We start from the raw sequence: 136,254 nt of genomic DNA on the forward strand, positions 1-136,254 counted from the left end.
TCAAAAAGCATTTTCAGATGTAACAAAATATACCAGCATATTTCTCTTTTGCTTAGAAATGTAGTGGGATTTTTTTTATAGTTTAATACTTTGCATCAACTTATCTAGAGTTTCATTTATGTAAATAATTAAACATTTATTTTCCTAAAATATCCTAAAGTGTAAATACTGCTACCCTCCTCATACATTGTATGTTTCTGAGCCAGAAGGATGATAAAAACCAGTTCCATTATCAGACTGCTTTAAATGTAGTTGTCTTCTTCTGTTTTAATGTTACAATTTTTCTTTGTTTTGCAATTTAATGTCTGTGTAGTGGTACATTGCTTCCAATATTATCTTGGAAACTAACTAAAGTACCGTTTCATAAATCATTTTGTATCTTCTGTTTTTGTGAAACTGTTTTATATATGTTAGAAATAATGCAACATTTGCATAGCACTATTTTGTTATTCTCTTGGAATATCCAAGTATGATACCCAGGACGGACTAAAGTAATGTATACCTTAAAGTGGGGCTTGCATCAACTTATTTTTTTTTTTTTAAAAACTGAATAAAAGACTCATTTCTCTTGAGACTGTCCTCTTTGTATTAAACAGTGATACACTACTAGGGAACCAATGCCATGTCACTGCTTACCCCTGGGCAGCTCAGAGAATGACTGGCATCAAAGAACAGTGAAGCCCAGAAGAGACCGTTCAGCCTGTATAAATGTTCCATATACTGCCCAGATGAATGCTGCTTTCTAAAGTGTCTGCATTTCCTCAGCTACCAAATAATGAGAACTTCAACATCTGTTCTTTGTTCTGTGTGTGCTGAATGTGTGCTGAAAATACATTTCCTCCTTATAAAACTAAACTGTTATCAGGGACAAATTGTTTGGCAAAATTAAACACCAGCTAATCAAAAATTGCATATTGTAATACAGCTCTGAAGGCTGTCTCCTTGCCTTGCCTCACACCAGTTGCTCCTATGGCCTTGGATTTCCTTCCACAGTCTAAAGACAAGCATTAACGTTGGCGTACTTCATTTAACTCTTGTTTCCAGAATACGAAAAGGATTCTTGCAATGCTATGTAGCAAAGAGTGATAAAGCCTGAGTTGAATTCACTGGTGCACTCTCCATGGTTAAGTTAGGCACCTGCTCCCTTCAATGCAGTATTTGAATAAGCTTGTCTTAAAGACTGATGAAAGGGTGGATTTATAGACTACCCCTTAAATAAAAAAAGGAAATTGCATTGAGCAGACAGATACAAGAAGTGAATATGGAGAAGGGTCATAGGCCAAGATATTTAGGACAGCACATTCTTCACTTCAAACCTGCATAATGTTTTCCTGTAATATTTTAATTCTAGCAGGCTCCATCTAGTTGCAGATTTGGGCAATGAATGAATGTATTCAAAGTTTTCATAAGCTGTCAGTTTATACAATGATAAATGAAATTGCATTGCGCCAAAGCAACATTTAGTACAATTTGCAGATACTTCCTTCTGCATGTTTCCTGCTGGGTAAACCATCTTATCTCCGGATGCACGTTAAACATATCTTTGACACCCAGCTTACCATCTCCGTTCATGTAAGGCGGTTAAGATGTCCCATCCCCTGTTATCATTAACTAAACAAGTACAACTCAAAAAGAAATGATCAAGATGAGCTTGGTGGCAGAATGAAATTTGATAGTGCTGTTTCATTCTTGAAGCCATTTTATTACTTTGGTGTAAAAAACCATGCATATTGACATTGAGGAAAAAAGAAAACTCTTCCTGTTTCTACACTCAGGGCCTATGATACGAACCCAGTCATTACTCAGTAGTACCACTTTCATTTTAACTCTGTTGTATTTATATTTTAAACATTAGATGATAATTCAGAATGCTGCATACCAATTTGATTTATTTTCCTTACCACTGTTTCTTATATTATTTATCCAAATGACATTCATACTGATCTATTTTTATGGCAATTTTGCAATCACCAAATAATGACATATTGCTGTCTTAATGCAGTACATACAAGTGTGTGACACAGATACAGTATATTCAAGTTTTCATCTAGTGGAACTACTGCGCCTGCTGGCTTTTGCCACAATTTCAGCAATCAGTCAGAAATAATTAATAGAATGTGCTTTAATGAAATTGGATATGCTTTAATTAATAATCACCAGGTAGCCCCTGTAGCCTGGTCTCACTCAACCCGAGACAGCTCTATAGACCTGCCCTGTCACCTCAACATTCATAAGGCGAGGGGTAGCAATCAGGTGCAATGTCACTTGGTGACAGGGAAGAGCAGGGCAGACCTAGGCATACTAGAGTTTGGCAAAGGGAACTGGTGCTTAGGATGATGAATGTTATTCCTCTGATGGGGAGGGAGCAGCAACTTGTGTGGGTAGTTCCAAAAATACTCCCCAGATATAGCTGGAGCTGCATAGGGGTGGCTTAGAAACTGAACTTCTCGATCAAAGGTGATCTGTCCTTACTGTGGAACTGTTTTATGGGAGATCTTCACAAACAATAAGCAGATGCATCTGTTCTGAAAGCGTTTAACCAATATTTCTGGAGGAGCTTCTCCTAAACCTTGGGAAAGGACAGGTATGTACAGCTGGAGTGGACAACATTCAAACCCTTTGTAGTGGAGGCAGCTGAAAATAGTTTATGGCCAAAATGCTGTTGGTGCTTGACATAGAGACAACCCTACTACCTTGGGGACCACACCAACAGAAAGCGAAATTGTCAAGTTTTGCTGCAGCTGTTCTGGAAATGTCTCCAGATGAGAGGTACTGGCAGGTGAACAAGGTGGCAGATGCATCATTGGCCAAAGAGAAGGCCTGTGTATCAGTGGGGTTTAGTGATGCCATGGTAAGTGACTTTCACACAGCCTCGGAGAAGTTTCAGCAAACCATTCATTGGCTAATGTGCTTCTTCATTGTGTGTGAAAGCAGTTAACAGTGTCTTGGGACTGGCAGACTGGGGTGGTAATAAAAAAGGGGAGAAGAAGGTGTGTTACATTTCTGAAGCGATTATACTATCTTCAAAAAATAAGCTCAACATTGCTAATAAACACCATCATAAATAGTTATAAAATTGCTCACAACAAGGTATATCACCCAAACAGATCTTTCAAACCACTCCAAAGCAGTGATTAATGAGGAACGTCTTATAGAGCGTAGGAAATGAGTTTGCTCTTATTGAATGTTATAGGGCCTTGGATTCTGCCAAATAAACAGCTTACACATGATTCACTTAAAATAAAAAATACATACAATACAATTTATTTTTGTATAGCCCAAAATCACACAAGAAGTGCCGCAATGAGCTTTAACAGGCCATGCCTTTTGACAGCCCACCAGCCTTGACTCTCTAAGAAGACAAGGAAAAACTCCCCACCAAAAAAGCCCGGCTCAGAAAGATACTAATATGTCTAAATTGTGGTGCCCCACTGCAGGCTACTTTGGTATATGTTGTTTTACTTGCTCATTATTAGGGTGCTGGAGGTCATCGTGGCATTACAGGAGAAAGGCAGGAAAGAATGCTGGACATGCCATCAGTCCATCACAATTCACATGTGCACACAATTTAAAGTCACCAGCTAATCTGAAACATATTTCTTCTGAATATGGGTAGAAAACCCAAACATACATAAAGAAACTTGTAAACCTTACATTGACAGCCATGAGATGACTGTTACTTAAACCAAATCTCAAAGTTTTGAGGCAGCAGAGTTGAACTTTGCATAATTATGCCACTCGATCAGCATAGAAATTTGAGAAATTTTAATTTCCTAATCCTACTTAGTCTGTTTAGCAAGAAAGAGCACAAACCAAGAACCTGTCATGAATGGAATGTTGTTCCCTTGCTGTGTTGGGTCACAAACCATTTCATTTAGAGGTCCTAGTTGGTCATTTGACCATTGAATCACTTTCAGAGTCACCACTACTTGAACAAGGAATGAACATGAAAACTTCACAAAGAAGGCAGCCCAGTCTGAAATCTAACCCTGTTCTAAGTGCCAGGAGTTGGCAATACTAAGTTACTGTGTCTACAAATTTACAATTAAATAACTCACATTTTCCTTATTTGGAGAAATAGTGTAACAAATCTTTTGAGTTTAACATTCTATGGTGAATGGAAACAACATTAATGACAACATTTTGTAAAACATTTTTAAGAAAACTGTAATTCGTTTTAGAAATATACAATAGTCAATGTGTTAGGAAAACTGATACCTGTAAAGCACAGACTGTAAATGCGTGGGAAATGGAAAGTATTCATTAACCAGAGTTGTGTGTGAAGCATCTCATACTTTGAATTCTGATTAACTTTCAACAAGTTTAGACCAGCCTTCCCATTTCTAAGACAAATAATTTAAATATCAGTCCCATGCTCATTCTTGCATCAAGACAGATTTTAGGGCTGATAATCTGCTAGCAAGAACTCATTTTTAATTTTGCCTTAGAATTTAGGCTGTAAAAGAATACAGTATATCTAATTCATGCAGGCAGCCAGAAGGAGTTGATTTAAAGCAGGCATAACAAAAAAAAAAAAAAAAACTGTTTCAGTGTAGTGCTGAGATGTCACCCACTGCACTAGGGTCCCAATCCAGGTGGTTCATCGTGTGGTGGGTGCAGAGACATGCTATCAGTGCATAACACATACTTTACTTTTATTGCCATTACAGTTCTGAGTGGTGTGGAGTATACAACTTAAAATACATAACTACTATGTAATTATGGCTACTCAGAAACAACTGTGGTCAAGTTATACATTTTCTAACAAGCTCTGCCTTCTGAGTTGATCTTTTAATTCTGAAAAATGTCTTCTTTTCAATAACAACCTACTCCATTATGTTATATATAAACATCTATGCGTGGAAGTGTGTGTGTCTGTCTGTCTGGCTCGGAAGGGCGAAGGTAAAACATGAAGCTCAAAGAAATCAACTCTGTCGCCAAAGTGAAACTGCCAACTAAAGAGAAACGTGCTTAGCCGCTAATACACAAGCAAGGCGAGCACATTGGCAAAACGAAACCTCAGTGGAGAGAGAAACTCACTTAGCTGCTAATACACAATGGAGGTGAGCACATCAGCAAAACGAAACCGGCAAAGAGAGAGAACCTCACTTAGCTGCTAATGCACAATGGATGCGATTGATTGATTGAAGTGCCAGAATCCATGGTTTCCAGGAGCCCAGGCTTTTTATAGCTAGTCATTTTATAAAAGATTTCACATGAGATATAATTGGTATTAATCCTCATCCATATTACTAAACGAGAATGGTAAACCGGATGGACGCAGGGACATCCGGCCATGGGCCGTGGACGCAAAAGACGTACTGCGCAGGCGCCCCACAAATCCCCCCCCCTCCAAGCAACGGAAACCGGATGGAATGCAACGTAAAATAAGAAATGAGGCGCCACGCCCATAGCACACAGAAAAAAGGAGTCAGACGCCGGCACCGCAAACAGCGCCGCACGAAGCCCATTGCACACGAAACAGGACACAAACAAAGAAGAGGATTGAGACCCACGACACACAAAGCCCCCCTCCAGTAACTGAAATAAGAAATGAGGCGACGCGCCCCTAGAACACCAAAAACAAAGGAGTCACACGCAAGCGCCACATAGCACACGAAACAGTTCGCACACAAAAAAGACGATTCAGACCCACGACACACAAACACCCCCTCCACTAACAGAAATAAAAACTCAGGCAACAAGCCCCTAGCACACAAAAAAAAGAAGACGCGAGCGCCACACAAAGCCCATTGGACATGAAACGGGACAGACTACGGACATAGCACACGAAACGTACACAAAAAGGACGATTCAGACCCACGACCACACTAACATAAATAAGAAATGACACACAAAGCCCCATTTCTGAACGAACCATCCGTATTAAACATACGTCATCTCAACTCATTCACACTATGCAGCATAGGTGGATCTCATTACAATGAGGCACTATTAACCGTTCAACCGCAGAAAAGGCTCCATATTAACAATGAGTGCGATCCTCCTTATTACATATCCACATTTCTAACGCTGAAGAACAAACAAGTCATGAATTCACGATCACGGGTACAAAACGATACGGCTCGGATAACGGGACCAAACACACGAACCCGCATGGAAAAAAAACAATACACGTCGGCGCCTACAACGCGCTTCTGAAACTCCGTAAGAAAAAATGTCTCGGCTCCAAATACGCAAAGCTCAACTAACACAGTTACAGAAACGAAACCAGATGGACAGACACAATCAATGTAGACGCATGCACCGCGCGTCTCAAAGTGCTGCATCGAAACAGGCACAGGTTCAAAACGAAACACCTCCCGTCTCAGACATACAGAAACGGCAGCGAAGGGACAAAATAAATAAACGCAGACGTCTACAACGCGCATCTGAATTGCCGGTAAACAAGCAGACAAGGCTCCAAAAACAGAAAGCTCAACTGACCGACATACAAAAACGGGCAAGGCTCAATTCAAACACTGCATGCCGTAAACTACAACGGGCTTCTCACACAGCACAGGCAAATCGATTACAGCTCCAAAACAACACGTCCCAAATACTGGACATACAACGCCGCGCCTCTCAAACGGCACAAGCAAAAGATACACGTCACGGACATCAATGACAGACACCTGCTAAACGCTTGCGCCAGTTAGCTGACAACGCGTTCAATAATGAGTCCACTATTCAGGAAAATTCATTGGGATTAATGAATGTCATTTCCAATCATTGTCATTCACTTAACTTCCCTGAAGAAACAACTGGCAATACAAGTAATGAATTTACACGTTGTTGTCAAAAGGGTCAAATTAGACTGCCTCCTTTACATTCATATCCTGAATATCTACAGAAGCTTCTAACTAACGATGTACCTGAAAGTAAAAACTTTATGAACTGCATTAGATCCTACAAATCGCTATCCACTATGAACATGAACAGTAGCAATACACGTGGCATCCGTCTTGCAAAACTGTTAATTATTGATGAATGTACAATGGCATCCAGTCACTTACTCAACACCATTGATAAACTTCTACAAACGTTGATGAATAATAATATTCCCTTTGGAGGAAAGGTACTTTTATTAGGAGGAGATTTTAGACAGTGCTTAGCTATTGTTCCACATGCCATGCGCTCACCTATTGTTCAATCCACCTTAAAATACGCAGACAATTGGCATCGCTTTCAAAAGATACAGTTAGTACTAAACATGCGATGTCCAGATCCAGATTATAACAATTGTTTATTACAACTGGGTGAGGGTACACTCACCAATACAGATATACTTCACCCAGATATTATTACAATTCCTCAAGCCTTTATCTGAGACAACTTAGTTACAGAGATATTTGGAACAGCAATCTCATTAGACCAAATACCCCTTTTAACACAACACACTATATTATGTCCAACAAATATTAATGTGGATCACATAAATAACCAAGTCATTGCTTTACTTCCTGAAGAGACACAACTCTTTCTAAACTCTGACAAAGTTGACTCTGATGACGACAATGACCATCTTCATTTCCCCTTAGAATATTTAAACACTATTTACCCACCATGAACAAGGTTGGCATCCACCTCTCTGAACCCGTTTTTGGACATGGGCAACTTTATGTGGCCTTCTCACAATTTCGACCTTCATCTGACATTAAAGTTAAGGTTATAAGTGCTCCATGCCAAGGAAAACTCATTCAAGGACAAGACACCATCTTTACTACTAATGTTGTATACAAAGAAATTTTCCAATATACCTTTACACTGTGCCACACACTTTATTGTTTGCTTTCTATATGCATCATCTACACCTTCACACTATGCTATATCTCATTCATACATCACGCTCTTTGTCATTTCCCAACACCAGGGGTTGGCGAGCGAAGCGAGCAGGGGGCGGAGCCCCCTAGTTTTACATATTTCCTTTCAATGTGTCAGTACATGATGCTTTAAAATCAAACTGGATATCACAGTACAGGATAAAACCAAACAAGGCACATAAAAAAGATGAACATAGCCTAATTAAATTTTATAAAGTAAAATTAAACGGTGCAGCTCAAATATAGGAATAACATATTTTTAATGCAATAGAGGAAAAGCTGGACCTTCTGCCTTGGTTTGAACATTCAGGTGAAAACAGCTTCATGAGATGATTCTGAACAGAGACTTCCACAGACTGGCTGCCTCACAGCTGAGTAAGCGTTTTTCTAGAGTTTTGTAGTGAGGCTCCGGTATAGTGAGAAGGTCAGGATGTAGAGTAAGTAAAAACCTGGCAGGATCAATATCTATATTACTAACCGAGAATGCTAAACCGGATGATGGACGCAGGCACATCCGGCCATGGGCCGTAGCTGCAAAAAGACGTACTGCGCAGGCGCAAAAAGAGTCCGCGAGAGTCGGCTGAGGAGCCGAGAAAGGCGGACAAAAGAGGGCGGACAAAAGAGGGCGAGAGAGGCGGATGAGGGTCCGCGAGAGGCGCAGGCACAAAAAGAGTCCGCGAGAGTCGGAGAAAGGCGGACAAAAGAGGGCGACAAAGGCGGATGAAGGGCCGCGAGTGGCGGACAAGACCACAGAAAAAAGGAGTGAGCACATACAAAAAGGAGTCACACGAAACTAAACACACCAAAAAAAAAGAACAGACGAGCGCACAACAGCAAGGCACGACCACATCCCCCCCCCCCCCCCCCCTACAGGCACGGGACGGGACACACACCAAGAGGGGGATTCAACAAGCCCATGGAAGACAAAAAAAAAAGAACACAAAACCACCCCACAGACCCTACAAGCAAGGGACGGGACACACACAAAGAGGGGGATTCAAACAAGACACAGGAACACAAAAAGAAAGAAGACGCTTGCGCAACAACAATCCTCAACCCCCCCCCCCCCCCATCAATAAGAAGTGACACCCAAAACCACATTTCTAAAGGAAACGTCCATATTAAACATACGTCATCTGAACACCTTCACACTAGGCGGCATAGGTGTGAGCATAGGTGGATCTCCTTACAATAAAGCACTATTAACCGTTCAACTGCAGAAAAGGCTACATATTAACAGTGAGTGTGATCCTCCTTATTACTTATCCAATGCACGACGTAGACTGAAACGGACTTTTCGCAAAGCGGTGGCAAATCAATTAAAACTACAAAATAGCGCGTCACAAATAATGTACATGCAACAACGCGGTAGTCAAACGCCACAAGCAAAACATGCCCGTCGCGGACATCAACGCCAGACACCTGCTAAATGCTTACGCCAGTTGGCTGACAACGCCTTCAATAATGAGTCCACTATTGAGGAAAATTCATTGGGATTAATGAATGTTATTTGCAATCATTGTCATTCACTTAACTTCCCAGAGGAAACAACTGGCAATACAAATAATGAATTTACACGTTGTTGTCAAAAGGAGAAAATTAGACTGCCTCCTTTACATATAATCACCACGGACCAAGTGTCATTGAAACAAAACCAGAATAAAGCACAGTCAGAAATTAAAGACAGAGTAGAAAGGAAAGTAAAACGTCATAAACAGGTTGAACAAGGGGGCCACGCACATGGACAGCAGGTTACAGATAATGAAGACCGGAATTCAAAAGCTTGAAAAACATGAGCTCAACTGACCACAGATACAAACTGAAACGAGAAAAACTACGGGGTCCGCAGTAGTCCACAATGCACCACGTAATAGTACGGACGAAGCTCTGTATTACCGGTGGGGGACTTCAGAATGACACGGGCAAACGCTCCGTATTAAACGTGCGTCATCCGGACACGTAGCTGCCCAGCGGGCACGGGTTCAAAACGCCGGGGGTAGGCGAGCGAAGCGAGCAGGGGGCGAAGCCCCCTTGTAATTTTAGAATAGGATAAATAACTATTACCGCATTTAATTCCCTTCTCCATCTCTTATTTACATATATATTTATTTCTCCCTTTATTTGCTTAATGTTGTCTTATTAAAAAGCCCTAAGCGATTCTCCTTTAGCTAAGCTCTCCTTCTCAGGGGTGGGGTTTGATTTGTCTTTAATTTGTTTGGTTATAAATTGATCTATTTGTATGGAATGATTACAATAAAAATTAATAAAATATATTAAAAAAAAAGAATGTAGAGTAAGTAGCAAAGAAAAGAATTCTAGGGTGTCTCCATATAGAGACTGTATTTGAACAGCATAGCCACATTATTCCATATGAGCAATGGGCTACAGACTGAAGTTGCTGAACGGTAAAGCAAAACCTATACTGCAAATCGTGTACATGCGGAATTTGTTATGTGAAAATCACCTCGAGTACCTTCAGATCTCAACTGGACTCTCCAGTGGACATGTTGGGTGATTAAGAATTGTTAAACAGGGATGGGCCAAATGGCTTTTACCATAAAACGTTTTTCTATGAGCAATCCATCCATTATCTGAAACTGCTTAATCCAATATGTTAAGAGATTACAAAACGGTGGCACAAATCACAATGGAATATGTGATGACAATAACATACTGAGTTTAGAGTGCCTTTCAAAGACAAAATGAAGTTGCTACTGTAGCTGACCAGTGGTACTGGATATTCATGGCAATTATCATGCATGTACCCTGTTACGCTTACACGCTTGAGGATCTCCCAAAGGGCTCAGGTAATCCCAACATTCCCACTGCAGGGCAGGAGAGGGTGCTGACACTAACCATATCTCTGGTTTCCTCTACAGCATGGAGCATCACCAGGAGATGACGGCTGACTCCTTCTCCACCAAGCATTGGAGGCTCTGCCCCTGCTGGGAGCAGGCAGATATAAATGAGATATAAATGAGGTGATTACAAATCATGGTTGTCATTTTGGACCCTGGAGACAGAGAGAAAAATGAAGCTCAAGAGAACTGCACTATTTATTTTTTTAATTTGCTCATAATTAAACAGGGAATTGCTAGGTTCGGCCAACCCAACAATTTTTATGTCTTAGCCACCTTTTGGATCACTCAAAACTATGGAATTAATTGTCAGGATCAAGAGAAAAAGTCAAGTTTGTTGAGTTGTATGGGAGATTTCCACAAAATGTGACCGACATAGTAATATTAGATTATTTGTTACAGTGTTTGCATTCAGTTCCTCAAATATTCTTTCAGTACAGTCACTTATATAGCAAATTAGTTGAGCTAGAATGATACAATGGAACAGTAAACAGAAGCAATAAAGCACGAATAGCGTGATCTATTATATTATAAACAGTAACGTTAGTATTTCTAAACTCTAATTTAGAGAGATGTTCTAAGCTTCCACTGCAGTGGCTCTCCTTCCTGTAACACAAGAATATTCTAACTTGGAATTAAACAAAATAGCTTCTTTTTTATATGGTATGGTATATGATTCATGTTATAATGATAAAAAATCTACGATGATAGGGAATAGCTGGTATTGAACAAAATTTAAAAACGGAGCACCACATGTGAATTTGGCACTACTTACAAAAGTCAATGAATTTGGGAGTGGTTCATTAAAATAATACCTCGGACTGAGGAACAGCAAATACTGAAGAGGAGACGACAATTCAGAATGATCTAGGTCAGTGGTTCTCAACACATGCCACTGGTTGTACATGAGGAATTACAGGTGGTACACAAGGGAGTACAAAAAAGAAAAATAAAGCAAACAGTAGCAAGCATAAGGAATTTTGAAAATTAAAGTATTAGGTGTGTGACATTTGAATTAATTTGACTCTTAAATTTGATATTGTTTTTCAGTAAGTGTTACTAAGCAGCTAATGTTTCCTCCATACACTGATGTAGTTTCAGGACAGCAAATGTCATAAACCTGACAAGGTTATTTTCTGAAAAACCTGAAAGCAATTAATGTCTTTTTTAAAAGCATCTTTAAAGTGTTGGTGCAAATTAAAATATTCTGAATTAGTCTGGTATTTACTATTCCTGTGGCAATGACAGAATAGTGTTTAATTTTTTAAGATTGGTTTTAAGCAGTGTTTACTTTTCAATTAGTGGACCGAAACTGTAAATGAATTAATTTGGTTATGTGCACATAAGATAAATCAAGTAGTCCATGATATTATCATTGTTTATAAACTCCAAAGCCCATACAAAAGACCCAATTTCCTGTTACTTTGAGGGGAAATCCCCACTCTGCCACACATGAAATTCAAGCTCTAAACTGTATGTTTTTTGTGAATTAAATGTATGGAAATTTAAGGCGTTCTAATTTGTATTCCATACCAAAGGATACTATTGTTCATAAATTTAAAAATAATTTATCAAAAAGGTAGGTTTTACATAGATAAAACATTACGATTGGCAACTATCACCAATTTTGAAAATGACTTAGTTTGTGTTAGTGCAACTGCCTTTTCCTCCATGTAATGTGGACAGTTAAAATGTAAGAAAAATATTAAGGTACATCATCAAAACTGTTGAACACAAAGTAAGAATCATAACAATCCCAAAACCACATATGGTACATCCTTGGGCTAAAGGACGTGTCCATCTCAGACAGTCTAAGGGAACAAAACTTCTTTGGTTTCTCACAATGAAGGCAGGAAGAGCATCGATCCAAGGTAAAAAATCTAATGGGCATTGGAAAAGAATTTCAACCAGAAAGACTGTTTCTCTTTAGCACAAACTCTTTACTGAAAGTCTTAGTGCAACTTCTCTGATCAGCTTGCAGTAGATATAATGTAATAAATGTTATGAATATGTGCACTACAAAAAAACATGTATATATTTATGCTTTATATAAAAAGGTATAACATCAATACATCAAGGTGCCTATCCTCATCCCTGTTGCTTCACACTCAGTCGCAAACCTTTCCAGTGCATGCTGAAGTTCACAGCCCAATGAAGCCAACAGGAACATGTCACCTGCAAAAAGCAGTGACGCAATTCCAAGGCCAGTGAACTGGACACCCTCCCCTCCCCAGCTGTTCCTTGATAGCTTGTCCATGAAAACCACAAACAGGAAAGGAGACAAAGCACAACCCTGGCGGACTCCTATACCCACTAAAAGTGGTGCTGACACTGCGATTATACAAACAATGGATAGCCCTTATTAGGGGCCCCGGAACCCCATACTCTCCCAGCATTCCCCACAGAATCCCTCGAAAAACACGGTCATATGCTTTCTTGAAGTCCACACATGTAGACCAATTGGATGTACTCCTATGCCCCCTGAAGAATACTCATGAGGGTAAAGAGCTTGTCCGCTGTTCCACAGCTTGAACAGAATCCACATTGCCCCTCATGGAGTTTCCACGACTGGGTTGAGTCTCTTTTCTAGTACCATGGCATACGTTTTTCCAGGGAAACTAAGGAATGTAATTCCCCAATTGTTGGAGTACACCCTCCTGTCCCCCTTTTTAAAAATGTGGACTATCTCCCCGGTCCACCACTCCAGAGGCACAGCTCGTAATGTACACACACCATTGAAAAGACATTTCATTCATGACAGCCCAACAATATCCACAGCCTTTCTGGACAGATCTCATCCACCCCCAAGGCCTTGCCATTGTGGAGTTGCTTAATTACCTCAGCAACCTCCCTCAGGGAAGTGGGTGTGTCCATCAGGTTCAGGAACTCATAATAGTGTTTCTTCCACCGCCAGACAACACCCTCAGTCTGGGTCAGCACTTCACCACCCTTGCTGAGAACAGCCTACGTGAATCCCTGCCTTCCTTTTCTGAGTTGTAGGATGGTTTGCCAGAACCTCTTTGAGCCTGATCAAGAGTCGCTTTCCACGGTCTCTCTGAAATCCTCCCACACCTGGGTTTTTGCTTCCCTGTCTGCCAAATCTACAGCCCTTTTACCATGTTTTCTTTCTGCTGCTTTGGGAGTCTCCCGTGTTAACCACACACGGAATGCCTCCCTTTTTCAGCCTGATGGCATCCCTCACGTCTGGTTTCCACCATTGAGTCCTTCGGATGCCACCTTTAGCGGCACCAATGGCCTTCAGGCCGCAGCTTTTCACAGCAACTTCCTCAATGGAGCCTTTGAACAAGGCCCCATTCGGACTCTATGCCCCCAGCCTCCGTAAGGATGCAGTAAAAGCTCCTTCAGAGGTTGGAGTTGAAAGTCTTCTGGACAGGGGTCTCCCCCAGTCGTTGACCCTCACAACCTGCTTGGGCTTTCCAGGTCTGTTCAGGCACCTCCCTTACCATCTGACACAACTCACTTCCAGGTGGTGTTGACATCTGTTGACAGCTCTGCCCTTCTCTTCACCCGAGTGTGCAGATACGGCTGAAAATTTGATTTGATTATGAAATTGATCACAGATCTTTGGCATAAGGTGCTCTGGTACTAAGTAGACTTATGAGCCACCTTATGTTCAAACATGGTGCTTGTTATGGACAAACCATGCCTAGCACCAAAGTCCAATAACAACACTGCCCTGGTTTAGAGTTGATTAGGGATGCCGTTCCTCCTAATCGCATTATCAGTCAGCATAACCTACGTGCCTCTATGTGAGATGTGAGAGGGAACCTGAGTAACTTGAGAAAACCTATTAGCATTTTATTTGTGTTTTGACCATTCAAGTTCAATTTGCCTACAGCAATGCATATTACCACCATCTGTATTGAAAAGAAGCATCATATGTTCTAATAAAAGACAAATCCAAAACAACACCCTGCCCCGGTTCTATCCATAAGCAATTAAGAAATCCAAGCCTCTATGCGAAAAAAACAAGAAAGTATGTTGCCTGCCTGCAGAGGTGAGGTTTCTAAGTAAGACGTAGGATGAAGCAAAAATATGCAATCTTCAAATTCTCTAGGAATTAGCTTTCTCATCCCCGGAATACTATGTCTTGCATAATATCAAAGTAAACATAACTTTCCAAACATCCTCCAAGAGTCGCATGCACAAAGCAGGAAGCAGCCCCCGGACAGGGCTAAAGTCCAGCAGGCTGGACACTCCTAATACTTGATTACACATGCTATAATTCAAATGAGGGATACTATAAATCACCTTACGTTTTTCAGACATCAGAAAGTTTTTAACTGTACGTTCGATAAATTACTGTATATCGCCAATCCCAACCTCACAACTTCTTGGGCACTTTAAGACAACCATTTAATGGAGTTCGCCGCCCCCCAAATCATTTTCCCTTACCAATATGGCATTAACGAGCGAAGACACGTGGAGTGACGGTGGCCCAGTAGGGTCATATTTCTTCATCCTAGTAGTTTGCAGGTCGAGATTAAAGGATACATAATTCTTGGAAAGATGGCGGAGGGGTTGAAAACGGAGTTAGGTTCATTTGGCTGTAGTTTCCAGGTATGTTAAAAATAACTTCTCATTTTCTTCTTCATGTTAAGCTTGCTCTGCGTTGATTATATTTCAAAGGACTTTTATTTTTCGTAAAAGGTTATACGTGTTGGTTTGAAGAAACTGAACTTGGCAGTAAAGGTAATTTCAAGTGCATGAACGTTAATGTGCGTTGAATCCTAAATATAATCTTTGCCACATGCCACCAGTATTCATAATATTACAAATACTATTAGACATTCTTTCATTAACTACCGGCAAAGCCCATTCTTATGCAGACCCGGCTGCCAATCAGGTATATTTCATTTGAATTTCAGTACGAGATTTCCGGGGTTTTGCCACTTCAAAACCAGCTGTTTCCACGTCTTTTGTGGTTGCATTTATTTCTTTTGAGGGTTAAGCTTTGAGGCAAATCTTGAAGCAGACTTCAAAGGTGTTTAGCATATTGGGTTTGTCTGACTCACGGTTTTGTTTGCACCTGTTCGGTTTACAAACGTGATTATTTATTATGTATGTATGAGGCAGTCAAAAAAAAAAATCTCAACTTTACATAATATATTTTACGGAATATTTTATTGAGTTTTACTGTGGTTTGTCTGTGGTATCTTACAGTCATTCGGGTCTTGTGTAACATACCTGCTAATAATATGTAAAATTCGGTTTTGCTTACAGCACATTTGTATTCTCTACATTAAGGCTTAAAAAATATCCTAAGTCATTTCTTTTCGGCTTAAATTATTTTGTCATCCATTTTAGGATGTATTGATTTTAGTGCCTTTTTGTTTGCATTCCAAAGAGATTTATTTTATGTGTGCATGTTAATGATTCAGACTCAGAAACCAATACCTTTGTATACAAAGTTAGCCCTTAAATAAAAATGAAGAGGTAAAGACACCACTCATGCTTTTATTGTAAAGCTCTTTTTGGTCCAGAAAGTAAGTATTTTCATATTCAAGCCTTTCCCTTATCATGCAAGCGGTGTGTTGTCAGTGTTGCATTTTATGTGACATGTGCAAACTGCATTACAACTATGGTGCTGAGGTGTCACCCATTGCACTGCTGTGCTTGGGTCCTAATCTGGGATCCTGAGGTGGTTCGTCGCGTGGTAGGTGCGGCAACGTGCTATATCCGTGCATGTTTCCAACCTTTATTCAAAGGCCCAGACATTCTTTTTGTGGGTTTCACTGTAGCATTAGGCACAAGACATAAAACTACTCTGGAAGTGCTTACAAAATAAAATGCAAAACATTATTTAATAAAATACAGTGTGATTTTTAGCTTAGAATTGAAAGATCTTTTACAGTGGTTGGGGCATCACCCTCATGGTGTCCTTTTGTTCATAGAGAAATCCAAGTAGGCCTAAATTAAACAAATGCAATTAATTTATAATTGTATTATAACACATTGAGAACACAAAATAAAAATATAAAGAGAACAGGAGCAAAATACTGCTGACCGTCAACGCTTTACTATGCAGGTCTGCCTGTCTGGTAGGTTGGCCAGCTATGGAATTTGTCAAAGTAGATAGGTGTGAGAGTAATGGTTGTCTTGGAAAGGAGCTCCGATTCCGGCTCCGGCTCCATTGGCTAGTAAAAGACATGCAGCCACTTGACACGACCTTCATCTTACCATCTCTAGTTGCCCTTACTCTTTCACTTTCTGTACTGATGCCTTTGTCTGTTGCTCTTTTAGAGAATTCAGCACAGATATAGGACTTAACCGTAACCTGTGTTCTTACTCTGGAATAGGTAGAGTCTCTCCTGCTGCCTGTATGTTTCTATATATTTTCGTTTTTGGGACTTAAGTCTACCCTGTAATAACTTGGTGGTGCCACAACTTCTGCCAACATCTTGTCAACTGGCATTTGCATTTCTTTACATTTATATACAGTTCGTAGAGCTAGACTGACATTAATTTTTCAGCTCAAGTCCGCTTCTTGAAACAACAAATAGTAATACAAGTAAATGCTGCAATGAGATTTCCTTATTTTTTTCTAAAATTAGAATTCTGTCAAGTTAAGTGAATTGTTAAAGATGGCAAATAGAGTTAATAATAGTCATAAGGCAGTTAGAAATCAGACAACAACCAAACTCTGAATCAGTTACATCTATGGAATTGTTTGGTGCATGTTAGAAGTAACAGAAGTTATTTCTGGCCAATTTTGTTGCATAAAGAATACCAATAAAATCTGTTGTGTTTGTTACCTGAGTTTAGGTTTACTACATTCATGAGAACGAGATCTTTGCTTGTTGTTGTGTTGTGATGTGTAATATCGTAGAATTATGGGGGTTCATTTACTTTTTCAAATTATTGTTCATACATTTTAGTCAATTAACATATAGACTGCATTATTTGGTGCCATACAGTCTAGAGTAGGGTTTCAACTTTATAATGTGTTAAGACAATGACAGCACATTTATTTCTGCCTAATTTTCACAACTGAAAGAAATTAGTATATACAAAACTGTAACTGGGGGAAAATTAAAATATATCAGTGAAGACATTTGGCTGAATGTTAACTTTGAGCATATGCGCTAATTTCAACTGTCTTGATCACTTCTTCAATTTTCTATAAACCATCAGAGTCTTAGAATTCAGCTACCAATAAAATTTCTGAATGTTCGTGCTTTTATTGCCACGCTGTTTTTTGTGTTACTGTTAGAAGCATAAAACTTCTAAGGCCATATACGAGTGTGAGGGGAGTTCATCAACCATGTTTCATTAGTAAAAGGGGAACACTCCTGTTTTTCTATCTATTACTAGCAAAAGGTACTGGTTCATTTGGGCATTCTGACAAAATTGTGGTGTGAATTGATGCAGCCTTTTTCATATCAATTGCCAGAGAGGGATTGGACTGGTGATGTTACTGGGCAGGTATTGTGCTGCTGGAAGAACTCCTAGTTACAAAAATCGGGCCAGCACTCATGGCAGGATTTGTACAGAAAGTACCATTTTTTAAATATTTTTGTTGGCCCTTTAGTAAATATTAATTTTTTTTCTATAAAATATTGGGATTTATCATTTCTTTAATTTCTTAAACATGTAAGACTGTAACACCTAGTAAGTATAATCCTTGACTCAATTAGTGCAACTTCTAAAACATTTTTGGTTATAGAAATAGATTTCATGTCTCTTTGGTGAAGCCTTCTCCAGGTCAATGTAGTTGGTAAATTAGCAAGCAATACACGTTTTGGTATTTTGCTCCAAGTCTCCAAATTTATTTATTTATTTTTTTAAAAAGCATTTTTATGATTTTATCTTTTTCTGTAGTTTAGAGGTTGTTACATTTCAGCCTGGATTTATACTTCACACAGGACATGCTTAGATGAATACAGACAGGGGGGATTACCAGTCTATTTATTTATTTTTTTATGCTAATTTGGATTATAGCATTTGGTAAATAAATAATAGTAATGTTGAACTACTCACCGAGCAATGCAATGACATTTAGTGTTTTTTTTGTAAATTTATTAAAAAAAATTTTTTTTTGAATCTTAAACAAATAAAGATTTGTCACCCTATTATACAAGATATATTGGAGAGACTCAGTGATTTTTACATTTTCTAACTTCCCTGGATGTTGCTGGATTCATAATCGCAACCAACAAAAATGGACAAATAATACCTGTGTATAATGTGTTTGATCAATCATTAACAATTTCTCTGTGTTCTTCTGTGCTGAATTCCTATATCTTTACTGTGTGTATAAGGCAGAATGTGATGTGTGTGTTTCTGCTCTTTTTATTATGTCACTCTGTGAGCATAGAAAATCTGAATTTGCTACTGCAGGCAATAAATGTAAACATTTTGAGCATCGTGCTCCGTGTACTCTAGAGCAGGGGTTCTCAAAGTCAGTCCTGGAGGCCCACTGTGGCTTCAGGTTTTTGTTTTAACCAAGTTCATAATCGGTGACAACAACTGATAACACTGATCTCATTTAATTAGCTGGTATATATATACTGTATATTTTTCTTTTCTCCATTTATTTTACATTCAGAAAAGCACAGCAGCATGACTTTTACATTTAGAAATATTTTTATTTTTGCTATAAATTTAAATGTTTAACTGTCATTTGTTAATTTCATTATGTTTTGCTCTTTCTCTGTTCAGTTTGCTTCCTTCATTGTATCTTAATAATAATTAAAAACAAGCAGAGTGGACACCCAGTCAAACTTCAGTCAATCATGAAAGTCCAACTATTTTAGCATCTGACCCACAAATTAGTAAATAACAGATTAATTAAACAATTAGAGCGCCTAGAGAAGCAGAATGAAAATTAAGATGAAAATATTGTTAAAAAGAAAAAAAATACAGTATTCCCATATAACTGCTTATTACATTTTAAAATACTAGGGGGCTTTGCCCCCTGCTCTCTTCACTCCTGAAAGTGACTTTGTTTGAAGTGTTTGAATATCGTTTCTGTCTCTAAAATCTCCTGTGTATCTGTGCAACTGTGTGACCCAAGCGTGACAGCGTATTTGGATTTCACTTTCACCAAACAACAAATCTTTTAATTCTCGCAGATACGCCTCTTCATTGGGAAGAAACACTACTTTTCCCTGATGGCAACACGAATTAGACGATCTACAAGTCTCCGACTTAAAGTTTAAATCCAAACGATATATTCAATCTCTTTTCGCAGTTCCGTTATTTCACCGAGAAATAATTTCCGATTCACTAATGCGATCTTTACTATCATTTTTTGAGACTTTTGAATTTTCCTACTTTCATTTTCTCTAGCCTGCTCTGCATGTGTCACGCCAACGTTTTTGAATTCTTTACGACATTCTACTTTGTCATCTACTTTTTGTCTTTTTGGCACAGTCTCGTCTCGCGGGATGTGGAAGTGTCTTTCTGAGAGAGTCATGTTTTGTCTCTCCGAACAGATCTAGTCTCGTCTCATCCCAAGGTTGTTTTATATAATAGAGATATATTTTTTAACCAAACTTAGTTTTCTAATTTCTATAATGACAGTTCACTTAATTAGCTCAGGAGCCTAATTAGAAACAGAAGTTGGTTGGAAAAAAAACCTGCAGCCACAGTGGGTCCCCAGGGCTGAGTTTGAGAACCCCTGCTCTAGAGTTTGAAGTTTGTAGAGCCATGCAAAGCCTTGCTTGTCTATTTGAAAGAAAAGTGGAGCTAAACCATAATTGGGCCTTACATGACAGATCATTGGTAACAATACAAGTTTTACAACCATAACTATGAAAAGGCTACTCCTGAATCTGATTTGTTAACTTTTGTTTTGAACAGTTTTTAACCTATCGTATAATGTATTCTTACAATTAAAAATGTTATATTGGCATAGAAAATCTGTTAATTAGTCATCCAGAATGGAAGGTGTCAGTATAGGTGTACAACCACCTAGTGTCACAAACATCAATTTTATTTAATTTGTATCTGCACTGTGTGAGAATTTTGGAGTCCCCACTTGTGACTTTTCCACTTTGTTTTTACGTTAATTTCTGGTCATACTTTTGGAATATTGCTGTTAATTTGTTACTTTTTCTGCGCAGCAGGCAATTAAAAGAGAAGCTATTTCCGTGAAAATGAAAACCCATACATTAGGTGTGCCTAGTATGCCTCCAAATATAATTTGATTATACAAACTAATATCTTATTGAACTAGTTGTAATTTTTTTTTCTTGTATATTATTTAAAAGGTGAAGGGTCAACATTACTTCAGACATTGGGTGTTATGTATTTATCTCCTCAGTTACTGTTTCAGAATGACATTGGAGCAAATTGCAGGACAGCTATTTGTGCTTTCTGGTTTATATCAGCATTTCCTGGAGTGACACCCATCTCATCTACAGCTGTGTCTGTGCTAGAACTCACTTGTTTAAGGACATCAGTGTTGCTTTCTTTCCTTTAATTTGATTATTCTCAATCTCTCAGTACTTTCAGTTGCAGTTTTTTTTCCTCTTAATTTATGTTGCACTCTTGTTTTTTCTTTGTACCTATGAAATAAAGGAAGAAATGTCCATCCATCCATCCTCTTCCGCTTATCCGAGGTTGGGTCGTGGGGGCAGCAGCTTGAGCAGAGATGCCCAGACTTCCCTCTCTCCAGCCACTTCTTCTAGCTCTTCTGGGAGAATCCCAAGGCGTTCCCAGGCTAGCCGTGAGACACAGTCCCTCCAGCGTGTCCTGGGTCTTCCCCGGGGCCTCCTCCCGGTTGGATGTGCCCGGAACACCTCACCAGGGAGGCGTCCAGGAGACATCCTGATCAGATGCCCAAGCCACCTCATCTGACTCCTCTCGATGCGGAGGAGCAGCGGCTCTACTCTGAGCCCCTCCCGGATGACTGAGCTTCTCACCCTATCTTTAAGGGAGAGCCCAGACACCCTGCGGAGGAAACTCATTTCAGCCGCTTGTATTCGCGATCTCGTTTTTTCGGTCACTACCCATCGCTCATGACCATAGGTGAGGGTAGGAACATAGATCGACTGGTAAATTGAGAGCTTTGCCTTACGGCTCAGCTCCTTTTTCATCACAACAGACCGATGCAGAGCCCGCATCACTGGAAGAAATGTAAAGTTCTTTATTGTTTTCAAAATTATTTAATATAAAAATTTTGCTGTTTTCTTTTTCATTTGTTACTGCACTAAATCTATATTTGTTTTGTCATGGTAGAAGGAAGCACTTGAGATATCCATCCATCCATCCATCCATCCATTGTCTCCCGCTTATCCGAGGTCGGGTCGCGGGGGCAGCAGCTTGAGCAGAGATGCCCAGACTTCCCTCTCCCCGGCCACTTCTTCTAGCTCTTCCGGGAGAATCCCAAGGCGTTCCCAGGCCAGTCGAGAGACATAGTCCCTCCAGCGTGTCCTGGGTCTTCCCCGGGGCCTCCTCCCGGTTGGACGTGCCCGGAACACCTCACCAGGGAGGCGTCCAGGAGGCATCCTGATCAGATGCCCGAGCCACCTCATCTGACTCCTCTCGATGCGGAGGAGCAGCGGCTCTACTCTGAGCCCCTCCCGGATGACTGAGCTTCTCACCCTATCTTTAAGGGAGAGCCCAGACACCCTGCGGAGGAAACTCATTTCAGCCGCTTGTATTCGCGATCTCGTTTTTTCGGTCACTACCCATCGCTCATGACCATAGGTGAGGGTAGGAACATAGATCGACTGGTAAATTGAGAGCTTTGCCTTACGGCTCAGCTCCTTTTTCATCACAACAGACCGATGCAGAGCCCGCATCACTGGAAGAAATGTAAAGTTCTTTATTGTTTTCAAAATTATTTAATATAAAAATTTTGCTGTTTTCTTTTTCATTTGTTACTGCACTAAATCTATATTTGTTTTGTCATGGTAGAAGGAAGCACTTGAGATATCCATCCATCCATCCATCCATCCATCCATTGTCTCCCGCTTATCCGAGGTCGGGTCGCGGGGGCAGCAGCTTGAGCAGAGATGCCCAGACTTCCCTCTCCCCGGCCACTTCTTCTAGCTCTTCCGGGAGAATCCCAAGGCGTTCCCAGGCCAGTCGAGAGACATAGTCCCTCCAGCGTGTCCTGGGTCTTCCCCGGGGCCTCCTCCCGGTTGGACGTGCCCGGAACACCTCACCAGGGAGGCGTCCAGGAGGCATCCTGATCAGATGCCCGAGCCACCTCATCTGACTCCTCTCGATGCGGAGGAGCAGCGGCTCTACTCTGAGCCCCTCCCGGATGACTGAGCTTCTCACCCTATCTTTAAGGGAAAGCCCAGACACCCTGCGGAGGAAACTCATTTCAGCCGCTTGTATTCGCGATCTCGTTCTTTCGGTCACCACCCATAGTTCATGACCATAGGTGAGGGTAGGAACATAGATCGACTGGTAAATTGAGAGCTTCGCCTTGCGGCTCAGCTCCTTTTTCACCACGACAGACCGATGCAGCGCCCGCATTACTGCGGATGCCGCACCGATCCGCCTGTCGATCTCACGCTCCATTCTTCCCTCACTCGTGAACAAAATCCCGAGATACTTGAACTCCTCCACTTGAAGCAGGATCTCGCTACCAACCCTGAGAGGGCACTCCACCCTTTTCCGGCTGAGGACCATGGTCTCGGATTTGGAGGTGCTGATTCTCATTCCAGCCGCTTCACACTCGGCTGCGAACCGATCCAGAGAGAGCTGAAGATCACGGCCTGATGAAGCAAACAGGACAACATCATCTGCAAAAAGCAGTGACCCAATCCTGAGCCCACCAAACCGGACCCCCTCAACGCCCTGGCTGCGCCTAGAAATTCTGTCCATAAAAGTTATGAACAGAATCGGTGACAAAGGGCAGCCCTGGCGGAGTCCAACTCTCACTGGAAACGGGTTCGACTTACTGCCGGCAATGCGGACCAAGCTCTGGCACCGATCGTACAGGGACCGAACAGCCCTTATCAGGGGGGCCGGTACCCCATACTCTCGGAGTACCCCCCACAGGATTCCCCGAGGGACACGGTCGAATGCCTTTTCCAAGTCCACAAAACACATGTAGACTGGTTGGGCAAACTCCCATGCACCCTCCAGGACCCTGCTAAGGGTATAGAGCTGGTCCACTGTTCCGCGACCAGGACGAAAACCACACTGTTCCTCCTGAATCCGAGGCTCGACTATCCGACGGACCCTCCTCTCCAGGACCCCTGAATAAACTTTTCCAGGGAGGCTGAGGAGTGTGATCCCTCTGTAGTTGGAACACACCCTCCGGTCCCCCTTCTTAAAGAGGGGGACCACCACCCCAGTCTGCCAATCCAGAGGCACTGTCCCTGATGTCCATGCGATGTTGCAGAGGCGTGTCAACCAAGACAGTCCTACAACATCCAGAGCCTTGAGGAACTCCGGGCGTATCTCATCCACCCCCGGGGCCCTGCCACCAAGGAGTTTTTTGACCACCTCGGTGACCTCAGTCCCAGAGATGGGGGAGCCCACCTCTGAGTCCCCAGGCTCTGCTTCCTCATTGGAAGGCATGTTAATGGGATTGAGGAGGTCTTCGAAGTACTCCCCCCACCGACCCACAACGTCCCGAGTCGAGGTCAGCAGCGCACCATCCCCACCATATACAGTGTTGACACTGCACTGCTTCCCCTTCCTGAGACGCCGGATGGTGGACCAGAATCTCCTCGAAGCCGTCCGAAAGTCGTTCTCCATGGCCTCCCCAAACTCCTCCCACGCCCGAGTTTTTGCCTCAGCAACCACCAAAGCCGCATTCCGCTTGGCCTGCCGGTACCTATCAGCTGCCTCCAGGGTCCCACAGGACAAAAGGGTCCTGTAGGACTCCTTCTTCAGCTTGACGGCATCCTTCACCACCGGTGTCCACCAACGGGTTCGGGGATTGCCGCCACGACAGGCACCGACCACCTTACGGCCACAGCTCCGGTCAGCCGCCTCAACAATAGAGGCACGGAACATGGCCCATTCGGACTCGATGTCCCCCACCTCCCTCGGGACATGGTCGAAGTTCTGCCGGAGGTGGGAGTTGAAGCTACTTCTGACAGGGGGCTCTGCCAGACGTTCCCAGCAGACCCTCACAACACGTTTGGGCCTACCACGCCTGACCGGCATCCTCCCCCACCATCGAAGCCAACTCACCACCAGGTGGTGATCAGTTGACAGCTCCGCCCCTCTCTTCACCTGAGTGTCCAAGACATGTGGCCGCAAGTCAGACGACACGACCACAAAGTCGATCATCGAACTCAGGCCTAGGGTGTCCTGGTGCCAAGTGCACATATGAACACCCCTATGCTTGAACATGGTGTTCGTTATGGACAATCCGTGACGAGCACAGAAGTCCAATAACAAAACACCGCTCGGGTTCAGATCGGGGGGGCCATTCCTCCCAATCACGCCCTTCCAGGTCTCACTGTCATTGCCCACGTGAGCATTGAAGTCTCCCAGCAGAATGAGGGAGTCCCCAGAAGGTATGCCCTCTAGCACCCCCTCCAGGGACTCCAAAAAGGGTGGGTACTCCGAACTGCTGTTCGGTGCATATGCACAAACAACAGTTAGGACCCGTCCCCCCACCCGAAGGCGAAGGGAGGCTACCCTCTCGTCCACCGGGGTAAACCCCAATGTACAGGCTCCAAGTCGGGGGGCAATAAGTATACCCACACCCGCTCGGCGCCTCTCACCGGGGGCAACTCCAGAGTGGTACAGAGTCCAGCCCCTCTCAAGGAGATTGGTTCCAGAGTCCAAGCTGTGCGTCGAGGTGAGTCCGACTATATCTAGCCGGAACCTCTCAACTTCGCACACTAGCTCAGGCTCCTTCCCCATCAGAGAGGTGACATTCCACGTCCCAAGAGCCAGCTTCTGTAGCCGAGGATCGGACCGCCAAGGTCCCCGCCTTCGGCCACCACCCAACTCACACTGCACCCGACCTCCTTGGCCCCTCCCATAGGTGGTGAGCCCATGGGAAGGGGGACCCACGTTGCCTCTGCGGGCTGTGCCCGGCCGAGCCCCATGGGTGCAGGCCCGGCCACCAGGCGCTCGCCATCGAGCCCCACCTCCAGGCCTGGCTCCAGAGTGGGGCCCCGGTGACCCGCGTCCGGGCAAGGGAAAACGGCGTCCAAAGTTTTCATTCATCATAGAAGGTTTGAACCGCTCTTTGTCTCATCCCTCACCTAGGACCAGTTTGCCTTGGGTGGCCCTACCAGGGGCATAAAGCCCCGGACAACAGAGCTCCTAGGATCATTGGGACACGCAAACCCCTCCACCACGATAAGGTGGCGGTTAAAGGAGGGGGCACTTGAGATATGCTCATTGAATTGTGTTCAGCACCAGTGTTTTGTCTTATCAGGTGCACCTAACATGAAAGGTACCACCTAACCTTTTTGTTATTGGGGGAATAACAAGAAATGTCAAAATCAGCTATACCTCTTTATTCTGTAACCTCTTAACTTTTCTCACTGTCTGTATTGTATCCAGCTTATTCAACACTAGTGTCTTCTATAAGCAGACTACTTCGCTGACTGGATCTCTTTTTACTTCCAAACCTTTACATGAACCCAGTTTTACTACTAAAGGAGAGCTTCTCAAAGGTGACCCTTCAAGCCCTTAAGGGATCACAGCTAGATAAGGAGTTTACAATCTAGCTCTCGGCCTCACTAGTAGGAATTCAGACAGAGACATTGAGTTTAGCTTTTACTTTAAATTTTATATTTACCTCAAAACCAATAGCAGCAAATATATGGAAATTAATTAATTATACAACCTGGGTGGATTCGTGTAGCCTTCAATTGGTTCCAGATGATAATTTCAAGATGTCCATTTCCTTAGTTACATATTGTAAATCTTCTGGAAAGTTCTAAAAAGCAACATTTGGCTCAGAGGGAGAATCGTTGAGGGGAGATGGGGTTGGATGGGTGCAACAGCACTCCATTCTCACCCCTTCAGGCTCTATAATGATCTTTCCTCTGTTTCAACTGCATAAACCTTATGATTTTTACTTCCATCATTGTCAAGGTTGACTGTCGTCTTGGTGCTCTGCCAGTGACTGCAAGCGATTGCAGCATTGCTGGTCTGAGGACCTCACTAAACCTTCCAATAGCTGTTTGTGGTGGATGGTGTTTACAAAGTGCAGGGACTTATCAGTGTGAGCTCAAAGGCTAAAAAAGAAAAAAATTACAGTTTTTAGATCTTTTGAAAAGTTCCATATTGCTTGCTGAAATGGGCCATAAGCTCGGTAAGAATGAATCGACCATTCCCACCTTAAGGGCAGAAAGAAGCTGAACTTCATGGAAGTGTTAGTGCTGCTCTTGCTTTTTTAAGTAATCTTGAGAGGATTTAAAGTATACAGGAGTTATACTAATTGCATCTGACCTTTATCAAGTCCTTGTATAAGAGATTTGAGCATCCACTGATATTAGTTTCTGCAGGGGGTCCTGGAACCAATCCCCCTGTGGATACCAAGGGATGACTATATCCCTCTCTTAGCTTCATTTTACCATATACTTTTCGTAAGGTACCTCAGATACAAGTGGTTTTAGCTTCAGAATTATTCTTCATTGTGGAACTGTATCAAATGATTCTCTTAAAACACCTAAGTATAATTTTTCTTTTAACACCTACCTTTTTTGACTGTTCAAAAGAGTATCTTGACAAACCAGACTTTTTTGAACACATGATAGCTATTATTTTCATAGCAGTATATTTGTAATTTATTTTTGTATCATTTCTCAACTAATTTGTTTCATTTCCATGATATTGTAATGTATAGCTTTAAAGCTTACTTTTATCAAAAGATTAATTTGAAATAATCTGCCCAGCAGTGCTAACATCAGGTTAGATTATTTATTTATAAAAGCACATTTAAAATGGAGGTTGCACCAAAGTGCTGTACAAAGTAGCATTAAAATAAACACAATGCAAACAATCATACAGAAGCAAATTAATAAAACCAGTTATAACATCCTACGCAATCCCATCATACACAGTGAAAGGTGGAAGAAAACAACTTTTAAAAACTTCGATAGAGCTTGAAGACTTGATTTGGAAAGGCAGGTCATTCCAAAGCCTAGGAGCAATAGCTGAGAAAGCTCTGTCTCCCTTAGACTTCAGCTGAGATTGTAGAACTACAAGATGTAGTTGTCCAGATGACCTAAATGCTCTCGGTGCCATATAGGGGTGAAGGAGGTCACGGATGTATTTTGGAGCGAGACCATGCAAAGCTTTAAAAACAAACAACATGATTTTAAAATCAATGCGGCACCTCACCAGTAGCCAGTGCACAGAGAGGCTAAAATGGGGGAGATTTGATCCTTTTTTTTCTAGATCCAATTAAAAATCAAGCTGCAGCATTTTGAACCAGCTGAAGGCACAACAGACCAGATTTGGGCAGTTCCACATATAAAGAATTGCAATAATCTATCTGAGATGTAATAAAGGCATGAATGAATGTTTCCAAGTCCTTCTGTGAAAGCGATGATTTCAGTTTAGAAATTTGCCTTAGTTGGTAAAAATTGGACTTTACTACCGTTGAGATTTGATTTTCAAAACTTAGCAACGACACGAAGATGATACCTACAGTGGTGTGAAAAACTATTTGCCCCCTTCCTGATTTCTTATTCTTTTGCATGTTTGTCACACAAAATGTTTCTGATCATCAAACACATTTAACCATTAGTCAAATATAACACAAGTAAACACAAAATGCAGTTTGTAAATGGTGGTTTTTATTATTTAGGGAGAAAAAAAATCCACACCTACATGGCCCTGTGTGAAAAAGTAATTGCCCCCTGAACCTAATAACTGGTTGGGCCACCCTTAGCAGCAATAACTGCAATCAAGCGTTTGCGATAACTTGCAATGAGTCTTTTACAGCGCTCTGGAGGAATTTTGGCCCACTCATCTTTGCAAAATTGTTGTAATTCAGCTTTATTTGAGGGTTTTCTAGCATGAACCGCCTTTTTAAGGTCATGCCATAGCATCTCAATTGGATTCAGGTCAGGACTTTGACTAGGCCACTCCAAAGTCTTCATTTTGTTTTTCTTCAGCCATTCAGAGGTGGATTTACTGGTGTGTTTTGGGTCATTGTCCTGTTGCAGCACCCAAGATCGCTTCAGCTTGAGTTGACGAACAGATGGCCGGACATTCTCCTTCAGGATTTTTTGGTAGACAGTAGAATTCATGGTTCCATCTATCACAGCAAGCCTTCCAGGTCCTGAAGCAGCAAAACAACCCCAGACCATCACACTACCACCACCATATTTTACTGTTGGTATGATGTTCTTTTTCTGAAATGCTGTGTTCCTTTTACGCCAGATGTAACGGGACATTTGCCTTCCAAAAAGTTCAACTTTTGTCTCATCAGTCCACAAGGTATTTTCCCAAAAGTCTTGGCAATCATTGAGATGTTTCTTAGCAAAATTGAGACGAGCCCTAATGTTCTTTTTGCTTAACAGTGGTTTGCGTCTTGGACATCTGCCATGCAGGCCGTTTTTGCCCAGTCTCTTTCTTATGGTGGAGTCGTGAACACTGACCTTAATTGAGGCAAGTGAGGCCTGCAGTTCTTTAGACGTTGTCCTGGGGTCTTTTGTGACCTCTCGGATGAGTCGTCTCTGCGCTCTTGGGGTAATTTTGGTCGGCCGGCCACTCCTGGGAAGGTTCACCATTGTTCCATGTTTTTGCCATTTGTGGATAATGGCTCTCACTGTGGTTCGCTGGAGTCCCAAAGCTTTAGAAATGGCTTTATAACCTTTACCAGACTGATAGATCTCAATTACTTCTGTTCTCATTTGTTCCTGAATTTCTTTGGATCTTGGCATGATGTCTAGCTTTTGAGGTGCTTTTGGTCTACTTCTCTGTGTCAGGCAGCTCCTATTTAAGTGATTTCTTGATTGAAACAGGTGTGGCAGTAATCAGGCCTGGGGGTGGCTACGGAAATTGAACTCAGGTGTGATACACCACAGTTAGGTTATTTTTTAACAAGGGGGCAATTACTTTTTCACATAGGGCCATGTAGATTTGGATTTTTTTTCTCCCTAAATAATAAAAACCATCATTTAAAAACTGCATTTTGTGTTTACTTGTGTTATATTTGACTAATGGTTAAATGTGTTTGATGATCAGAAACATTTTGTGTGACAAACATGCAAAAGAATAAGAAATCAGGAAGGGGGCAAATAGTTTTTCACACCACTGTAGGTTTCTGATATCGTTGAGTCATTGCTGCCAAGGAGCTTAACTGAGTGCTGATTTCAACTGCAGTTGTGGTAGGACCAAAAATAATGACCATTTTTATTTTTGTTTTAATTGTAAGAGATTTTGTGCCATCGAATATTTAATATCCACAAAGAATTCAACAGCTTTTTTTTATGGATGAAGTGATTTCAGGACTGACTTTGAGGTATAGCTGCATATCATCAGCGTAACAATGATAAGCAACATCATGTTTGTGAAAGATGGCCCTCAAGGGGAGAAGATAAAGGGAAATGGAAGGGAAGCCAGAAACAAACCTTGTGGGATGCCTTGTCTAAGAGGAGCTGGCTGAGAGAAGTTCCCATCTATGTTAATAAATGTAGATATACTGTACCTTTTAAGGTAGGACTCGAACCATTTCAATGCACAGCGTTGAATGCCTACTTCATCCTCAAGCCGTTTTAACAGAACCCCATTGTCCACAATGTGTCCACTAAGATCCAATAAGACTAAGATTGCAGAAGAGCCCAAGTCCGAAGTTAATGGAATATCATTTGTCACTTTCAGCAAAGCCGATTAGTAATACTCCATAATTTTGGAAAGAAATGGGAGCTTCGAAATAGGCCTATAAGTTTGAAAGAACTGTAGGATCAAATGTGGGCATCTTCAGCAGAGGCTGTCTGGCATTATACCAGATTTTAGACAATTGTTAATAGCCAAAACAATAGCTCTGAAAGTTTATTTAAATAGGCGTGAGGGTAAGATATCTAATATTTATGCCACTGTTTTTTCACTTCTGTAGGACTTGTCACAATAGTAATAAAAACAGCCTCTGTATTAACTAGAAACAATAATAATCTGCTTATGCTGGTGGCAAGTAGCAGTTTAAATCAGTTTTGGGTCACTCTGCTTTTAGTATCTTTTTTTCCAGTACTGGATCATAGAGAGTGTAAGATTATCACTTGTAACAATTTCATCAAATCAGGAGCGAATTTTAAAAGTCCCTTGTAAATTTATATTGACGCCAAGCCAATTTAGAGTTGCCAATTTATCTGACAGCATGTCCTTGGGCTGTGAAGATAAGCTGCATTCCTTGAGAGGGAGAACATGAAAAATCCACATAAAATATTTTCTGGTTAGAATTGTAAGTGGTGTCTAAATCACTTTGAGGAGAGTCTTAAACACTTTGGATCAGTGCTATCGCAGTTGTGATTTCACTTTTATTTGTATACATTTGTATTAACTGTCTTGTCAGAATTCTTTTATTACCTGTCGAGATTAAAGGATGCTACCTGTTATTTGTCAAATGGTTTGTCTTTTTGATTAATTGTATGCCAGTGCCTATTTTACCTATTAACTATCTGAAAATGATTAAGACATTGTTAGAATTATTTACTTTTCATGGTTATCTTTAGGTGAGATTTTTTTTCTTGATTTAGGATTTACTCATATTACTAGTATTCTGATTTGACTACCTGCTGGGTTGTTGATTGTATGTAGTTTCTGTAATGTACTTTTGATTTGCTAAGTTTCCTTTTAGAATCATTGTTTCCTGTCCCTGCCCAAAGCTAAATGGAGAACTGAAGATTAGTTTACACAATATCATGAGAATGTTTTGGAATCGTCTCTATATAAGACTGGCATTTCATACAAGGAATGAAGATATAGCTGCTTTTACTCCTGCTGCTCTGTCTTTATGTAACCTTGCAGTAAAGAAGAAAATACAGAATATAAAAAAGAAAGCATAATTAAATGTGTTCTTGTTCTGAGCTGCACTTGCACTGTATTTTGGTCATAACATTAAGAATCTTTTAAGTTTTTATTAGGTCTTTCTTTATAGAGTGGATGTGAAATCATTGTTTTAACATGCCGAATTTATTTATTTTTTTTATTTACAGCTTGTAGACATGGTGCGGCAGAGTAAAATTGCTGAACTTCATGCCCTTCACTGTTCTTTTAAGGTAGGGGGTTAATGTCTGTGAAATTAGATTATTTTGAATGTTATTGCATGTCCTCTGGTGTGTTTGTACATGATTAGTACTGTGTGTAATTACTTATGAAGGAAAGAACTTTTTACTTTTATTGCAATATATGGTTTTTGATAAGGCTTTTCCAAAATCCTCCACGTGGTGGTGTTGCATTGCATGATAATGGCAGAATTTACTTATTTTAAGCACAAGCAGATGGAAATTTGCATTACAGAATAGAGGCACCTCAGCTGTTTTCATTTTTTTGGGTGGCTTTGTGCAGAAGGGAAATTTTACAAATTTTATATTTGAAAATGCAGGCTTTCACAGTTTGAAACCATTTTATGCATTTTAAACTAGTCTGTAAATGCAACTTTTATTACTAGAAGTTTACCCAAATCAATATGATGTAAAATTCAGCTAAAATCTTCTAGCATTTGTCCTAAAATGGGAAATATTAGTCATTTTATATTATGTTGGCTGATTTTTCTCACTTTGTCTAATACTACTTAAATATATCCAATAATGGTACATATAACCTGCCCCAAACCACCGCTATATTTATGATTAAATCTGATTGCAAGCTCTTATTAGTACATGCCATGTGTCTAGTTAGACTGTTTGTAGTCGTAGATCTAGGACCCTGTTTCCAGCTGCTTGCTCCAATTTTATTCTGTATCCTCCTGATGTGCCCCACAGAGGTATATTCATACAAGTAAACTTTCACTCATGTGTATTGCAGCATGTGAAGAGCACTCAATAAATGAGTTATAGTCATTTTTTCTCAATGTAATAATGTTATGCATTATTTTGGTTATTTTTTCTATCATTTCTATTTCACAAGATTTTAATTAAATAAATAATTGTGCAAAATTATGAATGTAAAATTTTATTTTTCTTTTCTATGAGAATGATCTTTGATACTCCATTGATCCAAGTGGGAAATCACAGAAAAAAGGTTGCTGTAATAGCCTGCCTGTTTAAAAAAAATTACCATGGTTAGTCTAGTCAGAAAAACATCGCATAACACTTTCCTCATTTGTTGTAAATTGCAGACGGCAATATGAAACAAGTTAGAATATGTATGCATGGTTCAACATCGTGCGTTCAGAGTGTTGAAATGTCCCACGTTTCAACAAGCTCAGTCCACTGTGAACCAAGTTGTTTCAGACAGACAGACAGTCAGTCAGTCAGTCAGACTTGGCATTCACAGTAGGTGTTGTTTGCATTACATGTGAACGCACGTAAAAACAACTTCTACCACATCTGTAAGTACTTTTGTATTGAACCTTCATAGGTTTGACCTCAATACGGTTTAAAAATGAAAAAAAAAAAATTTCCTGCTTTGATTTTTTTTTTTTTTTGGTATTAAGTTAATATGGTTTCTCTTAGCAAAGTTTTTGATTGTGGTTAGAATGGTTGATCATATTTATTTTTGACTGTCTGTAATTTTTCTTTGATCCAGCTTCAGGGGGACTGTTTTAACTCAATTTCTCCAGTTGATTCTGGACAGGGACTTAATGTGAAATCAAAAGAATTCTCTACTGATGAAATCACAACAGGTAATTTTCTCACATTTACTGATTAACACTCTAAATTATCTTAACGTTTATTTTGTCGTAGTGAGTGATGATACTGCAGACATTATATAGTTAACAGAAAACATAATCAAATTATTCAGTAAAGTCTTGTATCGAGAGTGTAATGGTAATTTTGCAGATACAGTAACAGCCTGTTCTATTTTTTTTTTCCTTTTAAATACACATCCTAATATTTTTTTTCCATTTGCAATTCCATACTGTAGGGTTCCTCAGGATTGGCTAAGGAACTTAATCTGTAGTATATCAAATGCTAGTCTCTTTATTCACATGAAAAGTGCAGTTAGGATATCTAAAACTGCAAAGCAAAGAAGCTCTTTTCTTCTCAGTGAAGAATTTAGTAAACAAAAATATTTTTATTAGGTAGGACATGTTTCGCAACTTTTCACTCCATTGTCTAAACTTTACCTTTTTGAGTCCTGACCTTACCCTGTAAAGTTTTTGTATGTAGGAGCTGCAATTTGTCTGTTCGTTGAATGAATGCTAGATAACATGGATTAAGCATAAGAACTGTTGAGACTGCAATTTGACGCTTTCTTGTTGTGTCCCATCTTTGCATCGGTGATATCTATGTTCTGTCCATATTATTCCACATGATAAAATAATACTTGGCTTAGATTGTTTTTTGTTGGAGTTTCAAGTTATCTCTGACTTTATGAAAACACACCCACTCATGATGCTTATCAGCATGTTGGTTCATTGCTACATAATCTTAGTATTTTTTCAGTGTCAGAGGAATTAGCTGGAAATCTGAAATAGTACAAATTTTTATCCTAAGTGGGGATAACCACTAGTGTGGAGAACACAGAATGTAATTCTGGAGTAATGTCTTCTACTGTGGACCAGCCCTAAAAAAAAAAAAAAAAATCTAGAGACATTTAAGAGGTCATGCCTTCATTGCTGTACCTTTTTTTTTTTTTTTTTTATTATTACTCTAGTTTCAGTCCATGAATGAATATCATTCCCTGTTCAGATACAGGTTATGGAGAGGAGAGCTGCTTCTAGGAGCTTCACATTTTCAAAGACACTTTCAATGAATTTCTCTCTTCTACTAGTTTGTGACATTAAAGTTAGTTTTAATTTTTTTTTTGTTAAGAAAATGTTGGTGCTTTATTATAGAAAGTGGAGAAAACACTATGGTGACTTCATGTTTATTTATGGTATTACCATAATGGTTTCTGAAGAATTTCCATTTCTTAACAAATACCATTGTTGAAGTAGTTCTACTTATCTAATCAAGAAAGAACTAAGCCATTTCATCAGGCACACTGTTTTACGGAAGCATCCATATTACTAAACGAGAATGGTAAACCGGATGGACGCAGGGACATCCGGACATGGGCCGTGGACGCAAAAGACGTACTGCGCAGGCGCCCCCACAAAACCCCCCTTCCAAGCAACGGAAACCGGATGGAAAGCAATGTAAAATAAGAAATGAGGCGCCCATAGCACACAGAAAAAAGGAGTCAGATGCCGGCGCCACACACAGCGCCGCACAAAGCCCATGGCACACGAAACGGAACACACACAAAGAAGAGAATTGAGACCCACGACACACAAAGCCCCCCTCCAGTAACTGAAATAAGAAATGAGGCGACGCGCCCCTAGAACACCAAAAAGAAAGGAGTCGGACGCAAGCGCCACATAGCACACGAAACGGTACGCACACAAAGAAGAGGATTCAGACCCACGACACATAAACACCCCCTCCACTAACAGAGATGAAAAAAAAGTGAGGCAACGCGCCCCTAGCACACAAAAAAGACGCGAGCGCCACACAAACCCATTGGACACGAAACAGGACAGACTACGGACATAGCACACGAAACATACACAAAAAGGAGGATTTGGACCCACGACCACACTAACATAAATAAGAAATGAGACACAAAGCCCCATTACTGAACGAACCGTCCGTATTAAACATACGTCATCTGAACACATTCAAATTATGCAGCATAGGTCGATCTCATTACACTGATGCACTATTAACCGTTCAACCACAGAAAAGGCTCCATATTAACAGTGAGTGCGATCCTCCTTATTACTTATCCATATTTCTAACGCTGAAGAACAAACAAGTCATGAATTCACAATCTCGGGTACAAAACGATACGGCTCGAGTGACAGGACCAAACACACGAACCCGCATGAAAAAAAACAATACGCGTCGGTGCCTACAACGCGCTTCTGAAACCCCGGAAGAAAAAATGTCTCGGCTCCAAAAATGCAAGGCTCAACTAACACAGTTACAGAAACGAGCGCAGATGGACAGACACAATGAACGTAGACGCATGCAGTGCGCGTCTCAAAGTGCTGCATCGAAACAGGCACAGGTTCAAAACGAAACACCTCGAGTCTCAGAGATACAAAAACAGCAGCGAAGGGACAAAATAAATAAACGCAGACGTCTACAACGCGCATCTGAAATGCCGGAAAACAAGCAGGCAAGGCTCCAAAAAGACAAAGCTCGACTAACCGACATACAAAAACGGGCAAGGCTCAATACAAACAATGAACGCCGTAAACTGCAACGGGCTTCTCACACAGCACAGGCAAATCGATTACAGCTCCAGAATAGCACGTCCCAAATCCTGCACATACAACGACGCGCCTCTCAAACGGCACAGACAAAAGATACACGTCAAGGACATCAATGACAGACATCTGCTAAACGATTGCGCCAGTTAGCTGACAACGCCTTCAATAATGAGTCCACTATTCATGAAAATTCATTGGGATTAATGAATGTCATTTGCAATCATTGTCATTCACTTAACTTCCCTGAAGAAACAACTGGCAATACAAGTAATAAATTTACACGTTGTTGTCAAAAGGGTCAAATTAGACTGCCTCCTTTACATTCATATCCTGCATATCTACAGAAGCTTCTAACTAACGAAGTACTTGAAAGTAAAAACTTTATGAACTGCATTAGATCCTACAATAGTTCATTTGCTTTTGCATCTAATGGCATCCAGTCACTTACTCAACACCATTGATAAACTTCTACAAACGTTGATGAATAATAATATTCCCTTTGGAGGAAAGGTACTTTTATTAGGAGGAGATTTTACACAGTGCTTAGCTATTGTTCCACATGCCATGCGCTCGGCTATTCTTCAGTCCACCTTAAAATACGCAGACAATTGGCATTGCTTTCAAAAGAGTTATGGACATATTTGGAACAGCAATCTCATTACACCAAATACCCCTTTTAATACAACGAACTATATTATGTCCAAAAAATATTAATGTTGATCACATTAATAACCAGGTCATTTCATTACTTCCTGAAGAGTCACAGCTCTTTCTAAGCTCTGACAAAGTTGACTCTGATGACGACAATGACCATCTTAATTTCCCCTTAGAATATTTGAGCACTATTAACCCAGCCGGATTACCACAACACAATCTTAGCCTTAAAAACGGAACAATAATCATGCTATTAAGAAACCTTAACACTAAACAGGGTTTATGCAATGGTACACGTTTAGTCGTCAATACCATGCCACACAATGTTATTGAAGCAAAACTTCTTACAGGATCACATGCTAACAATACTGTTCTAATTCCTACAATTGACCTTACAAGTTCTGACCTGGAATTACCTTTTACACTTAAATGGCGACAGTTCCCCATTAAACCTGCCTTTGCCATGACCATCAACACATCACAAGGACAAACCATGGACAAAGTTGGCATCTACCTCTCTGAGCCCGTTTTTGGACATGGACAACTTTATTTGCTTCCTATATGCGTCATCTACACCTTCACACTATGCTATATCTAATTCATACATCACGCTCTTTGTAATTTCACAACACCAGGGGTTGGCGAGCGAAGCGAGCAGGGGGTGGAGCCCCCTAGTCAATAACTAATTGTCTTTTAATTTGGTCAGAAAACGTAAGTCTGTTGTCCACGATTGTTTGTTCCATCATCCAGACAAATGCAGTCTCCACTTTCTAAAAACTAGCAGCATAAATTTCTGTGGTTCAAAATATTTTTTTCAGAAACAACTGTTGTTTAGTTTCAGCTATTTCCATGTTTGGAAATGTTATATAAATGCTGTCACGTTTAAAGGATGAGTTGAGGCTAATCTTAAAGCCTGCATTTTTTAATTCTAACATGTAGTAAAGAGAGACAAACCTGGCCATAGGAAAAAGTATGGGTGTCCTGTAGGGTTGTGTTATATTACTAATACTTCTTTTGACACTAGGGCTGGGTATCAGCACTGATGTCCAGATTTTATTCTGATTCACAATGACCTGATTTGATGTGAATTTTTATCTTGACTGAATTGCATGCACTGATATATTTGAAGTGGTGGCTTTTTATATATTACTTAACCATGCATAGAAAACATTAATATAATGTGACACATTTCAGTAACACTTTAATTGAAATCTCACAGCACTGCACTCTTTCAGAATTCACCTTAATTCAACATGCGTTTCGCCACATCAGTGTCCACACATACAGCATTATAGGGGGCTCCTTGTTTTCATACAATGCAAAGGCATCTACTTTGTAAAACTTCTATATAATCTTTTGAATAATATTATTGTAAAATAATCAAATATTGCTTCTTAAATAATAAATGACATTCAATCCTATTCATGTGTTATGAATCTCCATGTAGACACACTTCAACTAAACTGTTAGCCAAATGTGTTCCCCTATTGGGCAATTAAAATAATCTTGAATTAGTTGAAATGAAAGATACAGCTAGAACATTGGTGTTATTCTGTAACTCTTCAGTCGCTCACTTGTAGCAGTCACGTTAATCAGTCTTGAAAATGTGTTCTCACAGTCCTCGGACAAAAAGCAAGCATTTTAAAACAAGGAATAGAATTCATGGTTGTTGACAGCGGTATTGAATGAATGGAACATAAAAGAAAAAGAATTGACAATTGTGACTAATAACACTGCTGTTATGGAACTACTTCTGGTTGGCTGCTTTGAATGCATGCTTACTTTTGTGTTGCATCCTGCTCTAAAAATTCCAGTAATTGCCCACTTTGCCAGGTGAGGTGCATTTCAAACTTACTCCAACTTGTGACTGATGCAGTCATGCAATGGAGCAGCGCCCTGGAAAATGGTAGAAAGGATTTTGGAACAACAGTGAGTCATCTTAGCAGCTCCGCATATAGGCAGTGAGGTTGCTTCAGGTGTGACTGGCATGAGGTGTGCACAGGTGCCCTGTCCTTTTTAATGTGGGATTGTCTCATAGGAATCCGCTGCCCTGGATGTTCAGCTGTCCACACATCTAAGTGTTGAAGAGGCTAATTTCAGTTAAAGGGAACACACCACTTTATGTGATTTAGCAAAGTGTTTTTTCCGTAGAAATCCCAAACGGGTGCATTAGTGACATCTACTGGATCGGATGCCAAAAATGAAGATAAGTAAAAATGTACATTTAGTAATTGAGCAGGATAAATCCTGAGACTTTAAGAATCAATATTGAATCCTTTAAATGTCTTTCCTACTTGATAATGTGGATGTTACTGCCGAATATAGAGAAAAAATATCAGTACTGCATTAAACAGTAAACACTTGGATTGTGCATGATACTTTGTTTTTCAAAAAAAGATTTGTAGTAAGACCTTTTCAAATCATTTTCTTCAACAAGCAAGTTTATCAGGTATGTGGTGTTTAAAGTTTGCATTGGATTCATACAGTCATGGCCGAAATTATCGGCACCCCTGGAATTTTCTCCAGAAAATGCACCATTTCTCCCGGAAAATTGCTGCAATTACAAATGTTTTGGTATACACATGTTTATTTCCTTTATGTGCACTGGAGCAACAGAAAAAAGCCAAATCTGACATCATGTCACACAGAACTCCAAAAATGGGCCGGACAAAATTATTGGCACCTTTTCAAATTTGTGGGTAAATTGTTTTATTTCAAGCATATGGTGCTCGTTTGAACTCACCTGTGGCAAGAAACAGGTGCTGGCAATATAGCAATCACACCTGAAGCTAGTTAAAATGGAGAAAAGTTGACTCAACCTTTCTGTTGTGTGTCTGAGTGTGCCACACTAAGCTTGGAGAACAGAAAGAAGAGCAGAGAATTGTCTGAGGACTTGAGAACAAAAATTGTGGAAAAATATCAACAATCTCAAGGCTACAAGTCCATCTCCAGAGATCTTCATGTTCCTTTGTCCACTGGGCACAACATAATCAAGAAGTTCACAACACATGGCACTGTAGCTAATCTCCCTGGACGTGGATGGAAGAGAAAAATTGATAAAAGACTGCAACGAAGGATTGTCCGAATGGTGGGTAAACGGCTCCAATCAACTTCAAAACATATTCAAGCTGTTCTGCAGACTCATGGTGCAACAGTGTCAGCTCGAACTATCCGTTGACATCTGAACGAAATGAAACGCTATGGCAGGAGAGCCATGAGGACCCCACTGCTGGCACAGAAACATAAAAAATGTACTTGAGGAAGCCAAAATCCTTCTGGGTGAACATCTTGTGGACAGATGAGACCAAGGTAGAGCTTTTTGGTAAAGCTCATCATTCTACTGTTTACAGAAAACGGAATGAGGCCTATGAAGAAAAGAACACGGTACCTACAGTCAAATATGGTGGAGGTTCTAAGATGTTTTGGGGATGTTTTGCTGCCTCTGACACTGGATGCCTTGACTGTGTGCAAGGCATCATGAAATCTGAAGACTACCAAAAGATATTGGGGCGCAATTTAGGGCCCAGTGTCAGAAAGCTGGGTCTGCGTCGGAGGTCACGGGTGTTCCAGCAGGACAATGACCCCAAACATACCTCTAAAAGCACCCAGAAATGGTTGAAGACAAAGCGCTGGAAAGTTCTGAAGTGGCCAGCAATGAGTGCGAATCTAAATCCGATTGAACACTTATGGAGAGATCTCAAAATTGCTGTTGGGAGAAGGCGCCCTTCAAATCTGACAGACCTTGAGCAGTTTGCAAAAGAAGAGTAGTTGGAAATTCCAGTTGAGAGGTGTAACAAGTTTGTTGATGGTTATAGGAAGCGCTTGATTTCAGTTATTTTTTCCAAAGGGCGTGCAACCAAATATTAAGTTGAGGGTGCCAATAATTTTGTCCACCCAGTTTTTGAGTCGTGTGACATGATGTCAGATTTGGCTTTTTTTTTTGTTTGTGTTGTTCCAATGCACATAAAGTAAATATGTGTATACCAAAACATTTGTAATTGCAACAATTTTCTGGAAGAAATGGTGCATTTTCTGAGAGAATTCCAGGGGTGCCGATAATTTCGGCCATGACTGTACGTACTGTAGGATTTATAGAATATATGTATCTGCATATTAAAGAAACATTGCCTAGTTGTTAACACTTGTTTAAAAGTTATCTATGGCTTTCAAACTGTTAACTCCAAATTCTTTTATGCACTGATTTAGTTCTGTTCTCACATTGTTTCATGTAAGTGATCATATGCGTGGTAATACATATATCTTTGGACTTATTTGGAATTAGTCATATAACAGTACCTGCTTTAACTCAATTGATGTCCCAAAATATGCTTGCTGCTGCAGAGTGCATCTTGCTTGTTTCCATACTGTTCAAACAAATGATGGTGTGTGCATTTCCTAATTTAATTGCATTTTAGTTTTTGTATCGACAATCACTCTACAACCTACAAGTTTCTCCTTTGGCCAGTTAATTTGGCTTTTTTTTTTGTTTTTTTACTTGCTTTGAATATAAATCAATTGCATACAGAGAATGAGCATGTAGTCTCTACTTTTTTTGGTCTCTCCTGGAATTGCTTTTATATTAGTCTTTGTCAAAGTAGAGCAGCAGTCTGAAAAACTACAGTATATAGCACTATACTGTATAGGAATATGTATGCATGGTGTGTTTTTTTTTTTTTTTTTGTACTTTTTTCTGTTCTTTAGCTATGCACATTACATTAAAGAGCCTCCTTCTTAGATTTGGTACATTTTATGGATGTATGTCAGGGCAAGCTATGACTCCCTGTGATCATGTACATTATAACTATTCCAAATATCACTGAACAAGTTAAAACATTAGAATTGGCATTGCAGGCCATTCATCCCAACAAAGCTCACCAGTCCTATCCATTTAACTCTTCCAAATTAACATCAAGTCTAGGTAGTCCTACTGTCTACCACACTACTTGGTAACTTATTCCATGTGACTGTGGTTCTCTGTGTAAAGAAAAATTTTGTGATGTTTGTGAAAAATATGCCCTTAAGTCCCATATTGTTTCCTTTGTAAACTGCCTTTTCAGCAAATACAGAAAAAAGTGCTCTTTTGCACACTGTGTTTGTGCATGATGTTTTTTTTCTATATTTGTGATTTGTCAAAGATTAATTGAAAAGATGTACTCCAAAGTATGTATTTATGATTATTCAACAATGTTACTCGCAGTGTTTAGGCTCCAGCTTTATTTGCCTAAAAGCATGCCTGTTGATTATATATAAATTAGGTAAAGTTTGCCTATTTCATAAATGAACTGACTGACTGTCTGCACTAACTCGTTGCATTTTATTAAGTAGTGGTTTGTTTATTAGACTATCACTGAAAGCACTAAATCATTCCGTTTTAATGATTATTGTTTGAGACCGTAACTGCCTGTGATGCTTAAGCAGCATTCATGTTCCTTTGCCAGCCGACAACACATACATAATTTAACACTTCACCAAGAGTTTTCACATGAAGTATACATGTATTTGAATCAATGTGATTAGGGCACTGAAATCTATCGCACATAGTAAAAGTAAACTGCATTAAAATGAAGAGAGAAAGTGAAAGTAAAGAGAGATTTGAAACTTTGTCTAACTGAAAATTCTGACTGAAGAAATATTTAAATATATTCAGTATTCATATCTGCATACAACAGACATTGTGGAATTAAACCAAAATCTAGTAAATAAACCCATGATAAATGTGAGAGTCAAACTATCATAGGGAAAGTCAAACTTTCATGCAAGCATTGTATGTGTAATTTTTTTTTTTATTTAAAAATAAACAAAACAAAAAAAACCTTTTAACCTTTCTATCTCCCACTCCAATCATGTATGCCTTCTTGTGCCTTGTCTTCTGTGTAGACTAAGAACAAACAGCCTTTGCAGTGTTTGGGTCTATCCAGTAGTCAACACTTTTTTCTTTCCCCCTTTGTGTTTATTTTTTTTTATACATAGTATTTGATATTAGCTAATATTTAACCCTATTATGTCCTTATTTTATGCACAGCATTTTTTAATTTAAATTTTTAGGGCTGGGTGATATTGCAAAAAAAAAACAAAACAATTTTTTATATTTATAGATGATTTATGATTTATTAAAGTATTTTAACACACAAATTGCTTTCAACTAAAAACAAAAGTGAGAAGTCCTCATGTTGGAAACTGAAAATACAACTTCAATACTGTCGATGTGAAAAGGTACAAAATTAAAAAAAAGTCTCTCTCTGTACTTTTTGTAATTTGTTTTAACATTTGCAGCCCTGCTTTTTCTTCCCTGTGGCCTCCCATTCATTTGAACTTAGAGACCTTTCCTTAAATTTTCTGGAGTCTTTTTTTGCAGTCCTCATTACTCATCCCATACCTAAGACACACCTGTAGCACAGGTGGCTTTTTTCCTATTTAAACGAACAGTTTAGCTTGCACAGTACACCTGAATGCTTCTTACCTTTACTATAACTGGTCTGTGCCATGAGCAGCCTATAAAGGAGTCTCTATCTCTAGGTACACTCCGGTAGCCCTCTGACCGCACATTACTGACAGCCTGCTTGTTCTTTTCCAAATTATACCGTAACCACCATTGCAGGGTAATAAGATGTGATGGACAACTAGTGTGTTTTCTTCCCCTTTCCAACACATGACCACTGTGCACCCAATGTGATTGTGCTGTCTAAAAGAATATAACCGGGGGCATGCCTTGTTGAAGCAGGGCGAAGAATGCTTGAGAGCTTTTGGTTGAAAACAGATATTAACTTCTTCCTGTGCTTTCTTGAAGCAGTTTCAGTCTGAAGTTTCTGTTTTAAGTAATAAAGTGGAAGTGTTGCTACTCTTAACTGCTGGTGGTTTTTTTTTTTTTTTTTTTTTTTTTTTTTTGCAAACTTTGCATTTTGCTTTAGTTTGTTCAGAAATGACAGATCGGATGTTGAACAAATTCCAGACAATCAACTAAACATTACAGCTTTTCTTTGCAACAAGCACATTTGTAAGAAAAGCATTGCTCGTTGTATTCTCCACATTAATATTTTTATGTCCCTTCCTAGAAGTTAAGAACAAAACTGCACTCACAGTTCACTGTGTACGTAGAACTCAGACAGGTTTATTACAAAAACACTCAAAGAAACAATGCAATCATAAACTATTTCCAACGCTACTAATGTTACAGCAATGGGGAGATGCTGTTACTTAGGTCCTTACTCACTTTTTTAAAGCGGTCTTCTTTTCAACTTCCTCTTTCAAAGTCAGTCTGCGGGAGTCGTACGTGTCACTATCCTGAAGGCTCTGCTTAGCTCTGGCACAGCAGACAAATTCACTGTCCTGCAAACAGCCTAGCTTATCGAACTATCCCTATTCAAACTGAAAAATGTGCCAGTTCCCCAAGCTGCTTGTTTTCATCTAGGCTGTAGGTAGGTTGGGCGTGCAGTGAGTGTCTAAAAATGGAGTAAATAAAATACACGAAATGGAACACAAGTAATACTGTTTGCAGAGCTAGATGGCCAATCTGTTATTGCCAGTTCTATTTGCATGCATCTTGTCAGGACTTGGTTCTTCAGGCACCCTGCTTTGTGGAGATTTTTGGCCAGGTTGATAAAATGTTTTTGACTGTGTACACATAATTCGCTAATTAAACTGAAGTGTTTGCTCGACTGTTTAACTGTACCATTTGGTTAAAAAAATGTGATTTTCATGTTTGAATGTCATTTTAGAACAATCATTTGAATTAAGTAATTTAATTGAAACATTGCCCAGTCCTACTTGAAACAGGGATATTAGTGTCACACTTGGCAAGATCTTATAATGAAGCCATTAGCGAGTATAAGTATTTGTAGGGCATTAACAGCCTACAGTCTACATATCCATACAACTTAGTGTTTGTGGTGTTTTCATAACAAGTAAGGAATACCATAACTATTTCAGAGTAGCTTTTGTCTGTTTGCTTCTGATATATTGATGAAAAAAGCATATTTGTAGTTAATGTTAAATTTAAATGGCAGACTTTTTTTATGCAGTTATTTTCAGTTTAGCTGGGTGGTGGTACAAAAAATATAAAAGAAAAATATATATAGCTAATGTGTGTTATACTTCTATTTTTATATATATATATATATATATATATATATATATATATATATATATATAATATATATATATATAATGTTCAGCAAATTCTTTACATCATAGTGTAACTTTATTTTTAAAATTTGTGAGATTCTTTCAATTGGATGTATTTTTGCTTTTTGTATTTGTTGTAGAAATGGTAAACAGCCAACCCATCAACAACACTGAACCAAGAAAAAGGAAGAAAAAGAAGAAAACTGCAGCGGCTGATCGTTTCACCGGCAATTTCAATGGTATGTTACATTTACTAAACATTACGTTTTATTTTACTGGGACCTGTTCTAAACAACAACTGACTAAATTATCACACCGTATCTCAGTTATAGCAAGAAAGTTCTATCTCTTATTAACTTATAGCGGGGAAAAGACTATACCATTGTCTATGACTATGGAAGAAATTTATATTCTATTCCAATTAGACAAACATTAATGAGTTTAACTTAGAACTTTAACTTTCTAAGATTGGCTCTTACAAGTTATTTCACTATACAGTGTATGTGTACAGATGTCAAGAGAGTAGAGGGAAAAAAAAACTCCATTAAGCCAGATCCTGGAGAAAATAAACTGCTGTTTTACTTCTGTCTTTAGGGGTTTAAGAATTAGAGCTGGAAATTGATTAAAAAAATAAGATTATGTAATTAATCCCATAAATGTATGAAATTAATCACAGCTAAACCTAAAACATGTAATTATGAAATAAATGCATAATGTATTATTAAATATGCATTAAATTTACAATTCAGTGTGTAATGAACACAAAGGAATTAAAAAAAATTAATGGCATAGTTTAAACTTAAACAATGACCTTAAACCCAAACTTTTAACAAAATACTACTTCAGCCAGTACTACCTGAATTTGAATGCCTTCCTAAAAGGCAAGTTGAAAAGAAGACAATTAAAAAAAAAAAAAAAAGCCAATGTATCAAATTGGCATAGCATATGAGACAACGACAAAGTCAAAGTAAAAATGAAATGATCCTAACGACTCCTGACTTTGAATGCACTGCAGAAGACTGATTTAATTGTCCTGCTCCCTCAGATAGTTTAGCACATGTATAGATTTAATGCTTTTTTAGTTGGTAGAATCATGGTGTGCCTCAAGATATTTTGGGTTACAAAAAATGTGCCACCACTAAAAAACAGTTGGAAAATGCTGCTGTACCTACAACTTTCCTACTAGCATGCTAAAAAAAATCTCAAACTTTTATTTTGTTAACAAACTGACAGCGTGCATTACTTAGATGGTTATGCTCTTTGCACAAATTAGCGAAGATACTGCAAACTTGAATCATGGGCAGGGATAATCATTATACTTCTATTTCACAGAATTTTGTTGTTGTATTAGGGCAGTCAGCACTGTAAGCTTGTTGTCGGACTGGTGAGTTAAATCCAGAGATTCTAGAGACTTATTTTGGTTTGAGTGCCTCTCAAAGATAACTTATTTAGCACTTGTGTAATATGAAATTGATTAGATTTTCTTACAGAAACATGAAATGGGGAAAAAAAAAAACCCATAATTTTTACCTTTGCAACTTTTCACTAGCATTGCACCAAGAGTGCTATAAACCCACCTCCTTTCCTGACAATCCCCTGCACCTGCCAGTATATATAAATCAGGAAAATGAAAACCAGTGCTACGTATTGACATACGGCGTATCATTGTGGACCGAGTAATACGAAATGATAAACTTTTAAATGAAATTATGTTTAAGATTTTAAATGTAGTATATAAATACGCTACAGGATGTACAGTATATGTAATTCTTTAGGTACACACTTATTTGTACTATTTTTTCGTAATGTTAATAAAAAAAAAAAATAAAAAAAAAATGCATGTAAATGCTGCTCTGACCAAAGCACTGTCAGAGCCGTTTGCTTTGTTGCCAGCCCTGGATGCAACAATATTTTTTAACATGTTGAACAGGACACATTGCGCCAAGTGACTGCCCAGTAGTGATGAGTGAACCCCACGAAGTTTGCTTTGTTGCGAGTTTGACAAAATTCAGGAAAAATTCTGGAAATGCAATCCATTTTGCAGAGTTCAATTGAGTTAGTGGTGAAGGAGGAACTGAGCTAGTGGATTATGATGACGCAGTGGTGTTTTAAGCATCCTTGAAGGCTAGGGATGCATCTGCCAACTGTGTAGGACCAATTATTATCACCAAAAATCTGAGCTGTGAGGCAGCAATGCTAAATACTGCATCCCCCATGAGTCAAAGAACAAAAGACACGGATGGAGCAATAACCACAAAAATATAAAAAAAAATGTCCATAAACTAGCAATTTGTTTAAAATGTATCTATAGGATAGTATATATCTAAATCATAGTGCTCACAATGTTGTGGCACACATCAGTTGTGTGAAGAAGAGATGTGTTTGGACTGCCTTGTTCCATTGTTTGAAGTCACAACTCTGGTTTGTTTCTGATCTTTGTGTTTGTGCTTTGCACATTTTTCCCCTATGAAGAAGATAGAAATATCTTGTAAAGAGTTAATAACAAATTATTATTATTTTTTTATTTCACAGGGTTACATGTAGCCTCCTTAGTTTTGCTTTTTACATGTTTTTTGAGGAAAAATATTTTTTGGTTTGAAAAATGACATTTTTATTAAATGCTATCTTAGTGTTTTGCACATTTTACAGTAGAAAAAGTACAATGTCAGAAGTCTAGAATGTATAATAATGAAAAAATATATAATAATGTGAACATCACACTGCACATGTACAAGTGACACAATGTCAATTTTGGATTCCTAGAATCACTTTGTTTCACTGACCATTTCAGTTTCACTGCCTGAAGATAGATTCACTTTGTCATCTCTGCTGATTAAAGGCATTTTTTATGAGACCGTTATGAGGCTAAGAGAAGATGCATCTGTACCATTGCCCGGGAAAAACTCTGGCCTGACAGTTACGCAAGACATACCTACTAACGCTGTTTTCACTTTTACAGCCTGAGTAAATCTCAGGCCTTACACGAGACACGTCTGTGCAGTTGCCCGAGTTACACTCGAGACTAACAATAAGAAACCTCAGGGGAGATTTGCTGTAGCTGCAGCACATGGCTAATTATGCTTGCAAATTAGCCAATTAGTGCTGGAGGGATCAGTGTTATATATCCCCATGGCAGTACTCCTAATCTTCTCATTATGGTCAACTAATGTACCTGTCAAATGACAATACTGCAAGTGGTGTTTTTTCGTGGAAGTCTGAAGTAATGATTTGGGTCATGACATCTCATATCCCTGAAGTAGATCGGCAACAGTCTTAATAGTATTCATGAATAATCATTCTCCACATCATTGCTACAGATGTTTGATGTCATGTTGACATCTTAAAGCGTCATGGGATGCTAGGAATAAAGTGTCCAAGGTAAATAAGGAAAGTAAATGGCTAACCAGGTCAACGGTGAACACTGCATATTTGCTGCGAAAGATTTGGCAAATTTTAGAGATTAACAGTACTGTACAACCTTTTACTGACTTTATTTTACATTACTTAAATAACTATCTCTGTTTAAGAACTACCCTGTAGTAATTTTTGGTTTTGGATAAGCTTGTGTTATTGCCTAATTGTTGGCTGAACACTGAAATCATAAATCATATTTTCAAAATATTGTAACATAACTGTTTAGATAGATCTGAGTACAGTATAATACTTGGAAATACATAATGTGTGTTTATATATGTATGTGTGTGTGTGTGTGTGTGTATATATATATATGTATATATGTATATGTGTGTATATATATATATATATATATATATATATATAATATCTGTGTGTATGTAATATATATTTCATACCTTCCACTATGAATGACCCAAAAAAAAATCGTCATGATATTGATAGGATTGAACTTTCCACATTTACATACTTTATTGTATGTTGTGGTGAAATCTGTTCCAAGTTTTATTAAAATCACAGTTGTAATCCTTCAAATCTGACTAATTGTAATATACAGAGAAAGTAACAACCTTATTTGTTTACTGCTACAGCTTTCTGAGTCTTCTGTTAAAAGTCTAGTAAATCTCTCCATTTCAAATCTTCTAAAATGAATATGATGCCACGTCCATTTTCCATAATCACTTCATGGGCTCTTGTGGAATTGAAACCTACCCAAGAAGCCCTGGACTTCAAGTTGAAGCCAACACTTAATAAAATGCTCATATATCACAGGTAATGCTTATGTTTTCCTCAATTTAACCTACAGGACTTTGCTAGGTTACTGGAGTAACTAGGGGAAACCAGTATAGACACTTGAAGATGTTCAAACATCACCTAAATGGTATCTGAGATACCCCAGCCTTATTTTCAGATGAATTAGTAAGTCTGTGAGGAATTGCAATCTCAGTTGTGTGTTGCGCACAGCTTTGAAAATAATTTTGTTTCCTGCTAAACATGTCACTAAAACTACAAATGAGCAATTACAAACACCTGGACATTGATAGCACAATCTTGCCGTGGTGATTTTTAGCAAGTGAATTATGTGTGCCTTAAGTAATATTTGCTCACTTACTGATTTGTTCTTTTATTAAAAATTTTGGTAGTTTATCTTGTCAAGTCATTAAACAAAGTCTAATATTAAAGCCTCCCGAATGAACACTTTTTTGTTTTTAACTTTACTTGTCATGTATTGAATGAACAAATTAATCCAACACAACCTGCCACTATGTTAAAAGTAAGCTAGAGTTAAACACTTTAAATATAACAAATATTTTACGTCACTGTTGAAGAATTTTACCATACTGTTTCTTCTAAATCTTCTTTAATTTAGAAACAGGTTTTCAAGCATGTACTACTTGTTCCTGATTGTGCCATAGTATTTCTATTGTTAGGGTCTTTATTTTTCCTAGGCCTGTCCAAATCATTAATTTTGCTTGTTTTCAGACGTTGTAATATACAGTTGCTTTGTATTTTGGATCATTGATTTGCTGTATCACCCATCTATACTTTAGCTTCAATTCACAGATGAATGTAGTTTTCTGCTCGTTATGGCAAGTTGCCCAGGTTCCAAAGCAACAACTTTCCACATACCATCTCAATGGTATTTGATTGTTGGTATGATGTTTGTAGAGCAGTTTTTGCTTTATCCCAGATATGCAATGTTTTCTAAAAAGTTCTTCTTTTATCCCATCTGTTCATAGAGCATTTTCCCAAGTGACTTGGGGATCATCCAACTACTTCTAGCAAATGAGAGATGAGTATTTATACTTTTCCTGCTTAGCAGTGGTTTCTGCCTTGCTACTCTCCAGTGAAGCTCATTTATGGCCATTGTCTTTCGGATTGTGGAGTCTTAAAGTAGTGACTTTTGGTAATGCAATAGAGAAGCCAGCAGTTCTTTAGATGATTGTTTGAATTTCCTTTTTAATTTCATGCTACACTCTTGGAGTAATTTGAGCAGGTCAGCCAATCTTGAGAAATCACTGTTGTTCCAAGTGTAGTAGTCATCAACAACGTTATTCTGATATCTTCAGGAAATTCTTTGATAAAACCATTATGTGCTTGTGAGACATTATGCTGATAATATAACTATGATGATAAGGATCAGAATAAATGAGGTTTATATTGAGCAGGGCTGACTGTAACAATGACTGGTTGTGATCATTCAGCAGGCTCTAATAATCCTTTTAATTTGGTTGATTTAACTATGGTGAGATTACTTTTTCACATGTAGAAGTTGATGTTGGATACATTTTATTCATTCAGTACATATAAAGAATACTATTTTTCCACTCTGGTTCCATTTATTTTAATTTTCAGAAAATGGTGTAAATACTTTTTCATGCCATTCTAAGTATTGGAACATATGAAGCGGTACCTCACTCTTTGAATGCAAGTATAGATATGCACACGTCAGAAAGTAAAGGTGTAATTGAAATGTTCATATTTTTTGAATAAGGGATCATCACCAGCTTTAAAATAACATGCAAGAGACTGCTCACCTGGGAAACAACCTGTTGAGTTGAATGTTGCATGGTTCAACATACTTTGTGATCCTACGTTTTCATGGTTACCCACTTTAACTAGTCTATCTTATTTGTGCACTTTTGTCTGTCCTGTTTTTCAGTGCATTTTAGACATTCAGCACATTCAACCTTTGTGCAAATTAAAGTTAAGGTTGGAATAAAGATGGATCTTTAGAAATCCAGCAATTTATCTCCCATGGACCATGAAGTAATAAGCCAATTGCTTATTTTTTTGTCAATATTTCAAGGCAAAAAGGTTTTCAATCACATAGCTAGCACACTGTGAATTTATTTCAAAAATACTTAATGCAGCCAGTATCTCAGCTGCCAGATTTTTGTATGTACAGTTCATAGAATTGACTGCCATAGTTCGTACCTGGCCTTATTTTTTTTTTTCTTTATGCAATAATCCATAATACCAACAAGGCAGTACCTATCTCATGTTTTTATTATGAAATCTGCAAAAAAGTATTCTTTGTGCATTCAAAATTAATATTGTTCAGATCTCATAATGCCTGATTAATCGGTTTATCTTGTCTGAAGTTTTGCTTTGTCTGCAAAGACAGGATGTGGCTCCAGCACAGTATGGTATTTTTAGCTTGTTTTTCCACCACTGCCATTGGGTTGGTGTGCGTGTGTTTATTCATTTTTCCTTTTTTGTTTCTTTTTTAGATGTCTATAAGCTAACTGATGAACTGCTGGGACAGGGTGCATATGCTAAAGTACAGGGCTGCATTAGCCTGAAAAACGGACAGGAGTATGCAGTTAAGGTATAAAATCAAGAAAATTTAAACTATTGTACATAATTACATTTTAAAGTATACATTTCACTGCCACATAAATGGATTGGTAAACATGAAATATTGTATATAGTATTAAGGTTTTACAAATGAAAAAAATCTTTAGAAAGAAATTAAAGTAATTGTAAGAAATTTCACTATAAGGGCTCATTTGCAGTATACTTCACGCTTAGAACACGTATGCGCACGCATCACGGCTGCCACGTGTTCCCAGCATTCATTTGACGCATCCTCCGAGCTGGTCCTCAGAAATTAACGCAACACGTACGCGAGTTGTGGTCCCAGCAAAAAGTTGGGGTGTGCACTGTGATAAAAGTTGGAATGTAACGTCGGAGTCTCTGTTTACTATCTACATGTAACAGAAAGCCGCTTTGTGGATCCTACTGCATCGATGTGCCTGCTTTGATGTTTGATGAATGGTTCGATGTGGTGAAGCAAAATGGCCACATACAAATGCATTCTTGGTGGTTTTATATTCAAGCGTTGCATATTCCCCATTGTAATGACACAATACATTTTAAAAGTCTCATATACCGTCTTCTGTGCCGTGGTGTTTTTTTTTTTTTTTTGTTTGCACCTTCACAATAGCAACAGAATGTGCGCTGTATTTGAGCCACAGGGGAAAAAATTAAGGACACGATGAAAAGGTGTATTTTGTGATTAAAGTGGAAATTTCGGCTTTAATCTCAATGTCCACTTTAATCTCGTTGTTTACTTTATCATTAAAGTAGACAGTCGTAAACATCATCTTAAAACCGAAACAGTTGTTAATTGTTACATGCTTCTGGGGCTTCCTCCTGACTTGACAGCAACAGCAAACAGCAATAGATCACCACACAGAACACATTAAATTTACGATATTCCAACTCTCTGCACATTTAGAATCATTTATAGTTATCACTTTCATGATGAAATGCATTAAAGTATGGATGTTACATTTTATAGATAAATCGTTAATTTCGTTTAATGAATAATTACACACATGACACGGTGGCAGAGGGGTAGCGCTGCTGTCTTGCAGGGAGTCACGTTCCTGGTGTTCCCTGCCTGGAGATTGTGAAAACCCAGCAGGAAAACATGCAATGTGCTCCGGTTTCCTTCCAAAGATATGCAGATTTTGGGATTTGGCAACACACTAGCATCATTTTAGCATGCGAATGCTTGTATTCACCTTGCGATGAGCTGATGCCCTGTCCAGGGACTATTCCTGCCTCGTGCCCAGTGCTAGCTGGAATGTGCGCATCCCTGGATTGATGGATTTAATCACTAAACATCCATTTCAGAGATATTGCGGCAAGGTGTCCTTGGAATTTAATGGATGTTTCGGGCAATTCACAACACAGCGAAGCCAAACGTTTTCTTACCATAATGATACCTCGCACTGCCACCTGGTGGAATCTTCCAGATTTATGTATAGTATGCGTGCAAGTATGAATAGTAAAACGCTTGCGTAGCCGTAGTGTCTACTGGAGCATACGTCGTGTGAAGTATAAACCTGGGCCTAAAATATAAGTTTATAGACGATTTGATTTTGGTTATGTTGTGCAAGTTAAAATTGTAATTTTTTTTTTTTTGTATTTACAGATAGTTGAGAAGCATGCAGGCCATAGTCGGAGTCGAGTATTTCGGGAAGTTGAGACACTCTATCAGTGTCAAGGAAACAGGTACTTTGTATTTCAGTTGTTGTCTGTGAAGACTTAAGGAACAGTTTACTTACTAATTTAAAATTTCAGTCCTTTTAATCTTGAGAAAATACATTAAATGTAGTGCACTGCTTGGTGTTTTTACATTAATTTTTAGGTGTAGTCCGCAGTAACAGTGACAAAAATTTTAAAGTATAATTTTCATTTCAAAGGTTTTCGGTGCATTTCTCTGGTCATAAGATATACAACTGATTTTATAGGTTTAAATGATAAAAATCATGTGTGTCAGAGAAGTTAGAACCAAAATACTCAAGGTCATGTCTTCTGTCCCTTCTGTCCCTGTCTCTGATCAAGTTGCATGGAAGCCTGCCATTTAGAAATACAGGTGCCCGATGCGCTGTTACTTTGTTTAGCTGATAATACTAGTAATTTAAAGTTAAAGAGCGAAGCCTTCCAGAAGTGTTTGTAAGAGCAATCTATAATGTAGGGAAGAAAGAGAGAGCAGAAAATTCTACGACGTGAAAAGCTTAAGGAGTGAAAGGAATGTCCCAAGAAAACAGACGAAAGATACTCTGGAAAATGGCCACTATTCAGAGTATTGGGCCTTTTAAGAGATACCAAAGTTTAATGTGGAAAAAGAGCTATGATTTGTATTGCTTCTCAACTGGTTGGAGTGTTTTGCTTTTTTAGAGGCAGTGCGTATGGTATTTGAAAAGGTACCAACTACTTAATCAGTAGTTGTTTTGGATCGTTTCACTACTCCCTTTAGGAATGACATAGATACATGTAGGAGCATAATTATGAATAAAAGACTGCCTAATTTGATTTTTGTGTGTGTTTCTTTTTCTGAGTTTAGCTCTTGAATGCATACTTGCACATGATTTTGCTTGGTACTATAGTGCCAGAGTTCAGTGAAGACTTTGTAGTTGTGTCATTTAATTTCAAGTTATATTTTCTGAATACCAGGTATTAAGAGTTGCAGAGCTGTTGTTAGCCATATAAAAGCAATTAGATTTCAAATATTTTAAAAATGTTATATCTAACTGTGAAGCACTTATTGTAACACAGTGTTACTTAAGTTTATTTGGGATGTTCTGTCATTATTAAAATTGTGAAAAATATTTTGTGCAAAGCAGGGGAAAAAGATGTTTAAGAAGCAATTCCTATGATGCTTGATTTAAAGAAGAAAAAAAAATCCAAAGCCTTATTGTGAAGTTTGAGGTGTTATTTCAATTTAGTCCAAGTAGTGATATTTGAATGATACTCAATGATGATGTATCATTTGAGAATGCAGGGAAGAAAGAGTATGATGGCTGATGCATGTCGAGTCACTCTGCTGTTGGGTTAAGGTTGTAGTAGAAATAATATTACTGCTGTTTTACATTTTAGGACACGGTTTCTAAATATATTAACTGTGCACTACTTCAACGTCAAGCCTATTTTTTGGAAAATATGCGCAGTGGGTAGCGCTGCTGCCTCGCAGTTGGGAGATCTGGGGACCTGGGTTCGCTTCCCGGGTCCTCCCTGCGTGGAGTTTGCATGTTCTCCCCGTGTCTGCGTGGGTTTCCTCCGGGCGCTCCGGTTTCCTCCCACAGTCCAAAGACATGCAGGTTAGGTGGATTGGCGATTCTAAATTGGCCCTAGTGTGTGCTTGGTGTGTGGGTGTGTTTGTGTGTGTCCTGCGGTGGGTTGGCACCCTGCCCAGGATTGTTTCCTGCCTTGTGCCCTGTGTTGGCTGGGATTGGCTCCAGCAGACCCCCGTGACCCTGTGTTCGGATTCAGCGGGTTGGAAAATGGATGGATGGATGGATATATATGCTTCAAATAAGACTATTTTTCACTGCACTTTGGCATTAACTATTCATCTATTAAGCTAATGGAAGTCTAGTAAAAAATAATTTCAGTTTATTAAGTCTCTATCACAGGTGATGATTTAATAATCACAGTACATGAGGTTTGGAGGTGAAGTTTAAATAAATAAAAAATATCGTTGAAGCTGTGAGCATATGGTCCTAATGATTTTAGATATTTCTGTATTGTAGGTGATGGTTTCATATGAAAGAAATGGGTACTCAGTTTCATTAGTGCAAGCATAATTTTTATTACGTAATTTAAAACATAAATATGTAAATCCTTGGTGTATATGGCTATAAAAGTTTTTATTTGTTGCAGTTATTACATTGTGTATATTTGATCTACTGTAGTGCATGCATAATATACTGTAATTCATCTGCTATAGCCATTCTTTGTTGCTAATCTTGTTTTTGACATCTAAAAGATTTGTAGCAATACTAATACTTTGTGATAAAATTTGATAAAAATCAATAAAGCTTTGTCACTTATTTAAGTATGGAGGTTAGTCCTTTTTATTTTAGGCCATAAAGTGTGTATCCTAATTTGGCCATCTTAACAGGACCTGCTGTCAATTTTTATATCTCATTAGAAAATATTGCTGTACACACTATAGTATACCAATTTAAAAAGTAAACCATTACTACTGTTTCTCTATAGTTATTAGTGTTTATAGAAAAATAAATTATATATATATAAAATATTATATACAGTAATCCCTCGCTATATCGCGCTTCGCCTTTCGTGGCTTCACTCCATCGCGGATTTTATATGTAAGCATATTTAAATATATATCGCGGATTTTTTGCTGGTTCACGGATTTCTGCGGACAATGGGTCTTTTAATTTCTGGCACATGCTTCCTCAGTTGGTTTGCCCAGTTGATTTCATACAAGGGACGCTATTGGCAGATGGCTGAGAAGCTACCCAACTTACTTTTCTCTCTCTCTCTCTCTCTCTTGCCCTGACTTTCTCTGATCCTGACGGAGAGGGTGTAAGCAGGGGGGCTGTTCGCACACCTAGACGATACGGCTCGTCTAAAAATGCTGAAAGATTATCTTCACGTTGCTACCTTCTTTGCAGCTGCTTCGTGAAGCGACATGCTGCACGGTGCTTCGCATACTTAAAAGCTCGAAGGGCACGTATTAATTTTTGCTTGTTTGTTTTTCTCTGTCTCTCTCTCTTTGTCTGCTCCTGACGGAGGGGGTGTGAGCTGCTGCCTTCAACAGCTTTGTGCCGCGGTGCTTCGCATACTTAAAAGCCAAACAGCCCTATTGATTTGTTTGCTTTTCTCTTATCTCTCTGACGTTATAGATAGATAGATAGATACTTTATTAATCCCAATGGGAAATTCACATTCTTCAGCAGCAGCATACTGATACAATAAATAATATTAAATTAAAGAATGATAATAATACAGGTGAAAAAACAGACAATAACTATGTATAATGTTAAATATTAACGTTTACCCCCCCTGGTGGAATTAAAGAGTCGCATAGTTTGGGGGAGGAACGATCTCCTCAATCTGTCTGTGGAGCAGGACAGTGACAGCAGTCTGTCACTGAAGCTGCTCTTCTGTCTGGAGATGACATTATTTAGTGGATGCAGTGGATTCTCCATAATTGATAGGAGCCTGCTGAGCGCCCTTCGCTCTGCCACAGATGTTAAACTGTCCAGCTCCATGCCAACAATAGAGCCTGCCTTCCTCACCAGTTTGTCCAGGCGTGAGGCGTCTTTCCTCTTAATGCTGCCTCCCCAGCACACCACTGCGTAGAAGAGGGCGCTCGCCACAACTGTTTGATAGAACATCTGCAGCATCTTATTGCAGATGTTGAAGGAAGCCAGCCTTCTAAGGAAGTATAACCGGCTTTGTCCTTTCTTGCACAGCGCATCAGTATTGGCAGTCCAGTCTAATTTATCATCCAGCTGCACTCCCAGATATTTATAGGTCTGCACCATCTGCACACAGTCACCTTTGATGATCACTGGGTCTATGAGGGGTCTGGGCCTCCTAAAATCCACCACCAGCTCCTTGGTTTTGCTGGTGTTCAGGTGTAGGTGGTTTGAGTCGGACCATTTAACAAAGTCATTGATTAGGTCCCTATACTCCTCCTCCAGCCCATTCCTGATACAGCCCACGATAGCAGTGTCATCAGCGAACTTTTGCACATGGCAGGACTCCGAGTTGTATTGGAAGTCCGATGTATATAGGCTGAACAGGACCGGAGAAAGTACAGTCCCTTGTGGCGCTCCTGTGTTGCTGACCACAATGTCAGACGTGCAGTTCCCAAGACGCACATACTGAGGTCTGTCTTTAAGATAGTCCACGATCCATGCCACTAGGTATGAATCTAATCCCATCTCTGTCAGCTTGTCCCTAAGGAGCAGAGGTTGGATTGTGTTGAAGGCGCTAGAGAAGTCTAGAAACATAATTCTTACAGCACCACTGCCTCTGTCCAAGTGAGAGAGGGATCAGTGTAGCATATAGATGATGGCATCTTCCGCTCCCACCTTCTCCTGATATGCAAACTGCAGAGGGTCAAGGGCGTGTTGAACCTGTGGCCTAAGGTGGTGAAGCAGCAGCCTCTCCATGGTCTTCATCACATGTGATGTCAGAGCAACAGGCCGAAAGTCATTCAGCTCACTAGGACGTGATACCTTTGGGACTGGGGTGATACAAGATGTTTTCCAAAGCCTCGGGACTCTTCCCTGTTCCAGGCTCAGGTTGAAGATGCGCTGTAGAGGACCCCCCAGCTCCGATGCACAGACCTTCAGCAGTCGTGGCGATACTCCATCTGGACCCGCTGCTTTGCTGGCACGAAGTCTCCTCAGCTCTCTGCTCACTTGCGCTGTTGTAATTATGGGTGGGGATGTCTTTCCTATGCTGGTATCAGCAGAAGGATGTGTGGAGGGTGCAGTACTCCGAGGTGAGAGTGAGAGTGGGTTAGGGTGGTCAAACCTGTTAAAAAAAGTTGTTCATTTGGTTTGCTCTCTTCACGTCTCTCTCAATGGTGGTACCCCGCTTCGAGCTGCAGCCAGTGATGATCTTCATCCCATCCCACACTTCCTTCATGCTGTTATTCTGCAACTTCTGCTCCAGCTTTCTCCTGTACTGCTCCTTCGCCGCCCTGAGTTGGACTCGGAGTTCCTTCTGCACGCGCTTGAGCTCATGCTGATCACCGTCTTTAAAAGCCCTTTTCTTCTGATTCAAAAGGCCCTTGATGTCACTTGTAATCCATGGCTTGTTGTTAGCATAGCAGCGTACTGTTCTTACTGGAACTACAATGTCCATACAGAAGTTGATGTAGTCAGTAGTGCAGTCAACAACTTCCTCAATGTTCTCACTATGAGATCCCTGCAGGATATCCCAGTCTGTAGTTCCAAAACATTCTCTCAGAGTATTCTCAGCCTCCGGGGTCCACTTCCTGAATGATCGTGTGGTTACAGGTAGGACTCTAACTTTTGGTTTATAGTGAGGCTGAAGCAGAACCAGGTTATGATCTGCTTTCCCAAGCGCAGGCAGCGGGGTGGCGCTGTATGCATCTTTAACGTTTGCATAAAGTAAATCAATAGTCTTATTTCCCCGGGTGTTACAGTCCACATACTGGGAGAATGCAGGTAATGTTTTGTCCAGCGTCACATGGTTAAAGTTTTTCGTCGATTAGCACAAGCGCCTCAGGGTGCTGCGTTTGTAACTTAGCAACAGCGGAATGGATGATGTCACTCGCTGACTCCTCGTCTGCCCGAGGAGGAATGTATACAATAACAACAATGACGTGTCCAAACTCTCTGGGCAAATAGTAGGGACGTAAACTTCCGGCCAACAGTTCGATATCCCTGCAGCAAGTGGAGATTTTGACGTTAACATGTCCAGAGTGACACCACCGTGTATTAACATAGAGAGCGAGTCCTCCTCCTTTGTGCTTACCACAGGTACTTGCATCTCTGTCCGCTCTAACTGTGCTAAACCCGGGTAGCTCCACGTTGGCATCTGGGATGGTGTTATTTAGCCAGGTTTCGCAAAAACACAACAAACTGCATTCTCTGTAGGTCCTTACATTTTTCACCAGCGCAGCCAGTTCGTCGATCTTATTTGAGATTGAGTTTACATTCCCCAGAATCACAGAAGGCACCGAAGGCTTGAAACGCCACTTTCTCGCAAGCCGCTTCTTTTTTAGCTTAGTGCCGGCTCTGCTGCCACGATACCGCCTTCTTACCTCGTCGGGTAAATATGGAACCACACCGGCACTGGCATTTGTTCTCAGCGCCCGAAGTTGAGTACTTGAATAGGCGAGTCTCGGCGTATTAAAATCCATGCCCACGTTGTAAAAGTAAGTGTGTCCAGGGAAGGAATCCACATAAAATAAAGTAATAGGAGTGATCAATAAATAAACATAGAAAAATAAAAGTAGAAAAGTACACATACATATACAGTCATACACAGAGCTGCTGAAAAGGCTGCCACTCACGGCGGCGCCGGATGCACATCTGCTCCTTATCTGCTCCTTACCTGCACTCCTTTGAAGAGAAAGATATGTTTGCATTCTTTTAATTGTGAGACGGAACTGTCATCTCTGTCTTGTCATGGAGCACAGTTTAAACTTTTGAAAAAGAGACAAATGTTTGTTTGCAGTGTTTGAATAACGTTCCTGTCTCTCTACAACCTCCTGTGTTTCTGCGCAAATCTGTGACCCAAGCATGACAATATAAAAATAACCATATAAACATATGGTTTCTACTTCGCGGATTTTCTTATTTCGCGGGTGGCTCTGGAACGGAACCCCCGCGATGGAGGAGGGATTACTGTAGTGAAACTAGAGGGCGCTTTCGCTCCTCAAACCCACTAGACAAATGTCCAAGACACCAGGTAAAAGCACCAGGAAATATTTTAATTTTTTTTTTCCTCAATATAATTGTGCCTTCAAAGCAACACCACAATGCACAATAAATCAATAATACAATTCTTTTCCTCCTCTCCTCCCAGCAGCTCTGTCATACTCCCTCCCAACTTCAGCTCGCTTGCTGGGTCTCCACCAGTCCTTTATATAGTCCTTAAGTGCTTCTCCTCTTCTGTTCACATGACTTGTCAGCACTTCTGCGTCAGATGGAGAATTACATTTTTCTTCAACCCGGAAGTACTTCTTTCTTCCGTCCCTGTTACTTGGGAGTACGTCCGAGCTATATGGGAAATGAAAATCCTTGCATCTCCCTGCAGCGTCACACGCTGGCACCCACGATACCCAGCAGGGTTGTGAGGCCAAACTCCATCTCCCATGATGCCCTGCGGGAATCCGGGGCACCTCTTAGCAGGGAAGATGCCATCTAGCGTCCTGAGTGTGTCGGCTGGGATGAGCTGCCAGCCTTCCATCACTATATATATATAGTGCTGGCAATTTAGCAATCACACCTGAAGCCAGTTAAAATGGAGAAAAGTTGACTCAACCTTTCTGTTGTGTGTCTGATTGTGCCACACTAAGCATGGAGAACAGAAAGAAGAGTAGAGAATTGTCTGAGGACTTGAGAACAAAAATTGTGGAAAAATATCAACAATCTCAAGGCTACAAGTCCATCTCCAGAGATCTTCATGTTCCTTTGTCCACTGGGCACAACATAATCAAGAAGTTCACAACACATGGCACTGTAGTTAATCTCCCTGGACGTGGACGGAAGAGAAAAATTGATAAAAGACTGCAACAAAGGATAGTCCGAATGGTGGATAAACAACCCCAATCAGCTTCAAAACATATTCAAGCTGTTCTGCAGACTCGGGGTGCAACAGTGTCAGCTCGAACTATCCATTGACATCTGAACGAAATGAAACGGTATGGCAGGAGAGCCATGAGGACCCCATTGCTGACACAGAAACATAAAAAAGCCAGACTGGAGTTTGCCAAAATGTACTTGAGGAAGCCAAAATCCTTCTGGGTTAACGTCTTGTGGACAGATGAGACCAAGGTATAGCTTTTTGGTAAAGCTCATCATTCTACTGTTTACAGAAAATGGATTGAGGCCTGCGAAGAAAAGAACACAGTACCTACAGTCAAACACGGTGGAGGTTCTAAGATGTTTTGGGGATGTTTTGCTGTCTCTGGCACTGGATGCCTTGACTGTGTGCAAGGCATCATGAAATCTGAAGACTAACAAAAGATATTGGGGTGCAATGTAGGGCCCAGTGTCAGAAAGCTGGGTCTGCTTCAGAGGTCATGGGTGTTCCAGCAGGACAATGACCCCAAACATACCTCTAAAAGCACTCAGAAATGGTTGAAGACAAAGCGCTGGAGAGTTCTGAAGTGGCCAGCAATAAGTCCGGATCTAAATCCGATTGAACACTTATGGAGAGATCTCAAAATTGCTGTTGGGAGAAGGCGCCCTTCAAATCTGAGAAACCTTGAGCATTTTGCAAAAGAAGAGTGGTCGGAAATTCCAGTTGAGAGGTGTAACAAGCTTGTTGATGGTTATAGGCGCTTGATTTCAGTTATTTTTTTCAAGGGGCGTGCAACCAAATATAAGGTAGAGGGTGCCAATAATTTTGTCCTGCCCGGTTTTTGAGTTTTGTGTGAAATGTCAGATTTGGCTTTTTTTTCCCTCTGTTTTTTGTGTTGTTCCAATGCACTGTATACCAAACCTTTTGTAATTGCAACAATTTTCTGGGAGAAATGGTGCATTTTCAAGGAAAATTCCAGGGGTGCCGATAATTTCGGCCATGACTGTGTGTGTGTGTGTGTATGTATTTATGTATGTATGTATGTATATATACAGTTAGGTCCATACATATTTGGACAGAGACAACTTTTTTTCTAATTTTGGTTCTGTACATTATCACAATTTTAAATGAAACAACTCGGATGCAGTTGAAGGGCAGACTTTCAGCTTTAATTCAGTGGGTTGAACAAAACGATTGCATAAAAATGTGAGGCAATTGAAGCATTGTTTTAACACAATCCCTTCATTTCAGGGGCTCAAAAGAAATTGGACAATTGACTCAGAGGCTATTTCATGGCAGGTGTGGGCAAGTCCGTCGTTATATCATTATCAATTAAGCAGATAAAAGGCCTGGAGTTGATTTGAGGTGTGGCGCTTGCATGTGGAAGATTTTGCTGTGAACAGACATGTGGTCAAAGGAGCCCTCCATGCAGATGAAGGAAGCCATCCTTAAGCTGCGAAAACAGAAAAAACCCATCCGAGAAATTGCTATCCATATTACTAACCGAGAATGGTAAACCGGATGGCATGGACGCAGGTTTACTAACTAAACCGGATGGCATGGACGCAGGTACACGGCGATGGGACCATGAGACGTACTGCGCAGGCGCGTACAGCGCACGTCTCATAAACTGCAATCAAAGTCGTATCCAACGTGAACGAAGGACTCAACGGCCCAAAAACGAAACAGCTCAACTGACGTGAATGAGAAATGAAGCAACAAGGCGCCCATAGCTAACGACTACCGACACAGCCACGCCAAAAAGAGGATTCTGCGCTGCAGCCCGGATTCAAACGGAAGAGGCTACGGCGGCCCCACAGGTCCACAAAGATAGTACTAAGGGCGCAGGCGTCACTGCCATATTGTGAGTGGCACTACTGTGGGGTGAAGTTAGGAGTAATGTGCTGCTTGGGATTGTACAAACCGCTGAACGCTTTACACCGAATTCAAACACAATACAGCTCAACGATACAAACACGAGCCCACCTAGATAAGATCAGTGAACGCAGGCGCCTACAACGCGTGTCTGAAACTGCGGAAGCAAAGCAGGCATGGGTTCAAAATGAACAAGCTTGACTAACGGATATACAAACACGAGCCCGGCTGGATAAAATCAATGAACGCAGGCGCCTACAACGCGCGTCTGAAATGCTGCAAGCAGAGTGGGCACGGCTCCAAGACGAACGAGCTCAACTAATGTATTTCAGGATACCCAATGCCGGGGGTAGGCGAGCGAAGCGAGCAGGAGGTGGAGCCCCCCCTTGTAATATTACGAGTGGCAAAATCTACAGTTTGGTACATCCTGAGAAAGAAAGCAAGCACTGATGAACTCAGCAATGCAAAAAGACCTGGACGTCCATGGAAGACAACAGTGGTGGATGATCGCAGAATCATTTCCGTGGTGAAGAGAAACCCCTTCACAGCAGCTAACCAAGTGAACAACACTCTCCAGGGGGTAGGCGTATCGATATGCAAGTCTACCATAAAGAGAAGACTGCATGATAGTAAATACAGAGGGTGCACTGTAAGGTGCAAGCCACTCATAAGCTTCAAGAATAGAAAGGCTACATTGGACTTTGCTAAAGAACGTCTAAAGAAGCCAGCACGGTTCTGGAAAAACATTCTTTGGACAGATGAAACCAAGATCAACCTCTACCAGAATGATGGCAAGAAAAAAGTACGGAGAAGGCGTGGAACAGCTCATTATCCAAAGCATACCACATCATCTGTAAAACACGGTGGAGGCAGTGTGATGGCTTGGGCATGCATGGCTGCCAGTGGCACTGGGACACTAGTGTTTGTTGATGATGTGACACAGGACAGAAGCAGCTGAATGAATTCTGAGGTGTTCAGAGACATACTGCCTGCTCAAATCCAGCTAAATGCAGTCAAACTGATTGGGCGGCGTTTCATGATACAGATGGACAATGACCCAAAATATACAGCCAAAGCAACCCAGGAGTTTATTAAAGCAAAGAAGTGGAAAATTCTTGAATGGCCAAGTCAGTCACCTGATCTTAACCCAATTGAGAGTGCATTTCACTTGCTGAAGACTAAACTTCAGACAGAAAGGCCCACAAAGAAACAGCAACTGAAAGCCGCTGCAGTAAAGGCCTGGCAGAGCATTAAAAAGGAGGAAACCCAGCATCTGGTGATGTCCATGAGTTCAAGACTTCAGGCTGTCATTGCCAGCAAAGGGTTTTCAACCAAGTATTAGAAATGAACATTTTATTTCCAGTTATTTAATTTGTCCAATTACTTTTGAGCCCTTGAAATGAAGAGATTGTGTTAAAAAAAATGCTTTAGTTGCCTCACATTTTTATGCAATCGTTTTGTTCACCCCACTGAATTAAAGCTGAAAGTCTGCACTTCAACTGCATCTGAGTTGTTTCATTTAAAATTCATTGTGCTAATGTACAGAAACAAAATTAGAAAGTTGTCTCTGTCCAAATATTTATGGACCTAACTCTGTGTGTGTGTGTGTGTGTGTGTGTGTGTGTGTGTGTGTGTGTGTATATATTTATTTCTTTTAATGTTGATGATTATAACTGACAACATTAGTTGTCAGTTATAATCATCAACATTAAAAGAAATAAACATTTGAAATACATCAGTCTGTGTGTAATGAATGAATCTAATATACAAGTTTCACTTTTTGAATGGAATTACTGAAATAAATCAACTTTGTCATGATATTCTAATTTTATGACCAGCACCTGTATGTATGTGTGTATATGTATATGTATGTATATATGTGTATATGTATACAGTAATCCCTCCTCCATCACGGGGGTTGCGTTCCAGAGCCACCCGCGAAATAAGAAAATCCGCGAAGTAGAAACCATATGTTTATATGGTTATTTTTATATTGTCATGCTTGGGTCACAGATTTGCACAGAAACACAGGAGGTTGTAGAGAGACAGGAACGTTATTCAAACACTGCAAACAAACATTTGTCTCTTTTTCAAAAGTTTAAACTGTGCTCCATGACAAGACAGAGATGACAGTTCCGTCTCACAATTAAAAGAATGCAAATATATCTTCCTCTTCAAAGGAGTGTGCGTCAGGAGCAGAGACTGTCATAAAGACAGAGGAAAGCAAACAAATCAATAGGGCTGTTTGGCTTTTAAGTATGCGAAGCACCGCGGCACAAAGCTGTTGAAGGCGGCAGCTCACACCCCCTCCTTCAGGAGCAGAGAGAGAGAGAGAGAGAGAGATAAAAACAAGCAACCAAAAATCAATACGTGCCCTTCGTGCTTTTAAGTATGCGAAGCACCGTGCAGCATGTCGCTTAAAGGAAGCAGCAGCACAGAAGGGAGCAAAGTGAAGATAATCTTTCAGCATTTTTTGACGAGCGTCCCTATCGTCTAGGTGTGCGAACAGCCCCCCTGCTCAATCCCCCTACGTCAGGATCAGAGAAAGTCAGCGCAAGAGAGAGAGAGAGAGAGAGAAAAGTACATTGAGTAGCTTCTCAGCCATCTGCCAATAGCGTCCCTTGTATGAAATCAACTGGGCAAACCAACTGAGGAAGCATGTACCAGAAATTTAAAGACCCATTGTCTGCAGAAATCCGCGAACCAGCAAAAAATCCGCGATATATATTTAAATATGCTTACATATAAAATCCGCGATGGAGTGAAGCCGCGAAAGGCGAAGCGCGATATAGAGAGGGATTACTGTATATATATATATATATATATATATATATATATATATGTGTATATGTGTATATATATATATATATATATATATATATGTATATATATATGTATATATATAATGTGTGTGTACTGTATATATATTCATGGCATTCGTAGTCTGAATCAAAGTCTGATTGTTTGGGTGGTTACCTACCAGGTAATGCTTGTGGTTGGTCAGCAAGTCGGCTAACATCTGCCACGGTGCCCTCTTTCAGTTGCAAGAAGCAGATCATAGAATGGTTGAAAATAGTTTTACTGTCAAATAATGCAAAGAGTATGCGACACGTGTTTCGCCCTAATTCTGGGCTCATCAGGCATACACACTCACTGCACTCCCTCTCGGGAATCGAACCTTGGACGTCCGCGCTAGAGGCAAAGCCCCTAATGTTGCGCCACGGCATGTGGTTTGTTCATTTGACAGCCCAAATCTACATGCTGTCAAATGTATGTATATATAATATGTGTGTGTGTGTGTGTGTGTGTGTGTGTGTGTGTATATATATATATATATATATATATATATATATATATATATATATATATATATATATACCGGTAATTATGTATGTGTGTGTGTGTGTATATATAATTTTTATATATATATATATATATATATATATATCTCGCAGTTTTTATGGTTTTACACATTATTTTTTTTAAATAGATTGTACATTTTCAGATGTAGTTTTCCTTCAATATTAAATCTGTTTTTAGATATAAAAATAAAAGTTTGGATTCTGTGATAGTTGTTAATTATTGGTAGCTAATAAATGCCATTAATTTTATCAGTACTTTGTGCGCTCACAAAGTAATCCATTTTCATGTAAAGTATCTGTGAAGAATTCACACGTTTGAAGAAAAATAACTTATTCTGTTTCAAGGTACATTTTGGAACTAGTTGAATTTCTTGAAGATGATGCACGTTTCTATCTTGTTTTTGAAAAGCTGCGAGGAGGTAAAGTACCAAGTTTTGTGGCTGGAATCTTTTTAGTGTTTTTATATATCCTTTTTAATTTACCTTTAATATGTGTGAGGTTGTGTGTAGTGTTCACTGAAATTAATTGCATGGCTGGTTTCTGCCTTTTAACCCATAACCGTGACAATTTGTTTTAACAAATGAAAGGGATGTTTTATTTTTTGATTTTTATTGTAAGGTTCATTTATAAAATATTTTCTTTTATTACTAATTTTTTATAATGTGTTCAGTAATCAATTCATTGGATATTGGCAGAATTTTTATTTAAATGTTTATTTTCTTTTTTATTTCAACAGGCTCTATTCTTACACACATACAAAATCGAAAGCACTTTGATGAAAGAGAAGCAAGCAGAGTAGTTCGAGATATTGCTACAGCTCTAGATTTTTTGCATACTAAAGGTACGATATTGATTTTATAATTTTGATAAGAGAACTATTAAACTAATCTGACTTCTGTCCAAAGTTCTCAGTTGTGGTGGCGTTCTAATGATTTTCTGTAGTTCACTTAAGCTACTCGTTTGTGTGTTTTAAAGTAGAGAAAAGCCAAGCAAAATGGCACCTTTTATTGGCTAACTAAAAAGATTACAATATGCAAGCTTTCGAGGCAACTCAAGCCCCTTCTTCAGGCAAGATGTAATCAAGATGTATGTTTTAAAGTATATTTTTCCTGAGTCAGAGACATTATGCCACAGAAAGCAAAGATTCATAAAATGTAAAAAGTTCCCAGTTGATGTGGTGTAATTTTGTTAATTAGTATAAGTAATGTGGGATTATTTCTGCAACTTAAGTGTCAGAAAAAGTGGGTTTTCAATAGATAAAGAGAAGTAATGTATTGTATGTATTGTAAAAAAGAATTACTGAAGTTATGATTGTGTGAATAGGACAAAAGTTTTGTTCTATGAGTAAGTAGACCAGATATTGAGTGTCCCTTCCTTAATAAGTTATTTTTCCTTTTTTATGATACACCACAGTAATGTTTAAAATGCTTTATTATGATTTGAAGGACACATGATTGTATGCAGCTTTTAGTTTTTAGTTTTATTTGACAATTCAATTTGATACCATAGTGAATCATTTTTACTTTTCTTAATAGGTATTGCACATCGGGATCTGAAACCGGAGAACATTGTTTGTGAATCAACTGAGCAGGTTTTGAAAAAGCCATACTTTTTTACGTATTAAATTTTAATAATTTGAATATTTTCTAAAAAGGGTTCTGTTACTTCATACATCATACATGCCCATCATTATTTCATTCATCATATACTGTATGCCAGTGAATTGACTGAATGAAAATAAAAAACAAACAATAACAAATATAGCTTTCCAAGAGATATATAACATTATAATAGTTTTCTCAGTCTAATGGTGTTTACTTTTTTTGTTATTTTAATAATTAAGTATGGTGATCCCTCCTCGATCACGAGGTTTGCGTTCGAGAACCCCCCCGCGAAAGCTGAAAATCCGCGAAGTAGAAACCATATGTTTATATGGTTGTTTTTATATTGTCATGCTTGGGTCACAGATTTGCACAGAAGCACAGGATGTTGTAGAGAGACAGGAACTTTATTCAAACACTGCAAACAAACATTTGTCTCTTTTTCAAAAGTTTAAACATGCCCCATGACAAGACGGAGATGACAGTTCCGTCTCACAATTAAAAGAATGCAAACATATCTTCCTCCTCAAAGGAGTGCGCTTCAGGAGCAGAGACTGTCAGTGAGAGAGAGAGAGAGAAAAGCAATCAATCAAAAATCAATAGGTGCTGTTTGTGCTTTTAAGTATGCAAAGCACTGTGCGGGAAGCATGTTGCTTGACAAATCAGCTGCAAGCAAGCCCAGCAAGGAAGGGAGCAATGTGAAGGTGGTCTTTCAGCATTTTTCAGATGAGTGTCTGTATCCTCTAGGGGTGTGAACAGCCCCCCTGCTAACACCTCCCTTGCTCACACCCCCTCCCTCAGGAGCAGAGAATGTCAGAGCAAGAGAGAGAGAGAGAGAGAGAGAAAAGCAAACAATCAAAAATCAATAGATGCTGTTTGAACTTTTAAGTGTGTGAAGCACCATGCGGGAAGCATATCGCGCAACAAAGCAACCCCAAGTAAGCCCAGCAAGGAAGGGAGCAATGTGAAGGTAGTCTTTCAGCGTTTTTTGAGGAGCGGCCGTATCCTCTAGGGGTACGAACAGCCTCCATGTTCCCAATATATTTGAGGAGTTTTATTTATGTAATACGTGCTCTGATTGGGTAGCTTCTCAGCCATCTGCCAATAGCGTCCCTTGTATGAAATCAGCTGGGCAAACCAACTAAGGAAGCATGTACCAGAAATTAAAAGACCCATTGTCCACTGAAACCCACGCACCAGCGAAAAATCCGCGATGCATATTTAAATATGCTTACATATAAATTCGCGATAGAGTGAAGCTGCAAAAGTCGAAGAGCGATATAGCGAGGGATTACTGTACATCAATTATCCTTTGACCACATTGGAAATGTATGGAAACAGAAGATTATTTTCACACATGGAATACCATGAAACCCATAAGCTGTACAATTCATTTTCTTTTTAGGATCTTTGCAATTAGTATTTTGCACTCTAAATTGTGAATTATCTATTCATTTCTTTATGTATTATTGCACTGCAAATCTTGCTGTTTATGGTATTTTGATATTTTCAATACCACCGCTAATCCCTGTATATGCTGTTTCATACTTTTAACATGCTTCAGAATGATCCGGGTTATATTTCTTGTAGTCGCTCAGATGATGCTGATCAATGAAACATAATAGATGAATTGGAGCCAAGTTCTGTTTTGCTCCTTTCACTTTTTATCAGAGCATATTTTTGTTTTAATTTTGCTGGAGACAAGTGATTTGTACTTTTGGTGACATTGACTTTTTTTTTTATCTGTGTGAATCGCAAAAGTAAAGTTTTTGCTTTATTTCTGATTTAACTTTCTTTCTTTTGAGAATGAAGAAATTTTTAACTTTCTCTCAAGGTGTCACCAGTGAAAATTTGTGATTTTGACTTGGGAAGTGGAATGAAAATGAGTAGTGCTTGCACTCCTATAACCACTCCAGAACTAACAACACCTGTAAGTGCATGTTATATAATGTCCATTATGCACTGTATAATGTACGTTATGTCCATCTTTGTTTTAATATCTATTTGAAAATAATAATGTGTAGGCCCCCCCCCTTTGTTCTATAACAGTGTGGATCAGCTGAATATATGGCTCCAGAGGTCGTGGAGGTTTTTACTGATGAAGCTTCTTTTTATGACAAGCGATGTGACTTATGGAGCCTTGGGGTTATCCTGTATATTTTACTCAGTGGATACCCACCATTCACTGGCAGCTGTGGAACAAACTGTGGTTGGGAGCGAGGAGAGGCCTGCAAGTTTTGTCAGGTAGGAGAAAGCTGCATTTTTTTGCTTCTAAAGCAGATTTTTTAAATGCCATTTGTTATGGTTTCTGAGAACAATTTTGAAAATGGATGGATTATTAAAGTGGAAGAAAAATTAAATCTAACTGTATAAATGATATTGTATTCTACTTATTTTAATTACTTATTCTAATATTGTATTTGCAAAGACATACAGTATGTGTAATTTGTAAACAAAATGAATAATACACCAGTGTCCAATTTTGTTTTATACAACACTAATGCTTAGACTAAACTATTAATAAATTACTTACATCTCTCGTACTGTAGATATCAACTCTTTTCCCTATAGTTGTAAAAATACAGTACACATACAGTCATACCAGGTAATTTATCATTAACACAATAATGTGTTTTGATCTAATACTTTCTTCTGTGTAATAATTTATAATTATTTCATGTGACTCTATGATACTGTAAAATATAGTTCAGTCTCCATCTTCTTCCCTTAAACTTTACCTCTCTTCTATTTGTTCTAGAAAAAAAATGCAGTTTCAAAAAACTAATTTCCATTTGACTTCAAGAAAATAAATTACAAATTTGGTTAACTAATTGCAAAAAACTAATATTTGACTAAACTGAAGTTTAGCAGAAAAAAAATTAAGTATTTAAACAGTTCAACAATATGCGTTGTTTGTTTTTGGCCAGTGATTCTCAGGTTCCAGGTTTTCATTCTAAACAATTCTGCAGTTATTGAGGTGTTTTTACATATAATTTGTGATATTTCTTTTTTAGCTGTCATTTTCTGCTTTTCTGTATTCACTGAATGATGACAGTATGAGATTTAGATTTTTAAGAAATTTTGAAAGATTTTAATTTTTTGTCATTGTTAAACACTTGAACCCCCTTTGTTATTTTTAACTAAATTTTATGTGTAGTATTTCCTATCTTGGTTTTATCCATAACTATTAAAGATTACAGTATATACAAGTACAGATGACAAGGAAAGCAAGCCTATTTCATTCACCTTTTCTGCTAATTAGCAACCAATGATTTGTCTTAATCACACAGTTAAAATACGACAGCAAACCTATAAAAAATACATTTTTCTCCGTGAAACACAGAAGTACTTGCTGCAGTCCTATAGAAAATTCAGTAAACCCAGTTTATAATTTCTGGATAGACAGAAAACCTGGAACAATAACAGCATACTGAAGTTGCCACTCTAGTGAAAAGCAGACGTTAGTAGGTGCAAAAAGCTGCAGCAACTACAAAAATCCCTGGGACTAAATATATGAACCACTATTTTAGACAGGTGGTGTTGTTTGTTTGTTTGTTTATTTATTTTTTAATGTTAGTGTTTTTATAAGTAATGTGACTCAGATTTGAATGTAATTGTACTGCTAAGTTTAAAATTGCAATCTTTACAGAAGATATTGATTTTGTAGTGATTGGTTGGTAATTGTTTACTTGTGGTACAGGTATTGTAGATTGTAACACACACCCTGATAGTATACGCAAAGATGTGCATTAGAGATGTACATTGTGACTGAAATACCAGGAGACGTTGTATACTGTTTGTGGGCCCTGTTCAGTGTCATACAGGCAGGAACAGGCACTGAGAAATGTAAACTGGACAAATTTCTTGTAATGTGCAAATACTCAGGTAAAAAAGTTACTGCTTTGAATATGAAGCAAAAAAGCATAACATTATATAAATCCTCTTGTTTACATCATAATGCAGTTATTTTTATGATGTACTTTCCAAGCACCAGATATTTATATTCAAAATACATTAACAAATACATTAATTGTGATGGCATTTGTCTCTGTTGTTTGACTTTGTGCAGCTTGCTTAGTTCTCCATTGACATGGCTGTGAAATATGGTAGATTTGTTTTCATTAAAGTGAAAATCCTCTGGGAACAGATTTTAGATTGTTTGTATTTCACAGAATTGGACTGAGCACTTGGAGTATTTTTGGGAAGGGGTTAAAAAAAAAATAGCCCACAACCCCAATATATGTAACAGATGTAAGCCCTGTAGCTGCACTTCCACCCAAGGTTGTTCTGTAAGTTGTGCCTTGCTTGTGCAAGAAAAGGCTGTTTTTATGTTCAATAACAGCATGTACAAAAATGGTAAATATGACAAAATGCTTAATATGGGGGGCATTATATTAATTTTTCTACCGTATCCAGTAATAAAACTGAAAATTAGTTAATGCCATATACCCCAGTACTTTATATCTTTGCAAAACTGTCCTTTTTATATGTGGTTCTTATCATTCCAAACGAATCTAGTACAAGTTTATCTAACTTATTAAAAAAAGAATGTGATAATATACAAGGGTAAATAAAAAAGTAAAGGCAATTTTAAAATTATGCGGCATCTGCAACGGATATGAACTGACAGAATACAACACATTCATTGAAACTACATGACTCAGTAAAAAGTTTATGAATGTGCTGAAAGATTTAAAACATGAAGAACCATTATAACCAATGAAGCTTGACCTGGTCAACCATCAGCAAGCATCATACAAGCAAGTCCACATCATGCCTTCATCAAAGTAGATGGGGTGAATTATGTTGTCTGCTGTTGCAACACATTTAGATTTCAGTTATGGATCTGCACATGCCATGGTGCATGATAACTTGGTTTATAATAAAGTTTGTGCAAGATGGGTAGCCAAATTCATCCTTTGGTGAATTTCAGCAGGTTTCTCTCCCTCTGCACAAAATAACCTCACTATGGTGCTTCAACAATGGGGCAGTCCTGCAGCAGTGTGTCCATGTTTATTTGATCTTGGCTTCAGATAGACGACTAGAAGAGTGCTGCACTGCGTTTAATCGAACTACTCATAAGCCATCGCAAATGTGTTGTCGGTTTTTATCTGTTGCAGTTAGTGTAATTTTCAAATTGTCTGATTCCATTCGATTTCGATTCACAATGTGCTGATTCATCATCAATTTTATTTTTATTGAATTAGCGTACACTGATATATTTGAAGTGCTGGCTTTTTTTTTTCTTTTTTTTTTTTTTTTATAGTATCACTTAACCATGCATAGATAACATTAATATAATGTGACTAATTCCAGTAACACTTTATTTGAAGGGTGTCTACATAGTTACCTCATAGCACATGCATAAGAATGGAATGACAATTAAGAAGCAATACTTGAGTAATAATGAACAGTTAACATCAGTATTTGTAAGATGTGAAATAAAATATTCAAAATTCACCATAATTTAACTAAAATGTATCGCCACACAAATCATGGGGGGCTCCTTGTTTTAATACAATGCAATGGCATCTTCTTTATAGAACATCTGTGTCATCTTGTGAATAATATTAACGTAGAATCAAATATTCTGTCTTAAATAATTAATGTGTTATTTGGTAACCTATTCATGTCTTATGAATCTCCATGTTGATACCCTTCAACTAAACTGTTAGCCAAATTTATTTCCCTATTGGAAATTTAAAGTACTGTATATACTTGAATATAAGCAGTTTTTCATCACCCAAAATGTGCTGAAAAACGTCACCCTCGGAGTCAGGCGAGAGAGACACACACGTGCGTGAAAATTAAAAAGATAAAAGAAATTAAAGATAGAGCAGGAAGACTTGTCATTCTATATTTCTACAGGTTTCACATATTTTCTGTTGCTTACGTGTAACAATCACTTTAGTCTGTCTTAAATGTATCCTCACAGTTCCTCGTCAGACATAAAGGAAGCATTTTAAAATGATGATTTAGAGCTGATTCGTGTTGAAAGCATTGTTGGATGAATGGAGCATAAAAGTCAAAGAACCTGCCATTATGACTGACAATGCTGCTAATATGATCTGTGTGGTATAGATGATGGAGCTACTTTGTGTAGGCTGCTATGCGCCCACAGTCGCTTTATCATAGGCAGCTCTGAAAATTACAACAATTGCCCTCTTGCTCAGCTGGGTGAGGAGTGTTGCAAATTGTTTTCCCCCGTAGAAGTATAGCCACAGGCTTAAAGAGAAACATTTATTGCACTTGCCAACACACAAACTTGGGATTGATGCGGTCCAATGATGGAACAGCTCATTAGAAATGCTAGAAAGGTTTTTGGAACAGCAGCCTGACATCTCGGCAGCATGGTTCCTTCCGGTATGACTAGCATTCAGCACTGTTGTCTGTAACACATCCTCCACAGGTGCGCAGTCATTTTTTTTTTCTTAAGACTAAGAATCTATATTGAATTGTTTAAATGAAAAATGATTATTCAGAAAATGGATATTTTTTACACATGCCTATTCCCTCCTATATAGAGATATAGTACTTTTAAAATGGATATTAACACTCTCAGTTGCAGAAAGTCATGATTGACCATCTTCTAACATTTAGTTTGCTTTCCTTTAGATTACAAAAACTGAATTTGAATTGACTTAAGCAAATGTGTATGTATGTATATGTGTGTTTGTGTGTGTGTGTACCTTTAAGTCCTAGAGATTTGAGGTGTTCTGAGACAAAGAAGAAAATGATCCAGTTTAACTCGCCTTACAAGACTGTTCAATGGAATTTTATTCCTGTTAATTTTAATACAGCAATTTTTAAAAAATTACACCTGCAGATTCAATATGCAGCAGTGAATAGTATGGATCAGTAGTACGGATGATCACATTATGGCAGTTTGCAGAGGTGCATCTCTATTTGTGCAATAGTAATTGTGAAATTTACTAATGATTATACACATTCCTGTGTAATTACACATTTTATAGTAAAATAGTTTGAATTTATATTCCTTGCACCGACAGTAGTTTATGGGCTTGAGTATAATAATTTAATCCTGTGCATATGTTAGATCAAAACACAGAGATATATGTAGCACAGTAATCAGATATTGCCAACAACTCGGTCAACAGCTTTTTCTGCATCCAGAGATATCAAGACATCTGAAAGCTTACATGCTACATGAGTTATACTACACTAAACAATTGTGTAAGGTATGATGACAGGTGTCTGTAACAAATTCAGTTTGACATTAAATGGCTGCCACACCCAGCCTCCCTCCAATACAGTTTCCATTGCTATCTCTATGATCTTTCATGGTGCCATCCTTGCATCTTCACATACACTCTCTCTCATCTGCCATCGTCCAGACCCTGCATAATTGTGTCACTGTCTCCCACCTTTCATTGTTCACCTGGGATCAGATACAACACCAGCTCCATCACTTTTATTAATTTTATGAGCCAATCCATGCCACTATACTTCAGATTTGCTGGCGTAAGCACACCCAGGCAGGTTGAAATTATTTTTTATCTGTGGAGAGAAGCTTTATCAAGACCTTGCAAGTAAGGGTGATCTATCCACACACCCACTTCCATTCTCAAACTCCTTTCTTGGCTGGGCACTAATCAAAATGATTCTGCAACATGGCATTTCTTTGTTCTAGCTTCTATCCTTTTTATAATCTGCCTTTTAATTTCTAGCAATTTTGCTTTGTTTTCTCTATATACTTGAAAAAATTATATTTGTTACTTTATAAAAATATTAAAATAACCACCGTCAGTTTGGGATAGCTAAGCATGTGCATATAAGTTCACGTTATCAACAGACAATAACTATTGTTCATAGGGAGGCTGCATAATGAGTTCTACAGCACTTTAGCAGAAATGTACCTCAATTTGTGCATGCACCATAGGGTGTTTTGTTCTGACTGTTACAAATGAGCTCCATTCTCAGATGATTCATTACCTGAGGCATTACTGTATTGTGATCTTGTGACATAGCAGCCAACATTTTAATTACTTCAGCAGATGGATCAGCTTTACTCAATACACATTAGATAAGAAAAATGAAGGCAGTGTGACATGTGACTCGTGTGTGTTTTTTTTTTTTGTTACATTGCAGAGATTTTTGTTGCCAGTGTGTTGCTAATACAAAAAATTATTTTTTGAATTTATATATAATCTTGCTTTTCTTCAGGTAAGTATTAGAGAAAATTGTTAAAATGGTTGTTGACAATGTCCATTATATTAAAAAAAAAAATCAATGCCATGCAGGTGCATCAAGGGAAGAAAGTGTGTTAAAGTTGCTAATTAAACACTTTGTAGTATACTTTTTCTCATAACATACAACTGTATTCTTAATTTTACAAAACACTCTTTGCAGATAAGTTAAACATTTATCATCTTTGAATATTTTGCTGCTATGATTTCTCCATAGAAAAACCTTTTTGAAAGGATACAAGAGGGAAAATATGAGTTTCCTGACAAAGACTGGGCTCATGTCTCTGATAGTGCAAAGGATCTTATCTCCAGGCTTTTAGTACGAGATGCTAAGTACAGGTTAAGTGCTTACCAGGTTCTTCAACATCCTTGGGTTCAGGGGGTAAGTACAACTATGGTTTAATCCCCTATTTATTTTCTTGTTTAGGAGTGCATTAAATTAATCATATAGCACACATCATTCACTGAACACAGTATGTGTACACAAGATTGCTTTATAGATTTCATTCAAAAGTCAAAACCGAGCCTTACTTGCATTTAGTCTGCAATTTTGCTGTTAATTTCACATGCAGGGGGTATAGAGAGCAGAGTGTGATGTTACTTACAGGTTATTTGAGATGACATTGCTCTTTAAAATATAGTTTTCTCTCTTATAATATTAACAAATATATTAGCAGTTTCAGTATCATATCAGATTCAAAATTATTTTCTGTGTATCCGAGTTAGAGATGATTTGAGTCATTTCACATCGGCAATAAAACTAAAAATGGAAAAGAATTGCACAAAAAATATAAAGAACATCAACATGTTTGCCTTTTCAGTTACGTTGTGATGAAGCCTCAACAGTTGAAATACCTTTTTATTTTTAAATTAAACATTTTTGGAATGCATTTAGACCCAACCCGGCTTATTCTTATTGGTTAATGTCATCTTTTCCTGCCCTGGAAGACTTTGAATAAGCATAGAAACATTAAGACCCACCTGTACTTCATCCTATTTGCTGCTACTGTTACACACTTCTAGCTTAATGTAATGAATGTAGTTTTTTATATTAGTAAAAATGATATGACAAAATGTTTAGTATACTGTCAAACTAATAAAGCAGTCACTGTTCAGTCCTTAAATATCTTCTCCCAACGTGCTGTGGTGATACTGTCATACAGTTTATAAATAAATAAGCCATCCTTTTGTGATATTGCTGCTCTTATCTCAGTTAATGTGCATTTTTATCCAAGTGGTTCTCCGACAGAATCCTTGTTTCCTTGATCTGTTGTTCTAAAATAACCAGGAAGTTGGTGAGCTGGCCTTTTAATAGAAACCTACATATTCATATCTTTAATTTTTTATATGTCATATTACTGAAACTATGTTAGATAGAAAGCATAAGCATTAGGCAATGAAAATCTGACTTGTTTGCTTTGACTGATTTTCATAAAGTGGTAAGTAAGGGTTCAACTAAAAATGACTAGTTTTAAATAGTCTGGAAACCAGTTGGATTATAAAGGTTTAGTTCATCTATATATAAATTTCATTGTCTCTGTCTTTCCACAGTTTTGTGCAAATGTTGCAGATGATTTAATACCTTAAGGTGCATTTCTCAGTAAATCAGAAATAATAGAAGATGCTTCCATATTCTTCCATATTGCATTTACCCTCATTTCATATCTTTTTCACGAATTTAAAAAATGTTTCACAGGTTCAGTCATTTATATATAAACAACCTCATACAGTTTCCACATTGGACACTTACATTAATAAAATAATTACAAATTTGGCATTTAATATAAAATTTTATTGTCCAGAAATTCTCATATCAATACTATATTAGTGAAAATGCTGTTGTGCTCCAGCTTTCATATAATCTTTATGTTCCTTCACATAGTAACCTGGGCTACCAGTGAAACTGGGGTTCTCTTTTCAAACCACATTTGTTTCAGGTGGTTAGGTGAAAAATATGAGCATTTTGAATGGTTATGTTGATATTTACTGCAAGCATACAGTTTTAAGACATTGTTGCCACATAAATGCAAATAGCATTTGAGAGCGAGAGAGAGAGAGAGACTTCAGCAGGTTTTAACAGTTCTCCTTTGATAACTGATCCCAGCAAAATAACCTGAAAAAATGTTACTTTGGTTCAGATTATCCTTCAAAGTACATTCATTTTTATTCAGGGTTTACAGAAAATATCATCATGATGAAGATTGATGTAGAAGACCTCTATTTTATTTGTTTCTGCTTTTTGAAACACATAGGGAAAGCAGTGTAAAGCAGTATAAGTGTAAAGGAAAATGCCTGTATGTTGATGTGCCTAACTTTGTTAAACTTTCCGAAGGGTTACCCTAAAATTTTGTAACATGTTGTAACTTGCCTCTAAACTAACAAGTGATTTTTATAAGTTATTCAGTGATAAATCTGAAATACCTTGCATGCTCTGGGATATTTTTTAATTGTGTGCATGTCAGGTTCCACCAAGCCTGTCAGTCATAAATCTGCCTGAAGGGATATGCTCAGAATATCTCTTTTATGAGACTGAGAGTTAAAAGTATTAGATGCCAGTGGAGTTTAAAAAATTTTGTCGGAGATGGTAATTGAGGATGGAGTATGGATATATCCGTTTGAACCAGGACCCAAAAGGCAGTCAGTAGAACAACAACATTATTAACATTGAATATTTTGCTGCTGTGATTTTGCCTGATAAAAACCTTTAATGGATCCAAGAGGGAGAATTGAAAAAGGGACCACACACTTTCAAAATCTTTTCAATTGTATACTTTAGTGAGCAAGGATTGGTTTGACAACAATTACTGTTACATTACTCTTTTCTCTTTAGTTTTGCTTCTCCTACTCCATCTACTCTTGTCTATGGTTTTGCTAACTCTGTCTGTGTCTTTATACAGTATATACTGTACCAGGTGTGGAATGAAGTTATGCTTTATTGTAGTAAGTTTTACACAAATTAGTTAATATGTAGTATAATTTATTTTGTCTAGATTTTAACTTTTAGAACATAGATCACATTAGAAAATTAAACTTACTGAGCATATGGTCGTTCTTTCTGACTTGCTATAATAAAGTAGTTTAACAGTTCTTAAGTAAATATTTTTGAAACATTTTTGAAAGATGGATCAATGTTGTTTCAAAGTGGCATTTCACAAAAATAAAAATTTAAAGCACAAAGTATAAATGTACATAATCTAACACCTTTTTTCCTTCTATTAATTTTACTTTCCTCACTATGGACTAACATTTGCAGTAGCATAAAATGTTTCATTTTACTTTCTTTACTTTTTGATGTGCTTTTTTTTTTTATAAAAATTTGATTCATATTCATAAAAAAAAGGTTCCTTTGCATTTTTCCAGGAAGCGCCAGTGAGAAGCTTACCAACTCCACGCTTGCTTCAAAGGTAAGGTGGATGTCTGTTTGGTGAAGTACTATAAAATATCTTCCACAAGATAAACAGCTTCTGGCACAATAAACATGAGTCTGATAATGTCAAATTGGCATTTTTTAGCTCTCTTTATTTATGTCCTTGTTACTTTCAAAAATAAATATTTCTTAAAAACTTTCAAGGTTTGTGTATGAAATGCATTATAATTAGGTACATTCTTTCTGAGGTATATTTTGAAGAATGCTTAGTGTGTTGCCAGGCTTTTATTATCATTTTCTCATTATACCTTGTGTTTTTGGACATTTTCATTCCAACAAATGGAAAAGCACTGATTTATCACTAGTTTAATTTGTGCGAATCTTTCATTAAGAATACATTAACAGTATGTAAGAATTCAGAGATTAGGAATTGAAGGTGAATTACTTTTTTGTCAGTGTTATCAGACATATTTCTTTTTTATTTAAATTGACCCATAGTTTTGTGAAGCTGTGGTGTGTATAAAGAATCATTTTATTTGAAATCAACTTAAAGGGTAATTTTACAGTTTGACTATTGTCATAGATTTTTTTTTAAATGTTCTGTGCATGGTCATTTACTTCTGCATTAATCCTCTCCATTGGATAAATGCATACCTTTTTCAGAGAGCAGGTGTCTGTTTTGTCCATGTTTGAACAGCAAATGGTTACAAACTTACTTATCACTTCTGTGCTGTTCAGTGGATTGGGCAGCATGTTGCCTCCAATGAGTTTGATCAGTTGTGATAGGTCGAGCTTCTACCCATCCAGTGTCAAGGGCTTTGAAGTATTTGCATTTGCAAGTAGTTGCCTGCTAGGTTTTGAAAGGGCATCCTTGCTTCCTCCTTCCCTTCTTGGGTTCCCAGGTCATTACAGTCATGGGAATCCGGTTTTCTGGTAACCTGAGTCCATGACCTGTTAGATGCATTCGGTGGCTAGTAAAGATGTTGTGCAGCCTCAGTTGGCCACTCTTCTGTAGTATTTCCTCGTTGTTAACATGGTCATGGTATGAAATGCCCAATATTCCCTGTAAACACCTTTGATGGAACACATTCAGAATCTCGGTGACATTTTTCCACACTCTTCATATCTTGCTGGTATATAGGCGGTGGGTACCACAGTATTGTTGTAGAGTTGGATTTTCGTTACATAATTGACTTCATCAACCAAATTTAATGCATACGTTGGAATACAGCTGCTGATAGGTCAATGCGCCATCACACATTCTCTTTTGTACCACCGTCTGAATTTGTTTCTTAATGCAGAATCATTGTTCACTAGTCAATTTTCTGCTTCTTGTCCATCATAGTTAGCTAATGCCTAGAATATCCAGATAGTAATTCTCTATCTCTCGTAATATCTGTGCTAGTTTGCTGTGCTGATAAAGTAAATGTTCCATGTTCTAATTCAAGTGAGAATCTTTTTACTGAAGACGGTCAGCTATATCTGGAGTTGGATGTATAAAAGGGTTTCTTTCAGCTTTCTCATTGAATGGCCGCTTCTTTTGTACCAATTTTTGCTGAATTGGATAATTACCTGCCATTGTCATAGCAGTCAGGTGTTTAACCAGATTGTTTAATGAAATCTTGGAAAGTGAGAGGATGCCTGAGGAGTGGAGAAGAAGTGTACTGGTGCCGATATTTAAGAATAAGGGGGATGTGCAGGACTGCAGTAACTACAGAGGAATAAAATTGATGAGCTATAGCATGAAGTTACAGGAAAGAGTAGTGGAAGCTAGGTTAAGAAGTGAGGTGATTGATTAGTGAGCAGCAGTATGGTGGAGTTGCATTGCATCTTTGTGGACCTGGAGAAAGCATATGGCAAGGTTGCCTCGAGAGGAGTTGTGGTATTGTATGAGGAAGTCGGGAGTGGCAGAGAAGTACGTAAGAGTTGTACAGGATATGTACGAGGGAAGTGTGGCAGTGGTGAGATCTGCGGTAGGAGTGATGGATGCATTCAAGGTGGAGGTGGGATTACATCAGGGATTGGCTCGGAGCCCTTTCTTATTTGCAGTGGTGATGGACAGGTTGACAGACAAGATTAGACAGGAGTCTCCATGGACTATGATGTTTGCTGATGACATTGGGATCTGTAGCGATAGTAGGGAGCAGGTTGAGGACACCCTGGAGAGGTGGAGATATGCTCTTGAGAGGAGAGGAATGAAGGTCAGTAGGAACAAGACAGAATACATGTGTGTAAATGAGAGGGAGGTCAGTGGAATGGTGAGGATGCAGGGAGTAGAGTTGGCGAAGGTGGATGAGTTTAAATACTTGGGATCAGCGTACAGAGTAATGGAGATTGTGGAAGAGAGGTGAAAAAGAGAGAGCAGGCAAGGTGGAATGGGTGGAGAAGAGTGTCAGGAGTAATTTGTGGCAGACGGGTATCAGCAAGAGTGAAAGGGAAGGTCTACAGGATAGTAGTGAGACCAGCTATGCTATATGGGTTGGAGGCGGTGGCACTGACCAGAAAGCAGGAGACAGAGCTGGAGGTGGCAGAGTTAAAGATGCTAAGATTTGCACTGGGCGTGACGAGGATGGATAGGATTAGAAATGAGTGCATTAGAGGGTCAGCTCAAGTTGGACGGTTGGGAGAAAGAGAGGCAAAATTGCGTTGGTTTGGACATGTGCAGAGGAGAGATGCTGGGTATATTGGGAGAAGGATGCTAAGGATCGAGCTGCCAGGAAAGAGGAAAGCCTAAGCGAAGGTTTATGGATGTGGTGAGAGAGAGGATATGCAGGTGATGAGTGTAACAGAACAAGATGCAGAGGACAGAAAGATATGGAAGATGATGATCCGCTGTGGCAACCCCTAACGGGAGCAGCCGAAAGAAGTCATCGTCGTCATAGCAGTCAGGTTTTTACAGGGTGGGTTGCTAACCCAGCACCAACCCTCCTCCTTTCAATTGGTTACACTCCTTTTATTTACTTCACCTGTGCCAGCTCATAAAATGTGCTGGAAGATCAAACTAGCATCAGTCTGCAGATGGTAGACATAATGGTCAATAGATCCTGAAATACCTTCAGGAGAGAAAACGCAACATACAAAATTGCTCGCTTTGGATTTCTTTGCAAAGTCAACATTAATAAGCATAGCTCATAGTTCTACTTTTTAATTATAACTTATTGAATGATAAAAGGAGAATAATCAATGCCACAGATGACTTTTTGCTTTTTTGATGAAGAGTAAGTTGTAATTTTATACATTTTACGCAAAAATTACATGCAAGTTCATGCAAAATCTATTTGCATCCATTCCCAGTGTGAACACTCATAAAATTATAATGGCTGGGGACTTTAATTGTGTTTTAAATCCACTCTTAGATAGGACTCCTGTGACAGGGGGGACGACATCTAATACTGCAAAGATAATTACACAGTTTTTAAAGGATCACAACTTATCAGACCCCTGGAGGTTTCTTAACCCAAACTCAAGAACATATTCGTTCTACTCACCAGTGCATTATAGCTACTCAAGAATTGATTATTTTTTTATAGATAATAATTTCCTGCCTACAATTAAATTATGCAAATATGACACAATTGTTATCTCTGACCATGCCCCTCTAGTCTTGGAGCTAAAATCAATAAGCCCCTCGTACTCACCTCGCAGATGGCGTCTTAACCCTCTTTTATTGGCAGACGAGAACTGCACAGAATTTATATCCAAACAAATCAGCTTCTTCCTAGAGACAAACATGTCTACAGAGGTTTCTGCAGGAACACTCTGGGAAACTCTAAAGGCCTTCCTAAGAGGCCAGATTATTTCATATCTTTCCCATAGAAATAAATTAGAAACCAAGAAAGTGTCAGAGCTAAGAAATGAAATTACTAGAATAGATGAAGAACAAGCCAGGCGTCCAAGTGAAGCTCTTCACAGGAAAAGGCAGGCCTTGCATACAGAACTTAACATCTTAACAACTAAAGAAACTGAACAACTTATTTATAAGTCTAGACAGCATTACTATGAACACGGAGAAAAAGCTAATAAGCTTTTAGCTCAACAAATTCATAAACAAGAAGTTCACAATGCAATACCAGTAATCACCAACAAGAATGGAGAAGAAATCATCGACCATAATAAAATAATGCACACATTTAGAGATTACTATAAGTCTTTATATTCCACTGAGCCCAAAGAAGACAACACGCAATCTAATGCATTTCTGGATAATTCACAAATACCACAAATAGATGCTTTAAGTGCTGAGGAACTAGATAAACCTCTAACGCTAACAGAATTACTAGACGCTATAAAGTCACTACAAAGCGGGAAATCATCAGGCCCTGATGGTTACCCCGTAGAGTTTTATAAGAAATTCTCCACTCAGCTAGCTCCACTCTTATTGGTAACATTTACAGAAGCTAAAGACCACCAAATACTACCTCAAACATTTCGACAAGCATTAATCACCGTCTTTCCTAAACAAAATAAGGACTTGTTACAATGTGCATCATATAGACCAATTTCACTCCTGAATAATGATGTTAAGATACTCTCAAAAATCCTAGCTAGAAGGATGGAGAAAGTGCTGCCCTCGGTAATATCACAAGATCAAACTGGATTTATTAAAGGCCGACATCTATCTTCAAATCTCCGACGCTTGTTTAATGTTATATATTCACCAGCAAAATCAAACACCCCAGAGATATTACTATCATTAGACGCAGAAAAGGCATTTGACATGATCGAATGGAATTACCTTTTCACTGCATTGGAGAAATTTGGGTTTGGCCCGAATATTTGTGCTTGGATTAAACTACTGTATACCAGTCCAGAAGCTTCAGTTTGTATTAATAAAATTTGCTCAGACTACTTTAAACTAGAACGTGGTACCAGACAAGGATGTCCCTTGTCGCCACTGTTGTTTGCAATCGCTATTGAACCACTGGCGGTTCACTGCCGAAATTCTCATCAGATAAAGGGGATTGTCAGAGAAGGACTGGAACAGAAAATTTCTCTATATGCAGATGATATGGTCTTATATATATCGGACCCAGAAAACACTGTCCCTGCTGTTTTAACAGCACTAACAGAATTTCAAAAGATATCTGGTCTTAGAATTAATCTGAATAAAAGTATACTCTTTCCAGTGAACTCACAAGCATATAATATTAAATTAGACACCCTACCTTTTACCATAGCAGATCAGTTTTAAATACCTAGGGGTAAATATCACAAGTAAACATAAAGCTCTTTATCAACAAAATTTTGGCGTCTGTATGGAAAAAATTAAGCAAGACTTGCATAGATGGTCAACCCTTCATCTCACTCTAGCCGGAAGAATTAACATTGTTAAGATGAATATCCTTCCTAAACTTCTCTTTTTATTTCAAAACATTTCAATATATATCAATAAATCGTTTTTTAAACAGTTAGATTCAATAATAACCTCATTCATTTGGAACTCAAAACACCCACGTATCCGAAGAGCGACCCTACAAAGACCTCAGGCAGAAGGTGGCATGGCTTTACCTAATTTTCAGTTTTATTACTGGGCAGCAAACATACAAGCCATAAAAACCTGGACACAAATAAATGCACATACACAGGCTTGGTCTGCAATAGAAGTAAAATCCTGTAGTACTTCTTTATATTCCCTGCTTTGCTCTCCAATAAATGAAAGTTATCGCAAATATACTAATAACCCAATTGTGCTTTACTCACTCAGAATATGGAACCAAATTAGGAAGCATTTAAGATGGAAAATCTTTTATCAGTGGCACCTTTGCAAGGGAACCACCTCTTTCAACCTTCGCAAGTATATCCAGTTTTTAATACCTGGAAAAGTTTTGGGATTAAAATGCTCAGAGATCTTTATATAGACAACATATTTACATCTTTTGAACAATTACGTTCAAAATTTAACCTCCCAGCTACACATTTCTTTTACTATCTTCAAATTAGAAATTTTGTTAAACAGAAATTGCCCGATTTCCCCCACCTTGCACCCTCCACAATGCTGGAAAAAATACTGCTCAATTCCGAGGAAACAAACACTATTTCCGCAATATATAAAATCTTATTAGAGTCCCTACCTTTCAAAGATCCAAGAGGACATTGGGAAGAAGATCTCTTAATCAATATATCAGAAAGGAGTGGAAGGTAGCAAAGCAGAGAATTCACTCGAGTTCTATATGCGCAAAGCATAGAATTATTCAACTAAAAATTATATATCGAGCTCATCTGTCTCGCTTAAAACTGTCCAAAATGTTTCCAGGCCAGGATCCGACCTGCGAGCGCTGCAACCAAGCTCCTGCCTCACTGGGTCACATGTTCTGGGCCTGCACCAAACTAACATCTTTTTGGACAAAGATTTTTAAGTGCCTCTCAGACAGCCTTAGTATCACAATCCCTCCTAACCCACTAACAGCTGTGTTTGGTGTCCTTCCAGATGGACTTGAATTGGAGAAGGACAAACAAACGGTGATTGCATTCACTACACTCTTGGCACGCAGACTTATTTTGTTAAATTGGAAGAATCCTAATTCTCCTCTTATAAGTCAGTGGGAAACTGATGTTTTATATTATTTGAAATTGGAACAAAATCAAATTTTCAGTTAGAGGATCTGTACAAAACTTTTTCAAAACTTGGCAGGATTTAATCAATATTATTTTAGAATAAGAGAATTAACTATTATTGTATTTAACTCCCTTCTCCATCTCTTATTTATATAGATATTTACTTCTCCCCTTCTTTTGCCTAATGTTGCCTTATTAAAAAGCTTAAAGAAATTTTCCTTTAGCTAAGCTCTCCTTCTCAGGGATGGGGTTTGATTTGTTTTCAAATTTGTTGGGTTATAAATGGATCTGTTTGTATGGAATGATTACAATGAAAATTAATAAAATAAAAATATAAAATAAAAAAAAAAAAATTACATGCAAGTTTATGATAGGGCTATCTATGTTGGCTAGATGCTAAAATGAAAACTCTGCCAATGAAAATTTCTGATAAAAATCATTTGTATTATTCAATTTAAGTTTATAATAAAATATTTTAACATAATTTAACAAATCACTCTTCCAGGGAAGCTGTTTCTTCATTAGCAGGGGTTGTTTCCTTGGCTTCTACGTATTTAATGCTAAGGATGAGATGTGTTTTATGTCCACCAAACAACATCTTCAAAAACTCAAGTGTTTATATTCAGTACTTGTTTTCATTTAATTCCCAAAGTGGTGGTCTCTTTTTTTAAGTTGTAATGTTGCTGTTCTTTGAATCCACAGGAACAGCAGCACAAAGGATCTGACTCAGTTTGCAGCTGATGCTGTTGCTTTTAACCGGCAACTTTCCCAGCATGACGAAGAGCAGGATGATGCAACAGATGCCTTCTGCTCCATGAGACTTTCACCACCCTCTAACTCCCGGCTGGCTAGACGCAGAGCTCAGACACATGCCCTCAAAGCCACAGATTTCAGATGATCATTCCCCCTAAACCTCCACTGAGTAACTGTACCTATTGTAGCAGTGTTTGGAAGCATGTTCATTGCTAAACTACTGTAAATCTTTTAAATTAGTGGTAATACACTTTAAATGGAATTTTTAGACCCAATATTAATTGACAATGTGAACATCTTTCTTCCCACTCTGAAACATTTTTTTATCTAGTACTTTTTAAATGATGCTAGTTCATTTTAGTTTTCTTTTTGTCTTAAGTCGAATGATGGTGTAAAATATCAATCAGTGGAAATTTAATTACAGTACAGTTAATAATAGGTATAATATATTCATTATTTTGAACCAGGAGAAAAAGGTGAAAACAGTGTGCATTGTGGTGCAGTAAATTTAATGTATACTTTTTTCCTTTTGCACATTCAGTAGGACTGGTACATTTATTTTTCTTTGAGCTTTAGCTCTGTGTAAGCATTTAAAATTGTAGTCAAAGTAGCTTTACAATTATGATACTACAAAATAGCATCTGATGTATTGCTTTGTGCATTTTAAATTTAGAATTCAATTTTTTTTAATTTCATTGCGCGCTGTACATAAACGGTTACATTTTCCTTTTAGTGTTATTGATACTGTTAACTGCTCAAGAGAAGGTAGGTGTACTGTATAAGTGTAAGCACTTCCTTAATTTCATTATAAAAAAAAAACGCTTACACATTTTGGCAAATTCACATTTGTTGATTTTTTTTTTTTTTTTTTTTTTATATATCAGCACTTTTACGATAAGCCTGTTACAAAACATTCAAAATTTGTAGCTGAATGTCCGTTTTTATGTTCTATGCCACAGTAGCTCTTACCATTTTTCAATACTGTGGTATCTTTATCTTAAACTTGGTTCCTAATGGGATAGTGTTTATTCATTGCTGTGACTTGCACATGTCGTATTTTATATATATTTGCACATTCTTATACAGGTTGAAGGAAATTTGAAAAGTGTTATATACAGAACACCAAAAAGAAAATGAATGTCACTCGTTAAGTTGCCACATTTTTGTTCACGAGCATTAGAGTAGTGTGAGAACAAAAAAATAGTTGTTTACATGATGTGAATTACTTGAATATGGTCAAAGAATTGAATAAACGGTGTGACATGTACGTTTGATTTGAATTTTAACCGTATCAACAAATCTCAGTGTGCTAAATCATAAAGTTCAATATTCTTGCCATTTTAAGGTAAAATTCTTAAGACAGTTACCTGCTTTGTAATAAACAACTCAGGGTTTATTAAGTGTACGATTTGATTTTTAAACATGTCTTCTGTGCATGTTGTAATGTTTTTAAATATATTTTTTATATGTGTGTCTTTTAGTAGCTTTCACATTGTGTAAAGTAACCGTTAGGTATAGAAACCTAGAATCAAGCTGGATAAGAGAAATACTGTGAATTACATGTACTGTATGGAGTCATTATGCTTTTAATATGGATTATAATTGTGTTTTTTAACAGACTTACTATATTTTTACCTATTGACTTAATTTTGAAGATTGGTGCAATTCTTGGAACATAGTTTAGGCAATTTAAGCTTTGCATCTATTAGGTTATTATTTTTGTGGACCTCAGGACAACATAAAACCAAACAATAAGCTTTTGCCACCAAGTTAATATTTTAATGGAGTAAATGTAAGCTGATATTCATTTATTATGCATTAAACTTTTACTGATGAATGTGTATTAACTTCTTTTAACTAGTTAGTATTAGGATTATATTGAGTAATACTTTGTTTTGCCAAAGTGTATCTCTTATCATTAACAATTCAGTGTTTGTAAATGTACAAAGGCATTTGTATGTAAAGTGTCATGTTTTTAAAGTATTTTATATTTTTTGTTATGTATGGTTTTTATAACAGTGGGGGAAGAAAATAAATATTTTAATGAAAATTAATATTCTTGTGCTCTGAGATTCATTTCAGATACTGTGAGATTATTAGACAAAACAGCATTTTATTACTGTGTACTTAACCTGGTTTGTATTTTTTCTTCCACTTAGGCTTCTGCATTAGTATTCTCTGATAATAAAGGGAGTTTTCGTTAATTATATGATTTGGTTTAAGTTAACCTGCAGAGTAATGATCAGAACAAAAACATGAAGCTGGATTTCACACTTTTTATTGAAATTTTGCATGTTTGTTTTTTATTCTTTCAAAAGATTTTTCATTAACATGTTAAATGAATTTGGGTCCATAAAAATAATAGGCACAAAAGTAGAAGTTTTTTAATTTTTGCCAAAGCTGATAATTGTTCCAATATTTTCAGTATCTTCCCCTTTAAGATCTCTAATGGCAAGGTTATGGCCGCTCACCAATTTCACAATTATGGCTTACCTTCATTCATATATTAAGAAAAAGCTCATTTATGGTGATCTGTACAACAGCAGAGCTAGCACCAAGCAAGACCATTGAATCTCACCAAAATCTTACTAAATACTTCAAATCGGAAGGGCAAAGATTCAGATTTCAGAAAATATGCTTTACACATATCTGAGATGTTTACAACAGCATAACAAAGTGGGAAATATTTTATCCCAAATACTGGGCACTGTTTTGGGGAAGTAGATACTGTACATATACTAGTATATGTGCTCACTTTTCTGTTCACAATGACTAGTATGGATAGAGTTTTCATGTAAACAGCTCTTGTGATTGAAGTCACAGAAGCTGCTGTACAGCTATCACTTGAAACTTAAGGGGGGGGGATCCCAAATGGGGATTTCATTCAGCCTGAGTTGAAGTTTTAAATGGTGTGCCTGCATAGCATAATTAACAATTATCATAATTTGCACTGTAAAATTTGGGCCACCTTTACATGCATTGCTTTGAAGTGTGAGGAGTAAGCCAGAAACTCCAGGGAAATTCTGGAGAATTTAGAAATTCCACAAAGATACTGTACTTGGTGCTCTGAGGTACTGTATTGGCACTAAGCTGTTTCATTTAACAAGATCAAGCGAAAGTTTTCCATTTGGTTCTTCTGGATTCTATTGCTTCTTCTACTTTAATGTTAGAATATAGAAGAAAGTGTGTCCAGACCGCCACAGCTGATGAAGGTTGGGCATTTTGTTCCCATCAGTAACACAACTGGTAACCTTGTGGCACAAAGTTAATTGCCAGACATGTTGACATTGTCCAGGGATGGTAACATCAAGTCCCACTCTGCAGCAAAGGCATTCATCCTTGGTAGGCAGCATTTACATTCACCACATGTTCACCACCAGTTGCCCTGATCATTACTGTAGCTGCAGAATGTAATTTTTTGACTCACTGTATTTATTTATTTTTTTTCCCCTCTTGAATCTGATGCAATTTCTTGTTGGTTTACCAATTAGCCCAAATGTTACTTCTTAATCAGAAATACTGATGGTATAAGAGTTTTTATCTTAATCCTTAGAAAAAAAATATTTTTCTCTAAGAAAGTATAGCCTGAGTATAATTTCACTTATTTCATTCCTGAAATGAATCACAAATATACTACTCATCTGAGGGTGAAAAGATGGCTGCTGAGTGAGGAGTGAATGGACTGAATGAATGAATGGACTGAAGAGGACAGCTGGACAACTTTTTAAAACAAATTGTGTGGGCAGTTTTGTGTAGTGAATCAATACTCAGAAACATACATGGTACAAAAAGGATAGTGTTCAATAAGTTGATAAGCCCCATAGACCACCATTGAAAGCAGTAGACATCAAATGAAACCCTTTTTAAGGTGTGTTCACACAAAATAGGAAAACACCTACTTTTAGTCTGTCTCTTTGCATGAAACAATTTTGCTTCCACTCATTTTTCAGAGAAATTTGTAAGAAAAATTCATTATTTCTTGTGATTTCTGTATGAATATTTAAAATTTGAAAGTCCCTTTTTAAAACAAACTGGCAAATATTTTTTGTCTTTATGAAAATAGATAGTTAGGTCCATAAATATTGGACAGAGACTACTTTTTTTTCTAATTTTGGTTCTGTACATTACCACAATGAATTTTAAATGAAACAACTCAGATGCAGTTGAAGTGCAGACTTTCAACTTTAATTCAGTGGGGGTGAACAAAACGATTGCATAAAAATGTTGAGGCAACTAAAGCATTTTTTAACACAAATCCCTTCATTTCAAGGGCTCAAAAGTAATTGGACAAATGAAATAACTGGAAATAAAATGTTAATTTCTAATACTTGGTTGAAAACCCTTTGCTCGCAGTGACAGCCTGAAGTCTTGAACTCATGGACATCACCAGATGCAGGGTTTCCTCCTTTTTAAATGCTCTGCCAGGCCTTTACTGCAGCGGCTTTCAGTTGCTGTTTGTTTGTGGGCCTTTCTGTCTGAAGTTTAGTCTTCAACAAGTAAATGCATGCTCAATTGGGTTACCAGGGGACTGACTTGGCCATTCAAGAATTTTCCACTTCTTTGCTTTAATAAACTCCTGGGTTGCTTTGGCTGTACGTTTTGGGTCATTGTCCATCTATATCATGAAACGCCGCCCAATCAATCTGACTGCATTTAGCTGGATTTGAGCAGACAGTATGTCTCTGAACACCTCAGAATCATTCGGCTGCTTCTGTCCTGTGTCACATCATCAATAAACACTAGTGTCCCAGTGCCACTGGCAGCCATGCACGCCCAAGCCATCACACTGCCTCCACCGTGTTTTACAGATGATGTATGCTTTGCATAATGAGCTGTTCCACACCTTCTTTATACTTTTTTCTTGCCATCATTCTGGTAGAGGTTGATCTTGGTTTCATCTGTCCAAATAATGTTTTCCAGAACTGTGCTGGCTTTTTAGATGTTCTTTAGCAAAGTCCAAACTAGCCTTTCTATTCTTGAGGCTTAATGAGTGGCTTGCACCTTGCAGTGCACCCTCTGTATTTACTTTCATGCAGTCTTCTCTTTATGGTAGACTTGGATATCGATACGCCTACCCCCTGGAGAGTGTTGTTCACTTGGTTGGCTGTTTGTGAAGGGGTTTCTCTTCACCATGGGAAATGATTCTGCGATCATCCACCACTGTTTGTCTTCCGTGTACGTCCAGGTCTTTTTGCGTTGCTCAGTTCACCAGTGCTTGCTTTCTTTTCAGGATGTACCAAACTGTAGATTTTGCCACTCGTAATATTGGTAGCAATTTCTCGGATGGGTTTTTTTTCTGTTTTCGCAGCTTAAGGATGGCTTCTTTCACCTGCATGGAGAGCTCCTTTGACCGCATGTTGTCTGTCACAGCAAAATCTTCCACATGCAAGCACCACACCTCAAATCAACTCCCAGGCCTTTTATCTGCTTAAATTGATAATGACATAACGACGGACTTGCCCACACCTGCCCATGAAATAGCCTTTGAGTCAATTGTCCAATTACTTTTGAGCCCCTGAAATGAAGGGGGATTGTGTTAAAAAAAATGCCTTAGTTGCCTCACATTTTTATGCAATCGTTTTGTTCACCCCACTGAATTAAAGCTGAAAGTCTGCACTTCAGCTGCATCTGAGTTGTTTCATTTAAAATTCATTGTGGTAATGTACAGAAGCAAAATTAGAAAAAAGTCTGTCCAAATATTTATGGACCTAACTGTACATTCAGTTGATTACGGATTAGTTTACTGTTTCATATTTACTTTGAGTGTTCTTCCCCCCCCTTGCTTAAACTGTAGCAATAGTCATGAGGTCCCTTGTTTGTCTGCACCCATTGTCCAGGCCCCAAAGAGTAGAAAACTGTGATCGTTTGACTGGATCTCGGAATAGGAGCTAGTCCTGCAATGGCGGCAGTGGGAATTATAACGAGGAAAGGACCAATTGGAACATGCTTTTACAAGTAAAAAGTGTCTAGGCACAAACAGAAGGGATAAATACAGTGATGGTAAGAAAAGTAATGAGTTTTTTGGAAAAGGAGACTTACGGCAGGAAGAAGACAGCCTACCTTAGACTGCTAAGGTGCAGTGTTTCAGGATTTTTTTGATCTCTTGGAAAGAGCCTCACCTGCATAATCTCTAATGGTAGGGTGAACTGTTTTCATTTTTTTATTATCTGGAAGGATATTATCACACTGCCTAGACTTTATTTCAATCAAATGCTTTTCAAATAAACTTGCTTATCTGTGGACTTACTGGACTCTTTCCTATTCAATTTTCATTGTTACACTTGTTTGTTTTATGATGATGTTCTGTATATTGTGGGGTCATTTTGTATGTGTTAAGTCACTTGACGAGTATTTGTTGTACTGTGAGTTATTTAAATATACCTTTTGCAGTTGCAGTGTATGGTGTGGTCTGTATGGTGTGAGATCAGAACAAGAGTAGTGTTGGTTGCCCAGTCTTATTTATTTTTTTGTTCATAATCTTATCTGGAGATCAGTACAATTTTTTTCTTTTATTCGTTCACTGGCTGCTAAAAAAGATCATTCAATACAGGTTGTTCAAATGGCAGCAGAGTTATGCATGTGTGTGGCATTGAACAGGCCTTCTCACTAGTGGCTTCCACAAACGTTTGCAACACCAGCTCACTTCTGCTGCTACTTAAAGTTGCGCCAGATATGTTTAGTTAAAAAGGAAAAGTAAAAAATGAAGGCAGGGAAAACAAAACTCAATTAACTTGAAAATAACTAAAGAGGAAAAGGTCTCCCTATGCTGTACTCGGTATTTATTTTACATGACAAACAAGCTCACAACTGTTACTTCTATAGGTTATGATTGAATATCTCTGACACTGTTATTGGCTAATTGTCACAATTCCCTGCTCTCCACCATGATCCATTGCTGCCAACAATTTTAGATTGAGACTTCAATATAGGTTTTAACATTCCATTGGGTACCTCTGTCAGAAATCTTATGTTTAAGAAATATGAAGTACAGTTAGCCTTAGACCTTCCACAACTAATGACAATAGTGTAAAAAGTGCAATTTTATCTCATGTGAGTAGGGTATCTAGTAAAGCTATCTCGGCCTATTTGGAGCCAATTTCTACATGATATTGTAAAATTTTATTAAAGATACATATTTGATGTACTTTATTAATGCATAAAATTACATTTTGTTATCACTTATTTTTTACTTTAATAAAAATGTGAGATTTCTGTCTTTGAAATTACAAAAGAAAAACATACTCCTACTTTCAAAACGGGCAAGTCCTGAAATGTATGTAGTGTAGCGGTGTTTGGTAAAATTCAATTTAGGTCTAGGACTGGGTTCTGTATGCTATAAATATATACAAAACCTAAGAAGAAATATTCACTCCCCATGAAATTTTAAAATTTTTTTCATTATACAACACAGAAAACAGTTGGTTTAATTTGGCTTCTTTTGACACTGATCAACAGAAAAACGCTCTTTAATATTGAAGAGAAAATCTTTGCAAAGTGGTGTATAAAAACAAAATAATTTATTGAAGGCCAAATAAAATCCACTGTGGAATAAGTTTTTTACCAAAACTGGCAGTGTGTGAGAGGCTGTTTGATTTATTAATTAAATTGCTGTATGAGCATCTCTTTGTGCTGTTTTTAATATCATAGTTATTTTTTTTTTTTACCTTCCTCTGTCTTCAGTAGACAAAGCAGCATAAACTCTGCATTCGGTTTCTATTGCTTTGCTAGACATGGTTTCAGTTTATTTAATCCTAAACTGCATGGCTATAATCAAACTTGCTTGTGAGTTTCCAGCCTTTTGTTTTTAGTTAGTAAGCTGGTGGTGTTTCCATGCTGAGCATCTTGTAAGATATCATTACAAATAAGTTATTAGATTCTTATAAATGGCAACAATATCTTCAAGTTTTCTTTTATAAAAGTTATTATCATTCAGGTGTTTGAAAACAAATATATCAAATTGTGAAATTCATTTTTACTCTATTAGCAAGTTATTAACACACAGCCAATTTTGATGCCCCTCACATAGACCAAAGCCAGTTTAATTTATCACCAGACGGAGAAATTCTTGCCAATGTCTTTTGGCTGGTCAGGCTTAATAAACAAACAAACCAGTTCACCTGTCTAATCTGCAAGTATCATCCTTTATTAATATAGTACAGTTTCATCCTGCTTCAGCACAGGCAATTCAAGCGAAGGTCATCTTGACTGGAAGACAGAATCTGGCAAGGTGAAAAGAAAACATGAGTCACGAGTCTATCATCAACTGAAATGTAATTGTTGTAATGGAAACTTTTAAGCCATTTTGTGCTCAATCACGTTGATACACATTGACATTTTAGATTTTAAATTTGTATCGACAATAGAATACATATTTTTTTAATAAATCGAATGCCAACTGTTCAAATTTTCCTACTCCTTTATAGTTACTAGTTATAATTGATGTGTATAAATCGATGGGGTTTAAAAGAAGGCACAGTTTATAATTGTCTATCCTGTGTATCACTCAAACCTGTGTACAATTTATTAGAAAGTTTGTGTTGTAGTAATTGGCATCATCTCAAGTGCTGCAACGTGGACTTTTTAGAGCACTCTAATGAGAATACAGTTTGACAGTCCTTGCAGTGTTAGTTATCATCTGGATTGAATTCTGGCAACTGCAGTTCTTTACCTGGAGCTATATGTGTGTGTAGTGTGCACAGTGTGGAGCCAATAATATAATCAAGTATTTCAAAGGAAGAGGGTCAATACTCCATACTTATTCTCCTGACTATTAGCTTGATTTGTTATCCAATTCTAGTGTGGACTGCATACTAGCAAATCTGACTGCAGTTGCCATGGATATATCGTCTCTATGGCAACTACAAGCTCTCGATAGCTCAGCAACAAATACACAATGAAAGGAAGCTATAAAAATTATGGCTAAGATTAAGCACATTCCCTTACTGATGGTTAAGTATGTAGTAATCTGGAATCTAAACATGGTCAAATTCTGCCTTTTTATGTTGAGAAGATTTCACAGTAGTATGGTTGAACCTTTTAAGCCATGATCAGTAAATGCTAGTGATCCCAAAATGTCATTCAAGTCATCAGTTTTTTCTTCTCCCAAGAAATCAATTAGTTCACATTGCCTGTGCCTTGATCTTGACCTGATTGCTCAAATTGCAGGCTAATAATGTCGCTCTTACTTTTCCACTTGCTTTGATTACTTTTGGAAATTTGTTAATTTTTCATAACATCATCTTCATTCTGATGCAGCGTTTGTTTTGTCCGGTTTCCTTACGACAAGGCTGAAGAGCCCTTGTTTGTCATCATAACAAGGATGTTTGCTACATTTTACTTTATGAATTTTGCTTTTACAAGTGCAAAACAGAATAATTATGAAAGTAGTGATAATGCAAGGAAGAGAGAAATTGGCAGATGAGAAGCTGGAGTGAAGAAAGATATTGACATGGTATCTGGAAGGGGAAATGATTAAAGGAGACATGGAGGGGAGCTATCATCACAGTCAAGTACCCTATAGCCTCAGTGCCATGGGGTATGTATGTCTGCACCTGAGAAACCTTGTCTTTATCCCACCTTTTTATCTTTTTCAGCAAGGGATTTTGCCTTTTTTAAGTATCCATCTAAAATTGTTGGATGCGTTAGAGTCCAGTGCACCTGTAAGTTTGTTAGTGCAAGCAGTAATAATTGCAGTCTTGAATACAACCTTCAATATCTGCTTTATTGGACATGATTTAACTGTCATATAATATGAATGCAACCATTGTGAATTTGAAATGCTTTTTTTCATATGTAAAAGTACACTGAACTGAGCATATGTGATTTCCAACAAGCTTAATAACTCCTAAGACAATCCCTTTTGCCTTTTGCACTCATCTTGTTAATGGAGAGTTAAATTTGCAAGTAGTACTATCTGAATTATTATTTACATATGTATAGTAATATTTAACGGGAAGTTCCTTTTTATGTCAACATTATTCAAAGTTAGTCTTTTTTTACCTGCATTTTTATTACTCTTTAATATTGTTTTTGTATCAGTATGCTGCTGCTGGAGTATGTGAGTTTCCCCTTGGGATTAATAAAGTATCTATCTATCGAATTCTCAAAGTATTTGCCGCATTCCTGATTTCCTCTGTTACTGCAAATTGTTGACACCGAATGTTTCCAGGTCTTCAGCAAAAATCAGATTTTCAAGAAAGAGGTCCTGAGTGAACAAATAACTCTTTTTAAGGGGGGGTTGGGGGGGGGGAGATTTGTTCATTTATTAAATAAAAAATGTTATCCAGCACCAACTGGCACTGTGTATATTTAACTGGTTGTTCCTCCTTCAGCTATTAAGACGGCACCCAAACCCCTCCTGTTATTTAGTGTCAGTCATCCATACCCCTGATGTGGAATTCAGAACAAGAGTTGCTGGTTTCTTGTTCTAGTTGTGCCATGATATCTCCATTGGGTTTACATCTCTACTTTCATTAGGCCAATCCAAAAGTTTAATTTTGCTTCTTTTCAGTCATTGCAATGTTGCTTTTCTGTTTTGGGTCACTTGGGCTGCATGTCCCACCTATATTTCCAGCATCCACTCTCATGGGCAGATGTCTGGACAATAGTTTACTGATACAGGCCAGTCTTCATTTTTCCTTTAATTATAACCAATTTTCCAGGTCCTGAAACAGCAAAGCATTCATGCACTATCACCACAGTGTTTGACGGTTGGTGTTATGTTCTTTATGGTAGAATGTTTTATGTTTACACTGGACATACATCGATTCTAATATTGTGTAGATCCCCTTAATGCTGCCAAAGTAACTCTGAGCCATCAAACCATGGACTCCACAAGACCACTGAAGGTGAAGAAACTTTCTTACTGTACTGTGTTCGTTCATTCCTCTTCTTTTTTTAATGCTGAGAAACTTGTCTATGCTTTTGTCCATCCTGCATTGATTATTGTAACTCTACTGTCAGGTTTCTTTTCAAATCTTATATCACAGCTCCAGTTGATTCAAAACTCTGCTGCAAGAGTCATTACACAAACCACCAACAGCAATCACATAACACCCATCCTGCTTAGTCTCCACTGGCGCCCTGTGTCTTACAGGATTGAATATAAAATTCTTTTAATAACCTATAAAGCTTTAAATGGCCTTGCACCGGATTACATCAGTGACTTCTCCATCACTATGCTACTGTTTGCCCACTAAGGTCCTGGTTCTGGCAGTCTTGTGCCCCATACTAACCTGCACTCAGTGGGTGAGAGTGCCTTTACCTGTATGTGCCCAGACTTTGGAATGACCTCCTGAAATTAATCAGATCAGCCGACTCCATTCATTCTTTTACAAAAACAACTCAAATCTCATCTGTTCAGGAAGGCTTTGAATTGCTCTCAGTTTACCTCTCTGTCCAGGTGCTCACAATAATTTGTGTGTTTGTTGTTCAGGCTTTTCTTTTAGTATTGAGTTTAGTATTTTACTTTGGTTTATTAGACCAGGTGGACTAGCCTTCACTCCCCAGCCACATCAGTTAATTTTGGGCGCACATAACCATGTTGCCATTTCACAGACCAGCTTGTTTGGCACCAACAACTATGCCACGTTCAAAGTCACTTAAATCACCTTTCTTCAGCATTCTGATGCTCAATTTGAAGTTCAGCAGGTCGTCTTGATAATGGCTTCATGACTAAATGCATTCAGTTGCTGCCATGTGATTGGCTGTTGAGATGTTTGTGTTAATGAGCAGTTAAACAGGTGGACCTAATAAAGGAGCTGGTGATTGTGTGTGATGCTTCTATCAGGTCCTGACTGAGGAGAGGTAGAACACCACATAGCAAAATGCGAACACTCTGCTTTAGAGTGTGCTCTGGGCAGGCGGAAGACACGATTCCGGTGCCTGCTCAAGTCGATGGGGTGGGGGTCTTCCACAAGCTGTGGTGAACAACACAAATTTTTGCCACCTTTTATGTGTATGTTTCAACTTTCCTTCTGTGACATGTTAGTATCTTTTCCTATCATTGCTCACCACTGTTCTTTTTTTTTTTTTTTGCAAGGAAGCAGTTAATCTTGCCTATTAGCTGAATTTTTAATTTCTTTAGTTTGTACTTTTTTGCATATTTTAATTGATTTTTATTTTTAATTCATTTTTTCTTTTTTACATTTGCAAGTCTGGTGTGACAATATAATTTATATCTGACCATGGAAATACATGAGATCAATTATTCCATTAACAACCTGCTTTTTTGACGTGGATGCTGGGGAGAAACCCAACAAAATAGTACTTTAAACTTGTTCGTTAAACATCAAATAAGGAAGGACCTCAAGAAACTCTCACAAAACTCACTTGTTCTTTACTGTATCTATTTCATTTGTTATCTTGCTTGTTATTTATGAAGACTGACTGTTTTTTCGGCCTGTGATGGACTGATGACTTCTCTAGCAATTGTTCCTCCTTGTGCCCTGGATTGGCTCCAGCCTCCCTTAGCCCTGCTTAGGATGAAGCAGGCTTAGAAAATAGTATGGTAATTTTTATAGTCCGTTTCTAATTTACAAGAAAAGAACAGCAACTTTTTCTTTGTCATCTTATAAAGCACTTTGAGCTACATTCTTTGTATGAGAATGTGCTATAGAAATATGAGAATAATCTTGTTAGATATAACAGGAATAATGTCAATGAAAAGGTTCTGCTCATCTATTTGTTTCTATTTAGCAGTGTTTTGCTATTCTCTAACTAAGCCCAGTGCCGTTCTGATTTTTCAGTCATGAATACTGACCCTATTTGAGGCAAAAGAAGCCTGAAGTTATTTGGATTTTTTAGATACTTTGTGACTTCCTGGATGATTTTATGCTGCACCACTTGAAGGAATTTTGGCAGGCTGGCGCCTCATATCAATATTCACTGATTTAATTTTACTGAATCAGTATGCAACTTAGGTGATATCTTTGACCATGGTATGTCTTTTAAAACCCACATTAAGAAGTCCAGCAAAATGACACCTTTTATTGGCTAACAACGCGCATTACAAAACTATTGTAAAAACTGCTTTAATAGCTTAAAATATTGCACAATTTATTTCAAAATTTGAAGTATACTAAGAAATTAATTCATGCATCTTATTTCTAGTAGGATTGATTACTGCAACATATTATTCACTGGCTATTCAAAAAGTTCTTTATGCAGACTCCAGTTAATGCAAAATGCTGCTTTAACAGTCATGACAAGAACTAGAAAGTACGACCACATAACTCCAGCTGCTAAGTCCTTACACTGGCTTCTAGTTAAGCTTATGGGTGATTTCAAAATCTTCCTCCTTTCACATTAAACCTTAAATGGCCAAGGCCCTCCTTATTTATCATTACTTACAAACCAGAGTGCACATTAAGATCTCAAAGCGCTTATCTACTAGAGAGTTCAATGATTAATAAAATAACAGTGGGAGGTCAAGTTATTAGTAACAGGGCTCCAAAGCTATGTAACGATATACCTGCTTATTGATGCCCCTTGCCTATTGCATCTCTGTTAGTCATTTATATTAAAATAAAAATAATAAATATTAACCACTAGGAAACATGCAAACCTTTAGTCCCCCCTAGATCAGGATTCAAGCTCCACTGGTTCACAAGTACCAGCAGGTTGTAGCCACATGTGCTTGACATACAGTTCTTCTTCCTATCACGTAATCAGCTGCTACAGTTTGCCTCATGCTTAGCCGATGTCACTAATCTAACCCCGTTAAGTCATTATCTCAACCAATTTGTAAGAAAGGTGATAACTTTGCGGAAGATGCCTGTAGCCATATATTCTTGCTTCACCAGCATGTATCACATGATAAGCTTTTGAGTAAGACCAACATATCAAAATGACTAAGTATCCATTATTCCGTATCTCTTCTTGGATTCCTGCTATGATACTTGCTGCCACTGCTCTACTGCCAAGCTGTTTTTTTTCTGCCCATGATAAATGCACCTGAAATACTTGGAGCCCTGCTATCAAAGGATTGATAGATTCTGTTGTCAGATTAGATTGCTCAGCATTGGATCTTTTGTGGAATGCCCAGGTGGAGGTTGGCAGCCAGTTGGCGAAGGTCTCCAGGACTCTGACTCTGTCTGACTTTGTCTTTTGACTTGACATTCAAACTGATTGTGGACACCTGGAGGTTAATTTTCTCCAGGGATGACTACAAATTTAGTTTTTTACTCTCTTCATTTGTCAGCATTTATATTAATGCATTGATATTGCTGGGATCCATTTATGTTAATCAATTTGGATTTGCTTTGCCTTACTGTGTGTTTACACAAATCCGTGTCTATTTATGTGTATGCATTATGTAAAGTTTGTAATTGGATTAACCTGTGAACTTTTCCTAGCACTCTGAGCCTAGACGCTATATAAAAATGAACAAAACTGAATTCACTACTGTTCTATTTGGGTATTATGGATATCGGTGAGATTTTGTGGAGTCCCAAAGTCTTAAAGATTGCTCTTTCTGGACTTACTGATACCCCAAATTCTTGATTGAACAAAAAAACCCTAGCTTCTTTAAGAAGCTCATTCAAAGTCAAATCCATCCTACGTATTTTTTTTCCATGTACTCCATGCGCTGTGACCCTGGCTGCTGATCTCTATGCTGTTTACTGTTTGTTCAATTAGAAAAGAAAAAAAAAGTTCTAACTGTTTAGAAACATGTTATTTTTATTACACATATTGTATCAGCTTTCGTTCCAATGACAGTAGTAGTTCAAAATACGTATATGATGCTCATGCACAGCACCGTGATGTATGTCTTGAAGCCAATCTTCCCCATACTGGACAGCTTGCTTCATGTCTTGGTCCTGAACGTTTAGCACTGTTGGTACTATTAGCCATACAGCCAGTGATGGTTGAGTTGATTTGCTTGGTTGGTCACCATCAGCTTAGGGTGTTTTTTTTATTGTATCTTCTAATATCTGGGGGTGTGTTTTCTTTATGCATTCTCACATTTCAGAGATGAGCCCCTTTGGGTGTATTGCTGTCCCTGAATTGACCCAGCATGAGTGAGTGAACACTGCAATATGTTGGTGCCCCATCTTAGGTTCCTTGCGTCCAGTGCTTGTACATGTTTCTCCAGTTCCCAACTACCAAACATCTTGACCTTACTTCAGCTGCTGCCTTTATGGCTTATTGGTGCCTCTTCGATTCCATCTAACAGCTTTCCATGCCACTGATGTCCATCAGTTGATCTTAATACAATCATCACTAGAGACACCAAATACTTTTTGGCCCCAGCTTCTTCCATTAAAGAAGTCTTGATCAGGGTCCATTTGGACTTCCTGTTTTCAACCTGTCCTGAAGAAGTATTTCTAAAGTTAGAAGTTAAAGGGATGCTGACGACAAGCATCCATGAGGTGTAGGGATACTCTCAATGCCTGTTTAGGTCCATTCCTGATACGTAGTGTAAATCCTAGCTGAAATTTATGGCTTAACTTGTAGTGGTTGTATGAATGGAAATTTGGCACATGGTCATGTCTGAATGTGCTACCTAACAGTAACTTTGTCAACAGCTGAGAAGAAGATCATCCTATTATGTGCACAGTTCTTCTTAATAAATGTGTTTGCATTTTAGCACGTTAAGTTGTCATCCAGTACATCGCATAGGATGATGAGCTGATTTGAAATTATAGCTGTCTGACTACTGGTTCCACATCATGTGTTTCTGTGCCGTCCAATGATTCATAAAGAGGAGTATGTAAATTCTTGAAACCAATCCGTCTATGCTGCGCTGAGATCGGATTGCTCTGCGTCTTGGTCCTGAATGTTTAGCACTTGGGCTAGTGCAATCTGAGACGTTTCACTTGAAAGACAGTTGAAATCATAAACAGGTTAGATTAGACAATCTTAAATGTTCTTTTTCCCCCATCTCATTACTTTTTCATGTGCGCCTCATTGTATTGGAATCCTTCTATGTGTCCGCTGAAATAATGAAGTCTGTCAAAGTGACATTTGTTTCAAGTTGATGGTAGACGCTGGATCTTCTGCCAGTAAGTGCCGTTTTTTAGATCTTATCATTAGTACGTGAAGAATTTTCGGCCTCAAGCAATGTCATTTAAGAAAAATAACGGTAACACAATTTTCAACATGATTCCTGTTAACACTCATATGCTTGTTATAAAAAGCTTGTGAAACTGTTGGATGACAGCCGACCTAATGTCATGTTCATTGGCATAGCACGTCTAATGGAGGTAACCCTTGAAACTGTGGAACAGGTGGTAGTCACACAGGGTCAATTTTGTAGAACAAAGTGGATACCTTCTCACACCTAAAACTTTATAGAGTAGCCTTTAAAACTCACACCATGTGAGTGGGACGTTATTGTAAAGCAGAATGGCAAAGCAAATCAGTGTTATACTGGCTGCTTATGTGGGCCTTTCTGAAGCATGTGATCAATATGGGCTGTACTCTTAACATCATAAATGGTGCACGTGAACTTGCTAACACGAGCTTGGGCCTTACATTTCTTTTGGTGCTGGTGAATCACCATGTTTCCATTGTTCAATAATTGGACCTTGGTGATGATTCTAAGTGTCAACTCCCAGTCTGAACTCATTAATTTGAGATTTTCCTTGAAATGCTGGATTTCAGGAGTCAATATTCCGAGCATCCAACATACACAAACTTTGTTTGTGAAGAATGGATTCAGCTTCTCTATAACAACTACTCGGTAATATCTGCTGTTTTGGCACCATCATTCTTTGATTCTCCATTTGAATTCACCCCATGGTGACATTTTATTCAATTGTCTACATCAAAGTCTATCTGCATGTTGGGTGATCTTAGACATGTGTCCTGCCATGATGGATGCCAAAACCCAAATCGACTATGGCATATGAATAGGACTGGTCCTGGTTTACTTAATGACATGCAAGAAATGAATCTCCAAAGTCAAATTGTTCTCTAACTTTAGATATTCTGTGCTTGATTTTGCAGTAGTTGGCATTCATGCTGACTTGGTCCAGAAACAAGAAAAACACAATATGAACCATAAATGCTAGAAATTTGCTATTCATGTTTTAGTACACAGGAGGTTATCTTTGCACACTTACAAAAGCAGCACTACAGAATACTTTACTGTTCAGGCTAAAAATGTTTTGGTCTCTCCTTGTAAGACTGATACATTTGTGTCAAGAACATCAATTAATGTGTTAGGATAAGTAAAAAACAAATAATAAAGAAATGAAGCCGTGCCTAGTAGGGTGAGCGACAGCCCATCTGATTCTTTTTTGGGTATCTGGCTCTCATCCATTTAATAACAGCTTGGATCTGAAACTGTTTAATTGATTACACAACAGAACTTAAAGAGGATTGGAGCCCCAAAGCAGGGTTATTTAGGGAACCATTTGGAAATTATAACTAGAACATTAAAAGGATTTTGCCGTGAATAGGCCATTCAGCCAATGAGGCTTGCAAAGCCTGCTACATCACGTCAAGTTTTAAATGTCCCTAAAGTCCTACTGTCCTACCACACAGAGGTGACTGCTCAAAGGCTACAAGGGAAACTCCAGCTTCTCTAAAATGTCACAAATAAAATTTGTCAAATATACTGTTGTATTTACATTGCTATTACAAATGACCATGCTAAAACGTGTTCAACTTCGTGACCAGTTCATTCAGAATCGGCAATAATTTCTTGCAGATTGTCTAACGTGATGTTTTTCTTTTTCATGCATTCCCGTGATAGCATGATCCATTAAAACCCATTGAAGTGCAGCTTCACTGGACTTCAATGGCACTTCAGAATATGCTTTGTTTTCAGTGCAGGAAAGCTAGACGTTTATTGGACAAGTGCTTCAAAATGTAATTTCCAGGGAAGTTCAGCGTCTCTAGGAGTAAATCTGGCAGTGGGCTGGCCAGGGTTCACGGCTGCTGCGTGATGATTGGAGGAACTGTCAAATTGGCTGGACCTGTTCTTGATTGACAGCATTCTCAAGTTCAGTCCCATGCTGCTTTTTGGTAAGTGAAGTTGTGAGATAAGCTGCTGCTCATAGTGTAGTATTTACTAGCGATGTTGCCCACTATTTTTATTTGTACCACAGGATGCTTTGAAAGCTGTTTATGCAAAGCGGCAAGTCTCATATCAGACCTCAGCGAAAGGGTCGGTGTCTGTCACAATTGCAGGATCCCCAGGAGCTTTACAGGAATCTGTACATTGCCATCCTAGACAATCTTATGGAACCGATATCTCGGGAAATTTGATGAAATGAAAATTGTGTTTCCTGAGGAGGCATTCCAAACTGTCTTTGACTCGGGGAGACTGTGATCTAAACTTCATGTCTTATATTCAAAATGTGACTTGCAGGACAGCGGGGGTAAGCTGTGTGTGCTTTCTTGGTGTTGTTTTTTAAAGACATGGTGTTGGATAGCACAAAGCCTCAGTTATACAAGCTTTAGTGACAACAATATGGAACTACATCAGCAGGTGTAGAGAGGAGAATCTCCTGCTTAAAACGAGTCAAGTCATACAGCCTCCACATAAAGGGACAAAACCATTTAAGCAACCTTGATCTGCTGGCTATTAAGAGGAAATTGGTCACGTCTCTGGAACAGACTCCCATTTGGTATGACAGGGTCACAGACCATTTTCTACAAAAAGAAAGGAGGGCAGAATTTACATATAAATAACATTATGTAATAATTAACTAATTTTATGACATAGTCCTATAGTACTAGGGTGTTGTACCGTGTTAGCCATTATGAATGTAGAGAAAAGCCAAGCAAAATGACACCTTTTATTGGCTAATCGAAAGCTTGCATATTGTAATCTTTTTAGTTAGCCAATAAAAGGTGTCATTTTGCTTGGCTTTTCTCTACCTGACATAGTCCTAAAATTTTCTTCCCCTATTCAAAAGACCACCAACTGCCACTGCTACCACACTACTTGATAATATGTTCTCCTGTGTTTGTGGTTCTGTACGTGAAGAAAAACTGTATATTTGTGTGAAATTTTCCCTTAACATGTTTCCTACTGTGTGCTCATGATCTTGTTGAACTCATTTTAAAGTAACAGCCTGCACTAATTCCTTTTATATTTTTTTAAAAACTCCAGTGATGTCACTTCGTCATCTCTGTTTACTTAAACTGAAAAGGTCCAGCTTCTTCAGTCTCCCCTCATAGCAGCACTAGAGAAAGTTCAGAGAAGAGCTACTAGGCTGATTCAGGATTGGGAGGTATGAGCTATGTCATTTTCTTGTAATATGGAGACCAAAACTGCACACAGTGCTCCAGATGAGGCCTTACCCATGCATTATAAAGCTTGAGCATAATCTCCTTGGACTTGTACTACACACATCAGGGCACTTATAAACTTAGCCTTCTTAATGGCATGTGAACATTGTCTGGATGTAGGTTTGACAAGTCCACTATGGCTCCTAGCTCCTACTCATATTGGGTACTTTCAAATTTCACACTTCCCGATTGTGTATTCAAATCTAAAATGTTTACTTCCCACAAGCAACACTTTACATTTACTTACATTTGATTTAATTTCAAAAATCTGCAGAAACCCGTAGGCTGTTTAGATCTTTCTGTAATGATTTGGCTGATTCTAGATTGGTGTCATCTACAAACTTAAACAACTTCTTATTTATATTCCTATCCCGATCATTTAGATATTTAAAAATAGCAGTGGCTCTAACACTGACCTCTTAAGGGCCATGAATTTCAACATCACCCAATTTTGATTAGGTTCCTTGCACCATAACCCTTTGCTTCTTTTATTTTAGCCACTTTTCTACCTATCTACAGATAGTGCCACAAACTCCCAATTCTTTTGTTTTCATGTCTGATCTCTCATGCAGGACTTGTGCTAATGTTTTCTGAAAATCAAAAAACAATATTATAATGTGGCAAGAGAGTCTAGGGTCAGTAGATGGGTGCTGAAGTTTTCACCGTGGTAGCTTTCCAAAGGTAGACGTGTGTGTGTGTGTGTGTGCATGGACGTTATACTGTGGGAGTTGACACTGTCTGAACCAACCGTCAGCACTCCAAATATTACAACCCTAGCTGCCAGAATGTATTGTCAGTTTAGACAGGGCTAGTGTAAAGATGAACTGTGAGATGCTTTTAGGTATAAAAGGGTGAATGCATAATGGATTTTTAACCTCTGGGCTACCATTAAGGCAAAAGTGTTTTGTGTTTCAGCCCGATCTGATGATTCATTTTTTACCACACACAGGTACTTTTCAGTACTCAGTAATAATTGGCCCCATTCAGTCATAGCTTTTGCAAAAACAATGTGTCACTGAACAAAAAGCAGAAAGATGAAAAGCATTATAGCATGTGAATGTAACACCTTCAGCCAAGGGCTCCAGATGGCCTTCAACAACCAAGTCTCCTGGCACATCGTTTAAGTTCATTTTCACAGCTTGTCATCCAAGACCTGTGCATTTCTTCCCAGTTTAGACAGAACTTCCTGTTCGTTGGCCGTCATTCTGCTGACAGGAGCTGTGAACTCATCTCTTCAGATTTTTACTTGTCCAGTGTTATATAGCATTATATGACATATATTCTCTTACTTGCTTAGTCCAATTCAGGAGCATGGAGGAGCTGGAGCCTACCTTGGTAACATCGGATAAAAGGCGGGAAGCAACCCTGGATGGGGTGCCAGACATCACAGGTTCCCCTACTATATGTGATCCTATCAGTAGACCTCATTTGTGCCTGAACGTCATCTGTGTCCAATCTCCTTTGTTTTCTTAATGACATTTTAAAATAGACCAGGGGGTGCAGAGGGCTATGAGGCAATTTTATTATAAATGACCTGGACAAGCACTTTACTAGTGATTATGGGCACTGCCCTGACAGGTAGGGTGATACCAGTCTCTTTCTGCCCAAATAAGACACCATTTGCAAAAAAAGAGCAGACATACATTCATCAGTTGGTGAACCAAAACTCATAAGTCTGAGCTGGATTATACTGATCTGGAAAGAGACTGGTAACACCCTACCTGGTGGGGTGTCTGTCTTGTCTTATTAAAATTTTCATCTGTAGCCATTGGTCCATTGACTATGATATACCATTTGGGTGATAGAAATTGTAATACGTGTTACTTGGAAGAAGTGGATCTTAGTCATGAAGTCATGAACACTGCAGCCCAAAAAATGTCCACTGTCAGATATTTGTGGATTTTGGAAATGGTAAGCATTAAGTATGGCCATGTTGCCTGAGACAGTCTAGCCTAAAGTCTTGGCCTGTGTTGCTCCATTGATTTCTGTCCCATGGCTCAAGAAGACAGTCCTGCTCATAAGTAGAGGATGCCACACCTCAGCTAGTGACAGTATTTAGGTGTGTCCAGGTAAACTGGAACATAAGGAGCTTATTTTGCGTAATGCGCATCAAACCTTTTTCTGTGGCTGAACTAATAGCCGACTGATGAATGAAAGCCGGTTCACCACACCAACAGAATCCAAATGTTTGTTCCAAAAGCTGCAGCATATTTAACACAGCACAGCATCCAGGAATATACTATATAGCTTCCACTAAAGTGATGGACTTCAATTCTGGTGAAACGTCCATCTTTGGGCCTGAATTAATTAGACTGCTCAGTAGCAAATGAGAAAGCAGCCATACTGCATACCTCTAGAAGCACGTGGAATTGTTGTAAATAGCAGTGCTATTAGACTTCGTCCATGTGTAGTGATCAGTAAAACAGCCAAGTTTCATTCAACATACAGTTTTATAAAATTAGTTTTGAATGTGATTTCACAGACCCAAAACACACAAACTCATTAGGAGTTTTCTGAAGGATTTTGTGAAGTGGAAAACAAGGAATATTACACTTTTGTGTTTATGACATAGCTGTATAATGTTAGTCATCTGCAGCACAACAGTACAATCATTTATGTTTATAGCTCTTGTTCACATAACCACAAGGGAGTGCGCCATTGTCTTTCAGGTGGCATGCAGGATTGTATCAAGTGTCATTTCTGTTTTCAATGCATCTTTAGGATTGCAATAACCTGGAGTGTCATCAAAACTAGAAAAGTGGACATTGTACTATCAGAACAACCACAACACATGTCACGGTTCAACAAAGGTCTCTGATTAACATATTATCTATTTAATATAATTCCACGAATACTTACTGCATTTTATCATGAAAATGGTGCACATAATCCAGTTAAGTATAAATCTTAGCATTCTGAATTTTTGGAGAATGACCATGACAGGAGTGTAAGATGATCCACTGTGGCAACCCCTAACGGGAGCAGCCGAAAGAAGAAGAAGAAAGCCATGACATGAGTGTAATGTGCTCTGTCTGGCGATTGCCATCTGGTGCTATTAGTTAGCGAGTTTAAGATGCATTTAGTGGTAAAGGAGTAGGTCAAGGAGCACATACATTAAAAAGGATTTAACTTGATTCTTTAGTTATGATGGCATTTGAGAAGCACTTGTAAATTAACGATCAATGTTCAGATGGAGTTTTTGATGTGTTTAGTGTTACGCACCCCAGGTTGGTGGTAGACATTTGCTTGACTCCTGCCCTTTACCCAATTCTTCCAGTTTGGTCTCCACCTCCACTTCATCTCACTGACTCGCACGGGTGGTGATTTTGCGTTACTGGTTTGTTTTCCCCACACTGTGATGTGTCAGTGCACTCACAGAGTCCTCTTGGCTTTTTGCTCTTATGTTATCTACCGTATGTGTCGTTTGATGTGATGCAAGTGAAGCTGATCAAAAGAGATAGAAAGCATGGAGGATGAGGTGTTCCATGAATTACCACATTAAGACACAGGTCACGGTGAAGGAGTACAATAAAACTGAAGCCTTGCTGTCTGTCACACTACATGGTCAGCCAGCCGATGGGTTTGTAATTGTAATGCTATCCTCAAATTTTTGCCTTGGGTGCTTTTTGTCTTTATTTTACATATCCGGCAACAACACTGCAGTTAAAATTAGATTAAGATGGAATAATTCATCCTGTGAACCACCTTGTAAATGTCACAACGGTAATTGTATTTTCAGTGTCTTGATAGTCTTCATTACATCTGTATTGCTTCTGAAATTAAACTTTCAGGTATTTTAAGTTGGCTACTGTCCTGCAGTTCTTGCACATTTTAAACACGTTTCACATTACAGATTCATCAGGATGATTTTATACAGTTTTTTAAATTTTTTGCTATTAATTTGAATATATTTATTTACTCATTTGTGTGTTATTGTAAATCGTATACCTGTCACTTCAGCTGGCTCACTGCACGTGACGTCAGCCTTTGCCTGGTTGCCTCTGTAAAAAAATATGGAGCGGTGCATTAGAGGACCTGAGCATTTGACTTTATACAACAGGAGTCGTCAGTCTGCAGACCATACTGTCTATAACCTGATTATTTTCTTCACGCTCACAGGATACAGATGCTGATTAATGTGGTCCTCCTTGAAGTGAACTTGGCTGACTCCTTCAGGACATGAAGAATGGGCCTTTGGCCCTGACATGTGAGAAGAGCCTCAAAAGGAAAAGGAAAGCCTGAAGTGTGGAGGTGGGGACTATGCTTATTTCTGGGAGGTTTCCTGAACCATTCTTAGACTTGTACTTGAAGATCCACAGGCCCAAAAGCTTTAGTTGCCTCACATTTTTGTGCAATCGTTTTGTTCACCCCACTGAATTAAAGCTGAAAGTCTGCACTTCACCTGCATCTGAGTTGTTTCATTTAAAATTCATTGTGGTAATGTACAGAACCAAAATTAGAAAAAAGTTGTCTCTGTCCAAATATTTATGGACCTAACTGTATTGGAAAGTTCAACTCTTTGTTTTATATTTCCACTTAATGCCAGGACATTTACAGACTCTGTACAATATGGGGTTCAAATGCCATTTTTAGGTCTGTTTTTTTCATTTTTGATTCCTTTGTTTCTGGTAATATCGCTGGTTATTGAATTTCTATGCATTTGGTAATGTTCCTTTATGTTCCATGGGCTCCTGTGGTTCATTCTGAATGTGCTTGTGGTGTGCTGACTTTCTCCAGTTATTGTTATTGTGCCTTTTATGATTTTTTTTGACCTCTGTGCTGTTTTTCAGCTACACTTTGGATTTCATACCAGGACTGTGTTTGTTGTTGGAATTGACTGTTTGTGTCTTTATGCTATTCTGAGCTTATTTTGGTTTAACAGAGCATTTAAAAATGAAACTTTTTATTATAAAGATACTACCTTGTCCTTTATGTAACTAGAAGGGGTTTTCATGGTATTTACCCGACTAGTGGGCATTTTTGGGATTTTCTTGGGACTTCGTGTGTCTGTAAACTCTCAAGTTCGTAACACTTTGTGTTTCAATGTTATCCTATGATTGTGTCTTGCCTTTGTGATATCCCTGCTGGACACCTAGTAGAAGAAGCAAGGCTCTTCTCTTGAGACAGTATCAGACAACATTCAGCAGCTAGGACCCTAAGGTCTTCCTTATAGAAATTGGTGGCCAAGAGTGCCATTTTAGGGTTAAAAGGATACTTTTCCTCTAAGAGTATAGATTGTTCTGCACAACATGATAGTTAACCAGTCTTATCAGGAAGCTGAAGTTGGGATCACTGGGAGGGTCAAAAGGTGTGTGGAGATTTTGGAGAGATTATTGCATTAGTGCATACTGTGACCAAGGTTCGGGTAGGAGGTAGTCAGGCTTTCAGAGTTTGCTAATCCTCCAGAAGTACAATAGTGCCTGAGTGTCTTTGACTCTCTAATGCCAACCCTATGTGTTACATTGTTTTTTGACCACTTTGGAGTTTCCAACATTTAATAGCAACATAAATAAGTCTAGTTTTCTTTTACATCCTAAAGACTCACTTCTAGCGGGATTGTAAACTTACTTCAGTGTTGTTTGGAGTGCGTGAAAGTGGCCGTGATTATGAACTGAGTAGTTAAATCCAAGGTAAGCTAATTTCATGTACTTGTTACTGCTGTAACCACTGGCAGAAAAAGAGATAAATGGGTGGTCAATTGAAATAAATACAACAAAATTGGGAGGCTAATGAAATTGTCTATTGAACCTTTGACTTACTGCTATAAACTTCAAAAATGAAGCTCAAGATTGCTAATGAACACCATCATAAATAGTTGTAAAAGTGCTCACAACAAGGTATATCACCCAAACAGATCTTTCAAACCACTCCAAAGCAGTGATTAATGTGGATCATCTTATAGAGCTGCCCCTCCTTTAACCGCCACCTTATCGTGGTGGAGGGGTTTGCGTGTCCCAATGATCCTAGGAGCTCTGTTGTCCGGGGCTTTATGCCCCTGGTAGGGCCACCCAAGGCAAACTGGTCCTAGGTGAGGGATGAGACAAAGAGCGGTTAAACAAACCTCCTATGATGAATGAAAACTTTGGACGGCATTTTCCCTTGCCTGGACGCGGGTCACCGGGGCCCCCTCTGGAGCCAGGCCTGAGGTGGGGCTCGATGGCGAGCGCCTGGTGGCCGGGCCTGCACCCATGGGGCTCGGCCGGGCACAGCCCGAAGAGGCAACGTGGGTCCCCCTTCCCATGGGCTCACCACCTATGGGTGGGGCCAAGGAGGTTGGGTGCAGTGTGAGTTGGGTGGTGGCTGAAGGCAGGGACCTTGGCGGTCCGATCCTCGGCTACAGAAACTGGCTCTTGGGATGTGGAATGTCACCTCTCTGAAGGGGAAGGAGCCTGAGCTAGTGCACGAGGTTGAGAGGTTCTGGCTAGATATAGTTGGACTCACCTTGACGCACAGCTTGGACTCTGGAACCAATCTCCTTGAGAGGGGCTGGACTCTCTACCACTCTGGAGTTGCCCCCGGTGAGAGGCGCAGAGCGGGTGTGGGTATACTTATTGCCCCCCGACTTGGAGCCTGTTCATTGGGGTTTACCCCGGTGGACGAGAGGGTAGCCTCCCTCCGCCTTCGGGTGGGGGGACGGGTCCTAACTGTTGTTTGTGCGTATACACCGAACAGCAGTTCAGAGTACCCACCCTTTTTGGAGTCCCTGGAGGGGGTGCTAGAGGGCATACCTTCTGGGAACTCCCTCGTTCTGCTGGGAGACTTCAATGCTCACGTGGGCAATGACAGTGAGACCTGGAAGGGCGTGATTGGGAGGAATGGCCCCCCGATCTGAACCCGAGCGGTGTTTTGTTATTGGACTTCTGTGCTCGTCACGGATTGTCAATAACGAACACCATGTTCAAGCATAGAGGTGTTCATATGTGCACTTGGCACCAGGACACCCTAGGCCTCAGTTCGATGATCGACTTTGTGGTTGTGTCATCGGACTTGCGGCCACATGTCTTGGACACTCGGGTAAAGAGAGGGGCGGAGCTGTCAAGTGATCACCACCTGGTGGTGAGTTGGCTTCGATGGTGGGGGAGGATGGCGGTCAGGCCTGGTAGGCCCAAATGTGTTGTGAGGGTCTGCTGGGAACATCTGGCAGAGCCCCCTGTCAGAAGTAGCTTCAGCTCCCACCTCCAGCGGAACTTCAACCACATCCCGAGGGAGGTGGGGGACATTGAGTCCGAATGGGCCATGTTCCGTGCCTCTATTGTTGAGGCAGCTGACTGGAGCTGTGGCCATAAGGTGGTCGGTGCCTGTTGTGGCGGCAATCCCCGAACCCATTGGTGGACACTGGCGGTGAGGGATGCCGTCAAGCTGAAGAAGGAGTCCTACAGGACCCTTTTGTCCTGTGGGACTCTGGAGGCAGCTGATAGGTACCGGCAGGCCAAGCAGAATGCGGCTTTGGTGGTTGCTGAGGCAAAAACTTGGGCGTGGGAGAAGTTTGGGGAGGCCATGGAGAACGACTTTCGGACGGCTTCGAGGAGATTCTGGTCCACCATCCGGCGTCTCAGGAAGGGGAAGCAGTGCAGTGTCAATACTGTATATGGTGGGGATGGTGCGCTGCTGACCTCGACTCGGGACGTTGTGGGTCGGTGGGGGGAGTACTTCGAAGACCTTCTCAATCCCACTAACATGCCTTCCAATGAGGAAGCAGAGCCTGGGGACTCAGAGGTGGGCTCCCCCATCTCTGGGACTGAGGTCACCGAGGTGGTCAAAAAACTCCTTGGTGGCAGGGCCCTGGGGGTGGATGAGATACGCCCAGAGTTCCTCAAGGCTCTGGATGTTGTAGGACTGTCTTGGTTGACACGCCTCTGCAACATCGCATGGACATCAGGGACAGTGCCTATGGATTGGTAGACCGGGGTGGTGGTCCCCCTCTTTAAGAAAGGGGACCGGAGGGTGTGTTCCAACTACAGAGGGATCACACTCCTCACCCTCCCTGGAAAAGTCTATTCGGGGGTCCTGGAGAGGAGGGTTCGTCAGATAGTCGAGCCTCAGATTCAGGAGGAACAGTCTGGTTTTCGTCCTGGTCGCGGAACAGTGGACCAGCTCTACACCCTTAGCAGGGTCCTGGAGGGTGCATGGGAGTTTACCCAACCAGTCTACATGTGTTTTGTGGACTTGGAAAAGGCATTCGACTGTGTCCCTCGGGGAATCCTGTGGGGGATACTCCGAGAGTATGGGGTACCGGACCCCCTGATAAGGGCTGTTTGGTCCCTGTACGATCGGTGCCAGAGCTTGGTCCGCATTGCCGGCAGTAAGTCAAACCCGTTTCCAGTGAGAGTTGGACTCCGCCAGGGCTGCCCTTTGTCACCGATTCTGTTCATAACTTTTATGGACAGAATTTCTAGGCGCAGCCAGGGTGTTGAGAGGGTCCGGTTTGGTGGACTAAGGATTGGGTCACTGCTTTTTGCAGATGATGTTGTCCTGTTTGCTTCATCAGGCCGTGATCTTCAACTCTGTCTGGAGATGGGAATCAGCACCTCCAAATCCGAGACCATGGTCCTCAGCCAGAAAAGGGTGGAGTGTCCTCTCAGGGTTGGTAGCGAGATCCTGCCCCAAGTGGAGGAGTTCAAGTATCTCGGGGTCTTGTTCACAAGTGAGGGAAGAATGGAGCGTGAGATTGACAGGCGGATCGGTGCGGCATCCGCAGTAATGCGGGCTCTGCATCGGTCTGTCGTGGTGAAAAAGGAGCTGAGCCACAAGGCAAAGCTCTCAATTTACCAGTCGATCTATGTTCCTACCATCACCTATGGTCATGAGCTATGGGTAGTGACTAAAAGAACGAGATCGCGAATACAAGCGGCTGAAATGAGTTTCCTCTGCAGGGTGTCTGGGCTTTCCCTTAAAGATAGGGTGAGAAGCTCAGTCATCCGGGAGGGGCTCAGAGTAGAGCCGCTGCTCCTCCGCATCGAGAGGAGTCAGATGAGGTGGCTTGGGCATCTGATCAGGATGCCTCCTGGACGCCTCCCTGGTGAGGTGTTCCGGGCACGTCCAACCGGGAGGAGGCCCCGGGGAAGACCCAGGACACGCTGGATGGTCTATGTCTCTCGGCTGGCCTGGGAACGCCTTGGGATTCTCCCGGAAGAGCTAGAAGAAGTGGCCGGGGAAAGGGAAGTCTGGGCATCTCTGCTCAAGCTGCTGCCCCCGCAACCCGACCTCGGATAAGCGGAAGAGGATGGATGGATGGATGGATCTTATAGAGTGTAAGAAAAGAGTTTGCTCTTATTGAATGTTATAGGGCATTGGATTCTGCCAAATAAACAGCTTACACATGATTCACTTAAAATAAAAAATACATATAAACAGTGGTATCTTTTAAAGCATGGGCACCACTTCCTTCCTTGCACCCACTGCTCACAGGGTAGGCTTCGGCCCTCGAGATGCAGCTTGAGAGTGTATGGTACCGCTTACTACAGGAGGTTCAAAGGCTGATTGTCATAATGGTTTTACATGCTTGATAGCTTTCAGAGAAGATAACCAGGCTGGTGTTAGGGCTGCTAGTTGTTGATTATTTTGCCAGTTAGAACACTCAACACTGGAAGCGCAGCGCAGGACTGCTGTTTTTTTTTTTTTTTTTTTTTTAGATAGCTTTGCATTGTCATTGCCTGAACCTCAGTCCTACCTAACCACCTAGGTTATTGTGTCCTGGACAGTGCCTCAGGATGGCCTGCATGCTGTAAGTATCCTAGAGAGACCAAACATGATCTTCCATGCTACAAAATGCTTAATGACACCCTACAGAACCCTTGCCCAGGGCTGGCACGTGGAGAGAGGTGGCTTCTTCACATGGCACTTTGGTCAGTATGGCATTTTCATGCAAGAGGTTTTTTTTTTTTTTTTTTTTACCTGACAAAGTCAAAATGTAAAAAAGTTTCATATATAACAAATAACTAATGTATACACTGCCTTTAAAAATTGTAGGAAATATTTTCTTTTCTCAGAACTTCAGTTTGCTTTGCTTCACTGCAGTGCAACACAACAGGGCTACATGTCAGAAACTGATAATGCCGTTCATTTTTCACATATTGTACCATGTAAGTATTGATTGTCATTTTGTAAAATGTTCTTAATTTCTGTAATGTTATTGAGGTGTCAGTCACAGGTAAAAAGTCTGTTAATAGTTTAAGTTTTCATGACATGCAGGCACCTTTTCTCTCATGAAACATTTTAAAATTGCAAAGATATTTAGAAGAGGGTGTGGGATGGGAGAAACAGTCGAGTTTAATTTCATTTTGCTATCGTAAAGAGGAGAGAGAGGGAGGAGAGGTTAGGATCACACGCTGATACAGCACACTGCCGCACCCACTACATGACAGACCTCCTCAGGATCCCAGATTAGGACCCGGGTGACACCTCAGCACCACACTGAACAGTGTGAGGTTTCTTATAGTGGCTGGAATGCCAATCCTGTGTCACAAAGATGAGTCACAGACATCATGAAGGTTTGGGGCAGCCACCGATATACAGTAATCACTCCTCCATCGCGGGGGTTGCGTTCCAGAGCCACCCGTGAAATAAGAAAATCCGCGAAGTAGAAACCATATATTTATATGGTTATTTTTATATTGTCATGCTTGGGTCACAGATTTGCGCAGAAACACAGGAGGTTGTAGAGAGACAGGAACGTTATTCAAACACTGCAAACAAACATTTGTCTCTTTTTCAAAAGTTTAAACTGTGCTCCATGACAAGACAGAGATGACAGTTCAGTCTCACAATTAAAAGAATGCAAACATATCTTCCTCTTCAAAGGAGCAAACAAATCAATAGTGCTGTTTGGCTTTTAAGTATGCGAAGCACCACGGCACAAAGCTGTTGAAGGCGGCAGCTCACACCCCCTCCGTCAGGAGCAGAGAGAGAGAGAGAGAGAGAGAGAAAAAAATCAATACGTGCCCTTCGTGCTTTTAAGTATGCGAAGCACCGTTCAGCATGTCATTTCAGGAAGCAGCTGCACAAAAGATAGCAAACGTGAAGATAATCTTTCAGCATTTTTAGACGAGCGTCCGTATCGTCTAGGTGTGCGAACAGCCCCCCCTGCTCACACCCCCCTACGTCAGCGCAAGAGAGAGAGAGAAAGTAAGTTGGGTAGCTTCTCAGCCATCTGCCAATAGCGTCCCTTGTATGAAATCAACTGGGCAAACCAACTGAGGAAGCATGTACCAGAAATTAAAAGACCCATTGTCCGCAGAAACCCGCGAAGCAGCGAAAAATCCGCGATATATATTTAAATATGCTTACATATAAAATCCGCGATGGAGTGAAGCCGCGAAAGGCGAAGCGCGATATAGCGAGGGATCACTGTATTGTTTCCAGGCTGCAAAATTGGTGTAAAATTGAACAGAGATGTTCACAGGTTTGAGTCCAAAATAGCACTTATAATATGGAGGTAAGATGGCAGCTTTAAAGGCCAGTAAAGGAAATGACGTCATTTGGGCCGGAAGTGATGTTGTTGGGACCGGAAGTGACATCATGATCATTGGCACCTGTGGAAGAAAATGTATGAATACAGACCGACACCCCCCACTGGAATGCCCCGATTTAAGCAATAAAACACAGGCAGGAGAAAGCGTCAATCGTTATTCTTTATCTAAATCTTTGAAGAGGTAACAAGTTTGTATTACATGTTAGCCACATGTTAGTCACATTGCTACAAGGGAAAAGATGTCCTCAGCGTTATATTTATACAGTTCATTGATTAGGTCACTTTTCTTTAAAAGGAATTCATTACAAATTCAGAAAACTTTTAACATGATTGGTTACACCTAGTTGCTAACAGGATATGGCAGATGTTGATACCTTGATGACCATAATTTGATTGATAGTCCTGTTTGTTTAGGATGTACATGACTATTTGAATGTATATTTTTCATTTTTTATTTTTTGAGGAGCTGTGTGAACCTCAAGAAGAAGGAAAAAGAACAATGGCCTATATAAATATATACAGTAGAGTCTCTCTTATCCGACATAAATGGGCCGGCAGAACATCGGATAAGTGAAAATGTCAGATAATGGGAGGTGTTAAGAAAAAGCCTATTAAATGTCAAACTATGTCATAATTTTACACATTACGAGCCTAATACAGTGGAACCTCAGTTCATGATCATCTCTGAACACGTACAAATTGGGTTATGACCAAAAAGTTTGCCAAACTTTTGCCTCTGTGCACAACCACACACTCGGTATAGGAACAAGCCAGTTTCCCTTTCGGTTTGTTCGTGACGATGATTTCCGCACGTGTTCAGTCTCTCCCTGTGCATCCCCTGTGCAACGTTAGAGAGAGAGCACGAGAGAGAGACACACAGACAGACATATGCACGCGCAAGAGAGAGAGAGAGACACATGCACACGCGTGAGAGAAAGAGAGGCACATGCACACACACACACACACACACGCACGAGAGAGAGACACACGCACGCACACACACACATGCGCGAGAGAGAGACGCACACACGCATGCACGTGCATACATGAGAGACACGCACGCCAGAGAGGGCCAGCCACATAATCCACTGTAATCATGTTTTACAACAAAACAACAGAAAAATTTAACTGAAAAAATGAACTTAGCAACAAAAAACAGACTATGCTCACGCTCGCAACTTGCAGTTTTTGTTGCCGATTGATGTGTTTTTTTTTTTTGTTTTTTTTTTTTTGTGGTGGGACGTCAGATAATACAGAATGCTGGATAAGCGAAGGTTGGATAAGTGAGACTCTACTGTATGTATATATAATGATCCAGCTTGGTACAAAATAGGAAACACATTTTATCATAGTAAATAATAAAATAACAGCGTCAGCTTTTAAGCATAAGCTCAGAAGGATATGAGACTCAGACACATGCTAGGTGTACACATAGAGCAGGATTCAATTTAACTCTTACACACTGGAAACGGAACGTGACCATTCCCGTGAATGGTCTGCAAGAGATTGAGAAAGACAGTCAGCGCACCCTGCCGCCTCCTGGTCTGGCATGGAAATGCTATCATTTAGGTCCTTCAGCTGTCTCCCAATTGTACGTGTGTGACACCTGCCACCAACCCCTATGTTTTCCCTGTAAGTTGGAGGACCTGCTTGATGGACTGGATGCAGATTAATGTCATACTCAGGACAAAGCAATTGTAGGTTAAGGGCCTTGCTCAAAGGTCCAATGGAATAGAGTCACTTCTGGCGTTTACGGGATTTGAATCTGCAACCTTCCGCTTGCCAGTGCAGATCCCTAGCCTCAGAGCCACCACTCCACCCTATTGTAAAGCTCAATAAAAATATATATTTGACTCAAACAGAATTGGTCAAGAACTTATATATTTTTATTGTGGTGTTTAATGCCTATTTTGTGTATGTTATTGATTTTAAACTAATCATTTTCATTCTTTTCTTCATTTTTTTCCCCCAAAATAATATTATTTATTTATAACTTTGCCTGTTGTTCTGAGGATGTAATTTATCATGGGAGTATTGTATTATGAAGCTTGTGTTGCTATATACATTGTATGCGGATCGACTCATTTCTAGTAAGGATATGTGGGGGGCAAATTGTGCCTTGGCTTGTGCAGCTTTATTGAACACGCCAGACCTGCTCCTGCCTGTATGCATACTGTGGCCAAATTTCCTGACAAACAAAATCCGCATATTCTTTTGGGTTCTTTGGTGTTTAGATCACTTGATACTTTGACGTTGTTATGAATGTCAGTTTAGTTCATACTTTGACAAAGGTGCATGAAACTTCATTTTTGTTTGTCTTGAACACTTCCTCCATGTGCAGAACTACAATTCTTCTTTGTAGTAGCAGTAAATTTGTTTTGGTCTACACCTTGAGTTGTACTTCCAGCATTAGATTTCTTAAGGATCAATGCCATGTTTTGAAAGGTAATAGTCATAAATGTATATTAGGACACATTACACAAATGTTTTCCTTTTAATAAAATTGTTTGCATGGCTGAAGCAGACTCTTGAGCTTTGGGGCCATGGTTCTAATCACCATTATGATAAAAAACAAACCATCATGATCAGCTGTAATAATGAACACACTCTGCCTGTTTAAGCTCCATTTTCTGGTTGCACCTGTCTGGCTTTAACAATTTTGAAAACATCAGCCGGCAGAGTTAAGGTTGACTCACCACTCACCGGTGTGCTGGTCTTATTAACAATTTATTAATAATTTATGTTTTCAGTCTGTGAGGCTGGCAGAGACAGCTCTCCCATTCTTCCCTGGTTACAGAGCTGATCCTTTATTCCTGTTCGCTGCACTCCACTCCTCTCTTCTTCATTTTTTATGCATAGGATAAAGTTTCCAGGAGCAGAGAGATCCCCAGATTTTTACTGTCCTTCTTGTCGGTGGACTGACTATTCTACAGAGAATGTTTAATCCATCAAGGTGAGAACAGAAAAAAAGGACAAAAAATTGCATTTCAGGATTTACTTAAAATGTCTTTATTTCCTGCTGTTTGTAGAAAGTGCAAAGGTTAATATTAACAATGGCAGATCATAAAAATAGGCAGGTGTTAAGGAAGGCCAGCAAGTGGATCCAGTTGTTCTTCCTTTGCTGTTCACTTAAACTTACAGGACTAATTTAAATTCCTTCCCTCATGTTTTTATGGACTAAACCAGAGGTGCAGTTATGACCTACTGGGAATCTGGTTTGTCAGACTTAGTGGGGGGCACCAGTTGAGAATCAGATTCTTAAATTGTGGAGCAAGTGAGACCCACTCGACCATCCTGTGCAGTTCAGTGCACTCACAATCTGTATGATGTCAGATAGATAGATAGATAGATAGATAGATAGATACATAGATACATAGATACATAGATACATAGATACATAGATAGATAGATACATAGATACATAGATACATAGATACATAGATAGATAGTGTGTTGGATGGCTGGGGATTGTGCCCTACCGGGAGTCCTGGAGAAACATGGTACTGGGAAAAGGGTAATTCATACCCTGGGATATAAGAGGTCAGCACCCCTGAGTTGCATTGGGGCCATGGGCTTGGGGATTAGTAGCTCAACCCTGTTGGGTTTTGTGGCCACCGCCGGGGGCGCCTAGACAGCTCTGGAATCAGGTGATCGGGGAGCACCTGGAGCACTTCTGGGTGCAGTATAAAAGAGGCCACCTCACTACATTCAGGGAGCCGGAGTCGGGAGGCAGAGGATGGAGGTTGTGAGGAGGGGAGTAGAGGCGACTGAAGAATAAAGAAGAAAAGACGAAGGAAAGTAAAAAGGACTGAATTAATTGTGGTGGTTGGTGCTGTGTGTGTGTGCAGAAGAAAAATAATCAATAGAGTGTGCATTTGAACATTGTGTGTCCTTGGTGTCTGTCTGTAGCCAGGCTTCTTTCACAATAGATAGATATGAAAGGCACTATATAATAGATAGATAGAACTTTATCAGGGAAAATACAGCTTTTTATAGAAACTCAACACAAAACTTTGGACTTGGCTAAAGATAAGGGAGCAGTCCGTTACAGTGTGGCATTAAAAAGGCATATTACTGTTGGTATAAAGGAGCCCCCGTCACATTTCCTGACAGACTTCTACTGAATAATTCATTGAAAGCACTCAGTGTTAGTGTGTCAGAGAGAGGATGTGCAGTACTGGGACCTTTATTGTTTTCACTGTACATGCTTCCATTGGGATCTATCATTAGGAAACATAATGTTAATTTTCACTCATATGCAGATGACACCCAGTTATACCTTTCATTTAAATCAGATGAAGTTTCTCCGATGTTGTCTAATTAGTTGTGTTAGTGAATTAAAGGAATGGATGGATGAGAACTACTTGTCTTTAAACACTGATAAAACAGAGATGTTAATTGTTGGAGGGAATGATGCTGATCACAACAATATTTTGTCATCATTTAACTCGGTTGGAATCACCACTAATTTTACTGAATCAGCCCGCAATCTAGGACTTATCTTTGTCTCTAGCATGTCATTTAAAGTGCATATTACAAAGTTGTCCAAAACATGTTTCTTCCATCTTAAAAATGTTAGGAAATTAATGTGCTTTCTAAATAAACAGAATTCTGAGAAATTCATTCATACATTTATTTCTAGTAGGATTGACTACTGCAATGCGGTGTTCACTGGATGTTCAAACTGTTCTTTATACAGCCTCCAGTTAATCCAAAATGCTGCTGCAAGAATAATTACAAGAACAAGAAAATATGAACACATAACTCCAGTTCTTAAATCCTTACACTGGCTCCCGGTTAAGTTTAGGGCAGATTTCAAAATCCTCCTTTTAACATATAAAGCATTAAATGGCCAAGGTCCGGCTTACTTGTCTGAACTTATGACTTACAAACCAGAGCGCACATTAAGATCTCAAGATGCCGGTCTGCTTATGATTCCAAGGATTAATAAAATAACAATGGGAGGTCGAGCTTTTATTACAGGGCCCGTAAACTGTGGCATGGTCTGCCTGCTACTATAAGAGATGCTCCTCCAGTCTCCGCTTTTAAATCCCGGCTGAAGACTCACTACTTCAGTTTAGCATATTCTGACTAGAGCTGCTGATCAACTGTACAGACTGCATCTCTGTTGTTAGTCATTAGCACTAAAACATAAGTAACATGATAGTTATAATTTGTTATGAACCCTCACCTATTCTGTTTCTCTTCTTGGTACTCAAATGTGGCACTTGGTGCCACAGCCCACCTGTCAAGTTGTTTTGCCTGCCTAAGGTAAAGTCATCCCTGATGGAGGATCGCAGGAATCGTGGGAAAGAGGGGTCCTTTCATCGGATTGGCTGGCCCAGCACTGTTTCAGCCGTGGAATGGCCAAATGGGGGAGGCAGCTTGATGGCTGAGGTCTCCAGGACTCTAAACAAATCCAAATCATATTATGTGATATCATCTACTGTTAAATTCTGCTCCGTAGTTGTAAAATTTTTATTTTTATACTGTATTGAGGATTTGTTTTTTGTTTTGTGTATTGTATTATATTGACCCCCTTCTTTTTGGCACCCACTGCACGCCCAACCTACCTGGAAAGGGGTCTCTCTTTGAACTGCCTTTCCCAAGGTTTCTTCCATTTTTTTCCCTACAAGGGTTTTTTTTGGGAGTTGTTCCTTGTCTTCTTAGAGTCACGGCTAGGTGCTGTCAAGAGGCAGGGCCTGTTAAAGCCCATTGCGCCACTTCTTGTGTGATTTTGGGCTACACAAAAATAAATTGTATTGTATTCTATTGTATGTGCAGCATTGTTCATAATGGCACTCGGTTTTGTCTTTACGTGTCCCATATCTGAGCCTGCCTTTTTAATCAGCCTGTTGTTCTGGTGAGCTTCTCTTATATTGGCATCACCAGCCCAGTATGTCACAGTGTAGAAATTACACTCGCCATCACAGACTTATAGAATATATAAAGGATGTTACTAACCACATTGCAGCCTGCTTGGTCCTTTCTTATTTAGTTCCTCTATATAGTTGTATGGCCATCTGACAAAGCCCCCAGGAGTTTTTTGCTTAGAAATTCATACCGTGCATATTAGGGCACACTTGTTTTATAATATGGTACAATACAGCTCTGAAGTTTAAAGACTACATTCATTACTTACATTGTTTTGTTTTTTTTACCAATACTATAGGGGGAAAAATCCATCCATCCAATTTCCAAAGCCTCTTATTACATTACATGGTCACAGGGGCCCTGGGTCTATCCTGGCAGCACCAGGCACAATGGAGGGACCACATGCACACGTACACACAGTCATGCAGGACCAGCTCAGGGTCACCAATCATTTTGACGTGCATTTGAGGTAAGAAAGCCATGAATACCAGAGAGAAACTCCCGCAGTCACACTAAATAAGTAAAATAAATCTAGCGTCTGATGTGCAGTAAATATGACCAATTGAACTTTAGTAAGATTTTTTTTTTTTTTAAGTATGTAGAATGTAAATCTATTCATTCTATGACAATTAAGCGAATGGAGACCTCTGATAATCAAATGGACACACTATTAAAGACTTGATTGGGCATTTCACCCTTGGCTTCTTCTGCATGCTGTTTGTATTGAGAAATGACTGGCCTCAGGTTCAGACTATCTGCCTGAATTGGCGCACGACTGTGGTTCTTCAGATGCTATCGTAAGACCGAGGCAGAGTCACATCCAGTGCTGCATGAATGATTTAAAAGTACTGGAAGCCATCTATTAAAATGTAATGAAATATACACAGGCAAAATGAGGCAATAAATTCATAGCACTTTTTAAAATGACATTTTCCCTTTATTTCATATTTATTTGTATGATTTGGTCAACCTTTGTATATGCTGCTAGCAGCGCTGAATGCTACATGAAAGGTGTAATTTGTAAAAGATTCTTTTGAACTTTGGGCTAAGATTTAGGGTTTTAACTCAACATGTGACTCAAAAGTATTTTTATTTGTCAGCAGAAGTAATGTCCTCTTAAAGTCTTTAAAAATGCACTTTTGGATAATTTTCTCTTGTAGAGAGTGGGAAGAAAATCATAGGATAAAATAATCTGTGGTGTGCATCGGTGTGCTAGCGCAGTGCCACTTTTGTCATAGCATTCATCAAGCTATCCAATAATGTTCACCAGATACAGCGCCATTCCTAGAATATAAACACATAGCAAACAAGGATGTATTGTAAAAGAGTGTCAAGCAGAGGTCCACTTTTTGTGGGATGGAAGTGTACCAGGACCAAAATCTAGAGAAGGCTTCCTGAACAATATGGAGACAATGATTTACCACAGCTGAGTGTTTATGAATGGATTGAGAAGTGCAAAAATGTTCAGAGAAGTGTTAAGCATAAAGAAGGAGTGGGATGCCTGTCCACATCCACAACACTGAGTAAGTCTGAACCATGATTCTAATAAACCGATAAGGATTTCAGCCTTTGGTACTCCTTCTACCCATATAAAGTGGATTGCTGCTCGCTACTGTTCTTTGGTGCAGTAAGCCAGCAGCTGATCGAGCAAAGAGGAGGTAAAAAAAAATGTATTTGTTTCCCATTGTATCACCATTCAAGAGGGGTTTCGGAGGAGCGACCGCGTCTCCTTGGGGTGTGTTCAGCCCCCCTCTTCTGGCTTTTGGTGGGGAAGGGGTTGGCGAGCGAAGTGAGCAGGGGGCAAAGCCCCCTAGTAACAAATAAAGAAAAAAAACCAAATGAATCAAAATAATCTTAAAACAGATAAATATCAAGTAGAAGAGTAGCATCCTTATATACAATATCATAATGTAAGTCTCTAAAGATGAGTCTGGTGATAAGGTCAGAGGGCTGGAAGGACGGAAAAACAAAATATGCAGGGGTTCCAAGGCCAAAAGACCATTCAGCCCCACTGGGCATTCTACCTAACCAAATGTTCTTAAATCATTCCTCTTTGTTTTCAGGGTTCATATGAGAGGATTTGATGAATTTGGTCTCATGGACAGCTGGGGCACTCACCTTCATTCCATCAATGAAGTGGGCTGCATGGGGCCTTGATCAGGTGGTGGTGGCGGCACGGATCACCACCACAGAAGAACCAGAAAAGACAGTAGAGAGAAGTAGAGATTAGTAAAGATTGCGGATCCCTGAAGAATATGATTTTTCTATGACCATATAGTCTATTAAGAATACAACTAAAATGCAGCTATGAAAAAGCCAAACTAAAATAATGAGTTTTTAGCAGTTTTTTAAAAATGATCCACAGTATTAGCCTGCCAAATTTCTATTGGTAAAAGTATTCCAGATTTTAGGTGCATAACAGCAATAGGCTGCCTAAGCACTTCTTTTAAGTTTGGCTCTTGGAATTATAAGCAGACCTTCATTTGTTTTTGTTCTTTATTTTGCCTTATACAATTTCTTGTATTAGGAATTTGTTAGTTTTCACATACCCCTTGGGGTCAGAGTGCAGGGTCAGCCATTGTACAGCACCCATGGAGCAATTACAGGTTAAGGGCCTTGCTCAAGGGCCCAGCAGAGTAGGATCTCTTTTGGCAGTGACGGGGATTCGAACCGGCAACCTTCGGGATATTGGCGCAGATCCTTAGCCTCACAGCCACCACTCTAAGGTTATGATTTGGAGTGTAAGGGGACAGGCATTCTAAAATATAGGACAGAGTGGGATTATTTAAGGCTTTATAAACCATTGGTAGTATATTAAAGTCAACTCTGAATGACACAGGTAACCAGTGCAGTGACGCTAGTTAACATTTCTAGTTAACATTCTGGCTGCTGCACTCTGCACTAATTACAACTGATTGGCTTCTTTCTTAGTGTTTTGTCTTGGTAGAGTAATATATATTGCTCTACTTTCCCCTATTGTATTATTAATATGTAGCCTTAGAATGCCTAATCTCACAGATTTACCACTCTTTATAAGGTATTATTGTATATAACTAATCCCCACCTTCCCTTCTATATCTATATAACCTTAGGCAATTAGATGTAGTAAAAGACAAGCAGAAGTTAAGGCATCATTGATGCTCAGCTTTCAGCCACATGTCTGTTCAAAATGGCTGCTGAGCTGTGCTGTTCATTGTGTTCTCTTCATCATCACAGGTTAGCAACAGAGATGCTTCTTCATCATATGTTGGTTGGTAAGAGAGAGATTGTGAGGCTAAACACATACATTTATAGATGTTCTGTCCAACTCCTAGAGCCAATAGGACATCATGGTACTTAATGGCCTCTGAGACAAACCAATTCCAAACAGCCATACTTCAGACCAATGGGGGAAATAGAACATCTTAACACCTGCCCCCAAACCATATGTCCAAATTGGTGGCCAGACAATTCCCCACATCAGTCAATTCCCCACATTCCCAACTCCCCACAATTACAATTCCCCACATCACAATTCCCCACATTGCAATTCCCCACATTGCAATTCCCCACATTGCAATTCCCCACTTCCACAACTCCCCACATTGGGATAATATGGAGTGCACTGAATTAATAATATAATGAAGGAATTCTAAAATGCAAATAGTAGTAATTAATCTCCAAAAGTTTTATTTCATGACAATTTATTGAAATGCATTACTGATTACAAAATACAAGTAACTGATATACACAAATGAACAAATGAGTTTAATACAAAATATGCTTGGTACAAAATAATGAATTAGATAAGGTCCTATTCCATTTGCTAATAATTCCACTGTACAGGTTTATCTAATAAAAGAAAATCATTAAACTAAATGTACAGTACCCGACTAGGGTAAGTTCGCTACAGACTATCAAACGTGCAAACTTGGTGCGCGCGACGCGGAGCACGTAGATACGTTGTAAGGCGCGAGAAGAATTTTATTTGATTTATTTCGTGTTTTTATTTTTACACCATAAGTAGAGTCTATTATTTTTGAGAACTTTAATTTTGGTAATTTAAAAAAGATAAAAATCAAAAATGTTACGTTTTAGCATGTTTTAAGAAAGATTCAAAAAATAATAGAATTCAACTTACCTGTTTCAAATTTTTAAAAGGCAAATTGTATATAAAAATGCATGCTTGGATAATGTATTTTTACATATTTATTAACAAGTAGCGTTTTTAAATAAAATAATGCTCGATGTGGGGAAACGGAGGGCACGCTTTTGTATCATTATATGGACTGTCTTATATAGTACATTAGTCTATGGTTATAATAAATATTATCCCAATGTGGGGAGTTGTGGACGTGGGGAATTGTGAATTTGGGGAATTGCAATGTGGGGAATTGTGATGTGGGGAATTGTAATTGTGGGGAGTTGGGAATGTGGGGAATTGACTAAGGTGGGGAGTTGTCATGGAACCGTCTAAATTACAAATAAAGATATACAGTACAAAATATTCATCAAGTTATATGTAAAATCTCACATCACAACACTTAGGTAGTCCTGTTAGGAGTGCATTACAGTAATCTAGTTGACTAAATACAACCATGTGAACAAATTTTTCAGCGTCTTGTAAAGTTACAGTATATGAGGTCTAACTTTTGTTTTATTCCTTAAGTGAAAATATGCAGTCATCGTAATTGGGATAATATGGGATTTGAACTACCCCTCCTTTAACCGCCACCTTATCGTGGTAGAGGGGTTTGCGTGTCTCAATGATCCTAGGAGCTCTGTTGTCCGGGGCTTTATGCCCCTGGTAGGGCCACCCAAGGCAAACTGGTCCTAGGTGAGAGATGAGACAAAGAGCGGTTAAACAAACCTCCTATGATGAAAAACAATTTTGGACGGCGTTTTCCCTTGCCCGGACGCGGGTCACCGGGGCCCCACTCTGGAGCCAGGCCTGGAGGTGGGGCTCGATGGCGAGCGCCTGGTGGCCGGGCCTGCACCCATGGGGCTCGGCCGGGCACAGCCCGAAGAGGCAACGTGGGTCCCCCTTCCCATGGGCTCACCACCTATGGGAGGGGCCAAGGAGGTCGGGTGCAGTGTGAGTTGGGTGGTGGCCGAAGGCGGGGACCTTGGCGGTCCGATCCTCGGCTACAGAAGCTGGCTCTTGGGACGTGGAATGTCACCTCTCTGAAGGGGAAGGAGCCTGAGCTAGTGCGCGAAGTTGAGAGGTTCCGGCTAGATATAGTCGGACTCACCTCGACGCACAGCTTGGACTCTGGAACCAATCTCCTTGAGAGGGGCTGGACTCTGTACCACTCTGGAGTTGCCCCCGGTGAGAGGCGCCGAGCAGGTGTGGGTATACTTATTGCCCCCCAACTTGGAGCCTGTACATTGGGGTTTACCCCGGTGGACGAGAGGGTAGCCTCCCTTCGCCTTCGGGTGGGGGGACGGGTCCTAACTGTTGTTTGTGCGTATGCACCGAACAGCAGTTCGGAGTACCCACCCTTTTTGGAGTCCCTGGAGGGTGTGCTAGAGGGCATACCTTCTGGGGACTCCCTCGTTATGCTGGGAGACTTCAATGCTCACGTGGGCAATGACAGTGAGACCTGGAAGGGCATGATTGGGAGGAATGGCCCCCCCGATCTGAACCCGAGCGGTGTTTTGTTATTGGACTTCTGTGCTCATCACGGATTGTCCATAACGAACACCATGTTCAAGCATAGGGGTGTTCATATGTGCACTTGGCACCAGGACACCCTAGGCCTCAGTTCGATGATCGACTTTGTGGTCGTGTCGTCGGACTTGCGGCCACATGTCTTGGACACTCCGGTGAAGAGAGGGGCGGAGCTGTCAACTGATCACCACCTGGTGGTGAGTTGGCTTCGATGGTGGGGGAGGATGCCGGTCAGGCGTGGTAGGCCCAAACGTGTTGTGAGGGTCTGCTGGGAATGTCTGGCAGAGCCCCCTGCCAGAAGTAGCTTCAACTCCCACCTCCGGCAGAACTTCAACCACATCCCGAGGGAGGTGGGGGACATTGAGTCCGAATGGACCATGTTCCGTGCCTCTATTGTTGAGGCAGCTGACCGGAGCTGTGGCCGTAAGGTGGTCGGTGCCTGTCGTGGCGGCAATCCCCGAACCCGTTGGTGGACACCGGCGGTGAAGGATGCCGTCAAGCTGAAGAAGGAGTCCTACAGGACCCTTTTGTCCTGTGGGACCCCGGAGGCAGCTGATAGGTACCGGCAGGCCAAGCGGAATGCTGCTTTGGTGGTTGCTGAGGCAAAAACTCGGGCGTGGGAGGAGTTTGGGGAGGCCATGGAGAACGACTTTCGGACGGCTTCGAGGAGATTCTGGTCCACTATCCGGCGTCTCAGGAAGGGGAAGCAGTGCAGTGTCAACACTGTATATGGTGGGGATGGTGCGCTGCTGACCTCGACTTGGGACGTTGTGGGTCGGTGGGGGGAGTACTTCGAAGACCTCCTCAATCCCATTAACATGCCTTCCAATGAGGAAGCAGAGCCTGGGGACTCAGAGGTGGGCTCCCCCATCTCTGGGACTGAGGTCACCGAGGTGGTCAAAAAACTCCTTGGTGGCAGGGCCCCGGGGGTGGATGAGATACGCCTGGAGTTCCTCAAGGCTCTGGATGTTGTAGGACTGTGTTGGTTGACACGCCTCTGCAACATTGCATGGACATCAGGGACAGTGCCTCTGGATTGGCAGACCGGGGTGGTGGTCCCCCTCTTTAAGAAAGGGGACCGGAGGGTGTGTTCCAACTACAGAGGGATCACACTCCTCAGCCTCCCTGGAAAAGTCTATTCGGGGGTTCTGGAGAGGAGGGTCCGTCGGATAGTCGAGCCTCGGATTCAGGAGGAATAGTGTGGTTTTCGTCCTGGTCGCGGAACAGTGGACCAGCTCTATGCCCTTAGCAGGGTCCTAGAGGGTGCATGGGAGTTTGCCCAACCAGTCTACATGTGTTTTGTGGACTTGGAAAAGGCATTCGACCGTGTCCCTCGGGGAATCCTGTGGGGGGTACTCCGAGAGTATGGGGTACCGGCCCCCCTGATAAGGGCTGTTCGGTCCCTGTACGATCGTTGCCAGAGCCTGGTCCGCATTGCCGGCAGTAAGTCGAACCCGTTTCCAGTGAGAGTTGGACTCCGCCAGGGCTGCCCTTTGTCACCGATTCTGTTCATAACTTTTATGGACAGAATTTCTAGGCGCAGCCAGGGCGTTGAGGGGGTCCGGTTTGGTGGGCTCAGGATTGGGTCACTGCTTTTTGCAGATGATGTTGTCCTGTTTGCTTCATCAGGCCGTGATCTTCAGCTCTCTCTGGATCGGTTCGCAGCCGAGTGTGAAGCGGCTGGGATGAGAATCAGCACCTCCAAATCCGAGACCATGGTCCTCAGCCGGAAAAGGGTGGAGTGCCCTATCAGGGTTGGTAGCGAGATCCTGCCCCAAGTGGAGGAGTTCAAGTATCTCGGGGTCTTGTTCACGAGTGAGGGAAGAATGGAGCGCGAGATCGACAGGCGGATCGGTGCGGCATCCGCAGTAATGCGGGCTCTGCACCGGTCTGTCGTGGTGAAAAAGGAGCTGAGCCGCAAGGCGAAGCTCTCAATTTACCAGTCGATCTATGTTCCTACCCTCACCTATGGTCATGAGCTATGGGTAGTGACCGAAAGAACGAGATCGCGAATACAAGCGGCTGAAATGAGTTTCCTCCGCAGGGTGTCTGGGCTTTCCCTTAAAGATAGGGTGAGAAACTCAGTCATCCGGGAGGGGCTCAGAGTAGAGCCGCTGCTCCTCCGCATAGAGAGGAGTCAGATGAGGTGGCTCGGGCATCTGATCAGGATGCCTCCTGGACGCCTCCCTGGTGAGGTGTTCCGGGCACGTCCAACCGGGAGGAGGCCCCGGGGAAGACCCAGGACACGCTGGATGGACTATGTCTCTCGACTGGCCTGGGAATGCCTTGGGATTCTCCCGGAAGAGCTAGAAGAAGTGGCCGGGGAGAGGGAAGTCTGGGCATCTCTGCTCAAGCTGCTGCCCCCGCGACCCGACCTCGGATAAGCGGGAGACAATGGATGGATGGATGGATGGGATTTGAACTAGAGGTTAGAGTCAATGATTACCCTTAAATTCTTTACCAAACTTTACTGCTATGACTGCAGAAACACCAAGTTTCCACATGTGCTTGGAGAAAGCTGTGCAGCCAACCTAAAGAAAATTATCACAAAAATGCAGATATCTATTAACTTACTGTGGTACATTAGCTTGGAATTACTTACTTACTAATAATTATTTATTGATTGTTTATTTGGTGATTTTAAATTCATTGGTTGTTATGGATAGATTATTTATTTATGGTCGCTGTCTTGTTTATTGTTGTTGATTAAAGTGCTAAGCACTTTATTTACACCAACCCTTGTAATGTGTCCCCATTCACCCTAGTCCATCTCGGTTTATAAATTTCAATGACCCGGGTTCAAGTAGGAGATGCCAGCTGCAGGCCAACTGGGCATCACATCCTTGAGTATGGATCTCTCTTTTTAATTGACAGAATTTTGCTGACCTGGATTTTCTACCTTTGCAATGTTCTCTGCAGAAGACCGACAGAACCAGACAGATCCTTTAGTCTGGAACTCGGAACTCGGTTGCTCTTTCCTACTCATCTTCTTGAGTGACTACTGAATGGCTTTTTTGTGGTGTGGTGACCAGAAATGCACACAGTACTTCAAAGATGGTCTCGTTTGAGCATAAGAGAATTGGAGCACAGAATCCAGAGCTTTATACTCAAAAGTTAACTCTTCAATTTCTTTCCACAGTTTTACTCTTAAGGTAAATATTGACTTCCAAAGTGTGAGACAATTCCCAATCTTGCCTCGTTATTTGTTCTTTCATAATCAATCACTTTACGTTGTGGAAGCCCATTGAAATGTTGTACTTACTTGTTCTGCATTCCTAGAGATATGCTGCTTACAGGCTTTTCATGCTGGATATATGAGCATGCAATTCATTTTCTACTTGAAAGTTATTATTGAGATAACACATCATCAAACTCCCTAGGAGCGCCGTTATTGCCTGCTTCATCTAGAATATCTGTTAGACTTGCCATATAATAAAATTAGAAATTGGCGCCAGAGGACTTGTGAATAAATATGGTTTTCTCTCTATCGACTAACAAACAAAACCAAAGTCATCAAATGAATTAGATTAAAACACAAATTATTGTAGCTGTTTCAAATTAAGCATGGCTTGCTTCTCATATTACAGTATTTATCAAAGAATGAGAAAGCTTCCAAACTGCTTAAAAACTGCATAAGTCGGTATAGCGGTACAGGCCATAAAGAAGAGCAGCCTTTTACAAAAACAAAAATTTATAATTTTAATTTACAAACGCTTACTAAGAATGATATTTTTTTTTGTTATTGGGAGTATGCAGTTCAAAGCAGATAATCAGATTTATTGTTTGTCAGTTCCTGGATTATCATCTTTATTATTGCAGTTGTTTTTTTTTTTTTTTGGACACAGATGTTGGATTCTCATTGCACCACCACATTGTGTAATCCTTCACAGATATAATCTGGTATAGTGGTTTACTTTTTTATTGAGTTTAAAATATGGAATTGTCAGATACTAATTAGGGCTCTTTTTTATCGATTTGAAATAGTTTAGAAGTGAAAACAGAATTTTACATATGCAGACAAAAATACAAATTTCCATACCGGATCGGTCGAGCCCCGGGTTAACAACGACCACCAACAGGGTGCTGGCGGAAATTGGGCTACTGTTGGCCGAAGAAGAAGGGAGAGACGTGGCCGGAGGCAGGAGGAGAGGAGGAAAGTAAAGAGAGTGGATGCAGAGGACAGAAAGATATGGAAGAAGATGGTCTGTTGTGGCAACCCCTAACGGGAGCAGCCAAAAGAAGAAGAAGAATCTAAATGGCATATGAAGAAGAAATGGTTATATAATCTTGGTTCCATGTGTCACTGACATTTTGCCAAAGAATGGAAACTTGGCAGGTTACAAGGGCAACTAAATAAGGGACTGTTATCAATAACAACAAAGGTCTATTTCTTGTCAAAAAATGGGGTAAATACAACACACACAACAGAACACAAGTAATCCTCTTCGCAGAGCTTGATGGCCAGTCTATCACTGCCACATCACAATAGTACAAATTACTTGGCAAAATGCAAAAATAGATTATACCGCTCACTAAATACAGAACTATCACATATGCAGATACAGAATTGTTCAAATACATTAAAAACAGAGTAGAAACTAATTAATATAAATGAAGAACAACTGTATCTGTCAATCAGCTAATTGTAAAACCATGGCCAGATTGTAGAAAGTGATTCAGACAAGGCAGACACAGTTAGAACAAATGAAAACATAAAAAATGTAAACGGTCATTACCATGAGATCAAGTAAGCAAAGCACTGAACTAAATCATTGTCAACAATTGTTATAGCAAAGTTCTAAGCCAGAAAAATCAAATATAAATGACATGAGAAGATTTTATGAAGGATCCATAATTTTGGATAATTAGTAATTGCAGAATGCTGACCTTTATACTGTTGCGATAGCGACATCACATGTTGTACACTTCCAGTTGTCTTTGCATAGCAGTAAGATAGCCATAAACCCATAAAACATGAAACAGTGGGGCCCACAAAAACAAAATGGTGTCTATCTATCCATCTATCCATCTATCTATCTATCTATTGTCATAGATGGCCGGGGCCCTTGCCTGGCCGGGACACTGAAGACTACCTCCCCTGAAACACTAGATGGCAGCCCCCCTGGGTGGCACCCGTACCTTGGGCTCCCGCAGGGCTTCATTGGAGGTGGAGTCCAATACAGCCCTGTTGGGATCTGGGGGTGCCGCCAGGGGGCGCTACAGCTGTTCCTGAGCCCATATGGACGGTTCTTCCACCACACCTGGAAGTGCTGCCGGAAGTAAGGCAACAAGCACCTGAAGCACTTCCGAGTGCCTTATATAAGGGACCAGTGGACAGTACTTGGTGAGCCAGAGTCGGGTGGAAGGTGGACGAAGCTTGCAGTGGAGGAGGGGAGGAGAAAGAGAAGAGAATTTATTGTATTGTATTGTGTGCTTTTGTGTTGGTGGGACTGAGTTGTGCCTGTAGGAAATGGGAAAGGCCTCCGTTTCCCACATGGTGAAGAAAAAATAAAAAAAATATCTTTGTTTTATTAGTGTGCCTTTGTCGTCTGTCTGTGTCAGGTTGGGTGGCTGGCACACAGTTGTTACACCCTAACCCTAACCCTATCTATCAAACAAAAAAAAGATGTGAAAAATAATTATTAATCATAAAATGAAATTGAAAATCCAAAAATGCTATAATTGGATTCTCTATAGTTCTAAAAAACCAAAGGGGAAAATATTACCAATAATGAGCAAGAAAAGACAAAAAATGTAAACCAAGCATTATCATAACAGTTGATGATAATTCTCTGCCAGCTTTTCCCATTTGGACATGATTGTTTTGCAAACTGGGAAACCCCTTTTGAATGTTTACAAAATTTTTTGTACCTTGAATCATTTTTTTTTTTTTAATTTACATGAATTGTATTTTTTGTTTCATTTTTGATGTATGAGTTTACACTCTTTAAATTTAAATCACCATTTCAAAGATTGTGCCAAGCAGATAATGGTTTGTTATAGGATCTTGCCTGTTGCTGGGGTCCGTCTTCCTGATGAGTGCCTTGGTGTTCAAGCAGTAAAAAAGAACCCTTAGAAAGTCTTAGTTTTGGTATTCTGGTTCTGACTTTTTTGATTTGACTCAGTGTTTGTCCTTGTGTTTTGGCTCTAGTTGTGTTGCAGAATATTGTTAAATGATCCATTGCAATACTTTCATGACAATGATTACAGTTAAACCTTCTGGTTTGAAAGATAGGTATCGGAGATTAGAATAATTTAGTTAGGATTTTTGATTTTATCCATAGTAGTCAGCTTTTGTGTTATTTCTGAAAGAAACCCACATCTTCTGGTTGACTGCTTTGAACATCTGAGCAGTGATGTCCAATGGTGCAAGGAGTCAACCTGAGGTAGCTGATTTGGGAAAAAGATGAACAGTGGGTGTCCTAGTTGAGGATATTTTGGGTGGTTTTGTGTTTTCATAACTGACATAAGTGCCTATTTTCTTACATTTTTCCTTGTGGCATTGCTCAGTCCCTCAAAGTGAACTGCTAATGAACATCCATCCATATATTCTCCAGCTTGCTTAGTCCTACACAAGATTGGGCACAAGACAGGCGTCAAGCCTTGATGGGTAGCCAATCTTTTGTTTGCACAGGGCCAATTTAACCACCAAACAAGCTAACTTTGAAAACCCACACACACTGTCCAGGATTCAAATCCAGAACTCTGGAGCTATGGGCCAACAATGCTTGCCACCACGCTGGTCTTTTCAATGTCTTCTATAAACTCCTAAGTTTTGAAGTCACTGTATTGTGGCCCACATCTGTATTATCCACTCAATCCAGTCCTCTGTTCACATAGACCTCTAAGTATTTTATAAGTGTTCACCATCTCACTGTTCCTCATATTGCGACTGACTTAAAGAACTTTCTTGGCACCCCAGAAGTTCACCATTAACTCTGTGTGACTTGTCTAGAAAGCCCCTATCTTCAGAAGTGAACTCCAGGATGGCGATTCTAAAGTTTTCATTATACCATTCATTTAATCTTACACTAATTTCTGCTTTGAACTCAGCTTTCTGCTTAACTACTCATTTTTGTGAATCATTAGTCATTATGCCAATGCAGAGTTACTCTGCAGCGTGAAAATGTGCTAATCAGTGCATGGTGGACTCTTCTCAGCATCTAATGTGCTTGTGTAATACATTTCTCATAACCAAAAACACTTAAATGGCTGAAAATTTCCAACAAACAAGTTAAGGTGAGACTCCCAATGCCTTTGTCGATTCTTTGTTGCTATTTTACAGAGTTCTTCAAAGAATATTTGGACTTGAAGTACAATGAAGGATTGTAAGAAAGGTTCTGTATGCAATACGTCTTAAACCTGGATTATGTTTTCTGAATGTCTTTAGAAAGCACAATAAACCTTTACTGGAGCAGTATTTCGGATGAATCAGCAGAGTGCAGAAACAGATAAGCAAGTGGCTTGTTCGAACAGGGGTTCAATGAGAAACGCCTCAAATGGACCAATCAGCGACAGCATAAAGTGGCTGCCACTTTGTGCCTAGAAGGCTGAAGTTGGCTACTGTCTGATGTGCAATGGGAGTATA

General features: G+C 39.5%; 1 protein-coding gene across 3 annotated transcripts; it reads left to right on the forward strand.

Moving 5' to 3' along the window:
• The first annotated feature begins 15,111 nt into the window (after positions 1-15,111).
• Positions 15,112-88,428, forward strand: mknk1 (MAPK interacting serine/threonine kinase 1). 3 transcript variants are annotated; one of them, XM_028811471.2, is made up of 14 exons: positions 15,112-15,262; positions 31,753-31,815; positions 33,287-33,383; positions 44,876-44,974; positions 51,383-51,480; positions 53,095-53,174; positions 66,290-66,363; positions 66,681-66,785; positions 67,480-67,535; positions 69,380-69,475; positions 69,595-69,789; positions 75,970-76,134; positions 79,113-79,156; positions 86,377-88,428. In XM_028811471.2, exons 1-14 carry the CDS (start codon positions 15,212-15,214, stop codon positions 86,570-86,572), a joined length of 1,419 nt encoding a protein of 472 aa, XP_028667304.1. In that variant the 5' UTR covers positions 15,112-15,211; the 3' UTR covers positions 86,573-88,428. The 3 variants fall into 3 exon arrangements, with proteins under 3 accessions (XP_028667304.1, XP_051788764.1, XP_028667305.1); XM_051932804.1 differs by lacking the exon at positions 33,287-33,383 and having other exon boundaries at positions 15,214-15,262; XM_028811472.2 differs by lacking the exons at positions 15,112-15,262; positions 31,753-31,815; positions 33,287-33,383 and adding an exon at positions 34,368-34,488.
• Positions 88,429-136,254: the final 47,826 nt, after the last annotated feature.

Source organism: Erpetoichthys calabaricus, chromosome 10 (genome assembly GCF_900747795.2).
Source record: "Erpetoichthys calabaricus chromosome 10, fErpCal1.3, whole genome shotgun sequence".
NCBI lineage: Eukaryota > Metazoa > Chordata > Cladistia > Polypteriformes > Polypteridae > Erpetoichthys > Erpetoichthys calabaricus.

Coding starts and splice junctions, on each gene's coding strand:
- mknk1 (XM_028811471.2), top strand. CDS start 15,212: ATGGCGGAGGGGTTGAAAACGGAGTTAGGTTCATTTGGCTGTAGTTTC. Junction 66,786..67,479: donor AGATTTTTTGCATACTAAAG/GTACGATATTGA, acceptor TTTTCTTAATAG/GTATTGCACATCGGGATCTG. Junction 69,476..69,594: donor CTCCAGAACTAACAACACCT/GTAAGTGCATGT, acceptor GTTCTATAACAG/TGTGGATCAGCTGAATATAT.